Below are 144179 nucleotides of genomic sequence, written 5' to 3' on the forward strand. Positions count from 1 at the left end.
TCCCATGTATATTAAACCATCAGGGGAAAACCATCTCCTCACTTACACTTTTCACCTGGTAACATGTCCCATGTATATTAAACCATCAGATGAACACACTCTCCTCACTATACTGTTCATCTGGTAACATGTCCCGTGTATATGAAACCATCAGGGGAACACACTCTCCTCACTTATACTGTTCACCTGGTAACATGTCCCATGTGCATTAAACCATCAGGGGAACACACTCTCCTCACTTATACTGTTCACCTGGTAACATGCCTTGTGTGTATTAAACAATCAGGTGAACACACTCTCCACACAAGTACTGTTCACCTGGTAACATGCCATGTGTGTATTAAACAATCAGGGGAACACACTCTCCTCACTTATACTGTTCACCTGGTAACATGTCCCGTGTGTATTAAACAATCAGGGGAACACACTCTCCTCACTTACACTGTTCATCTGGTGACATGTCCCGTGTGCATTAAACCATCAGGGGAACACACTCTCCTCACTTATACTGTTCACCTGGTAACATGTCCCGTGTGTATTAAACAATCAGGGGAACACACTCTCCTCACTTATACTGTTCATCTGGTAACATGTCCCGTGTGTATTAAACAATCAGGGGAACACACTCTCCTCACTTATACTGTTCACCTGGTAACATGTCCCGTGTGTATTAAACAATCAGGGGAACACACTCTCCTCACTTATACTGTTCATCTGGTAACATGTCCCGTGGTGTATTAAACAATCAGGGGAACACACTCTCCTCACTTATACTGTTCATCTGGTAACATATCACGTCAGTATTAAACCATCAGGGGAACACACTCTCCTCACTTATACTGTTCACCTGGTGACATGTCCCGTGTGTATTAAACAATCAGGGGAAAACACTCTCCTCACTTATACTGTTCACCTGGTGACATGTCCCATGTATATTAAACCATCAGGGGAAAACCATCTCCTCACTTACACTTTTCACCTGGTAACATGTCCCATGTATATTAAACCATCAGATGAACACACTCTCCTCACTATACTGTTCATCTGTAACATGTCCCGTGTATATGAAACCATCAGGGGAACACACTCTCCTCACTTATACTGTTCACCTGGTAACATGTCCCATGTGCATTAAACCATCAGGGGAACACACTCTCCTCACTTATACTGTTCACCTGGTAACATGTCCCGTGTGTATTGAACAATCAGGGGAACACACTCTCCTCACTTACACTGTTCACCTGGTGACATGTCCCGTCAGTATTAAACAATCAGGGGAACAGACTCTCCTCACTTATACTGTTCACCTGGTAACATATCCCGTGTGTATTAAACAATCAGGGGATCACACTCTCCTCAATTATACTGTTCACCTGGTGACATGTCCCGTGTGTATTAAACCATCAGGGGAACACACTCTCCTCCCTGATACTGTTCACCTGGTAACATGTCCCGTGTGTATTAAACAATCAGGGGAACACACTCTCCTCACTTTTACTGATCATCTGGTAACATGTCCCGTGAGTATTAAACAATCAGGGGAACACACTCTCCTCACTTATACTGTTCACCTGGTAACATGTCCCGTGTGTATTAAACAATCAGGGGAACACACTCTCCTCACTTATACTGATCTTCTGGTAACATGTCCCGTGTGTATTAAACAATCAGGGGAACACACTCTCCTCACTTATACAGTTGACTTGGTGACATGACCCGTGCGTATTAAACAATCAGGGGAACACACTCTCCTCACTTATAAAGTTCATCTGGTAACATGTCCCGTCAGTATTAAACCATCCAGGGAACACACTCTCCTCACTTATACTGTTCACCTGGTAACATGTCCCGTGTGCATTAAACCATCAGGGGAACACACTCTCCTCACTTCTACTGTTCACCTGGTAACATGTCCCGTGTGTATTAAACAATCAGGGGAACACACTCGCCTCACTTATACTGTTCATTTGGTAACATTTCCCGTGTACATTAAACCATCAGGGGAAGACACTCTCCTCACTTATACTGTTCACCTGGTAACATGTCCCGTGTCTCTTAAACCATCAGGGGAAAACACTCTCCTCACTTATACTGTTCACCTGGTAACATGTCCCGTGTATATTAAGCCATCAGGGGAAGACACTCTCCTCACTTATACTGTTCACCTGGTAACATGCCCTGTGTGTATTAAACAATCAGGGGAACACACTCTCCTCACTTATACTGTTCACCTGGTAACATGTCCCGTGTATATTAAGCCATCAGGGGAAGACACTCTCCTCACTTATACTGTTCACCTGGTAACATGCCCTGTGTGTATTAAACAATCAGGGGAACACACTCTCCTCACTTATACTGTTCACCTGGTAACATGTCCCGTGTATATTAAACCATCAGGGGAAGACACTCTCCTCACTTATACTGTTCACCTGGTAACATGCCCTGTGTGTATTAAACAATCAGGGGAACAAACTCTCCTCACTTATACTGTTCACCTGGTAACATGTCCCGTGTATATTAAACCATCAGGGGAACACAGTCTCCTCACTTATACTGTTCACCTGGTAACATGTCCCGTGTGTATTAAACAATCAGGGGAACACACTCTCCTCACTTATACTGTTCACCTGGTAACATATCACGTCAGTAGTAAACAATCAGGGGAACACACTCTCCTCACTTATACTGTTCACCTGGTGACATGTCCCGTGTATATTAAGCCATCAGGGGAACACACTCTCCTCACTTATACTGTTCATCTGGTAACATATCACGTCAGTAGTAAACAATCAGGGGAACACACTCTCCTCACTTATACTGTTCATCTGGTAACATGTCCTGTGCGTATTAAACCATCAGGGGAACACACGCTCCTCACTTATACTGTTCATCTGGTAACATATCACGTCAGTAGTAAACAATCAGGGGAACACACTCTCCTCACTTATACTGCTCATCTGGTAACATGTCCCGTCAGTATTAAACCATCCAGGGAACACACTCTCCTCACTTATACTGTTCACCTGGTAACATGTCCCGTCAGTATTAAACCATCCAGGGAACACACTCTCCTCACTTATACTGTTCACCTGGTAACATGTCCCGTGTATATTAAGCCATCAGGGGAACACACTCTCCTCACTTATACTGTTCAACTGGTAACATGTCCCGTCAGTGTTAAACCATCCAGGGAACACACTCTCCTCACTTATACTGTTCACCTGGTAACATGTCCCGTGTGCATTAAACCATCAGGGGAACACACTCTCCTCACTTCTACTGTTCACCTGGTAACATGTCCCGTGTGTATTAAACAATCAGGGGAACACACTCGCCTCACTTATACTGTTCATCTGGTAACATTTCCCGTGTGCATTAAACCATCAGGGGAAGACACTCTCCTCACTTATACTGTTCACCTGGTAACATGTCCCGTGTATATTAAACCATCAGGGGAACACGCTCTCCTCACTTATACTGTTCACCTGGTTACATGTCCCATGGGTATTAAACAATCAGGGGAACACACTCTCCTCACTTACACTGTTCACCTGGTGACATGTCCCATGTATATTAAACTATCAGGGGAACACACTCTCCTCACTTATACTGTTCACCTGGTAACATGTCCCGTGTGTATTAAACCATCAGGGGAACACACTCTCCTCACTTACACTGTTCACCTGGTAACATGTCCCGTGCGTATTAAACAATCAGGGGAACACAGTCTCCTCACTTATGCTGTTCACCTAGTCACATGTCCCGTGCGTATTAAACCATCAGGGGAACACACTCTCCACACTTATACTGTTCACCTGTTGACATGTCCGTGTATATAAAACAATCAGGGGAACACACTCTCCTCACTTATACTGTTCATCTGGTAACATGTCCCATGTGTATTAAACCATCAGGGGAACAAACTCTCCTCACTTATACAGTTCACCTGGTGACATGTCCCGTGTATATTAAACAATCAGGAGAACACATTCTCCTCACTTATACTGTTCATCTGGTAACATGTCCCGTGAGTATTAAACCATCAGGGGAACACACTCTCCTCACTTATACTGTTCACCTGGAAACATGTCCCGTATATATTAAACCATCAGTGGAACACACTCTCCTCACTTATACTGTTCATGTGGTAAGATGTCCCGCGTGTATTAAACCATCAGGGGAAAACACTCTCCTCACTTATACTGTTCACCTGGAAACATGTCCCGTATATATTAAACCATCAGGGGAACACACTCTCCTCTCTTATACTGTTCATCTGGTAACATGTCCCATGAGTATTAAACCATCAGGTGAACACACTCTCCTCACTTATACTGTTCATGTGGTAACATGTCCCGTGTGTATTAAACCATCAGGGGAACACACTCTCCTCACTTATGCTGTTCACCTGGTAACATGTCCCGTGTATATTAAGGAATCAGTGGAACACACTCTCCTCACTTATACTGTTCACCTGGTAACATGTCCCGTGTGCATTAAACAATCAGGGGAACACACTCTCCTCACTTATACTGTTCACCTGGTAACATGTCCCGTGTATATTAAGGAATCAGGGGAACACACTCTCCTCACTTATACTGTTCACCTGGTAACATGTCCCGTGTGCATTAAACAATCAGGGGAACACACTCTCCTCACTTATACTGTTCACCTGGTAACATGTCCCGTGTATATTAAGGAATCAGGGGAACACACTCTCCTCACTTATACTGTTCACCTGGTAACATGTCCCGTGTGCATTAAACAATCAGGGGAACACACTCTCCTCACTTATACTGTTCACCTGGTGACATGTCCCGTCAGTATTAAACAATCAGGGGAACAAACTCTCCTCACTTATACTGTTCATGTGGTAACATGTCCCATGTGTATTAAACCATCAGGGGAACACACTCTCCTCACTTATACTGTTCACCTGGTGACATGTCCCGTGTATATTAAACCATCAGGGGAACACATTCTCCTCACTTATACTGTTCACCTGGTAACATGTCCCGTGTATATTAAACCATCAGGGGAACACACTCTCCTCACTTATACTGTTCAACTGGTGACATGTCCTGTGTATATTAAACCATCAGGGGAACACACTCTCCTCACTTATGCAGTTCACCTGGGAACATGTCCTGTGTCTATTAAACCATCAGGGGAACACACTCTCCTCACATATTCTGTTCACCTGGTAACATGACCCGTGCGTATTAAACCATCAGCGGAACACACTCTCCTCACTTATACTGTTCACCTGATGACATGTCCGTGTATATAAAACCATCAGCGGAACACACTCTCCTCACTTATACTGTTCACCTGGTGACATGTCCCATGTGTATTAAACCATCAGGGGAACACACTCTCCTCACTTATACTGTTCACCTGGTGACATGTCCCATTTATATTAAACAATCAGGAGAACACAATCTCCTCACTTATACTGTTCACCTGGTGACATGTCCCATGTGTATTAAACCATCAGGGGAACACACGCTCCTCACTAATGCTGTTCATCTGGTAACATGTCCCGTGTGTATTAAACCATCAGGGGAACACAATCTCCTCACTTATACTGTTCATGTGGTAACATGTCCCGTGTGTATTAAACCATCAGGGGAACACACTCTACTCACTTATACTGTTCACCTGGAAACCTGTCCCGTGTATATTAAGCCATCAGGGGAACACAATCTCCTCACTTATACTGTTCACCTGGTAACATGTCCCGTGTATATTAAACCATCAGGGGAACACGCTCTCCTCACTTATACTGTTCACCTGGTTACATGTCCCATGGGTATTAAACAATCAGGGGAACACACTCTCCTCACTTACACTGTTCACCTGGTGACATGTCCCATGTATATTAAACTATCAGGGGAACACACTCTCCTCACTTATACTGTTCACCTGGTAACATGTCCCGTGTGTATTAAACCATCAGGGGAACACACTCTCCTCACTTACACTGTTCACCTGGTAACATGTCCCGTGCGTATTAAACAATCAGGGGAACACAGTCTCCTCACTTATGCTGTTCACCTAGTCACATGTCCCGTGCGTATTAAACCATCAGGGGAACACACTCTCCACACTTATACTGTTCACCTGTTGACATGTCCGTGTATATAAAACAATCAGGGGAACACACTCTCCTCACTTATACTGTTCATCTGGTAACATGTCCCATGTGTATTAAACCATCAGGGGAACAAACTCTCCTCACTTATACAGTTCACCTGGTGACATGTCCCGTGTATATTAAACAATCAGGAGAACACATTCTCCTCACTTATACTGTTCATCTGGTAACATGTCCCGTGAGTATTAAACCATCAGGGGAACACACTCTCCTCACTTATACTGTTCACCTGGAAACATGTCCCGTATATATTAAACCATCAGTGGAACACACTCTCCTCACTTATACTGTTCATGTGGTAAGATGTCCCGCGTGTATTAAACCATCAGGGGAAAACACTCTCCTCACTTATACTGTTCACCTGGAAACATGTCCCGTATATATTAAACCATCAGGGGAACACACTCTCCTCTCTTATACTGTTCATCTGGTAACATGTCCCATGAGTATTAAACCATCAGGTGAACACACTCTCCTCACTTATACTGTTCATGTGGTAACATGTCCCGTGTGTATTAAACCATCAGGGGAACACACTCTCCTCACTTATGCTGTTCACCTGGTAACATGTCCCGTGTATATTAAGGAATCAGTGGAACACACTCTCCTCACTTATACTGTTCACCTGGTAACATGTCCCGTGTGCATTAAACAATCAGGGGAACACACTCTCCTCACTTATACTGTTCACCTGGTAACATGTCCCGTGTATATTAAGGAATCAGGGGAACACACTCTCCTCACTTATACTGTTCACCTGGTAACATGTCCCGTGTGCATTAAACAATCAGGGGAACACACTCTCCTCAATTATACTGTTCACCTGGTAACATGTCCCGTGTATATTAAGGAATCAGGGGAACACACTCTCCTCACTTATACTGTTCACCTGGTAACATGTCCCGTGTGCATTAAACAATCAGGGGAACACACTCTCCTCACTTATACTGTTCACCTGGTGACATGTCCCGTCAGTATTAAACAATCAGGGGAACAAACTCTCCTCACTTATACTGTTCATGTGGTAACATGTCCCATGTGTATTAAACCATCAGGGGAACACACTCTCCTCACTTATACTGTTCACCTGGTGACATGTCCCGTGTATATTAAACCATCAGGGGAACACATTCTCCTCACTTATACTGTTCACCTGGTAACATGTCCCGTGTATATTAAACCATCAGGGGAACACACTCTCCTCACTTATACTGTTCAACTGGTGACATGTCCTGTGTATATTAAACCATCAGGGGAACACACTCTCCTCACTTATGCAGTTCACCTGGGAACATGTCCTGTGTCTATTAAACCATCAGGGGAACACACTCTCCTCACATATTCTGTTCACCTGGTAACATGACCCGTGCGTATTAAACCATCAGCGGAACACACTCTCCTCACTTATACTGTTCACCTGATGACATGTCCGTGTATATAAAACCATCAGCGGAACACACTCTCCTCACTTATACTGTTCACCTGGTGACATGTCCCATGTGTATTAAACCATCAGGGGAACACACTCTCCTCACTTATACTGTTCACCTGGTGACATGTCCCATTTATATTAAACAATCAGGAGAACACAATCTCCTCACTTATACTGTTCACCTGGTGACATGTCCCATGTGTATTAAACCATCAGGGGAACACACGCTCCTCACTAATGCTGTTCATCTGGTAACATGTCCCGTGTGTATTAAACCATCAGGGGAACACAATCTCCTCACTTATACTGTTCATGTGGTAACATGTCCCGTGTGTATTAAACCATCAGGGGAACACACTCTACTCACTTATACTGTTCACCTGGAAACCTGTCCCGTGTATATTAAGCCATCAGGGGAACACAATCTCCTCACTTATACTGTTCATCTGGTAAAATGTCCCGTGTGTATTAAACCATCAGGGGAACACACTCTCCTCACTTATACTGTTCATCAGGTAACATGTCCTGTGTATATTAAACCATCAGGGGAAGACAATCTCCTCACTTATACTGTTCATCTGGTAAAATGTCCCGTGTGTATTAAACCATCAGGGGAACACACTCTCCTCACTTATACTGTTCATCTGGTAACATGTCCCGTGTGTATTAAACCATCAGGGGAACCCTCTCTCCTCACTTATACTGATCACTTGTTAACATGTCCCGTGTATATTAATCCATCAGGGGAACACACTCTCCTCACTTATACTGTTCACCTGGTAACATGTCCCGTGTATATTAAGGAATCAGGGGAACTCACTCTCCTCACTTATACTGTTCACCTGGTAACATGTCCGGTGTGCATTAAACAATCAGGGGAACACACTCTCCTCACATATACTGTTCACCTGGTGACATGTCCCGTCAGTATTAAACAATCAGGGGAACAAACTCTCCTCACTTATACTGTTCACCTGGAAACATGTCCCGTGTATATTAAACCATCAGGGGAACACACTCTCCTCACTTATGCTGTTCACCTGGTAACATGTCCCATGTATATTAAACCATCAGGGGAACATACTCTCCTCACTTATACTGTTCACCTGGTAACATGTCCCGTGTATATTAAACCATCAGGGGAACACACTCTCCTCACTTATACTGTTCACCTGGTAACATGTCCTGTGTGCATTAAACCATCAGGGGAACACACTGTCTTCAATTATACTGTTCACCTGGCAATATGTCCCGTGTCTTTTAAACCATCAGGGGAAAACGCTCTCCTCACTTATACTGTTCACCTGGTAACGTGTCCCGTGTCTCTTAAACCATCAGGGGAACACACTCTCCTCACTTATACTGTTCACCTGGTAACATGTCCCGTGTATATTAAACCATCAGGAGAACACACTCTCCTCACTTATACTCTTCACCTGGTAACATGTCCCGTGTATATTAAACCATCAGGGGAACACACTCTCCTCACTTATACTGTTCACCTGGTAACATGTCCCGTGTATATTAAACCATCAGGGGAACACAGTCTCCTCACTTATACTGTTCACCTGGTAACATGTCCAATGCATATTAAACCATCAGGGGAACACAATCTCCTCACCTATACTGTTCACCTGGTAACATGTCCCGTGTATATTAAACCATCAGGGGAACACGCTCTCCTCACTTATACTGTTCACCTGGTAACATGTCCCATGTGTATTAAACTATCAGGGGAACACACTCTCCTCACTTATACTGTTCACCTGGTAACATGTCCCGTGTGTATTAAACCATCAGGGGAACACACTCTCCTCACTTACACTGTTCACCTGGTAACATGTCCCGTGCGTATTAATCAATCAGGGGAACACAATCTCCTCACTTATACTGTTCACCTGGTAACATGTCCCGTGCGTATTAAACCATCAGGGGAACACACTCTCCTCACTTATACAGTTCACCTGGTGACATGTCCGTGTATATAAAACAATCAGGGGAACACACTCTCCTCACTTATACAGTTCACCTGTTGACATGTCCGTGTATATAAAACAATCAGGGGAACACACTCTCCTCACTTATACTGTTCATCTGGTAACATGTCCCATGTGTATTAAGCCATCAGGGGAACAAACTCTCCTCACTTATACAGTTCACCTGGTTACATGTCCGTGTATATAAAACAATCAGGGGAACACACTCTCCTCACTTATACAGTTCACCTGTTGACATGTCCGTGTATATAAAACAATCAGGGGAACACACTCTCCTCACTTATACTGTTCACCTGGTAACATGTCCCGTGTGTATTAAACCATCAGGGGAACACGCTCTCCTCACTTATACTGTTCACCTGGTAACATGTCCCATGGGCATTAAACCATCAGGGGAACACACTCTCCTCACTTATACTGTTCACCTGGTAACATGTCCCGTGTATATTAAACCATCAGGGGAACACACTCTCCTCACTTATCCTGTTCACCTTGTAACATGTCCTGTGTATATTAAACAATCAGGGGAACACACTCTCCTCACTTACACTGTTCACCTGGTAACATGTCCCGTGTGTATTAAACCATCAGGGGAACACACTCTCCTCACTTGTACTGTTCACCTGGTAACATGTCCCGTGTATATTAAACCATCAGGGGAACACGCTCTCCTCACTTATACTGTTCACTTGGTAACATGTCCCATGGGTATTAAACAATCAGGGGAACACACTCTCCTCACTTACACTGTTCACCTGGTAACATGTCCCGTGTGTATTAAACCATCAGGGGAACACACTCTCCTCACTTGTACTGTTCACCTGGTAACATGTCCCGTGTATATTAAACCATCAGGGGAACACGCTCTCCTCACTTATACTGTTCACCTGGTAACATGTCCCATGGGCATTAAACCATCAGGGGAACACACTCTCCTCACTTATACTGTTCACCTGGTAACATGTCCCGTGTATATTAAACCATCAGGGGAACACACTCTCCTCACTTATCCTGTTCACCTTGTAACATGTCCTGTGTATATTAAACCATCAGGGGAACACACTCTCCTCACTTGTACTGTTCACCTGGTAACATGTCCCGTGTATATTAAACAATCAGGGGAACACACTCTCCTCACTTACACTGTTCACCTGGTAACATGTCCCGTGTGTATTAAACCATCAGGGGAACACACTCTCCTCACTTGTACTGTTCACCTGGTAACATGTCCCGTGTATATTAAACCATCAGGGGAACACACTCTCCTCACTTATCCTGTTCACCTTGTAACATGTCCTGTGTATATTAAACAATCAGGGGAACACACTCTCCTCACTTACACTGTTCACCTGGTAACATGTCCCGTGTGTATTAAACCATCAGGGGAACACACTCTCCTCACTTGTACTGTTCACCTGGTAACATGTCCCGTGTATATTAAACCATCAGGGGAACACACTCTCCTCACTTATACTGTTCACCTGTTGACATGTCCGTGTATATAAAACAATCAGTGGAACACATTCTCCTCACTTATACTGTTCACCTGGTAACATGTCCCGTGTGTATTAAACCATCAGGGGAACACACTCTCCTCACTTATACTGTTCACCTGGTAACATGTCCCGTGTGTATTAAACCATCAGGGGAACACAATCTCCTCACTTATACTGTTCACCTGGTAACATGTCCCGTGCGTATTAAACCATCTGGGGAACACATTCTCCTCACTTATACTATTCACCTGTTGACATGTCCCATGTATATTAAACCATCAGGGGAACACACTCTGCTCTCTTAAACTGTTCACCTGGTATCATGTCCCGTGTGTATTAAACAATCAGGGGAACACAGTCTCCTCACTTGCACTGTTAACCTGGTAACATGTCCCATGTATATTAAACCATCAGGGGAACACACTCTCCTCACTTAAACCGTTCACCTGGTAACATGTCCCGTGGATATTAAACCATCAGGGGAACACACTCTCCTCACTTATACTGTTCACCTGGTAACATGTCCTGTGTGCATTAAACCATCAGGGGAACACACTCTTCAATTATACTGTTCACCTGGTAACATGTCCCGTGTCTCTTAAACCATCAGGGGAAAACACTCTCCTCACTTATACTGTTCACCTGGTAACATGTCCCGTGTGTATTAAACAATCAGGGGAACACACTCTCCTCACTTACACTGTTCATCTGGTGACATGTCCCGTGTGTATTAAACCATCAGGGGAACACACTCTCCTCACTTATACTGTTCACCTGGTAACATGTCCCGTGTGTATTAAACAATCAGGGGAACACACTCTCCTCACTTATACTGTTCATCTGGTAACATGTCCCGTGTGTATTAAACAATCAGGGGAACACACTCTCCTCACTTATACTGTTCACCTGGTAACATGTCCCGTGTGTATTAAACAATCAGGGGAACACACTCTCCTCACTTGTACTGTTCTTCTGGTAACATGTCCCGTGGTGTATTAAACAATCAGGGGAACACACTCTCCTCACTTATACTGTTCATCTGGTAACATATCACGTCAGTATTAAACCATCAGGTGAACACACTCTCCTCACAAATACTGTTCACCTGGTAACATGCCATGTGTGTATTAAACAATCAGGGGAACACACTCTCCTCACTTATACTGTTCACCTGGTAACATGTCCCGTGTGTATTAAACAATCAGGGGAACACACACTCCTCACTTACACTGTTCATCTGGTGACATGTCCCGTGTGTATTAAACCATCAGGGGAACACACTCTCCTCACTTATACTGCTCACCTGGTAACATGTCCCGTGTGTATTAAACAATCAGGGGAACACACTCTCCTCACTTATACTGTTCATCTGGTAACATGTCCCGTGTGTATTAAACAATCAGGGGAACACACTCTCCTCACTTATACTGTTCACCTGGTAACATGTCCCGTGTGTATTAAACAATCAGGGGAACACACTCTCCTCACTTGTACTGTTCATCTGGTAACATGTCCCGTGGTGTATTAAACAATCAGGGGAACACACTCTCCTCACTTATACTGTTCATCTGGTAACATATCACGTCAGTATTAAACCATCAGGGGAACACACTCTCCTCACTTATACTGTTCACCTGGTGACATGTCCCGTGTGTATTAAACAATCAGGGGAAAACACTCTCCTCACTTATACTGTTCACCTGGTGACATGTCCCATGTATATTAAACCATCAGGGGAAAACCATCTCCTCACTTACACTTTTCACCTGGTAACATGTCCCATGTATATTAAACCATCAGATGAACACACTCTCCTCACTATACTGTTCATCTGGTAACATGTCCCGTGTATATGAAACCATCAGGGGAACACACTCTCCTCACTTATACTGTTCACCTGGTAACATGTCCCATGTGCATTAAACCATCAGGGGAACACACTCTCCTCACTTATACTGTTCACCTGGTAACATGTCCCGTGTATATTGAACAATCAGGGGAACACACTCTCCTCACTTACACTGTTCACCTGGTGAAATGTCCCGTGTGTATTAAAGAATCAGGGGAACACACTCTCCTCACTTATACTGTTCACCTGGTGACATGTCCCGTCAGTATTAAACAATCAGGGGAACAGACTCTCCTCACTTATACTGTTCACCTGGTAACATGCCCCGTGTGTATTAAACAATCAGGGGATCACACTCTCCTCAATTATACTGTTCACCTGGTGACATGTCCCGTGTGTATTAAACCATCAGGGGAACACACTCTCCTCCCTGATACTGTTCACCTGGTAACATGTCCCGTGTGTATTAAACAATCAGGGGAACACACTCTCCTCACTTTTACTGATCATCTGGTAACATGTCCCGTGAGTATTAAACAATCAGGGGAACACACTCTCCTCACTTATACTGTTCACCTGGTAACATGTCCCGTGTGTATTAAACAATCAGGGGAACACACTCTCCTCACTTATACTGATCTTCTGGTAACATGTCCCGTGTGTATTAAACAATCAGGGGAACACACTCTCCTCACTTATACAGTTGACTTGGTGACATGACACGTGCGTATTAAACAATCAGGGGAACACACTCTCCTCACTTATAAAGTTCATCTGGTAACATGTCCCGTCAGTAATAAACCATCCAGGGAACACACTCTCCTCACTTATACTGTTCACCTGGTAACATGTCTCGTGTATATTAAGCCATCAGGGGAACACACTCTCCTCACTTATACTGTTCAACTGGTAACATGTCCCGTCAGTGTTAAACCATCCAGGGAACACACTCTCCTCACTTATACTGTTCACCTGGTAACATGTCCCGTGTGCATTAAACCATCAGGGGAACACACTCTCCTCACTTCTACTGTTCACCTGGTAACATGTCCCGTGTGTATTAAACAATCAGGGGAACACACTCGCCTCACTTATACTGTTCATTTGGTAACATTTCCCGTGTACATTAAACCATCAGGGGAAGACACTCTCCTCACTTATCCTGTTCACCTGGTAACATGTCCCGTGTCTCTTCAACCATCAGGGGAAAACACTCTCCTCACTTATACTGTTCACCTGGTAACATGTCCCGTGTATATTAAGCCATCAGGGGAAGACACTCTCCTCACTTATACTGTTCACCTGGTAACATGCCCTGTGTGTATTAAACAATCAGGGGAACACACTCTCCTCACTTATACTGTTCACCTGGTAACATGTCCCGTGTATATTAAGCCATCAGGGGAACACACTCTCCTCACTTATACTGTTCACCTGGTAACATGTCCCGTGTATATTAAACCATCAGGGGAACACACTCTCCTCACTTATACTGTTCACCTGGTGACATGTCCCGTCAGTTATTAAACAATCAGGGGAACAAACTCTCCTCACTTATACTGTTCACCTGGTAACATGTCCCGTGTATATTAAACCATCAGGGGAACACAGTCTCCTCACTTATACTGTTCACCTGGTAACATGTCCCGTGTGTATTAAACAATCAGGGGAACACACTCTCCTCACTTATACTGTTCACCTGGTAACATATCACGTCAGGAGTAAACAATCAGGGGAACACACTCTCCTCACTTATACTGTTCACCTGGTGACATGTCCCGTGTATATTAAGCCATCAGGGGAACACACTTTCCTCACTTATACTGTTCATCTGGTAACATATCACGTCAGTAGTAAACAATCAGGGGAACACACTCTCCTCACTTATACTGTTCATCTGGTAACATGTCCTGTGTGTATTAAACCATCAGGGGAACACACGCTCCTCACTTATACTGTTCATCTGGTAACATATCACGTCAGTAGTAAACAATCAGGGGAACACACTCTCCTCACTTATACTGCTCATCTGGTAACATGTCCCGTGTGTATTCAACAATCAGGGGAACACACTCTCCTCACTTATACAGTTCATCTGGTAACATGTCCCGTCAGTATTAAACCATCCAGGGAACACACTCTCCTCACTTATACTGTTCACCTGGTAACATGTCCCGTGTATATTAAGCCATCAGGGGAACACACTCTCCTCACTTATACTGTTCAACTGGTAACATGTCCCGTCAGTGTTAAACCATCCAGGGAACACACTCTCCTCACTTATACTGTTCACCTGGTAACATGTCCCGTGTGCATTAAGCCATCAGGGGAACACACTCTCCTCACTTCTACTGTTCACCTGGTAACATGTCCCGTGTGTATTAAACAATCAGGGGAACACACTCTCCTCACTTCTACTGTTCACCTGGTAACATGTCCCGTGTATATTAAACCATCAGGGGAACACACTCTCCTCATTTATACTGTTCATCTGGTAACATTTCCCGTGTGCATTAAACCATCAGGGGAAGACACTCTCCTCACTTATACTGTTCACCTGGTAACATGTCCCGTGTCTCTTAAACCATCAGGGGAAAACACTCTCCTCACTTATACTGTTCACCTGGTAACATGTCCCGTGTATATTAAGCCATCAGGGGAACACACTCTCCTCATTTATACTGTTCATCTGGTAACATGTCCCGTGTATATTAAACCATCAGGGGAACACACTCTCCTCACTTATACAGTTCACCTGGTGACATGTCCCGTGAGTTATTAAACAATCAGGGGAACAAACTCTCCTCACTTATACTGTTCACCTGGTAACATGTCCCGTGTATATTAAACCATCAGGGAAACACAGTCTCCTCACTTATACTGTTCACCTGGTAACATGTCCCGTGTGTATTAAACAATCAGGGGAACACACTCTCCTCACTTATACTGTTCACCTGGTAACATATCACGTCAGTAGTAAACAATCAGGGGAACACACTCTCCTCACTTATACTGTTCATCTGGTAACATGTCCTGTGTGTATTACACCATCAGGGGAACACACGCTCCTCACTTATACTGTTCATCTGGTAACATATCACGTCATTAGTAAACAATCAGGGGAACACACTCTCCTCACTTATACTGCTCATCTGGTAACATGTCCCGTGTATATTAAGCCATCAGGGGAACACACTCTCCTCACTTATACTGTTCAACTGGTAACATGTCCCGTCAGTATTAAAACATCAGGGGAACACACTCTCCTCACTTCTACTGTTCACCTGGTAACATGTCCCGTGTGTATTAAACAATCAGGGGAACACACTCTCCTCACTTATACTGTTCATCTGGTAACATGTCCCGTGTGTATTAAACAATCAGGGGAACACACTCTCCTCACTTATACAGTTCACTTGGTAACATTTCCCGTGTACATTAAAACATCAGGGGAAGACACTCTCCTCACTTATACTGTTCACCTGGTAACATGTCCCGTGTGCATTAAACCATCAGGGGAACACACACTCCTCACTTCTACTGTTCACCTGGTAACATGTCCCGTGTGTATTAAACAATCAGGGGAACACACTCTCCTCACTTATACTGTTCATCTGGTAACATGTCCCGTGTGTATTAAACAATCAGGGGAACACACTCTCCTCACTTATACAGTTCACTTGGTAACATTTCCCGTGTACATTAAAACATCAGGGGAAGACACTCTCCTCACTTATACTGTTCACCTGGTAACATGTCCCGTGTGTATTAAACAATCAGGGGAACACACGCTCCTCACTTATACTGTTCATCTGGTAACATGTCCTATGTGTATTAAACAATCAGGGGAACACACTCTCCTCACTTACACTGTTCATCTGGTAACATGTCCCGTGTGTATTAAACAATCAGGGGAACACACTCTCCTCACTGAGACTGTTCATCTGGTAACATAACACGTCAGTATTAAACCATCAGGGGAACACACTCTCCTCACTTATACTGTTCACCTGGTGACATGTCCCGTGTGTATTAAACAATCAGGGGAACATACTCTCCTCACTATTACAGTTCACCTGGTGACATGTCCTGTGTATATTAAACCATCAGGGGAACACACTCTCCTCACTTATACTGTTCACCTGGCAACATGTCCCGGGCGTATTAAACCATCAGGGGAACACACTCTCCTCGCTTATACTGTTCATTTGGTAACATATCACGTCAGTATTAAACCATCAGGGGAACACACTCTCCTAACTTATACTGTTCACCTGGTGACATGTCCCGTGCGTATTAAACAATCAGGGGAACATACTCTCCTCACTATTACAGTTCACCTGGTGACATGTCCTGTGTATATTAAACCATCAGGGGAACACACTCTCCTCACTTATACTGTTCACCTGGTAACATGTCCCGTGCGTATTAAACCATCAGGGGAACACACTCTCCTCACTTATACTGTTCATCTGGTAACATATCACGTCAGTATTAAACCATCAGGGGAACACACTCTCCTCACTTATACTGTTCACCTGGCAAGATGTCCCGTGCGTATTAAACCATCAGGGGAACACACTCTCCTCACTTATACTGTTCACCTGGTGACATGTCCCGTGTATATTAAACAATCAGGGGAACACATTCTCCTCACTTATACTGTTCACCTGGTAACATGTCCCGTGTATATTAAACAATCAGGGGAAAACACTCTCCTCACTTATACTGTTCACCTGGTGACATGTCCCATGTATATTAAACCATCAGGGCAACACTCTCTTCTCTCTTAAACTGTTCACCTGGTAACATGTCCCATGTTTATTAAACCATCAGGGGAACACACCCTCCTCACTTAAGCTTTTCACCTGTTGACATGTCCCGTGTGTATTCAACAATCAGGAGAAAACCCTCTCCTCACTTACACTTTTCACCTGGTGACATGTCCTGTGTATATTAAACCATCAGGGGAACACACTCTCCTCACTTATACTGTTCACCTGGTAACATGTCCCGTGCGTATTAAACCATCAGGGGAACACACTCTCCTCACTTATACTGTTCATCTGGTAACATATCACGTCAGTATTAAACCATCAGGGGAACACACTCTCCTAACTTATACTGTTCACCTGGTGACATGTCCCGTGCGTATTAAACAATCAGGGGAACATACTCTCCTCACTATTACAGTTCACCTGGTGACATGTCCTGTGTATATTAAACCATCAGGGGAACACACCCTCCTCACTTATACTGTTCACCTGGTAACATGTCCCGTGCGCATTAAACCATCAGGGGAACACACTCTCCTCACTTATACTGTTCATCTGGTAACATATCACGTCAGTATTAAACCATCAGGGGAACACACTCTCCTCACTTATACTGTTCACCTGGCAAGATGTCCCGTGCGTATTAAACCATCAGGGGAACACACTCTCCTCACTTATACTGTTCACCTGGTGACATGTCCCGTGTATATTAAACAATCAGGGGAACACATTCTCCTCACTTATACTGTTCACCTGGTAACATGTCCCGTGTATATTAAACAATCAGGGGAAAACACTCTCCTCACTTATACTGTTCACCTGGTGACATGTCCCATGTATATTAAACCATCAGGGCAACACTCTCTTCTCTCTTAAACTGTTCACCTGGTAACATGTCCCATGTTTATTAAACCATCAGGGGAACACACTCTCCTCACTTATACTGTTCACCTGGTAACATGTCCCGTGTGTATTAAACAATCAGGGGAAAACCCTCTCCTCACTGACACTTTTCCCCTGGTAACATGTCCCATGTATATTAAACCATCAGATGAACACACTCTCCTCACTTATACTGTTCACCTGGTAACATGTCCCGTCAGTATTAAACCATCAGGGGAACACACTCTCCTCCATTATACTGTTCACCTGGTAACATGTCCCGTGTGTATTAAACAATCAGGGGAACACACTCTCCTCACTTATACTGTTCACCTGGTAACATGTCCCGTGTATATTAAGCCATCAGGGGAACACACTCTCCTCACTTATACAGTTCACCTGGTAACATGTCCCGTCAGTATTAAACCATCCAGGGAGCACACTCTCCTCACTTATACTGTTCACCTGGTAACATGTCCCGTGTATATTAAACAATCAGGGGAACACACTCTCCTCACTTATACTGTTCACCTGGTAACATGTCCTGTGCGCATTAAACCATCAGGGGAACACACTCTCCTCACTTCTACTGTTCGCCTGGTAACATGTCCCGTGTGTATTAAACAATCAGGGAACACACTCGCCTCACTTATACTGTTCATCTGGTAACATGTCCCGTGTGTATTAAACAATCAGGGGAACACAGTCTCCTCACTTATGCAGTTCACCTGGTAACATTTCCCGTGTACATTAAACCATCAGGGGAAGACACTCTCCTCACTTATACTGTTCACCTGGTAACATGCCCTGTGTGTATTAAACAATCAGGGGAACACACTCTCCTCACTTATACTGTTCACCTGGTTACATGCCCCGTGTATATTAAGCCATCAGGGGAAGACACTCTCCTCACTTCTACTGTTCACCTGGTAACATGTCCCATGCATATTAAACCATCAGGGGAACACACTCTCCTCACTTATACTGTTCACCTGGTAACATGTCCTGTGTGTATTAAACAATCAGGGGAACACACTCTCCTCACTTATACTGTTCACCTGGTAACATGTCCCGTGTGTATTAAACAATCAGGGGAACACACTCTCCTCACTTATACTGTTCATCTGGTAACATGTCCCGTCAGTATTAAACCATCCAGGGAACACACTCTCCTCACTTATACTGTTCACCTGGTAACATGTCCCGTGTATATTAAGCCATCAGTGGAACACACTCTCCTCACTTATACTGTTCAACTGGTAACATGTCCCGTCAGTATTAAAACATCAGGGGAACACACTCTCCTCACTTATACTGTTCACCTGGTAACATGTCCTGTGCGCATTAAACCATCAGGGGAACACACTCTCCTCACTTCAACTGTTCACCTGGTAACATGTCCCGTGTGTATTAAACAATCAGGGGAACACACTCTCCTCACTTATACTGTTCATCTGGTAACATGTCCCGTGTGTATTAAACAATCAGGGGAACACACTCTCCTCACTTATACAGTTCACTTGGTAACATTTCCCGTGTACATTAAAACATCAGGGGAACACTCTCTCCTCACTTATACTGTTCATCTGGTAACATGTCCTATGTGTATTAAACAATCAGGGGAACACACTCTCCTCACTTACACTGTTCATCTGGTAACATGTGCCGTGTGTATTAAACAATCAGGGGAACACACTCTCCTCACTTATACTGTTCATCTGGTAACATATCACGTCAGTAGTAAACAATCAGGGGAACACACTCTCCTCACTTATACTGCTCATCTGGTAACATGTCCCGTGTGTATTCAACAATCAGGGGAACACACTCTCCTCACTTATACAGTTCATCTGGTAACATGTCCCGTCAGTATTAAACCATCCAGGGAACACACTCTCCTCACTTATACTGTTCACCTGGTAACATGTCCCGTGTATATTAAGCCATCAGGGGAACACACTCTCCTCACTTATACTGTTCAACTGGCAACATGTCCCGTCAGTGTTAAACCATCCAGGGAACACACTCTCCTCACTTATACTGTTCACCTGGTAACATGTCCCGTGTGCATTAAGCCATCAGGGGAACACACTCTCCTCACTTCTACTGTTCACCTGGTAACATGTCCCGTGTGTATTAAACAATCAGGGGAACACACTCTCCTCACTTCTACTGTTCACCTGGTAACATGTCCCGTGTATATTAAACCATCAGGGGAACACACTCTCCTCATTTATACTGTTCATCTGGTAACATTTCCCGTGTGCATTAAACCATCAGGGGAAGACACTCTCCTCACTTATACTGTTCACCTGGTAACATGTCCCGTGTCTCTTAAACCATCAGGGGAAAACACTCTCCTCACTTATACTGTTCAACTGGTAACATGTCCCGTGTATATTAAGCCATCAGGGGAACACACTCTCCTCATTTATACTGTTCATCTGGTAACATGTCCCGTGTATATTAAACCATCAGGGGAACACACTCTCCTCACTTATACAGTTCACCTGGTGACATGTCCCGTCAGTTATTAAACAATCAGGGGAACAAACTCTCCTCACTTATACTGTTCACCTGGTAACATGTCCCGTGTATATTAAACCATCAGGGAAACACAGTCTCCTCACTTATACTGTTCACCTGGTAACATGTCCCGTGTGTATTAAACAATCAGGGGAACACACTCTCCTCACTTATACTGTTCACCTGGTAACATATCACGTCAGTAGTAAACAATCAGGGGAACACACTCTCCTCACTTATACTGTTCATCTGGTAACATGTCCTGTGTGTATTAAACCATCAGGGGAACACACGCTCCTCACTTATACTGTTCATCTGGTAACATATCACGTCAGTAGTAAACAATCAGGGGAACACACTCTCCTCACTTATACTGCTCATCTGGTAACATGTCCCGTGTGTATTCAACAATCAGGGGAACACACTCTCCTCACTTATACAGTTCATCTGGTAACATGTCCCGTCAGTATTAAACCATCCAGGGAACACACTCTCCTCACTTATACTGTTCACCTGGTAACATGTCCCGTGTATATTAAGCCATCAGGGGAACACACTCTCCTCACTTATACTGTTCAACTGGTAACATGTCCCGTCAGTAATAAAACATCAGGGGAACACACTCTCCTCACTTCTACTGTTCACCTGGTAACATGTCCCGTGTGTATTAAACAATCAGGGGAACACACTCTCCTCACTTATACTGTTCATCTGGTAACATGTCCCGTGTGTATTAAACAATCAGGGGAACACACTCTCCTCACTTATACAGTTCACTTGGTAACATTTCCCGTGTACATTAAAACATCAGGGGAAGACACTCTCCTCACTTATACTGTTCACCTGGTAACATGTCCCGTGTGCATTAAACCATCAGGGGAACACACACTCCTCACTTCTACTGTTCACCTGGTAACATGTCCCGTGTGTATTAAACAATCAGGGGAACACACTCTCCTCACTTATACTGTTCATCTGGTAACATGTCCCGTGTGTATTAAACAATCAGGGGAACACACTCTCCTCACTTATACAGTTCACTTGGTAACATTTCCCGTGTACATTAAAACATCAGGGGAAGACACTCTCCTCACTTATACTGTTCACCTGGTAACATGTCCCGTGTGTATTAAACAATCAGGGGAACACACTCTCCTCACTTATACTGTTCATCTGGTAACATGTCCTATGTGTATTAAACAATCAGGGGAACACACTCTCCTCACTTACACTGTTCATCTGGTAACATGTCCCGTGTGTATTAAACAATCAGGGGAACACACTCTCCTCACTGAGACTGTTCATCTGGTAACATAACACGTCAGTATTAAACCATCAGGGGAACACACTCTCCTCACTTATACTGTTCACCTGGTGACATGTCCCGTGTGTATTAAACAATCAGGGGAACATACTCTCCTCACTATTACAGTTCACCTGGTGACATGTCCTGTGTATATTAAACCATCAGGGGAACACACTCTCCTCACTTATACTGTTCACCTGGCAACATGTCCCGGGCGTATTAAACCATCAGGGGAACACACTCTCCTCGCTTATACTGTTCATTTGGTAACATATCACGTCAGTATTAAACCATCAGGGGAACACACTCTCCTAACTTATACTGTTCACCTGGTGACATGTCCCGTGCGTATTAAACAATCAGGGGAACATACTCTCCTCACTATTACAGTTCACCTGGTGACATGTCCTGTGTATATTAAACCATCAGGGGAACACACTCTCCTCACTTATACTGTTCACCTGGTAACATGTCCCGTGCGTATTAAACCATCAGGGGAACACACTCTCCTCACTTATACTGTTCATCTGGTAACATATCACGTCAGTATTAAACCATCAGGGGAACACACTCTCCTCACTTATACTGTTCACCTGGCAAGATGTCCCGTGCGTATTAAACCATCAGGGGAACACACTCTCCTCACTTATACTGTTCACCTGGTGACATGTCCCGTGTATATTAAACAATCAGGGGAACACATTCTCCTCACTTATACTGTTCACCTGGTAACATGTCCCGTGTATATTAAACAATCAGGGGAAAACACTCTCCTCACTTATACTGTTCACCTGGTGACATGTCCCATGTATATTAAACCATCAGGGCAACACTCTCTTCTCTCTTAAACTGTTCACCTGGTAACATGTCCCATGTTTATTAAACCATCAGGGGAACACACCCTCCTCACTTAAGCTTTTCACCTGTTGACATGTCCCGTGTGTATTCAACAATCAGGGGAAAACCCTCTCCTCACTTACACTTTTCACCTGGTCACATGTCCTGTGTATATTAAACCATCAGGGGAACACACTCTCCTCACTTATACTGTTCACCTGGTAACATGTCCCGTGCGTATTAAAGCATCAGGGGAACACACTCTCCTCACTTATACTGTTCATCTGGTAACATATCACGTCAGTATTAAACCATCAGGGGAACACACTCTCCTAACTTATACTGTTCACCTGGTGACATGTCCCGTGCGTATTAAACAATCAGGGGAACATACTCTCCTCACTATTACAGTTCACCTGGTGACATGTCCTGTGTATATTAAACCATCAGGGGAACACACCCTCCTCACTTATACTGTTCACCTGGTAACATGTCCCGTGCGCATTAAACCATCAGGGGAACACACTCTCCTCACTTATACTGTTCATCTGGTAACATATCACGTCAGTATTAAACCATCAGGGGAACACACTCTCCTCACTTATACTGTTCACCTGGCAAGATGTCCCGTGCGTATTAAACCATCAGGGGAACACACTCTCCTCACTTATACTGTTCACCTGGTGACATGTCCCGTGTATATTAAACAATCAGGGGAACACATTCTCCTCACTTATACTGTTCACCTGGTAACATGTCCCGTGTATATTAAACAATCAGGGGAAAACACTCTCCTCACTTATACTGTTCACCTGGTGACATGTCCCATGTATATTAAACCATCAGGGCAACACTCTCTTCTCTCTTAAACTGTTCACCTGGTAACATGTCCCATGTTTATTAAACCATCAGGGGAACACACTCTCCTCACTTATACTGTTCACCTGGTAACATGTCCCGTGTGTATTAAACAATCAGGGGAAAACCCTCTCCTCACTGACACTTTTCACCTGGTAACATGTCCCATGTATATTAAACCATCAGATGAACACACTCTCCTCACTTATACTGTTCACCTGGTAACATGTCCCGTCAGTATTAAACCATCAGGGGAACACACTCTCCTCCATTATACTGTTCACCTGGTAACATGTCCCGTGTGTATTAAACAATCAGGGGAACACACTCTCCTCACTTATACTGTTCACCTGGTAACATGTCCCGTGTATATTAAGCCATCAGGGGAACACACTCTCCTCACTTATACAGTTCACCTGGTAACATGTCCCGTCAGTATTAAACCATCCAGGGAGCACACTCTCCTCACTTATACTGTTCACCTGGTAACATGTCCCGTGTATATTAAACAATCAGGGGAACACACTCTCCTCACTTATACTGTTCACCTGGTAACATGTCCTGTGCGCATTAAACCATCAGGGGAACACACTCTCCTCACTTCTACTGTTCGCCTGGTAACATGTCCCGTGTGTATTAAACAATCAGGGAACACACTCGCCTCACTTATACTGTTCATCTGGTAACATGTCCCGTGTGTATTAAACAATCAGGGGAACACAGTCTCCTCACTTATGCAGTTCACCTGGTAACATTTCCCGTGTACATTAAACCATCAGGGGAAGACACTCTCCTCACTTATACTGTTCACCTGGTAACATGCCCTGTGTGTATTAAACAATCAGGGGAACACACTCTCCTCACTTATACTGTTCACCTGGTTACATGCCCCGTGTATATTAAGCCATCAGGGGAAGACACTCTCCTCACTTCTACTGTTCACCTGGTAACATGTCCCATGCATATTAAACCATCAGGGGAACACACTCTCCTCACTTATACTGTTCACCTGGTAACATGTCCTGTGTGTATTAAACAATCAGGGGAACACACTCTCCTCACTTATACTGTTCACCTGGTAACATGTCCCGTGTGTATTAAACAATCAGGGGAACACACTCTCCTCACTTATACTGTTCATCTGGTAACATGTCCCGTCAGTATTAAACCATCCAGGGAACACACTCTCCTCACTTATACTGTTCACCTGGTAACATGTCCCGTGTATATTAAGCCATCAGTGGAACACACTCTCCTCACTTATACTGTTCAACTGGTAACATGTCCCGTCAGTATTAAAACATCAGGGGCACACACTCTCCTCACTTATACTGTTCACCTGGTAACATGTCCTGTGCGCATTAAACCATCAGGGGAACACACTCTCCTCACTTCAACTGTTCACCTGGTAACATGTCCCGTGTGTATTAAACAATCAGGGGAACACACTCTCCTCACTTATACTGTTCATCTGGTAACATGTCCCGTGTGTATTAAACAATCAGGGGAACACACTCTCCTCACTTATACAGTTCACTTGGTAACATTTCCCGTGTACATTAAAACATCAGGGGAACACTCTCTCCTCACTTATACTGTTCATCTGGTAACATGTCCTATGTGTATTAAACAATCAGGGGAACACACTCTCCTCACTTACACTGTTCATCTGGTAACATGTCCCGTGTGTATTAAACAATCAGGGGAACACACTCTCCTCACTGAGACTGTTCATCTGGTAACATATCACGTCAGTATTATACCATCAGGGGAACACACTCTCCTCACTTATACTGTTCACCTGGTGACATGTCCCGTGTGTATTAAAAAATCAGGGGAACATACTCTCCTCACTATTACAGTTCACCTGGTGACATGTCCTGTGTATATTAAACCATCAGGGGAACACACTCTCCTCACTTATACTGTTCACCTGGTAACATGTCCCGTGTGTATTAAACAATCAGGGGAACATACTCTCCTCACTATTACAGTTCACCTGGTGACATGTCCTGTGTATATTAAACCATCAGGGGAACACACTCTCCTCACTTATACTGTTCACCTGGTAACATGTCCCGTGCGTATTAAACCATCAGGGGAACACACTCTCCTCACTTATACTGTTCATCTGGTAACATATCACGTCAGTATTAAACCATCAGGGGAACACACTCTCCTAACTTATACTGTTCACCTGGTGACATGTCCCTTGCGTATTAAACAATCAGGGGAACATACTCTCCTCACTATTACAGTTCACCTGGTGACATGTCCTGTGTATATTAAACCATCAGGGGAACACACTCTCCTCACTTATACTGTTCACCTGGTAACATGTCCCGTGCGTATTAAACCATCAGGGGAACACACTCTCCTCACTTATACTGTTCATCTGGTAACATATCACCTCAGTATTAAACCATCAGGGGAACACACTCTCCTCACTTATACTGTTCACCTGGCAACATGTCCCGTGCGTATTAAACCATCAGGGGAACACACTCTCCTCACTTATACTGTTCACCTGGTGACATGTCCCGTGTATATTAAACAATCAGGGGAACACATTCTCCTCACTTATACTGTTCACCTGGTAACATGTCCCGTGTATATTAAAAAATCAGGGGAAAACACTCTCCTCGCTTATACTGTTCACCTGGTGACATGTCCCATGTATATTAAACCATCAGGGCAACACTCTCTTCTCTCTTAAACTGTTCACCTGGTAACATGTCCCATGTTTATTAAACCATCAGGGGAACACACCCTCCTCACTTAAGCTTTTCACCTGTTGACATGTCCCGTGTGTATTAAACAATCAGGGGAAAACCCTCTCCTCACTTACACTTTTCACCTGGTAACATGTGCCATGTATATTAAACCATCAGGGGAACACACTCTCCTCACTTATACTGTTCACCTGGTAACATGTCCCGTGTGTATTAAACAATCAGGGGAACACACTCTCCTCACTTATACTGTTCACCTGGTAACATGTCCCGTATGTATTAAACAATCAGGGGAACACATTCTCCTCACTTATACTGTTCACATGGTAACATGTCCCGTGTGTATTAAACAATCAGGGGAACACACTCTCCTCACTTATACTGTTCACCTGGTAACATGTCCTGTGTGTATTAAACCATCAGGGGAACACACTCTCCTCACTTATACTGTTCATCTGGTAACATGTCCCGTGGTGTATTAAACAATCAGGGGAACACACTCTCCTCACTTATACTGTTCACCTGGTAACATGTCCTGTGTGTATTAAACCATCAGGGGAACACACTCTCCTCCCTTATACTGTTCATCTGGTAACATGTCCCGTGGTGTATTAAACAATCAGGGGAACACACTCTCCTCACTTATACTGTTCACCTGGTAACATGTCCTGTGTGTATTAAACCATCAGGGGAACACACTCTCCTCCCTTATACTGTTCATCTGGTAACATGTCCCGTGGTGTAATAAACAATCAGGGGAACACACTCTCCTCACTTATACTGTTCACCTGGTAACATGTCCTGTGTGTATTAAACCATCAGGGGAACACACGCTCCTCATTTATACTGTTCATCTGGTACCATATCACGTCTGTAGTAAACAATCAGTGGAACACACTCTCCTCACTTATACTGTTCAACTGGTAACATGTCCCGTCAGTATTAAAACATCAGGGGAACACACTCTCCTCACTTATACTGTTCACCTGGTAACATGTCCCGTGTATATTAAGCCATCAGGGGAACACACTCTCCTCACTTATACTGTTCAACTGGTAACATGTCCCGTCAGTGTTAAACCATCCAGGGAACACACTCTCCTCACTTATACTGTTCACCTGGTAACATGTCCCGTGTGCATTAAGCCATCAGGGGAACACACTCTCCTCACTTCTACTGTTCACCTGGTAACATGTCCCGTGTGTATTAAACAATCAGGGGAACACACTCTCCTCACTTCTACTGTTCACCTGGTAACATGTCCCGTGTATATTAAACCATCAGGGGAACACACTCTCCTCATTTATACTGTTCATCTGGTAACATTTCCCGTGTGCATTAAACCATCTGGGGAAGACACTCTCCTCACTTATACTGTTCACCTGGTAACATGTCCCGTGTCTCTTAAACCATCAGGGGAAAACACTCTCCTCACTTATACTGTTCACCTGGTACCATGTCCCGTGTATATTAAGCCATCAGGGGAACACACTCTCCTCATTTATACTGTTCATCTGGTAACATGTCCCGTGTATATTAAACCATCAGGGGAACACACTCTCCTCACTTATACAGTTCACCTGGTGACATGTCCCGTCAGTTATTAAACAATCAGGGGAACAAACTCTCCTCACTTATACTGTTCACCTGGTAACATGTCCCGTGTATATTAAACCATCAGGGAAACACAGTCTCCTCACTTATACTGTTCACCTGGTAACATGTCCCGTGTGTATTAAACAATCAGGGGAACACACTCTCCTCACTTATACTGTTCACCTGGTAACATATCACGTCAGTAGTAAACAATCAGGGGAACACACTCTCCTCACTTATACTGTTCATCTGGTAACATGTCCTGTGTGTATTAAACCATCAGGGGAACACACGCTCCTCACTTATACTGTTCATCTGGTAACATATCACGTCAGTAGTAAACAGTCAGGGGAACACACTCTCCTCACTTATACTGCTCATCTGGTAACATGTCCCGTGTGTATTCAACAATCAGGGGAACACACTCTCCTCACTTATACAGTTCATCTGGTAATATGTCCCGTCAGTATTAAACCATCCAGGGAACACACTCTCCTCACTTATACTGTTCACCTGGTAACATGTCCCGTGTATATTAAGCCATCAGGGGAACACACTCTCCTCACTTATACTGTTCAACTGGTAACATGTCCCGTCAGTATTAAAACATCAGGGGAACACACTCTCCTCACTTCTACTGTTCACCTGGTAACATGTCCCGTGTGTATTAAACAATCAGGGGAACACACTCTCCTCACTTATACTGTTCATCTGGTAACATGTCCCGTGTGTATTAAACAATCAGGGGAACACACTCTCCTCACTTATACAGTTCACTTGGTAACATTTCCCGTGTACATTAAAACATCTGGGGAAGACACTCTCCTCACTTATACTGTTCACCTGGTAACATGTCCCGTGTGCATTAAACCATCAGGGGAACACACACTCCTCACTTCTACTGTTCACCTGGTAACATGTCCCGTGTGTATTAAACAATCAGGGGAACACACTCTCCTCACTTATACTGTTCATCTGGTAACATGTCCTATGTGTATTAAACAATCAGGGGAACACACTCTCCTCACTTATACTGTTCACCTGGTAACATGTCCCATGTTTATTAAACCATCAGGGGAACACACCCTCCTCACTTAAGCTTTTCACCTGTTGACATGTCCCGTGTGTATTCAACAATCAGGGGAAAACCCTCTCCTCACTTACACTTTTCACCTGGTGACATGTCCTGTGTATATTAAACCATCAGGGGAACACACTCTCCTCACTTATACTGTTCACCTGGTAACATGTCCCGTGCGTATTAAACCATCAGGGGAACACACTCTCCTCACTTATACTGTTCATCTGGTAACATATCACGTCAGTATTAAACCATCAGGGGAACACACTCTCCTAACTTATACTGTTCACCTGGTGACATGTCGCGTGCGTATTAAACAATCAGGGGAACATACTCTCCTCACTATTACAGTTCACCTGGTGACATGTCATGTGTATATTAAACCATCAGGGGAACACACCCTCCTCACTTATACTGTTCACCTGGTAACATGTCCCGTGCGCATTAAACCATCAGGGGAACACACTCTCCTCACTTATACTGTTCATCTGGTAACATATCACGTCAGTATTAAACCATCAGGGGAACACACTCTCCTCACTTATATTGTTCACCTGGCAAGATGTCCCGTGCGTATTAAACCATCAGGGGAACACACTCTCCTCACTTATACTGTTCACCTGGTGACATGTCCCGTGTATATTAAACAATCAGGGGAACACATTCTCCTCACTTATACTGTTCACCTGGTAACATGTCCCGTGTATATTAAACAATCAGGGGAAAACACTCTCCTCACTTATACTGTTCACCTGGTGACATGTCCCATGTATATTAAACCATCAGGGCAACACTCTCTTCTCTCTTAAACTGTTCACCTGGTAACATGTCCCATGTTTATTAAACCATCAGGGGAACACACTCTCCTCACTTATACTGTTCACCTGGTAACATGTCCCGTGTGTATTAAACAATCAGGGGAAAACCCTCTCCTCACTTACACTTTTCACCTGGTAACATGTCCCATGTATATTAAACCATCAGATGAACACACTCTCCTCACTTATACTGTTCACCTGGTAACATGTCCCGTCAGTATTAAACCATCAGGGGAACACACTCTCCTCCATTATACTGTTCACCTGGTAACATGTCCCGTGTGTATTAAACAATCAGGGGAAGACACTCTCCTCACTTATACTGTTCACCTGGTAACATGTCCCGTGTATATTAAGCCATCAGGGGAACACACTCTCCTCACTTATACAGTTCACCTGGTAACATGTCCCGTCAGTATTAAACCATCCAGGGAGCACACTCTCCTCACTTATACTGTTCACCTGGTAACATGTCCCGTGTATATTAAACAATCAGGGGAACACACTCTCCTCATTATACTGTTCACCTGGTAACATGTCCTGTGCGCATTAAACCATCAGGGGAACACACTCTCCTCACTTCTACTGTTCGCCTGGTAACATGTCCCGTGTGTATTAAATAATCAGGGAACACACTCGCCTCACTTATACTGTTCATCTGGTAACATGTCCCGTGTGTATTAAACAATCAGGGGAACACAGTCTCCTCACTTATGCAGTTCACCTGGTAACATTTCCCGTGTACATTAAACCATCAGGGGAAGACACTCTCCTCACTTATACTGTTCACCTGGTAACATGCCCTGTGTGTATTAAACAATCAGGGGAACACACTCTCCTCACTTATACTGTTCACCTGGTTACATGCCCCGTGTATATTAAGCCATCAGGGGAAGACACTCTCCTCACTTCTACTGTTCACCTGGTAACATGTCCCATGCATATTAAACCATCAGGGGAACACACTCTCCTCACTTATACTGTTCACCTGGTAACATGTCCTGTGTGTATTAAACAATCAGGGGAACACACTCTCCTCACTTATACTGTTCACCTGGTAACATGTCCCGTGTGTATTAAACAATCAGGGGAACACACTCTCCTCACTTATACTGTTCATCTGGTAACATGTCCCGTCAGTATTAAACCATCCAGGGAACACACTCTCCTCACTTATACTGTTCACCTGGTAACATGTCCCGTGTATATTAAGCCATCAGTGGAACACACTCTCCTCACTTATACTGTTCAACTGGTAACATGTCCCGTCAGTATTAAAACATCAGGGGAACACACTCTCCTCACTTATACTGTTCACCTGGTAACATGTCCTGTGCGCATTAAACCATCAGGGGAACACACTCTCCTCACTTCAACTGTTCACCTGGTAACATGTCCCGTGTGCATTAAACAATCAGGGGAACACACTCTCCTCACTTATACTGTTCATCTGGTAACATGTCCCGTGTGTATTAAACAATCAGGGGAACACACTCTCCTCACTTATACAGTTCACTTGGTAACATTTCCCGTGTACATTAAAACATCAGGGGAACACACTCTCCTCACTTATACTGTTCATCTGGTAACATGTCCTATGTGTATTAAACAATCAGGGGAACACACTCTCCTCACTTACACTGTTCATCTGGTAACATGTCCCGTGTGTATTAAACAATCAGGGGAACACACTCTCCTCACTGAGACTGTTCATCTGGTAACATATCACGTCAGTATTAAACCATCAGGGGAACACACTCTCCTCACTTATACTGTTCACCTGGTGACATGTCCCGTGTGTATTAAACAATCAGGGGAACATACTCTCCTCACTATTACAGTTCACCTGGTGACATGTCCTGTGTATATTAAACCATCAGGGGAACACACTCTCCTCACTTATACTGTTCACCTGGTAACATGTCCCGTGTGTATTAAACAATCAGGGGAACATACTCTCCTCACTATTACAGTTCACCTGGTGACATGTCCTGTGTATATTAAACCATCAGGGGAACACACTCTCCTCACTTATACTGTTCACCTGGTAACATGTCCCGTGCGTATTAAACCATCAGGGGAACACACTCTCCTCACTTATACTGTTCATCTGGTAACTTATCACGTCAGTATTAAACCATCAGGGGAACACACTCTCCTAACTTATACTGTTCACCTGGTGACATGTCCCTTGCGTATTAAACAATCAGGGGAACATACTCTCCTCACTATTACAGTTCACCTGGTGACATGTCCTGTGTATATTAAACCATCAGGGGAACACACTCTCCTCACTTATACTGTTCACCTGGTAACATGTCCCGTGCGTATTAAACCATCAGGGGAACACACTCTCCTCACTTATACTGTTCATCTGCTAACATATCACCTCAGTATTAAACCATCAGGGGAACACACTCTCCTCACTTATACTGTTCACCTGGCAACATGTCCCGTGCGTATTAAACCATCAGGGGAACACACTCTCCTCACTTATACTGTTCACCTGGTGACATGTCCCGTGTATATTAAACAATCAGGGGAACACATTCTCCTCACTTATACTGTTCACCTGGTAACATGTCCGGTGTATATTAAAAAATCAGGGGAAAACACTCTCCTCACTTATACTGTTCACCTGGTGACATGTCCCATGTATATTAAACCATCAGGGCAACACTCTCTTCTCTCTTAAACTGTTCACCTGGTAACATGTCCCATGTTTATTAAACCATCAGGGGAACACACCCTCCTCACTTAAGCTTTTCACCTGTTGACATGTCCCGTGTGTATTAAACAATCAGGGGAAAACCCTCTCCTCACTTACACTTTTCACCTGGTAACATGTGCCATGTATATTAAACCATCAGGGGAACACACTCTCCTCACTTATACTGTTCACCTGGTAACATGTCCCGTGTGTATTAAACAATCAGGGGAACACACTCTCCTCACTTATACTGTTCACCTGGTAACATGTCCCGTGTGTATTAAACAATCAGGGGAACACATTCCCCTCCCTTATACTGTTCACCTGGTAACATGTCCCGTGTGTATTAAACAATCAGGGGAACACACTCTCCTCACTTATACTGTTCACCTGGTAACATGTCCTGTGTGTATTAAACCATCAGGGGAACACACTCTCCTCACTTATACTGTTCATCTGGTAACATGTCCCGTGGTGTATTAAACAATCAGGGGAACACACTCTCCTCACTGAAACTGTTCACCTGGTAACATGTCCTGTGTGTATTAAACCATCAGGGGAACACACTCTCCTCCCTTATACTGTTCATCTGGTAACATGTCCCGTGGTGTAATAAACAATCAGTGGAACACACTCTCCTCACTTATACTGTTCACCTGGTAACATGTCCTGTGTGTATTAAGCCATCAGTGGAACACACTCTCCTCACTTATACTGTTCAACTGGTAACATGTCCCGTCAGTATTAAAACATCAGGGGAACACACTCTCCTCACTTATACTGTTCACCTGGTAACATGTCCTGTGCGCATTAAACCATCAGGGGAACACACTCTCCTCACTTCAACTGTTCACCTGCTAACATGTCCCGTGTGTATTAAACAATCAGGGGAACACACTCTCCTCACTTATACTGTTCATCTGGTAACATGTCCCGTGTGTATTAAACAATCAGGGGAACACACTCTCCTCACTTATACAGTTCACTTGGTAACATTTCCCGTGTACATTAAAACATCAGGGGAACACACTCTCCTCACTTATACTGTTCATCTGGTAACATGTCCTATGTGTATTAAACAATCAGGGGAACACACTCTCCTCACTTACACTGTTCATCTGGTAACATGTCCCGTGTGTATTAAACAATCAGGGGAACACACTCTCCTCACTGAGACTGTTCATCTGGTAACATATCACGTCAGTATTAAACCATCAGGGGAACACACTCTCCTCACTTATACTGTTCACCTGGTGACATGTCCCGTGTGTATTAAACAATCAGGGGAACATACTCTCCTCACTATTACAGTTCACCTGGTGACATGTCCTGTGTATATTAAACCATCAGGGGAACACACTCTCCTCACTTATACTGTTCACCTGGTAACATGTCCCGTGTGTATTAAACAATCAGGGGAACATACTCTCCTCACTATTACAGTTCACCTGGTGACATGTCCTGTGTATATTAAACCATCAGGGGAACACACTCCCCTCACTTATACTGTTCACCTGGTAACATGTCCCGTGCGTATTAAACCATCAGGGGAACACACTCTCCTCACTTATACTGTTCATCTGGTAACATATCACGTCAGTATTAAACCATCAGGGGAACACACTCTCCTAACTTATACTGTTCACCTGGTGACATGTCCCTTGCGTATTAAACAATCAGGGGAACATACTCTCCTCACTATTACAGTTCACCTGGTGACATGTCCTGTGTATATTAAACCATCAGGGGAACACACTCTCCTCACTTATACTGTTCACCTGGTAACATGTCCCGTGCGTATTAAACCATCAGGGGAACACTCTCTCCTCACTTATACTGTTCATCTGGTAACATATCACCTCAGTATTAAACCATCAGGGGAACACACTCTCCTCACTTATACTGTTCACCTGGCAACATGTCCCGTGCGTATTAAACCATCAGGGGAACACACTCTCCTCACTTATACTGTTCACCTGGTGACATGTCCCGTGTATATTAAACAATCAGGGGAACACATTCTCCTCACTTCTACTGTTCACCTGGTAACATGTCCCGTGAAAATTAAAAAATCAGGGGAAAACACTCTCCTCACTTATACTGTTCACCTGGTGACATGTCCCATGTATATTAAACCATCAGGGCAACACTCTCTTCTCTCTTAAACTGTTCACCTGGTAACATGTCCCATGTTTATTAAACCATCAGGGGAACACACCCTCCTCACTTAAGCTTTTCACCTGTTGACATGTCCCGTGTGTATTAAACAATCAGGGGAAAACCCTCTCCTCACTTACACTTTTCACCTGGTAACATGTGCCATGTATATTAAACCATCAGGGGAACACACTCTCCTCACTTATACTGTTCACCTGGTAACATGTCCCGTGTGTATTAAACAATCAGGGGAACACACTCTCCTCACTTATACTGTTCACCTGGTAACATGTCCCGTGTGTATTAAACAATCAGGGGAACACATTCTCCTCACTTATACTGTTCACATGGTAACATGTCCCGTGTGTATTAAACAATCAGGGGAACACACTCCTCACTTATACTGTTCACCTGGTAACATGTCCTGTGTGTATTAAACCATCAGGGGAACACACTCTCCTCACTTATACTGTTCATCTGGTAACATGTCCCGTGGTGTATTAAACAATCAGGGGAACACACTCTCCTCACTTATACTGTTCACCTGGTAACATGTCCTGTGTGTATTAAACCATCAGGGGAACACACTCTCCTCCCTTATACTGTTCATCTGGTAACATGTCCCGTGGTGTAATAAACAATCAGGGGAACACACTCTCCTCACTTATACTGTTCACCTGGTAACATGTCCTGTGTGTATTAAACCATCAGGGGAACACACGCTCCTCATTTATACTGTTCATCTGGTACCATATCACGTCAGTAGTAAACAATCAGGGGAACACACTCTCCTCACTTATACTGTTCAACTGGTAACATGTCCCGTCAGTATTAAAACATCAGGGGAACACACTCTCCTCACTTATACTGTTCACCTGGTAACATGTCCTGTGCGCATTAAACCATCAGGGGAACACACTCTCCTCACTTCTACTGTTCACCTGGTAACATGTCCCGTGTGTATTAAACAATCAGGGGAAAACACTCTCCTCACTTATACTGTTCATCTGGTAACATGTCCCGTGTGTATTAAACAATCAGGGGAACACACTCTCCTCACTTATACAGTTCACTTGGTAACATTTCCCGTGTACATTAAAACATCAGGGGAAGACACTCTCCTCACTTATACTGTTCACCTGGTAACATGTCCCGTGTGTATTAAACAATCAGGGGAACACACTCTCCTCACTTATACTGTTCATCTGGTAACATGTCCTATGTGTATTAAACAATCAGGGGAACACACTCTCCTCACTTACACTGTTCATCTGGTAACATGTCCCGTGTGTATTAAACATTCAGGGGAACACACTCTCCTCACTGAGACTGTTCATCTGGTAACATATCACGTCAGTATTAAACCATCAGGGGAACACACTCTCCTCACTTATACTGTTCACCTGGTGACATGTCCCGTGTGTATTAAACAATCAGGGGAACATACTCTCCTCACTATTACAGTTCACCTGGTGACATGTCCTGTGTATATTAAACCATCAGGGGAACACACTCTCCTCACTTATACTGTTCACCTGGTAACATGTCCCGTGCGTATTAAACCATCAGGGGAACACACTCTCCTCACTTATACTGTTCATCTGGTAACATATCACGAAAGTATTAAACCATCAGGGGAACACACTCTCCGAACTTATACTGTTCACCTGGTGACATGTCCCGTGCGTATTAAACAATCAGGGGAACATACTCTCCTCACTATTACAGTTCACCTGGTGACATGTCCTGTGTATATTAAACCATCAGGGGAACACACTCTCCTCACTTATACTGTTCATCTGGTAACATATCACCTCAGTATTAAACCATCAGGGGAACACACTCTCCTCACTTATACTGTTCACCTGGCAACATGTCCCGTGCGTATTAAACCATCAGGGGAACACACTCTCCTCACTTATACTTTTCACCTGGTGACATGTCCCGTGTATATTAAACAATCAGGGGAACACATTCTCCTCACTTATACTGTTCACCTGGTAACATGTCCCGTGTATATTAAACAATCAGGGGAAAACACTCTCCTCACTTATACTGTTCACCTGGTGACATGTCCCATGTATATTAAACCATCAGGGCAACACTCTCTTCTCTCTTAAACTGTTCACATGGTAACATGTCCCATGTTTATTAAACCATCAGGGGAACACACCCTCCTCACTTAAGCTTTTCACCTGTTGACATGTCCCGTGTGTATTAAACAATCAGGGGAAAACACTCTCCTCACTTATACTGTTCACCTGGTAACATGTCCCGTGTGTATTAAACAATCAGGGGAAGACACTCTCCTCACTTCTACTGTTCACCTGGTAACATGTCCCATGCATATTAAACCATCAGGGGAACACACTCTCCTCACTTATACTGTTCACCTGGTAACATGTCCCGTGTGTATTAAACAATCAGGGGAACACACTCTCCTCACTTATACTGTTCACCTGGTAACATGTCCCGTGTGTATTAAACAATCAGGGGAACACACTCTCCTCACTTATACTGTTCATCTGGTAACATGTCCCGTCAGTATTAAACCATCCAGGGAACACACTCTCCTCACTTATACTGTTCACCTGGTAACATGTCCCGTGTATATTAAGCCATCAGTGGAACACACTCTCCTCACTTATACTGTTCAACTGGTAACATGTCCCGTCAGTATTAAAACATCAGGGGAACACCCTCTCCTCACTTATACTGTTCACCTGGTAACATGTCCTGTGCGCATTAAACCATCAGGGGAACACACTCTCCTCACTTCAACTGTTCACCTGGTAACATGTCCCGTGTGTATTAAACAATCAGGGGAACATACTCTCCTCACTTATACTGTTCATCTGGTAACATGTCCCGTGTGTATTAAACAATCAGGGGAACGCACTCTCCTCACTTATACAGTTCACTTGGTAACATTTCCCGTGTACATTAAAACATCAGGGGAAGACACTCTCCTCACTTATACTGTTCACCTGGTAACATGTCCCGTGTGTATTAAACAATCAGGGGAACACACTCTCCTCACTTATACTGTTCATCTGGTAACATGTCCTATGTGTATTAAACAATCAGGGGAACACACTCTCCTCACTTACACTGTTCATCTGGTAACATGTCCCGTGTGTATTATACAATCAGGGGAACACACTCTCCTCACTGAGACTGTTCATCTGGTAACATATCACGTCAGTATTAAACCATCAGGGGAACACACTCTCCTCACTTATACTGTTCACCTGGTGACATGTCCCGTGTGTATTAAACAATCAGGGGAACATACTCTTCTCACTATTACAGTTCACCTGGTGACATGTCCTGTGTATATTAAACCATCAGGGGAAAACACTCTCCTCACTTATACTGTTCACCTGGTAACATGTCCCGTGCGTATTAAACCATCAGGGGAACACACTCTCCTCACTTATACTGCTCATCTGGTAACATATCACGTCAGTATTAAACCATCAGGGGAACACACTCTCCTAACTTATACTGTTCACCTGGTGACATGTCCCTTGCGTATTAAACAATCAGGGGAACATACTCTCCTCACTATTACAGTTCACCTGGTGACATGTCCTGTGTATATTAAACCATCAGGGGAACACACTCTCCTCACTTATACTGCTCATCTGGTAACATATCACGTCAGTATTAAACCATCAGGGGAACACACTCTCCTCACTTATACTGTTCACCTGGCAACATGTCCCGTGCGTATTAAACCATCAGGGGAACACACTCTCCTCACTTATTCTGTTCACCTGGTGAAATGTCCCGTGTATATTAAACAATCAGGGGAACACATTCTCCTCACTTATACTGTTCACCTGGTAACATGTCCCGTGTATATTAAAAAATCAGGGGAAAACACTCTCCTCACTTATACTGTTCACCTGGTGACATGTCCCATGTATATTAAACCATCAGGGCAACACTCTCTTCTCTCTTAAACTGTTCACCTGGTAACATGTCCCATGTTTATTAAACCATCAGGGGAACACACCCTCCTCACTTAAGCTTTTCACCTGTTGACATGTCCCGTGTGTATTAAACAATCAGGGGAAAACCCTCTCCTCACTTACACTTTTCACCTGGTAACATGTCCCATGTATATTAAACCATCAGGGGAACACACTCTCCTCACTTATACTGTTCACCTGGTAACATGTCCCGTGTGTATTAAACAATCAGGGGAACACACTCTCCTCACTTATACTGTTCACCTGGTAACATGTCCCGTGTGTATTAAACAATCAGGGGAACACATTCTCCTCACTTATACTGTTCACCTGGTAACATGTCCCGTGTGTATTAAACAATCAGGGGAACACACTCTCCTCACTTATACTGTTCACCTGGTAACATGTCCTGTGTGTATTAAACCATCACGGGAACACACTCTCCTCACTTATACTGTTCATCTGGTAACATGTCCCGTGGTGTATTAAACAATCAGGGGAACACACTCTCCTCACTTATACTGTTCACCTGGTAAAATGTCCTGTGTGTATTAAACCATCAGGGGAACACACTCTCCTCCCTTATACTGTTCATCTGGTAACATGTCCCGTGGTGTATTAAACAATCAGGGGAACACACTCTCCTCACTTATACTGTTCACCTGGTAAAATGTCCTGTGTGTATTAAACCATCAGGGGAACACGCGCTCCTCATTTATACTGTTCATCTGGTACCATATCACGTCAGTAGTAAACAATCAGGGGAACACACTCTCCTCACTTATACTGTTCAACTGGTAACATGTCCCGTCAGTATGAAAACATCAGAGGAACACACTCTCCTCACTTATACTGTTCACCTGGTAACATGTCCTGTGCGCATTAAACCATCAGGGGAACACACTCTCCTCACTTCTACTGTTCACCTGGTAACATGTCCCGTGTGTATTAAACAATCAGGGGAACACACTCTCCTCACTTATACTGTTCATCTGGTAACATGTCCCGTGTGTATTAAACAATCAGGGGAACACACTCTCCTCACTTATACAGTTCACTTGGTAACATTTCCCGTGTGTATTAAACAATCAGGGGAACACACTCTCCTCACTTATACTGTTCATCTGGTAACATGTCCTATGTGTATTAAACAATCAGGGGAACACACTCTCCTCACTTACACTGTTCATCTGGTAACATGTCCCGTGTGTATTAAACAATCAGGGGAACACACTCTCCTCACTGAGACTGTTCATCTGGTAACATATCACGTCAGTATTAAACCATCAGGGGAACACACTCTCCTCACTTATACTGTTCACCTGGTGACATGTCCCGTGTGTATTAAACAATCAGGGGAACATACTCTCCTCACTATTACAGTTCACCTGGTGACATGTCCTGTGTATATTAAACCATCAGGGGAACACACTCTCCTCACTTATACTGTTCACCTGGTAACATGTCCCGTGCGTATTAAACCATCAGGGGAACACACTCTCCTCACTTTTACTGTTCATCTGGTAACATATCACGTAAGTATTAAACCATCAGGGGAACACACTCTCCTAACTTATACTGTTCACCTGGTGACATGTCCCGTGCGTATTAAACAATCAGGGGAACATGCTCTCCTCACTATTACAGTTCACCTGGTGACATGTCCTGTGTATATTAAACCATCAGGGGAACACACTCTCCTCACTTATACTGTTCACCTGGTAACATGTCCCGTGCGTATTAAACCATCAGGGGAACACACTCTCCTCACTTATACTGTTCATCTGGTAACATATCACCTCAGTCTTAAACCATCAGGGGAACACACTCTCCTCACTTATACTGTTCACCTGGCAACATGTCCCGTGCGTATTAAACCATCAGGGGAACACACTCTCCTCACTTATACTTTTCACCTGGTGACATGTCCCGTGTATATTAAACAATCAGGGGAACACATTCTCCTCACTTATACTGTTCACCTGGTAACATGTCCCGTGTATATTAAACAATCAGGGGAAAACACTCTCCTCACTTATACTGTTCACCTGGTAACATGTCCCATGTATATTAAACCATCAGGGCAACACTCTCTTCTCTCTTAAACTGTTCACCTGGTAACATGTCCCATGTTTATTAAACCATCAGGGGAACACACCCTCCTCACTTAAGCTTTTCACCTGTTGACATGTCCCGTGTGTATTAAACAATCAGGGGAAAACCCTCTCCTCACTCACACTTTTCACCTGGTAACATGTCCCATGTATATTAAACCATCAGGGGAACACACTCTCCTCACTTATACTGTTCACCTGGTAACATGTCCCGTGTGTATTAAACAATCAGGGGAACACACTCTCCTCACTTATACTGTTCACCTGGTAACATGTCCCGTGTGTATTAAACAATCAGGGGAACACACTCTCCTCACTTATACTGTTCACCTGGTAACATGTCCTGTGTGTATTAAACAATCAGGGGAACACACTCTCCTCACTTATACTGTTCACCTGGTAACATGTCCTGTGTGTATTAAACCATCAGGGGAACACAGTCTCCTCACTTATACTGTTCATCTGGTAACATGTCCCGTGGTGTATTAAACAATCAGGGGAACACACTCTCCTCACTTATACTGTTCACCTGGTAACATGTCCTGTGTGTATTAAACCATCAGGGGAACACACTCTCCTCACTTATACTGTTCATCTGGTAACATGTCCCGTGGTGTATTAAACAATCAGGGGAACACACTCTCCTCACTTATACTGTTCACCTGGTAACATGTCCTGTGTGTATTAAACCATCAGGGGAACACACGCTCCTCATTCATACTGTTCATCTGGTACCATATCACGTCAGTAGTAAACAATCAGGGGAACACACTCTCCTCACTTATACTGTTCATCTGGTAACATGTCCCGTGTTTATTAAACAATCAGGGGAACACACTCTCCTCACTTATACAGTTCATCTGGTAACATGTCCCGTCAGTATTAAAACATCCAGGGAACACACTCTCCTCACTTATACTGTTCACCTGGTAACATGTCCCGTGCATATTAAGCCATCAGGGGAACACACTCTCCTCACTTATACTGTTCACCTGGTAACATGTCCTGTGCGCATTAAACCATCAGGGAACACACTCTCCTCACTTCTACTGTTCACCTGGTAACATGTCCCGTGTGTATTAAACAATCAGGGGAACACACTCTCCTCACTTATACTGTTCATCTGGTAACATGTCCCGTGTGTATTAAACAATCAGGGGAACACACTCTCCTCACTTATACAGTTCACCTGGTAACATTTCCCGTGTACATTAAAACATCAGGCGAAGACACTCTCCTCACTTATACTGTTCACCTGGTAACATGTCCCGTGTGTATTAAACAATCAGGGGAACACACTCTCCTCACTTATACTGTTCACCTGGTAACATGTCCCGTGTGTATTAAACAATCAGGGGAACACACTCTCCTCACTTATACTGTTCATCTGGTAACATGCCCTATGTGTATTAAACAATCAGGGGAACACACTCTCCTCACTTATACTGTTCATCTGGTAACATGTCCCGTGTGTATTAAACCATCAGGGGAACACACTCTCCTCACTTATACTGATCATCTGGTAACATGTCTCGTGTGTATTAAACCATCAGGGGAACACACTCTCCTCACTTATACTGTTCATCTTGTAACATTTCCCGTCAGTATTAAACCATCAGGGGAACACACTCTCCTCACTTATACTGTTCACCTGGTTACATATCCCGTATATATTAAACAATCAGGGGAACACACTCTCCTCACTTATACTGTTCATCTGGCAACATGTCCCGTGTATATTAAACCATCAGGGGAACACACTCTCCTCACTTATACTGTTCATCTGGTAACATTTCCCGTGTGTATTAAACCATCAGGGGAACACACTCTCCTCACTTACACTTTTCACCTGGTAACATGTCCCATGTATATTAAACCATCAGGGGAACAAAGTCTCCTCACTTATACTGTTCATCTTGTAACATTTCCCGTCAGTATTAAACCATCAGGGGAACACACTCTCCTCACTTATACTGTTCACCTGGTTACATATCCATGTATATTAAACAATCAGGGGAACACACTCTCCTCACTTATACTGTTCAACTGCTAACATGTCCCGTGTGTATTAAACAATCAGGGGAACACACTCTCCTCACTTATACTGTTCACCTGGTAACACGTCCCTTGCGTAAAAAACCATCAGGGGAACACACTCTCCTCACTTACACTGTTCACCTGGTGACATGTCCCGTGTGTATTGAACCATCAGTGGAATACACTCTCCTCACTTATACTGTTCGCCTGGAAACATGTCCCGTGTATATTAAACCATCAGGGGAACACACTCTCCTCACTTATACTGTTCATCTGGTAACACGTCCCTTGCGTAAAAAACCATCAGGGGAACACACTCTCCTCACTTATACTGTTCATCTGGTAACATGTCCCGTGTATATTAAACTATCAAGGGAACACACTCTCCTCACTTATACTGTTCACCTGGTAACATGTCCCGTGTATATTAAACACTAAGGGGAACACACTCTCCTCACTTATACTGTTCGCCTGGAAACATGTCCCCTGTATATTAAACCATCAGGGGAACACACTCTCCTCACTTATACTGTTCACCTGGTAACATGTCCCGTGTTTATTAAACAATCAGGGGAACACACTCTCCTCACTTATACTGTTCACCTGGTAACATGTCCATTGTGTATTAAACCATCAGGGGAAAACACTCTCCTCACTTATACTGTTCACCTGGTGACATGTCCGTGTATATAAAACCATCAGGGGAACACACTCTCCTCACTTATACTGTTCACCTGGTAACATGTCCCGTGTTTATTAAACAATCAGGGGATCACACTCTCCTCACTTATACTGTTCACCTGGTAACATGTCCCATGTGCATTAAACCATCAGGGGAACACACTCTCCTCACTTATACTGTTCACCTGGTAACATGTCCCGTGTTTATTAAACAATCAGGGGATCACACTCTCCTCACATATACTGTTCATCTGGTAACATTTCCCATGTATATTAAGCAATCAGAGGAACACACTCTCCTCACTTACACTGTTCACCTAGTAACATTTCCCGTGTATATTAAACAATCAGGGGAACACACTCTCCTCACTTATACTGTTCACCTACTAACATGTCCCGTGTATATTAAACCAACAGGGGAACACACTCTCCTCACTTAAACTGTTCGACCGGAATCATGTCCCGTGTGTATTAAACCATCAGGGGAACACACTCTCCTCACATATACTGTTCATCTGGTAACATTTCCCATGTATATTAAGCAATCAGAGGAACACACTCTCCTCACTTACACTGTTCACCTAGTAACATTTCCCGTGTATATTAAACAATCAGGGGAACACACTCTCCTCACTTATACTGTTCACCTAGTAACATATCCCGTGTATATTAAACCATCAGGGGAACACACTCTCCTCAATTATACTGTTCACCTGGTGACATGTCCGTGTATATAAAACCATCAGGGGAACACACTATCCTCACTTATACTGTTCACCTGGTAACATGTCCCGTGTTTATTAAACAATCATGGGAACACACTCTCCTCACTTAAACTGTTCGACCGGAATCATGTCCCGTTTGTATTAAACCATCAGGGAAACACACCCTCCTCACTTATACTGTTCATCTGGTAACATTTCCCGTGTATATTAAACAATCAGGGGAACACACTCTCCTCACTTATACTGTTCACCTGGTGAAATGTCCCGTGTGTATTAAACCATCAGGGGAACACACTCTCCTCACTTATACTGTTTATCTGGTAACATGTCCCGTCAGTATTAAACCATCAGGGGAACACACTCTCCTCACTTATACTGTTCACCTGGTAACATGTCCTGTGTATATTAAACCATCAGGGGAACACACTCTCCTCACTGAGAGTGTTCATCTGGTAACATGTCCCGTGTGTATTAAACCATCAGGGGAATACAGTCTCCTCACTTATACAGTTCATTTGGTGACATGTCCCGTGTGTATTAAACAATCGGGGGAACACACTCTCCTCACTTATACTGTTCACCTGGTGACATGTCCCGGGTATATTAAACCACCAGGGCATCTCACTCTCCTCACTTAAACTTTTCACCTGGTGACATGTCCCGTGTATATTAAACCATCAGGGGAACACACTCTCCTCACTTACACTGTTCACCTGGTAACATGTACCGTGTATATTAAATCATCAGGGGAACACAATCTCCTCACTCATACAGTTCATTTGGTGACTTGTCCCGTGTGTATTAAACAATCAGGGGAACACACTCTCCTCTCTTATACTGTTCATCTGGTGACATGTCCCGTGTATTTTAAACCATCAGGGGAACACACTCTCCTCACTTACACTGTTCATCTGGTAACATGTCCTGTGTATATTAAACCATCAGGGGAACACACTCTCCTCACTTATACTGTTCACCTGGTAACATGTCCTGTGTATATTAAACCATCAGGGGAACACACTCTCCTCACTTATACTGTTCATCTGGTAAAACGTCCCGTGTGTATTAAACAATCAGGGGAACACACTCTCCTCACTTATACTGTTCATCTGGTAACATGTCCCGGCAGTATTAAACAATCAGGGGAACACACTCTCCTCACTTATACTGTTCATCTGGTAACATGTCCCGGCAGTATTAAACAATCAGGGGAACACACTCTCCTCACTTATACTGTTCATCTGGTAACATGTCCCGGCAGTATTAAACCATCAGGGGAACACAAGCTCCTCACTTATACTGTTCATCTGGTAACATGTCCCGTGTATATTAAACCATGAGGGGAACACACTCTCCTCACATATACTGTTCACCTGGTAACATGTACCGTGTATATTAAATCATCAGGGGAACACAATCTCCTCACTCATACAGTTCATTTGGTGACTTGTCCCGTGTGTATTAAACAATCAGGGGAACACACTCTCCTCTCTTATACTGTTCATCTGGTGACATGTCCCGTGTATTTTAAACCATCAGGGGAACACACTCTCCTCACTTACACTGTTCATCTGGTAACATGTCCTGTGTATATTAAACCATCAGGGGAACACACTCTCCTCACTTATACTGTTCACCTGGTAACATGTCCTGTGTATATTAAACCATCAGGGGAACACACTCTCCTCACTTATACTGTTCATCTGGTAAAACGTCCCGTGTGTATTAAACAATCAGGGGAACACACTCTCCTCACTTATACTGTTCATCTGGTAACATGTCCCGGCAGTATTAAACAATCAGGGGAACACACTCTCCTCACTTATACTGTTCATCTGGTAACATGTCCCGGCAGTATTAAACAATCAGGGGAACACACTCTCCTCACTTATACTGTTCATCTGGTAACATGTCCCGGCAGTATTAAACCATCAGGGGAACACAAGCTCCTCACTTATACTGTTCATCTGGTAACATGTCCCGTGTATATTAAACCATGAGGGGAACACACTCTCCTCACATATACTGTTCACCTGGTAACATGTACCGTGTATATTAAACCATCAGGGGAACACACTCTCCTCACTTATACTGTTCACCTGGTAACATGTCCCGTGTGTATTAAACAATCAAGGGAACACACTCTCCTCACTTACACTGTTCACCTGGTAACATGTCCCATGCATATTAAACCATCAGGGGAACACACTGTCCTCACTTATACTGTTCATCTGGTAACATGTTCCATCAGTATTAAACCATCAGGGGAACACACTCTCCTCACTTATACTGTTCACCTGGTAACATGTCCCGTGTGTATTAAACCATCAGGGGAACACACTCTCCTCACTTTTACTGTTCTCCTGGTAACATGTCCTGTGTATATTAAACCATCAGGGGAACACACTCTCCTCACTGAGAGTGTTCATCTGGTAACATGTCCCGTGTGTATTAAACCATCAGGGCAATACACTCTCCTCACTTATACTGTTCACCTGGTGACATGTCCCGTGTGTATTAAACAATCAGGGGAACACACTCTCCTCTCTTATACTGTTCATCTGGTGACATGTCCCGTGTATTTTAAACCATCAGGGGAACACACTCTCCTCACTTAAACTTTTCACCTGGTGACATGTCCCGTGTATATTAAACCATCAGGGGAACACACTCTCCTCACTTATACTGTTCACCTGGTGACATGTCCCGTGTATTTTAAACCATCAGGGGAACACACTCTCCTCACTTAAACTTTTCACCTGGTGACATGTCCCGTGTATATTAAACCATCAGGGGAACACACTCTCCTCACTTATACTGTTCACCTGGTGACATGTCCCGTGCATATTAAACCATCAGGGGAACACACTCTCCTCACTTATACTGTTCACCTGGTGACATGTCCCGTGTGTATTAAACAATCAGGGGAACACACTCCCTCACTTGTACAGTTCACCTGGTGACATGTCACGTGTATATTAAACAATCAGGGGAACACACTCTCCTCACTTATACTGTTCACCTGGCATCATGTCCCGTGTATATTAAACCATCAGGGGAACACACTCTCCTCACTTATACTGTTCACCTGGTAACATGTCATGTGTATATTAAATCATCAGGGGAACACACTCTCCTCACTGAGTGTGTTCATCTGGTAACATGTCCCGTGTGTATTAAATCATCAGGGGAACACACTCTCCTCACTCATACAGTTCATTTGGTGTCTTGTCCCGTGTGTATTAAACAATCAGGGGAACACACTCTCCTCTCTTATACTGTTCATCTGGTGACATGTCCCGTGTATTTTAAACCATCAGGGGAACACACTCTCCTCACTTAAACTTTTCACCTGGTGACATGTCCCGTGTATATTAAACCATCAGGGGAACACACTCTCCTCACTTACACTGTTCTCCTGGTAACATGTCCCATGTATATTAAACAATCTGGGGAACACATTCTCCTCACTTATACTGTTCACCTGGTGACATGTCCCGTTTATATTAAACAATCAGGGGAACACACTCTCCTCACTTATACTGTTCACCTGGCATCATGTCCTGTGTATATTAAACCATCAGGGGAACACACTCTCCTCACTTATACTGTTCACCTGGTAACATGTGCCGTGTATATTAAACCATCAGGTGAACACACTCTCCTCACTTATACTGTTCACCTGGCAACATGTCCCGTGTGTATTAAACAATCAGGGGAACACACTCTCCTCACTTACACTGTTCACCTGGTAACATGTCCCATGCATATTAAACCATCAGGGGAACACACTCTCCTCACTTATACAGTTCAGTTGGTGACATGTCCCGTGTGTATTAAACAATCAGGGGAACACACTCTCCTCACTTATACTGTTCATCTGGTAACATGTCCCGGCAGTATTAAACCATCAGGGGAACACAAGCTCCTCACTTATACTGTTCATCTGGTAACATGTCCCGTGTATATTAAACCATGAGGGGAACACACTCTCCTCACATATACTGTTCACCTGGTAACATGTCCCATGCATATTAAACCATCAGGGGAACACACTCTCCTCACTTATACTGTTCATCTGGTAACATGTTCCGTCAGTATTAAACCATCAGGGGAACACACTCTCCTCACTTATACTGTTCATCTGGTAACATGTTCCGTCAGTATTAAACCATCAGGGGAACACACTCTCCTCACTTATACTGTGCACCTGGTAACATGTCCCGTGTGTATTAAACCATCAGGGGAACACACTCTCCTCACTTTTACTGTTCTCCTGCTAACATTTCCCGTGTATATTAAACAATCAGGGGAACACATTCTCCTCACTTATACTGTTCATCTGGTAACATTTCCCGTGTATATTAAACCATCAGGGGAACACACTCTCCTCACTTATCCTGTTCACCTGGTAACATGTTCTGTGTATATTAAACCATCAGGGGAACACACTCTCCTCACTGAGAGAGTTCATCTGGTAACATGTCCCGTGTGTATTAAACCATCAGGGGAACAATCTCTCCTCACTTATACTGTTCACCTGGTGACATGTCCCGGGTATATTAAACCATCAGGGGAACACACTCTCCTCACTTAAACTTTTCACCTGGTAACATGTCCCACGTATATTAAACCATCAGGGGAACACACTCTCCTCACTGAGAGAGTACATCTGGTAACATGTCCCGTGTGTATTAAACCATCAGGGGAACACACTCTCCTCACTTAAACTTTTCACCTGGTAACATGTCCCACGTATATTAAATCATCAGGGGAAAACACTCTCCTCACTTATACTGTTCACCTGGCACCATGTCCCGTGTATAATAAACAATCTGGGGAACACATTCTCCTCACTTATACAGTTCACTTGGTGACAAGTCCCGTGCGTATTTAACAATCAGGGGAACACACTCTCCTCACTTATACTGTTCATCTGGTAACATTTCCCATGTATATTAAACAATCAGGGGAACACACTCTCCTCACTTATACTGTTCACCTGGTAACATGTCCCGTGTGTATTAAACCATCAGGGGAACACACTCTCCGCACTTATACTGTTCACCTGGTGACATGTCCGTGTATATAAAACCATCAGGGGAACACACTCTCCTCACTTGTACTGTTCACCTGGTGACATGTCCCGTGTGTATTAAACCATCCGGGGAATACACTCTCCTCACTTATACTGTTCACCAGGTAACATGTCCCGTGTATATTAAACCATCAGGGGAACACACTCTCCTCACTTATACTGTTCACCTGGTAACATGTACCGTGTATATTAAATCATCAGGGGAACACAATCTCCTCACTCATACAGTTCATTTGGTGACTTGTCCCGTGTGTATTAAACAATCAGGGGAACACACTCTCCTCTCTTATACTGTTCATCTGGTGACATGTCCCGTGTATTTTAAACCATCAGGGGAACACACTCTCCTCACTTAAACTTTTCACCTGGTGACATGTCCCGTGTATATTAAAACATCAGGGGAACACACTCTCCTCACTTACACTGTTCACCTGGTAAAATGTCCCATGTATATTAAACCATCAGGGGAACACACTCTCCTCACTTAAACTTTTCACCTGGTGACATGTCCCGTGTGTATTAAACAATCAGGGGAACACACTCTCCTCTCTTATACTGTTCACCTGGCATCATGTCCCGTGTATATTAAACCATCAGGGGAACACTCTCTCCTCACTTAAACTTTTCACCTGGTAACATATACCGGGTATATTAAACCATCAGGGGAACACACTCTCCTCACTTATACTGTTCACCTGGTAACATGTCATGTGTATATTAAATCATCAGGGGAACACACTCTCCTCACTGAGAGTGTTCATCTGGTAACATGTCCCGTGTGTATTAAGTCATCAGGGGAACACACTCTCCTCACTCATACAGTTCATTTGGTGACTTGTCCCGTGTGTATTAAACAATCAGGGGAACACACTCTCCTCTCTTATACTGTTCATCTGGTGACATGTCCCGTGTATTTTAAACCATCAGGGGAACACACTCTCCTCACTTATACTGTTCACCTGGTAACATGTGCCGTGTATATTAAACCATCAGGGGAACACACTCTCCTCACTTACACTGTTCACCTGGTAACATGTCCCATGTATATTAAACAATCTGGGGAACACATTCTCCTCACTTATACTGTTCACCTGGTGACATGTCCCGTGTATATTAAACAATCAGGGGAACTCACTCTCCTCAGTTATACTGTTCACCTGGTAACATGTCCCGTGTGTTTTAAACCATCAGGGGAACACACTCTCCTCACTTATACTGTTCACCTGGTAACATGTCCCGTGTATATTAAACCATCAGGGGAACACACTCTCCTCACTTATACTTTTCACCTGGTAACATGTCCCGTGTATATTAAACCATCAGGGGAACACACTCTCCTCACTTATACTGTTCACCTGGTAACATGTGCCGTGTATATTAAACCATCAGGTGAACACACTCTCCTCACTTATACTCTTCACCTGGCAACATGTCCCGTGTGTATTAAACAATCAGGGGAACACACTCTCCTCACTTACACTGTTCACCTGGTAACATGTCCCATGCATATTAAACCATCAGGGGAACACACTCTCCTCACTTATACAGTTCAGTTGGTGACATGTCCCGTGTGTATTAAACAATCAGGGGAACACACTCTCCTCACTTATACTGTTCATCTGGTAACATGTCCCGGCTGTATTAAACCATCTGGGGAACACAAGCTCCTCACTTATACTGTTCATCTGGTAACATGTCCCGTGTATATTAAACCATGAGGGGAACACACTCTCCTCACATATACTGTTCACCTGGTAACATGTAACGTGTATATTAAACCATCAGGGGAACACACTCTCCTCACTTCTACTGTTCACCTGGTAACATGTCCCATGCATATTAAACCATCAGGGGAACACACTCTCCTCACTTATACTGTTCATCTGGTAACATGTTCCGTCAGTATTAAACCATCAGGGGAACACACTCTCCTCACTTATACTGTTCATCTGGTAACATGTTCCGTCAGTATTAAACCATCAGGGGAACACACTCTCCTCACTTATACTGTTCACCTGGTAACATGTCCCGTGTGTATTAAACCATCAGGGGAACACACTCTCCTCACTTTTACTGTTCTCCTGCTAACATTTCCCGTGTATATTAAACAATCAGGGGAACACATTCTCCTCACTTATACTGTTCATCTGGTAACATTTCCCGTGTATATTAAACCATCAGGGGAACACACTCTCCTCACTTATCCTGTTCACCTGGTAACATGTCCTGTGTATATTAAACCATCAGGGGAACACACTCTCCTCACTGAGAGAGTTCATCTGGTAACATGTCCCGTGTGTATTAAACCATCAGGGGAACAATCTCTCCTCACTTAAACTTTTCACCTGGTAACATGTCCCACGTATATTAAACCATCAGGGGAACACACTCTCCTCACTGAGAGAGTTCATCTGGTAACATGTCCCGTGTGTATTAAACCATCAGGGGAACACACTCTCCTCACTTAAACTTTTCACCTGGTAACATGTCCCACGTATATTAAACCATCAGGGGAACACACTCTCCTCACTTATACTGTTCACCTGGCATCATGTCCCGTGTATAATAAACAATCTGGGGAACACATTCTCCTCACTTATACAGTTCACTTGGTGACAAGTCCCGTGCGTATTTAACAATCAGGGGAACACACTCTCCTCAATTATACTGTTCATCTGCTAACATTTCCCATATATATTAAACAATCAGGGGAACACACTCTCCTCACTTATACTGTTCACCTGGTAACATGTCCCGTGTGTATTAAACCATCAGGGGAACACACTCTCCTCACTTATACTGTTCACCTGGTGACATGTCCGTGTATATAAAACCATCAGGAGAACACACTCTCCTCACTTGTACTGTTCACCTGGTGACATGTCCCGTGTGTATTAAACCATCTGGGGAATACACTCTCCTCACTTATACTGTTCACCAGGTAACATGTCCCGTGTAGATTAAACCATCAGGGGAACACACTCTCCTCACTTATACTGTGCACCTGGTAACATGTACCGTGTATATTAAATCATCAGGGGAACACAATCTCCTCACTCATACAGTTCATTTGGTGACTTGTCCCGTGTGTATTAAACAATCAGGGGAACACACTCTCCTCTCTTATACTGTTCATCTGGTGACATGTCCCGTGTATTTTAAACCATCAGGGGAACACACTCTCCTCACTTAAACTTTTCACCTGGTGACATGTCCCGTGTATATTAAACCATCAGGGGAACATACTCTCCTCACTTACACTGTTCCCCTGGTAAAATGTCCCATGTATATTAAACCATCAGGGGAACACACTCTCCTCACTTATAATGTTCACCTGGCATCATGTCCCGTGTATATTAAACCATCAGGGGAACACACTCTCCTCACTTATACTGTTCACCTGGTAACATGTACCGTGTATATTAAACCATCAGGGGAACACACTCTCCTCACTTATACTGTTCACCTGGTAACATGTCCCGTGTATATTAAATCATCAGGGGAACACACTCTCCTCACTTATACTGTTCACCTGGTGACATGTCCCGTGTATTTTAAACCATCAGGGGAACCTACTCTCCTCACTTAAACTTTTCACCTGGTGACATGTCCCGTGTATATTAAATCATCAGGGGAACACACTCTCCTCACTCATACAGTTCATTTGGTGACTTGTCCCGTGTGTATTAAACAATCAGGGGAACACACTCTCCTCTCTTATACTGTTCATCTGGTGACATGTCCCGTGTATTTTAAACCATCAGGGGAACACACTCTCCTCACTTAAACTTTTCACCTGGTGACATGTCCCGTGTATATTAAACCATCAGGGGAACACACTCTCCTCACTTACACTGTTCGCCTGGTAACATGTCCCATGTATATTAAACAATCTGGGGAACACATTCTCCTCACTTATACTGTTCACCTGGTGACATGTCCCGTGTATATTAAACAATCAGGTGAACACTCTCTCCTGACTTATACTGTTCACCTGGCATCATGTCCTGTGTATATTAAACCATCAAGGGGAACACATTCTCCTCACTTACACTGTTCACCTGGTAACATGTCCTGTGTATATTAAACCATCATGGGAACACACTCTCCTCACTTATACTGTTCACCTGGTAACATGTCCCCTCAGTATTAAACCATCAGTGGAACACACTCTCCTCAATTATACTGTTCACCTGGTAACATGTCCCGTGTGTAATAAACAATCAGGGGAACACACTCTCCTCACTTATACTGTTCATCTGGTAACATGTCCCGGCAGTATTAAACCATCAGGGGAACACAAGCTCCTCACTTATACTGTTCATCTGGTAACATGTCTCGTGTATATTAAACCATGAGGGGAACACACTCTCCTCACATATACTGTTCACCTGGTAACATGTCCCGTGTATATTAAACCAACAGGGGAACACACTCTCCTCACTTATACTGTTCACCTGGTAACATGTCCTATGCATATTAAACCATCAGGGGAACACACTCTCCTCACATATACTGTTCACCTGGTAACATGTCCCGTGTATATTAAACCATGAGGGGAACACACTCTCCTCACATATACTGTTCACCTGGTAACATGTACCGTGTATATTAAACCATCAGGGGAACACACTCTCCTCACTTATACTGTTCATCTGGTAACATGTTCCGTCAGTATTAAACCATCAGGGGAACACACTCTCCTCACTTATACTGTTCACCTGGTAACATGTCCCGTGTATATTAAACCATCAGGGGAACACACTCTCCTCACATATACTGTTCACCTGGTAACATGTCCCGTGTATATTGAACCATCAGGGGAATACAGTATCCTCACTTATACTGTTCACCTGGTAACATGTCCCATGCATATTAAACCATCAGGGGAACACACTCTCCTCACTTATACTGTTCATCTGGTAACATGTTCCGTCAGTATTAAACCATCAGGGGAACACACTCTCCTCACTTATACTGTTCACCTGGTAACATGTCCCGTGTGTATTAAACCATCAGGGGAACACACTCTCCTCACTTATACTGTTCATCTGGTAACATTTCCCGCGTATATTAAACCATCAGGGGAACACACTCTCCTCACTTATACTGTTCACCTGGTAACATGTCCCGTGTATATTAAACAATCACGGGAACACATTCTCCTCACTTATACTGTTCATCTGGTAACATTTCCCGCGTAAATTAAACCATCAGGGGAACACACTCTCCTCACTTAAACTTTTCACCTGGTAACATGTCCCATGTATATTAAACCATCAGGGGAACACACTCTCCTCACTTATACTGTTCACCTGGCATCATGTCCCGTGTATAATAAACAATCTGGGGAACACATTCTCCTCACTTATACAGTTCACTTGGTGACAAATCCCGTGCGTATTTAACAATCAGGGGAACACATTCTCCTCACTTACACTGTTCACCTGGTAACATGTCCTGTGTATATTAAACCATAAGGGGAACGCCCTCTCCTCACTTATACTGTTCACCTGGTAACATGTACCTTGTATATTAAAGCATCAGGGGAACACACTCTCCTCACTTATACTGTTCACCTGGTAACATGTCCTGTGTATATTAAACCATAAGGGGAACACCCTCTCCTCACTTAAACTGTTCAGCTGGTAACATGTCTGTGTATATTAAAGCATCAGGGGAACACATTCTCCTCACTTATACTGTTCACCTGGTAACATGTCCTGTGAATATTAAATCATCAGGGGAACACACTCTCCTCACTGAGAGTGTTCATCTGGTAACATGACCCGTGTGTATTAAATCATCTGGGGAACAGACTCTCCTCACTTATGCAGTTCATTTGGTGACATGTCCCGTGGGTATTAAACAATCAGGGGAACACACTCTCCTCACTTATACTGTTCACCTGGTGACATGTCCCGTGTATATTAAAGCTTCAGGGGAACACACTCTCCTCACTTAAACCTTTCACCTGGTGACATGTCCCGTGTATATTAAACCATCAGGGGAACACACTCTCCTCACTTATACTGTTCACCTGGCACTATGTCCCATGTATATTAAAACATCAGGGGAACACACTCTCCTCACTTATACTGTTCACCTGGCATCATGTCCCGTGTATATTAAACAAACTGGGGAACACACTCACCTCACTTACACTGTTCACCTGGTAACATGTCCCATGTATATTAAAACATCAGGGGAACACACTCTCCTCACTTATACTGTTCACCTGGTAACATGTCCCCTCAGTATTAAACCATCAGTGGAACACACTCTCCTCAATTATACTGTTCACCTGGTAACATGTCCTGTGTGCATTAAACCATCAGGGGAACACACTCTCCTCACTTATACAGTTCAGTTGGTGACATGTCCCGTGTGTATTAAACAATCAGGGGTACACACTGTCCTCACTTGTACTGTTCATCTGGTAACATGTCCCGTCAGTATTAAACCATCAGGGGAACACAAGCTCCCCACTTATACTGTTCATCTGGTAACATGTCCCGTGCATATTAAACCTTCAGGGGAACACACTCTCCTCACTTATACTGTTCATCTGGTAACATGTCCCGTGTGTATTAAACAATCAGGGGAACACACTCTCCTCACTTATACTGTTCACCAGTTGACATGTCCCGGGTATATTAAACAATCAGGGGAACTCACTCTCCTCACTTATACTGTTCACCTTGTGAAATGTCCCGTGCGTATTAAACAATCAGGGTAACACAAGCTCCCCACTTACACTGTTCATCTGGTAACATGTCCCGTGCATATTAAACCTTCAGGGGAACACACTCTCCTCACTTACACTGTTCACCTGGTAACATGTCCCATGTATATTAAAACATCAGGGGAACACACTCTCCTCACTTATACTGTTCACCTGGTAACATGTCCCCTCAGTATTAAACCATCAGTGGAACACTCTCTCCTCAATTATACTGTTCACCTGGTAACATGTCCCATGTATATTAAAACATCAGGGGAACACACTCTCCTCACTTATACTGTTCACCTGGTAACATGTCCCCTCAGTATTAAACCATCAGGAGAACACACTCTCCTCAATTATACTGTTCACCTGGTAACATGTCCCGTCAGTATTAAACCATGAGGGGAACACAAGCTCCTCACTTATACTGTTCATCTGGTAACATGTCCCGTCAGTATTAAACCATCAGGTGAACACACTCTCCTCACTTATACTGTTCACCTGGTAACATGTCCCGTGTATATCAAACCATCAGGGGAACACAATCTCCTCACATATACTGTTCACCTGGTAACATGTCCCGTGTATATCAAACCATCAGGGGAACACAAGCTCCTCACTAATACTGTTCACCTGGTAACATGTCCCGTGGATATTAAACCATCAAGGGATCAGACTCTCCTCACTTATACTGTTCACCTGGTAACATGTCCTGTGTGCATTAAACCATCAGGGGAACACACTCTCCTCACTTATACAGTTCACTTGGTGAAATGTCCCATGCGTATTAAACCATCAGGGGAACACACTCTCCTCACTTATACTGTTCACCTGGTAACATGTCCCGTCAGTATTAAATCATCAGGGGAACACATTCTCCTCACTTATACTGTTCACCTGGTAACATGTCCCGTGTATATTAAACCATCAGGGGAACACACTCTCCTCACTTATACTTTTCACCTGGTAACATATACCGTGTATATTAAACCATCAGGGGAACTCACTCTCCTCAGTTATACTGTTCACCTGGTGACATGTCCCGTGTGTATTAAACCATCAGGGGAACACACTCTCCTCACTTATACTGTTCACCTGGTGACATGTCCTGTGTATATTAAACCATCAGGGGAACACACTCTCCTCACTTATACTGTTCACCTGGTGACATGTCCCGTGTGTATTAAACCATCAGGGGAACACATTCTCCTCACTTATACTGTTCACCTGGTAACATGTCCCCTCAGTATTAAACCATCAGAGGAACACACTCTCCTCATTTATACTGTTCACCTGGTAACATGTCCTGTGTGCAATAAACCATCAGGGGAACACACTCTCCTCACTTATACTGTTCATCTGGTAACATGACCCGTCTGTATTAAACCAACATGGGAACACAAGCTCTTCACTTGTACTGTTCATCTGGTAACATGTCCCGTCAGTATTAATCCATCAGGGGAACACAAGCTCCTCACTTATACTGTTCATCTGGTAACATGTCCCGTCAGTATTAAACCATCAGGGGGACACACTCTCCTCACTTAAACTTTTCACCTGGTGACATGTCCCGTGTATATTAAACCATCAGGGGAACACACTCTCCTCACTTACACTGTTCACCTGGTAACATGTCCCATGTATATTAAACCAGCAGGGGAACACACTCTCCTCACTTATACTGTTCACCTGCTAACGTATCCCGTGTATATTAAACCACCAGGGGAACACACTGTCCTCACTTATACTGTTCACCTGGTAACATGTCCCGTGTATATTAAACCATCAAGGGAACACACTCTCCTCACTTATACTGTTCACCTGGTAACATGTCCCGTGTATAATAAACCATCAGGGGAACACACTCTCGTCACTTATACTGTTCAGCTGGAAACATGTCCCGTGCATATTAAACCATCAGGGGAACACACTCTCCTCACTTATACTGTTCAGCTGGAAACATGTCCCGTGCATATTAAACCATCAGGGGAACACACTCTCCTCACTTATACTGTTCAGCTGGAAACATGTCCCGTGCATATTAAACCATCAGGGGAACACACTCTCCTCACTTATACTGTTCAGCTGGAAACATGTCCCGTGCATATTAAACCATCAGGGGAACACACTCTCCTCACTTATACTGTTCATCTGGTAACATGTCCCGTGCATATTAAACCATCAGGGGAACACATTCCGCTCACTTATACTGTTCACCTGGTGACATGTCCCGTGTGTATTAAACAATCAGGGGAACACACTCTCCTCACTTATACTGTTCACCTGTTGACATGTCCCGTGTGTATTAAACAATCAGGGGAACACACTCTCCTCACTTATACTGTTCACCTGTTGACATGTCCCGGGTATATAAAACAATCAGGGGAACTCACTCTCCTCACTTATACTGTTCACCTGGTGACATGTCCCGTGTGTATTAAACAATCAGGGGAACACACTCTCCTCACTTATACTGTTCACCTGTTGACATGTCCCGGGTATATAAAACAATCAGGGGAACACACTCTCCTCACTTATACTGTTCATCTGGTAACATGTTCCGTCAGTATTAAACCATCAGGGGAACACACTCTCCTCACTTATACTGTTCACCTGGTAACATGTCCAGTGTATATTAAACCATCAGGGGAACACACTCTCCTCACAAATACTGTTCACCTGGTAACATGTCCCGTGTATATTGAACCATCAGGGGAATACAGTATCCTCACTTATACTGTTCACCTGGTAACATGTCCCATGCATATTAAACCATCAGGGGAACACACTCAGCTCACTTATACTGTTCATCTGGTAACATGTTCCGTCAGTATTAAACCATCAGGGGAACACACTCTCCTCACTTATACTGTTCACCTGGTAACATGTCCCGTGTGTATTAAACCATCAGGGGAACACACTCTCCTCACTTATACTGTTCATCTGGTAACATTTCCCGCGTATATTAAACCATCAGGGGAACACACTCTCCTCACTTATACTGTTCACCTGGTAACATGTCCCGTGTATATTAAACAATCACGGGAACACATTCTCCTCACTTATACTGTTCATCTGGTAACATTTCCCGCGTAAATTAAACCATCAGGGGAACACACTCTCCTCACTTATACTGTTCACCTGGTAACATGTCCTGTGTATATTAAACCATCAGGGGAACACACTCTCCTCACTGAGACAGTTCATCTGGTAACATGTCCCGTGTGTATTAAACCATCAGGGGAACAATCTCTCCTCACTTATACTGTTCACCTGGTGACATGTCCCGGGTATATTAAACCATCAGGGGATCACACTCTCCTCACTTAAACTTTTCACCTGGTAACATGTCCCATGTATATTAAACCATCAGGGGAACACACTCTCATCACTTATACTGTTCACCTGGCATCATGTCCCGTGTATAATAAACAATCTGGGGAACACATTCTCCTCACTTATACAGTTCACTTGGTGACAAATCCCGTGCGTATTTAACAATCAGGGGAACACATTCTCCTCACTTACACTGTTCACCTGGTAACATGTCCTGTGTATATTAAACCATAAGGGGAACGCCCTCTCCTCACTTATACTGTTCACCTGGTAACATGTACCGTGTATATTAAAGCATCAGGGGAACACACTCTCCTCACTTATACTGTTCACCTGGTAACATGTCCTGTGTATATTAAACCATAAGGGGAACACCCTCTCCTCACTTAAACTGTTCAGCTGGTAACATGTCTGTGTATATTAAAGCATCAGGGGAACACATTCTCCTCACTTATACTGTTCACCTGGTAACATGTCCTGTGAATATTAAATCATCAGGGGAACACACTCTCCTCACTGAGAGTGTTCATCTGGTAACATGACCCGTGTGCATTAAATCATCAGGGGAACAGACTCTCCTCACTTATGCAGTTCATTTGGTGACATGTCCCGTGTATATTAAAGCTTCAGGGGAACACACTCTCCTCACTTAAACCTTTCACCTGGTGACATGTCCCGTGTATATTAAACCATCAGGGGAACACACTCTCCTCACTTATACTGTTCACCTGGCACTATGTCCCATGTATATTAAAACATCAGGGGAACACACTCTCCTCACTTATACTGTTCACCTGGCATCATGTCCCGTGTATATTAAACAAACTGGGGAACACACTCTCCTCACTTACACTGTTCACCTGGTAACATGTCCCATGTATATTAAAACATCAGGGGAACAGACTCTCCTCACTTATACTGTTCACCTGGTAACATGTCCCCTCAGTATTAAACCATCAGTGGAACACACTCTCCTCAATTATACTGTTCACCTGGTAACATGTCCTGTGTGCATTAAACCATCAGGGGAACACACTCTCCTCACTTATACAGTTCAGTTGGCGACATGTCCCGTGTGTATTAAACAATCAGGGGTACACACTGTCCTCACTTGTACTGTTCATCTGGTAACATGTCCCGTCAGTATTAAACCATCAGGGGAACACAAGCTCCCCACTTATACTGTTCATCTGGTAACATGTCCCGTGCATATTAAACCTTCAGGGGAACACACACTCCTCACTTATACTGTTCATCTGGTATCATGTCCCGTGTGTATTAAACAATCAGGGGAACACACTCTCCTCACTTATACTGTTCACCTGTTGACATGTCCCGGGTATATTAAACAATCAGGGGAACTCACTCTCCTCACTTATACTGTTCACCTTGTGAAATGTCCCGTGCGTATTAAACAATCAGGGTAACACACTCTCCTCACTTATACTGTTCACCTGGTAACATGTCCCGTCAGAATTAAACCATGAGGGGAACACAAGCCCTCACTTATACTGTTCATCTGGTAACATGTCCCGTCAGTATTAAACCATCAGGTGAACACACTCTCCTCACTTATACTGTTCACCTGGTAACATGTCCCGTGTATATCAAACCATCAGGGGAACACAATCTCCTCACTTATACTGTTCACCTGGTAACATGTCCCGTGTATATCAAACCATCAGGGGAACACAAGCTCCTCACTAATACTGTTCACCTGGTAACATGTCCCGTGTATATTAAACCATCAGGGGAACACATTCTCCTCACTTATACTGTTCACCTGGTAACATGTCCCGTGGATATTAAACCATCAAGGGATCAGACTCTCCTCACTTATACTGTTCACCTGGTAACATGTCCTGTGTGCATTAAACCATCAGGGGAACACACTCTCCTCACTTATACAGTTCACTTGGTGAACTGTCCCATGCGTATTAAACCATCAGGGGAACACACTCTCCTCACTTATACTGTTCACCTGGTAACATGTCCCGTCAGTATTAAATCATCAGGGGAACACATTCTCCTCACTTATACTGTTCACCTGGTAACATGTCCCGTGTATATTAAACCATCAGGGGAACACACTCTCCTCACTTATACTTTTCACCTGGTAACATATACCGTGTATATTAAACCATCAGGGGAACTCACTCTCCTCAGTTATACTGTTCACCTGGTGACATGTCCCGTGTGTATTAAACCATCAGGGGAACTCACTCTCCTCAGTTATACTGTTCACCTGGTGACATGTCTTGTGTATATTAAACCATCAGGGGAACACACTCTCCTCACTTATACTGTTCACCTGGTGACATGTCCCGAGTGTATTAAACCATCAGGGGAACACATTCTCCTCACTTATACTGTTCACCTGGTAACATGTCCCCTCAGTATTAAACCATCAGAGGAACACACTCTCCTCATTTATACTGTTCACCTGGTAACATGTCCTGTGTGCATTAAACCATCAGGGGAACACACTCTCCTCACTTATACTGTTCATCTGGTAACATGACCCGTCTGTATTAAACCAACATGGGAACACAAGCTCTTCACTTATACTGTTCATCTGGTAACATGTCCCGTCAGTATTAATCCATCAGGGGAACACAAGCTCCTCACTTATACTGTTCATCTGGTAACATGTCCCGTCAGTATTAAACCATCAGGGGAACACACTCTCCTCACTTAAACTTTTCACCTGGTGACATGTCCCGTGTATATTAAACCCTCAGGGGAACACACTCTCCTCACTTACACTGTTCACCTGGTAACATGTCCCATGTATATTAAACCAGCAGGGGAACACACTCTCCTCACTTATACTGTTCACCTGCTAACGTATCCCGTGTATATTAAACCACCAGGGGAACACACTGTCCTCACTTATACTGTTCACCTGGTAACATGTCCCGTGTATATTAAACCATCAAGGGAACACACTCTCCTCACTTATACTGTTCACCTGGTGACATGTCCCGTGTATATTAAACCATCAGGGGAACACACTCTCGTCACTTATACTGTTCAGCTGGAAACATGTCCCGTGCATATTAAACCATCAGGGGAACACACTCTCCTCACTTATACTGTTCAGCTGGAAACATGTCCCGTGCATATTAAACCATCAGGGGAACACACTCTCCTCACTTATACTGTTCAGCTGGAAACATGTCCCGTGCATATTAAACCATCAGGGGAACACACTCTCCTCACTTATACTGTTCAGCTGGAAACATGTCCCGTGCATATTAAACCATCAGGGGAACACACTCTCCTCACTTATACTGTTCATCTGGCAACATGTCCCGTGCATATTAAACCATCAGGGGAACACATTCCGCTCACTTATACTGTTCACCTGGTGACATGTCCCGTGTGTATTAAACAATCAGGGGAACACACTCTCCTCACTTATACTGTTCACCTGTTGACATGTCCCGTGTGTATTAAACAATCAGGAGAACACACTCTCCTCACTTATTCTGTTCACCTGTTGACATGTCCCGGGTATATAAAACAATCAGGGGAACACACTCTCCTCACTTATACTGTTCACCTGTTGACATGTCCCGGGTATATAAAACAATCAGGGGAACACACTCTCCTCACTTATACTGTTCATCTGGTAACATGTTCAGTCAGTATTAAACCATCAGGGGAACACACTCTCCTCACTTATACTGTTCACTTGGTAACATGTCCCGTGTATATTAAACCATCAGGGGATCACACTCTCCTCACATATACTGTTCACCTGGTAACATGTCCCGTGTATATTGAACCATCAGGGGAATACAGTATCCTCACTTATACTGTTCACCTGGTAACATGTCCCATGCATATTAAACCATCAGTGGAACACACTCTCCTCACTTATACTGTTCATCTGGTAACATGTTCCGTCAGTATTAAACCATCAGGGGAACACACTCTCCTCACTTATACTGTTCACCTGGTAACATGTCCCGTGTGTATTAAACCATCAGGGGAACACACTCTCCTCACTTATAGTGTTCATCTGGTAACATTTCCCGCGTATATTAAACCATCAGGGGAACACACTCTCCTCACTTATACTGTTCACCTGGTAACATGTCCCGTGTATATTAAACAATCACGGGAACACATTCTCCTCACTTATACTGTTCATCTGGTAACATTTCCCGCGTAAATTAAACCATCAGGGGAACACACTCTCCTCACTTATACTGTTCACCTGGTAACATGTCCTGTGTATATTAAACCATCAGGGGAACACACTCTCCTCACTGAGACAGTTCATCTGGTAACATGTCCCGTGTGTATTAAACCATCAGGGGAACAATCTCTCCTCACTTATACTGTTCACCTGGTGACATGTCCCGGGTATATTAAACCATCAGGGGATCACACTCTCCTCACTTAAACTTTTCACCTGGTAACATGTCCCATGTATATTAAACCATCAGGGGAACACACTCTCCTCACTTATACTGTTCACCTGGCATCATGTCCCGTGTATAATAAACAATCTGGGGAACACATTCTCCTCACTTATACAGTTCACTTGGTGACAAATCCCGTGCGTATTTAACAATCAGGGGAACACATTCTCCTCACTTACACTGTTCACCTGGTAACATATCCTGTGTATATTAAACCATAAGGGGAACGCCCTCTCCTCACTTATACTGTTCACTTGGTAACATGTACCGTGTATATTAAAGCATCAGGGGAACACACTCTCCTCACTTATACTGTTCACCTGGTAACATGTCCTGTGTATATTAAACCATAAGGGGAACACCCTCTCCTCACTTAAACTGTTCAGCTGGTAACATGTCTGTGTATATTAAAGCATCAGGGGAACACATTCTCCTCACTTATACTGTTCACCTGGTAACATGACCCGTGTGTATTAAATCATCAGGGGAACAGACTCTCCTCACTTATACTGTTCATTTGGTGACATGTCCCGTGTGTATTAAACAATCAGGGGAACACACTCTCCTCACTTATACTGTTCACCTGGTGACATGTCCCGTGTATATTAAAGCTTCAGGGGAACACACTCTCCTCACTTAAACCTTTCACCTGGTGACATGTCCCGTGTATATTAAACCATCAGGGGAACACACTCTCCTCACTTATACTGTTCACCTGGCACTATGTCCCATGTATATTAAAACATCAGGGGAACACACTCTCCTCACTTATACTGTTCACCTGGCATCATGTCCCGTGTATATTAAACAAACTGGGGAACACACTCTCCTCACTTACACTGTTCACCTGGTAACATGTCCCATGTATATTAAAACATCAGGGGAACACACTCTCCTCACTTATACTGTTCACCTGGTAACATGTCCCCTCAGTATTAAACCATCAGTGGAACACACTCTCCTCAATTATACTGTTCACCTGGTATCATGTCCTGTGCGCATTAAACCATCAGGGGAACACACTCTCCTCACTTATACAGTTCAGTTGGTGACATGTCCCGTGTGTATTAAGCAATCAGGGGTACACACTGTCCTCACTTGTACTGTTCATCTGGTAACATGTCCCGTCAGTATTAAACCATCAGGGGAACACAAGCTCCCCACTTATACTGTTCATCTGGTAACATGTCCCGTGCATATTAAACCTTCAGGGGAACACACTCTCCTCACTTATACTGTTCATCTGGTAACATGTCCCGTGTGTATTAAACAATCAGGGGAACACACTCTCCTCACTTATACTGTTCACCTGTTGACATGTCCCGGGTATATTAAACAATCAGGGGAACTCACTCTCCTCACTTATACTGCTCACCTTGTGAAATGTCTCGTGCGTATTAAACAATCAGGGTAACACACTCTCCTCACTTATACTGTTCACCTGGTAACATGTCCCGTCAGTATTAAACCATGAGGGGAACACAAGCTCCTCACTTATACTGTTCATCTGGTAACATGTCCCGTCAGTATTAAACCATCAGGTGAACACACTCTCCTCACTTATACTGTTCACCTGGTAACATGTCCCGTGTATATCAAAGCATCAGGGGAACACAATCTCCTCACTTATACTGTTCACCTGGTAACATGTCCCGTGTATATCAAACCATCAGGGGAACACAAGCTCCTCACTAATACTGTTCACCTGGTAACATGTCCCGAGTATATTAAACCATCAAGGGAACACATTCTCCTCACTTATACTGTTCACCTGGTAACATGTCCCGTGGATATTAAACCATCAAGGGATCAGACTCTCCTCACTTATACTGTTCACCTGGTAACATGTCCTGTGTGCATTAAACCATCAGGGGAACACACTCTCCTCACTTATACAGTTCACTTGGTGAAATGTCCCATGCGTATTAAACCATCAGGGGAACACACTCTCCTCACCTATACTGTTCACCTGGTAACATGTCCCGTCAGTATTAAATCATCAGGGGAACACATTCTCCTCACTTATACTGTTCACCTGGTAACATGTCCCGTGTATATTAAACCATCAGGGGAACACACTCTCCTCACTTATACTGTTCACCTGGTAACATGTCCCGTGTATATTAAACCATCAGGGGAACACACTCTCCTCACTTATACTTTTCACCTGGTAACATATACCGTGTATATTAAACCATCAGGAGAACTCACTCTCCTCAGTTATACTGTTCACCTGGTGACATGTCCCGTGTGTATTAAACCATCAGGGGAACACTCTCTCCTCACTTATACTGTTCACCTGGTGACATGTCCTGTGTATATTAAACCATCAGGGGAACACACTCTCCTCACTTATACTGTTCACCTGGTGACATGTCCCGTGTGTATTAAACCATCAGGGGAACACATTCTCCTCACTTATACTGTTCACCTGGTAACATGTCCCCTCAGTATTAAACCATCAGAGGAACACACTCTCCTCATTTATACTGTTCACCTGGTAACATGTCCTGTGTGCATTAAACCATCACCGAACACACTCTCTTCACTTATACTGTTCATCTGGTAACATGTCCCGTCAGTATTAATCCATCAGGGGAACACAAGCTCCTCACTTATACTGTTCATCTGGTAACATGTCCCGTCAGTATTAAACCATCAGGGGAACACACTCTCCTCACTTAAACTTTTCACCTGGTGACATGTCCCGTGTATATTAAACCATCAGGGGAACACACTCTCCTCACTTACATTGTTCACCTGGTATCATGTCCCATGTATATTAAACCAGCAGGGGAACACACTCTCCTCACTTATACTGTTCACCTGCTAACATGTCCCGTGTATATTAAACCACCAGGGGAACACACTGTCCTCACTTATACTGTTCACCTGGTAACATGTCCCGTGTATATTAAACCATCAAGGGAACACACTCTCCTCACTTATACTGTTCACCTGGTAACATGTCCCGTGTATATTAAACCATCAGGGGAACACACTCTCGTCACTTATACTGTTCAGCTGGAAACATGTCCCGTGCATATTAAACCATCAGGGGAACACACTCTCCTCACTTATACTGTTCAGCTGGAAACATGTCCCGTGCATATTAAACCATCAGGGGAACACACTCTCCTCACTTATACTGTTCAGCTGGAAACATGTCCCGTGCATATTAAACCATCAGGGGAACACACTCTCCTCACTTATACTGTTCAGCTGGAAACATGTCCCGTGCATATTAAACCATCAGGGGAACACACTCTCCTCACTTATACTGTTCATCTGGTAACATGTCCCGTGCATATTAAACCATCAGGGGAACACATTCCGCTCACTTATACTGTTCACCTGGTGACATGTCCCGTGTGTATTAAACAATCAGGGGAACACATTCTCCTCACTTATACTGTTCACCTGTTGACATGTCCCGTGTGTATTAAACAATCAGGGGAACACACTCTCCTCACTTATACTGTTCACCTGTTGACATGTCCCGGGTATATAAAACAATCAGGGGAACTCACTCTCCTCACTTATACTGTTCACCTGGTGACATGTCCCGTGTGTATTAAACAATCAGGGGAACACACTCTCCTCACTTATACTGTTCACCTGTTGACATGTCCCGGGTATATAAAACAATCAGGGGAACTCACTCTCCTCACTTATAATGTTCACCTGGTAACATGTCCCGTGTATATTAAACCATCAAGGGAACACACTCTCCTCACTTATACTGTTCAGCTGGAAACATGTCCCGTGCATATTAAACCATCAGGGGAACACACTCTCCTCACTTATACTGTTCAGCTGGAAACATGTCCCGTGCATATTATACCATCAGGGGAACAGACTCTCCTCACTTATACTGTTCATCTGGTAACATGTCCCGTGCATATTAAACCATCAGGGGAACACATTCCGCTCACTTATACTGTTCACCTGGTGACATGTCCCGTGTGTATTAAACAATCAGGGGAACTCACTCTCCTCACTTATACTGTTCACCTGGTGACATGTCCCGTGTGTATTAAACCATCAGGGGAACACACTCTCCTCACTTATACTGTTCACCTGTTGACATGTCCCGGGTATATAAAACAATCAGGGGAACTCACTCTCCTCACTTATACTGTTCACCTGGTGACATGTCCCGTGTGTATTAAACAATCAGGGGAACACACTCTCCTCACTTATACTGTTCACCTGTTGACGTGTCCCGGGTATATAAAACAATCAGCGGAACTCACTCTCCTCACTTATACTCTTCACCTGGTAACATGTCCCGTGTATATTAAACCATCAGGGGAACACACTCTCCTCACTTATACTGTTCACCTGGTAACATGTACCGTGTGTATTAAACCATCAGGGGAACACACTCTCCTCACTTATCCTGTTCACCTGGTAACATGTCCCCTCAGTATTAAACCATCAGTGGAACACACTCTCCTCAATTACACTGTTCACCTGGTAACATGTCCTGTGTGCATTAAACCATCAGGGGAACACACTCTCCTCACTTATGCAGTTCAGTTGAAGACATGTCCCGTGTGTATTAAACAATCAGGGGAACACACTCTCCTCACTTATACTGTTCATCTGGTAACATGTCCCGTCTGTATTAAACCATCATGGGAACACAAGCTCCTCACTTATATTGTTCATCTGGTAACATGTCCTGTCAGTATTAATCCATCAGGGGAACACACTCTCCTCACTTAAACTTTTCACCTGGTGACATGCCTGTGTATATTAAACCATCAGGGGAACACACTCTCCTCACTTACACAGTTCACCTGGTAACATGTCCCATGTATATTAAACCAGCAGGGGAACACACTCTCCTCACTTATACTGTTCACCTGGTAACATGTCCCGTGTATATTAATCCATCAGGGGAACACACTGTCCTCACTTATACTGTTCACCTGGTAACATGTCCCGTGTATATTAAACCATCAAGGGTACACACTCTCCTCACTTATACTGTTCACCTGGTAATATGTCCTGTGTATATTAAACCATCAGGGGAAAGCACTCTCCTCACTTATACTGTTCACCTGGTAACATGTCCCGTGTATATTAAACCATCAGGGGAACACACTCTCTTCAGTTATACTGTTCACCTGGTAACATGTCCCATGTATATTAAACCATCAGGGGAACACACTCTCCTCACTTATACTGTTCAGCTGGAAACATGTCCCGTGCATATTAAACCATCAGGGGAACACACTCTCCTCACTTATACTGTTCATCTGGTAACATGTCCCGTGCATATTAAACCATCAGGGGAACACATTCTGCTCACTTATACTGTTCACCTGGTGACATGTCCCGGGTATATAAAACAATCAGGGGAACTCACTCTCCTCACTTATACTGTTCACCTGGTAACATGTCCCGTGTATATTAAATCATTATGGGAACACACTCTCCTCACTTATACTGTTCACCTGGTAACATGTCTCGTGTATATTAAACCATCAAGGGAAAACACTCTCCTCACTTATACAGTTCATTTGGTGACAAGTCCCGGGTGTACTAAACAATCAGGGGAACACTCTCTCCGCACTTCTACTGTTCACCTGATGACATGTCCCGTGGATATTAAACCATCAGGGGAACACACTCTCCTCACTTAAACTTTTCACCTGTTGACATGTCCCGTGTATATTAAACCATCAGGGGAACACACTGTCCTCACTTACACTGTTCGCCTGGCAACATGTCCCGTGCTTATTAAACAATCAGGGGTACACATTCTCCTCACATATACAGTTCACCTGGTGACATGTCCCGTGTATATTAAACCATCAGGGGAACACACTCTCCTCACTTATACTGTTCACCTGGTATCATGTCCCGTGCATATTAAACCATCAGGGGAACACACTCTCCTCACTTATACTGTTCACCTGGTAACATGTCCTGTGTGCATTAAACCATCAGGGGGACACACTCTCCTCACTTATACTGTTCACCTGGTGACATGTCCCGTGTGTATTAAACCATCAGGGGAACACATTCTCCTCACTTATACTGTTCACCTGGTAACATGTCCCGTGTGTATTAAACCATCATGGGAACACATTCTCCTCACTTATACTGTTCACCTGGTAACGTGTCCTGTGTGTATTAAACAATCAGGGGAATACACTCTCCTCACTTAAACTGTTCACCTGGTAACTTGTCCCGTGTCTATTAAACTATCAGGGGAACAGATTCTCCTCACTTATACTGTTCACCTGGTAACATGTCCCGTGTATATTAAACAATCAGGGGAACACACTCTCCTCTCTTATACTGTTCACCTGGTAACGTGTCCCGTGTATATTAAACCATCAGGGGAAAGCACTCTCCTCACTTATACTGTTCACCTGGTAACATGTCCCGTGTATATTAAACAATCAGGGGAACACACTCTCCTCTCTTATACTGTTCACCTGGTAACATGTCCCGTGTATATTAAACCATCAGGGGAATGCACTCTCCTCACTTATACTGTTCACCTGGTAACATGTCCCGTGTATATTAAACCATCAGTGGAACACACTCTCCTCACTTATACAGTTCATCTGGTAACATGTTCCGTGCATATTAAACCATCAGTGGAACACACTCTCCTCACTTATACTGTTCACCTGGTGAAATGTCCCGTGTGTATTAAACCTTCAGGGGAACATACTCTCCTCACTCGAATCTGTTCATCTGGTAACATGTCCCTTGTATATTAAACCATCAGGGGAACACACTCTCCTCACTTATACTGTTCATCTGGTAACATGTCCCTTGCATATTAAACCATCAGGGGAACACATTCTGCTCACTTATACTGTTCACCTGGTGACATGTCCCGTGCGTATTAAACAATCAGGGGAACACACTCTCCTCACTTATACTTTTCACTTTGTTACATGTCCCGTGAGTATTAAACAATCAGGGGAACGCACTCTCCTCACTTATTCTGTTCACCTGTTGACATGTCCCGTGTATATTAAACCATCAGGGGAACACACTCTCCTCACTTACACTGTTCACCTGGTAACATGTCCCTTGCATATTAAACTATCAGGGGAACACACTCTCCTCACTTACACTGTTCACCTGGTAACATGTCCCTTGCATATTAAACCATCAGGGGAACACACTCTCCTCACTTATACTGTTCACCTGGCAACATGTCCCGTGCGTATTAAACAATCAGGGGAACACATTCTCCTCACATATACTGTTCACCTGGTGACATGTCCCGTGTATATTAAACCATCAGGGGAACACACTCTCCTCACTTATACTGTTCACCTGGTAACATGTCCCGTGTATATTAAACCTTCAGGGGAACACACTCTCCTCACTTATACTGTTCACCTGGTAACATGTCCTGTGTGCATTAAACCATCAGCAGAACACACTCTCCTCACTTATACAGTTCATTTGGTGACATGTCCCGTGTGTATTAAACAATCAGGGGAACACACTCTCCTCACTTATACTGTTCACCTGGTAACATGTCCTGTGTGCATTAAACCATCAGGGGAACACACTCTCCTCACTCAGACAGTTCATTTGGTGACATGTCCCATGTGTATTAAACAATCGGGGAACACACTCTCCTCACTTATACTGTTCATCTGGTAACATGTCCCGGGTATATTAAACCATCAGGGGAACACACTCTCCTCACTTATACTGTTCACCTGGTAACATGTCCCGTGTATATTAAACCATCAGGCGAACACACTCTCCTCACTTATTCTGTTCACCTGGTGAAATGTCCCGTGCGTATTAAACAATCAGGGGAACACACTCTCCTCACTTATACTTTTCACTTTGTTACATGTCCCGTGAGTATTAAACAATTAGGGGAACGCACTCTCCTCACTTATACTGTTCACCTGGTGACATGTCGCGTGTGTATTAAACAATCATGGGAACAATCTCTCCTCACTTATACATTCACCTGGTAACATGTCCTGTGTACATTAAACCACCAGGGGAACACACTCTCCTCACTGAGACTGTTCATCTGGTAACATGTCCCATGTGTATTAAACCATCAGGGAAACACACTCTCTTCAATTATACAGTTCATTTGGTGACATGTCCCGTGTGTATTCAACAATCAGGGGAACACACGCTCCGCTCTTATACTGTTCACCTGGTGACATGTCCCGTGTATTTTAAACCATCAGGGGAACACACTCTCCTCACTTAAACTTTTCACCTGTTGACATGTCCCGTGTATATTAAACCATCAGGGGAACACACTCTCCTCACTTACACTGATCACCTGGTAACATGTCCCATGTATATTAAACCATCAGGGGAACACACTCTCCTCACTTATACTGTTCACCTTGTAACATGTCCCGTGTGTATTAAACCATCAGGGGAACACATTCTCCTCACTTAATCATTTCACCTGTTGACATGTCCCGTGTATATTAAACCATCAGGGGAACACACTTTCCTCACTTACACTGATCACCTGGTTACATGTCCCGTCAGTATTAAACAATCAGGGGAACACACTCTCCTCACTTATACTGTTCACCTGGTAACATGTCCCGTGTATATTAAACAATCAGGGGAACACATTCTCCTCACTTATATAGTTCACTTGGTGACAAGTCCCGTGCGTATTAAACAATCAGGGGAACACACTCTCCTCACTTACACTGATCACTTGGAAACATGTCCCGTGTATATTAAACCATCAGGGGAACACACTCTCCTCACTTATACTGTTGACCTGGTAACATGTCCTGTGTGCATTAAACCATCAGGGGAACACACTCTCCTCACTTATACAGTTCATTTGGTGACATGTCTCGTGTGTATTAAACAATCAGGGGAACACACTCTCCTCACTTATACTGTTCACCTGGTAACATGTCCTGTGTGTATTAAACAATCAGGGGAATACTCTCTCCTCACTTATACTGTTCACCTTGTAACATGTCCCGTGTGTATTAAACTATCAGGTGAACACACTCTCCTCTCTTGTACTGTTCACCTGGTAACATGTCCTGTGTATATTAAACCATCAGGGGAACACACTCTCCTCACTTATACTGTTCACCTGGTAACATGTCCCGTGTGCATTAAACCATCAGGGGAAAGCACTCTCCTCACTTATACTGTTCACCTGGTAACATGTCCCGTGTGTATTAAACCATCAGTGGACCACACTCTCCTCACTATAATCTGTTCATCTGGTAACATGTCCCGTGTATATTAAACCATCAGGGGAACACACTCTCCTCACTTATTCTTTTCACCTGGTGACATGTCCCGTGTGCATTAAACCATCAGGGGAACACACTCTCCTCACTTATACTGTTCAAATGGTCAGATGTCCTGTGTGCATTAAACCATCAGGGGAACACACTCTCCTCACTACAATCTGTTCATCTGGTAACATGCCCCGTGTATATTAAACCATCAGGGGAACACACTCTCCTCACTTCTACTGTTCTCCTGGCAACATGTCCCGTGTGCATTAAACCATCAGGGGAACACACTCTCCTCACTTATACTGTTCAAATGGTCACATGTCCTGTGTGCATTAAACCATCAGGGGAACACACTCTCCTCACTTATACTGTTCACCTGGTAACATGTCCCATGTGTATCAAACCATCAGTGGAACACACTCTCCTCACTAATACTGTTCACCTGGTAACATGTCCCGTGCGTATTAAACAATCAGGGGAACACACTCTCCTCACTTATACTGTTCACCTGGTAACATGTCCCGTGCATATTAAACCATCAGTGGAACACACTCTCCTCACTTATACTGTTCACCTGGTAACATGTCCCGTGCATATTAAACAATCAGGGGAACACACTCTCCTCACTTATACTGTTCACCTGGTAACATGTCCCGTGCATATTAAACCATCAGTGGAACACACTCTCCTCACTAATACTGTTCACCTGGAAACATGTCCCGTGCGTACTAAACCATCAGGGGAACACACTCTCCTCACTTATATTGTTCACCTGGTAACATGTCCCGTGCATATTAAACCATCAGGGGAACACAAGCTCCTCAATTATACTGTTCACCTGGTAACATGTCCTGTGTATATTAAACCATCAGGAGAACACACTCTCCTCACTTATACTGTTCACCTGGTAACATGTCCCGTGCATATTAAACAATCAGGGGAACACACTCTCCTCACTTATACTGTTCACCTGGTAACATGTCCTGTGTATATTAAACCATCAGGGGAACACACTCTCCTCACTTATACTGTTCAACTGGTAACATGTCCCGTGCGCATTAAATAATCAGGGGTACACACTCTCCTCACTTATATTGTTCACCTGGTAACATGTCCCATGCATATTAAACCATCAGTGGAACACACTCTCCTCACTTATACTGTTCAACTGGTAACATGTCCCGTGCGTATTAAACAATCAGGGGAACACACTCTCCTCACTTATACTGTTCACCTGGTAACATGTCCTGTGTATATTAAACCATCAGGGGAACACACTCTCCTCACTTATACTGTTCACCTGGTAACATGTCCCGTGCATATTAAACCATCAGGGGAACACACTCTCCTCACTTATATTGCTCAACTGGTAACATGTCCCGTGCATATTAAACCATCAGGGGAACACACTCTCCTCACTTATACTGTTCACCTGGTAACATGTCCTGTGTATATTAAGCCATCAGGAGAACACACTCTCCTCACTTATACTGTTCACCTGGTAACATGTCCTGTGTATATTAAACCATCAGGGGAACACACTCTCCTCACTTAATCATTTCACCTGTTGACATGTCCCGTGTATATTAAACCATCAGGGGAACACACTTTTCTCACTTACACTGATCACCTGGTGACATGTCCCGTCAGTATTAAACAATCAAGGGAACACACTCTCCTCACTTATACTGTTCACCTGGTAACATGTCCCGTGTATATTAAACAATCAGGGGAACACATTCTCCTCACTTATATAGTTCACTTGGTGACAAGTCCCGTGCGTATTAAACAATCAGGGGAACACACTCTCCTCACTTACACTGATCACCTGGAAACATGTCCCGTGTATATTAAACCATCAGGGGAACACACTCTCCTCACTTATACTGTCCACCTGGTAACATGTCCTGTGTGCATTAAACCATCAGGGGAACACACTCTCCTCACTTATACATTTCATTTGGTGACATGTCTCGTGTGTATTAAACAATCAGGGGAACACACTCTCCTCACTTATAATGTTCACCTGGTAACATGTCCTGTGTGTATTAAACAATCAGGGGAATACACTCTCCTCTCTTGTACTGTTCACCTGGTAACATGTCCTGTGTATATTAAACCATCAGGGGAACACACTCTCCTCACTTATACTGTTCACCTGGTAACATGTCCCGTGTGCATTAAACCATCAGGGGAAAGCACTCTCCTCACTTATACTGTTCACCTGGTAACATGTCCTGTGTATATTAAACCATCAGGGGAACACACTCTCCTCACTTATACTGTTCACCTTGTAACATGTCCCGTGTGTATTAAACTATCAGGGGAACACAATCTCCTCTCTTGTACTGTTCACCTGGTAACATGTCCTGTGTATATTAAACCATCAGGGGAACACAATCTCCCCACTTATACTGTTCACCTGGTAACATGTCCCGTGTACATTAAACCATCAGGGGAAAGCACTCTCCTCACTTATACTGTTCACCTGGTAACATGTCCCGTGTGTATTAAACCATCAGTGGACCACACTCTCCTCACTATAATCTGTTCATCTGGTAACATGTCCCGTGTATATTAAACCATCAGGGGAACACACTCTCCTCACTTATACTTTTCACCTGGTGACATGTCCCCTCTGTATTAAACCATCAGTGGAACACACTCTCCGCACTACAATCTGTTCATCTGGTAACATGCCCCGTGTATATTAAACCATCAGGGGAACACACTCTCCTCACTTATACTGTTCTCCTGGCAACATGTCCCGTGTGCATTAAACCATCAGGGGAACACACTCTCCTCACTTATACTGTTCACCTGGTCACATGTCCTCTGTATATTAAACCATCAGGGGAACACACTCTCCTCACTTATACGGTTCACCTGGTCACATGTCCTGTGTGTATTAAACAATCAGGGGAACACACTCTCCTCACTTATACAGTTCACCTGGTAACATGTCCTGTGTGTATTAAACCATCAGGGGAATACACTCTCCTCACTTATACTGTTCACCTGGTAACATGTCCTGTGTGTATTAAACCATCAGGGGAATACACTCTCCTCACTTATACTGTTCACCTTGTAACATGTCCCGTGTGTATTAAACCATCAGGGGAACACACTCTCCTCACTTAATCATTTCACCTGTTGACATGTCCCGTGTATATTAAACCATCAGGGGAACACACTTTCCTCACTTACACTGATCACCTGGTGACATGTCCCGTCAGTATTAAACAATCAGGGGAACACACTCTCCTCACTTATAGTGTTCACCTGGTAACATGTCCCGTGCATATTAAACAATCAGGGGAACACATTCTCCTCACTTATATAGTTCACTTGGTGACAAGTCCCATGCGTATTAAACAATCAGGGGAACACACTCTCCTCACTTACACTGATCACCTGGAAACATGTCCCGTGTATATTAAACCATCAGGGGAACACACTCTCCTCACTTATACTGTTGACCTGGTAACATGTCCTGTGTGCATTAAAACATCAGGGGAACACACTCTCCTCACTTATACAGTTCATTTGGTGACATGTCTCGTGTGTATAAAACAATCAGGGGAACACACTCTCCTCACTTATACTGTTCACCTGGTAACATGTCCTGTGTGTATTAAACAATCAGGGGAATACACTCTCCTCACTAATACTGTTCACCTTGTAACATGTCCCGTGTGTATTAAACTATCAGGGGAACACACTCTCCTCTCTTGTACTGTTCACCTGGTAACATGTCCTGTGTATATTAAACCATCAGGGGAACACACTCTCCTCACTTATACTGTTCACCTGGTAACATGTCCCGTGTGCATTAAACCATCAGGGGAAAGCACTCTCCTCACTTATACTGTTCACCTGGTAACATATCCCGTGTGTTTTAAACCATCAGTGGACCACACTCTCCTCACTATAATCTGTTCATCTGGTAACATATCCCGTGTATATTAAACCATCAGGGGAACACACTCTCCTCACTTATACTTTTCACCTGGTGACATGTCCCCTCTGTATTAAACCATCAGTGGACCACACTCTCCTCACTACAATCTGTTCATCTGGTAACATGCCCCGTGTATATTAAACCATCAGGGGAACACACTCTCCTCACTTATACTGTTCTCCTGGCAACATGTCCCGTGTGCATTAAACCATCAGGGGAACACACTCTCCTCACTTATACTGTTCACCTGGTAACATGTCCCGTGAGTATTAGACCATCAGGGGAACACACTCTCCTCACTTATACTGTTCACCTGGTCACATGTCCTGTGTATATGAAACCATCAGGGGAACACACTCTCATCACTTATACTGTTCACCTGGTCACATGTCCTGTGTGTATTAAACAATCAGGGGAACACACTCTCCTCACTTATACTGTTCACCTGGTAACATGTCCCGTGAGTATTAAACCATCAGGGGAACACACTCTCCTCACTTATACTGTTCACCTGGTCACATGTCCTGTGTATATTAAACCATCAGGGGAACACACTCTCCTCACTTATACTGTTCACCTGGTAACATGTCCCAGGTGTATCAAACCATCAGTGGAACACACTCTCCTCACTAATACTGTTCACCTGGTAACATGTCCCGTGCGTATTAAACAATCAGGGGAACACACTCTACTCACTTATACTGTTCACCTGGTAACATGTCCCGTGCATATTAAACCATCAGTGGAACACACTCTCCTCACTTATACTGTTCACCTGGTGACATGTCCCGTATATATTAAACCATCAGGGGAACACAAGCTCCTCACTTATACTGTTCACCTGGTAACATGTCCCGTGCGTATTAAACCATCAGGGGAACACACTCTCCTCACTTATACTGTTCACCTAGTAACATGTCCCGTGCATATTAAACCATCAGGGGAACACAATCTCCTCAATTACACTGTTCACCTGGTAACATGTCCTGTGTATATTAAACCATCAGGAGAACACACTCTCCTCACTTATACTGTTCACTTGGTAACATGTCCCGTGCATATTAAACAATCAGGGGAACACACTCTCCTCACTTATACTGTTCACCTGGTAACATGTCCTGTGTATATTAAACCATCAGCGGAACACACTCTCCTCACTTATACTGTTCAACTGGTAACATGTCCTGTGTGCATTAAAACATCAGGGGAACACACTCTCCTCACTTATACAGTTCATTTGGTGACATGTCTCGTGTGTATAAAACAATCAGGGGAACACACTCTCCTCACTTATACTGTTCACCTGGTAACATGTCCTGTGTATATTAAACCATCAGGGGAACACACTCTCCTCACTTACACTGTTCACCTGGTAACATGTCCCATGTATATTAAACCATCAGGGGAACACACTCTCCTCACTTATACTGTTCACCTGGCAACATGTCCCGTGTATATTAAACACTCAGGGGAACACACTCTCCTCACTTATACAGTTCACTTGGTGACAAGTCCCGTGCATATTAAACAATCAGGGGAACACATTCACCTCACTTATGCTGTTCACCTGGTAACATGTCCCGTGTATATTAAACCATCAGGGGAACACACTCTCCTCACTTATACTGTTCACCTGGTAACATGTCTCGTGTATATTAAACCATCAGGGGAACACACTCTCCTCACTTGTACTGTTCACCTGGTAACATGTCCTGTGTGCATTAAACCATCAGGGGAACACACTCTCCTCACTTATACTGTTCACCTGGAAACATGTCCCGTCATTATTAAACCATCAGGGGAACACAAGCTCCTCACTTATACTGTTCATCTGGTAACATTTCCCGTCAGTATTAAACCATCAGGGGAACACACTCTCCTCACTTATAGTGTTCACCTGGTAACATGTCCCGTGTGTGTTGAACAATCAGGGGAACACATTCTCCTCACTTATACTGTTCACCTGGTAACATGTCCCGTGTATATTAAACCATCAGGGGAACACACTCTCCTCACTTATACTGTTCACCTGGTGACATGTCCTGTGTATATTAAACCATCAGGGGAACACACTCTCCTCACTTATACTGTTCACCTGGTGACATGTCCGGTGTATATTAAACCATCAGGGGAACACACTCTCCTCACTTATAATGTTCACCTGGTGACATGTCCCATGTATATTAAACCATCAGGGGAACACACTCTCCTCACTTATACTGTTCACCTGGTAACATGTCCTGTGTATATTAAACAATCAGGGGAAAACACTCTGCTCACTTATACATTCACCTGGTAACATGTCCGGTGTATATTAAACCATCAGGGGAACACACTCTCCTCACTTATACTGTTCACCTGGTAACATGTCCCGTGTATATTAAACAATCAGGGGAAAACACTCTCCTCACTTATACATTCACCTGGTAACATGTCCGGTGTATATTAAACCATCAGGGGAACTCACTCTCCTCACTTATACTGGTCACCTGGTAACATGTCGCGTGTATATTAAACAATCAGGGGAACACACTCTCCTCACTTATACTGTTCACCTGGTAACATGTCCCCTGTATATTAAACCATCAGGGGAACAAACTCACCTCACTTATACTGTTCACCTGGCAACATGTCCTGTGTATATTAAACAATCAGGGGAACAAACTCTCCTCACTTATACTGTTCACCTGGGGAAATGTCCCGACAGTATTAAACCATCAGGGGAACACAGTCTCCTCACTTATACTGTTCACCTGGTGACATGTCCCGTGTGTATTAAACCATCAGGGGAACAAACTCACCTCACTTATACTGTTCACCCGGTAACATGTCCCGTGTATATTAAACCATCAGGGGAACACACTCTCCTCACTTATACTGTTCACCTGGTGACATGTCCCATGTATATTAAACCATCAGGGGAACACACTCTCCTCACTTATACTGTTCACCTGGCAACATGTCCCGGATGTATTCATCAATCAGGGGAACACATTCTCCTCACTGAGACTGTTCATCTGGTAACATGTCCCGTGTATATGAAACCATCAGGGGAACACACTCTCCTCACTTAAACTTTTCACCTGTTGACATGTCCCGTGTATATTAAACCATCAGGGGAACACACTCTCCTCACTTACACTTTTCACCTGGTAACATGTCCCATGTATATTAAACCATCAGGGGAACACACTCTCCTCACTTATACTGTTCACCTGGCAACATGTCCCGTGTATATTAAACACTCAGGGGAACACACTCTCCTCACTTATACAGTTCACTTGGTGACAAGTCCCGTGCGTATTAAACAATCAGGGGAACACATTCTCCTCACTTATGCTGTTCACCTGGTAACATGTCCCGTGTATATTAAACCATCAGGGGAACACACTCTCCTCGCTTATACTGTTCACCTGGTAACATGTCTCGTGTATATTAAACCATCAGGGGAACACACTCTCCTCACTTGTACTGTTCACCTGGTAACATGTCCTGTGTGCATTAAACCATCAGGGGAACACACTCTCCTCTCTTATACTGTTCACCTGGTAACATGTCTCGTGTATATTAAACCATCAGGGGAACACACTCTCCTCACTTATACTGTTCACCTGGTGACATGTCCCCTGTGTATTAAAACATCAGGGGAACAAACTCTCCTCACTTATACTGTTCATCTGCTAACATGTCCCGCGTATATTAAACCATCAGGGGAACACACTCTCCTCACTTATACTGTTCATCTGGTAACATGTCCCATGTGTATTAAACCATCAGGGGAACACACTCTCCGCACTTATACTGTTCATCTGGTAACATGTCCTGTGTATATTAAACCATCAGGGGAACACACTCTGCTCTCTTATACTGTTCACCTGGTGACATGTCCCGTGTGTATTAAACCATCAGGGGAACACAATCTCCTCACTTATACTGTTCACCTGGTAACATGTCCCATGTATATTAAACCATCAGGGGAACACACTCTCTTCACTTATACTGTTCAACTGGTGACATGTCCCGTGTGTATTAAACCATCAGGGGAACACACTCTCCTCACTTATACTGTTCACCTGGTAACATGTCCCGTGTGTATTAAACCATCAGGGGAACACACTCTCCTCACTTATACTGTTCACCTGGGAACATGTCCCGTGTATATTAAACAATCAGGGGAACACATTCTCCTCACTTATACTATTCACCTGGTAACATGTCCCGTGTATATTAAACCATCAGGGGAACACACTCTCCTCACTTATACTGTTCACCTGGTAACATGTCCCATGTATATTAAACCATCAGGGGAACACACTCTCCTCTCTTATACTGTTCACCTGGTAACATGTCTCGTGTATATTAAACCATCAGGGGAACACACTCTCCTCACTTATACTGTTCACCTGGTGACATGTCCCCTGTGTATTAAAACATCAGGGGAACAAACTCTCCTCACTTATACTGTTCATCTGCTAACATGTCCCGCGTATATTAAACCATCAGGGGAACACACTCTCCTCACTTATACTGTTCATCTGGTAACATGTCCCATGTGTATTAAACCATCAGGGGAACACACTCTCCGCACTTATACTGTTCATCTGGTAACATGTCCTGTGTATATTAAACCATCAGGGGAACACACTCTGCTCTCTTATACTGTTCACCTGGTGACATGTCCCGTGTGTATTAAACCATCAGGGGAACACAATCTCCTCACTTATACTGTTCACCTGGTAACATGTCCCATGTATATTAAACCATCAGGGGAACACACTCTCTTCACTTATACTGTTCAACTGGTGACATGTCCCGTGTGTATTAAACCATCAGGGGAACACACTCTCCTCACTTATACTGTTCACCTGGTAACATGTCCCGTGTGTATTAAACCATCAGGGGAACACACTCTCCTCACTTATACTGTTCACCTGGGAACATGTCCCGTGTATATTAAACAATCAGGGGAACACATTCTCCTCACTTATACTATTCACCTGGTAACATGTCCCGTGTATATTAAACCATCAGGGGAACACACTCTCCTCACTTATACTGTTCACCTGGTAACATGTCCCATGTATATTAAACCATCAGGGGAACACACTCTCCTCACTTATTCTGTTCACCTGGTAACATGTCCCGTGTGTATTAAACAATCAGGGGAACACACTTTTCTCACTTATACTGTTCACCTGGTAACATGTCCCGTGTGTATTAAACCATCAGGGGAACACACTCTCCTCACTTGTACTGTTCTCCTGGTAACATGTCCGGTGTATATTAAACCTTCAGTGGAACACATTCTCCTCACTTATACTGTTCACCTGGTAACATGTCCCGTGTATATTACACCATCAGGGGAACACACTCTCCTCACTTATACTGTTCACTTGGTAACATGTCCAGTGTGCATGGAACAATCAGGGGAAAACACTCTCCTCACTTATACTGTTCACCTGGTAACATGTCGCGTGTATATTAAACAATCAGATGAACACACTCTGCTCACTTATACTGTTCACCTGGTAACAAGTCCGGTGTATATTAAACCATCAGGGGAACACACTCTCCTCACTGAGACTGTTCATCTGGTAACATGTCTCGTGTGTATTAAACCATCAGGGGAACACACTCTCCTCACCTATACAGTTCAATTGGTGACATGTCCGTGTATATTAAACCATCAGGGGAACACACTCTCCTCACTGAGACTGTTCATCTGGTAACATGTCCCGTGTATATCAAACCATCAGGGGAACACACTCTCCTCACTTACACTGTTCACCTGGTAACATGTCCCATCTATATTAAACCATCAGGGGAACACACTATCCTCACTTATACTGTTCACCTGGTAACATGTCCCATCTATATTAAACCATCAGGGGAACACACTATCCTCACTTATACTGTTCACCTGGCAACATGTCCCGTGTATATTAAACACTCAGGGGAACACATTCTCCTCACTTATACAGTTCACTTGGTGACAAGTCCCATGCGTATTAAACAATCAGGGGAACACATTCTCCTCACTTATGCTGTTCACCTGGTAACATGTCCCGTGTATATTAAACCATCAGGGGAACACACTCTCCTCACTTGTACTGTTCACCTGGTAACATGTCCTGTGTGCATTAAACCATCAGGGGAACACATCCTCCTCACTTATACTGTTTATCTGGTAACATGTCCCGTCATTACTAAACCATCAGGGGAACACAAGATCCTCACTTATACTGTTCATCTGGTAACATGTCCCGTCAGTATTAAACCATCAGGGGAACACACTCTCCTCACTTATAGTGTTCACCTGGTAACATGTCCCGTGTGTGTTGAACAATCAAGGAAACACACTCTCCTCACTTATACTGTTCACCTGGTGACATGTCCCGTGTATCTTCAACCAGCAGGGGAACACACTCTCCTCACTTATACTGTTCACCTGGTGACATGTCCCCTGTGTATTAAACAATCAGGGGAACACACTCTCCTCACTTATACTGTTCACCTGGTGACATGTCCTGTGTATATTAAACCATCAGGGGAACACACTCTCCTCACTTATACTGTTCACCTGGTGACATGTCCGGTGTATATTAAACCATCAGGGGAACAAACTCTCCTCACTTATAATGTTCACCTGGTGACATGTCCCATGTATATTAAACCATCAGGGGAACACACTCTCCTCACTTATACTGTTCACCTGGTAACATGTCCTGTGTATATTAAACAATCAGGGGAACACACTCTCCTCACTTATACTGTTCACCTGGTAACATGTCCCGTGTATATTAAACAATCAGGGGAAAACACTCTCCTCACTTATACATTCACCTGGTAACATGTCCGGTGTATATTAAACCATCAGGGGAACTCACTCTCCTCACTTATACTGTTCACCTGGTAACATGTCCCGTGTATATTAAACAATCAGGGGAAAACACTCTCCTCACTTATACATTCACCTGGTAACATGTCCCGTGTATATTAAACCATCAGGGGAACTCACTCTCCTCACTTATACTGTTCATCTGGTAACATGTCCCGTGTATCTTAAACCATCAGGGGAACAAACTCTCCTCACTTGTACTGTTCACCTGGGGAAATGTCCCGACATTATTAAACCATCAGGGGAACACAGTCTCCTCACTTATACTGTTCACCTGGTGACATGTCCCGTGTGTATTAAACCATCAGGGGAACAAACTCACCTCACTTATACTGTTCACCTGGTAACATGTCCCGTGTATATTAAACCATCAGGGGAACACACTCTCCTCACTTATACTGTTCACCTGGTGACATGTCCCATGTATATTAAACCATCAGGGGAACACAGTCTCCTCACTTATACTGTTCACCTGGTGACATGTCCCGTGTGTATTAAACCATCAGGGGAACAAACTCACCTCACTTATACTGTTCACCTGGTAACATGTCCCGTGTATATTAAACCATCAGGGGAACACACTCTCCTCACTTATACTGTTCACCTGGTGACATGTCCCATGTATATTAAACCATCAGGGGAACACATTCTCCTCACTTATACTGTTCACCTGGTAACATGCCCTGTGTGCATTAAACCATCAGGGGAACACACTCTCCTCACTTATACTGTTCATCTGGTAACATGTCCCGTGTATATTAAACCATCAGGGGAACACACTCTCCTCACTTGTACTGTTCACCTGGTAACATGTCCTGTGTGCATTAAACCATCAGGGGAACACACTCTCCTCACTTGTACTGTTCACCTGGTAACATGTCCTTTGTGTATTAAACAATCAGGGGAACACACTCTCCTCACTTATACTGTTCACCTGGTAACATGTCCTTTGTGTATTAAACAATCAGGGGAACACATTCTCCTCACTTATACTGTTTATCTGGTAACATGTCCCGTCAGTACTAAACCATCAGGGGAACACAAGCTCCTCACTTATACTGTTCATCTGGTAACATGTCCCGTCAGTATTAAACCATCAGGGGAACACACTCTCATCACTTATAGTGTTCACCTGGTAACATGTCCTGTGTATCTTAAACCATCAGGGGAACACACTCTCCTCACTTATAGTGTTCACCTGGTAACATGTCCTGTGTATCTTAAACCAGCAGGGGAACACACTCTCCTCACTTATACTGTTCACCTGGTAACATGTCCGGTGTATATTAAACCATCAGGGGAACTCACTCTCCTCACTTATAATGTTCACCTGGTGACATGTCCGGTGTATATTAAACCATCAGGGGAACACACTCTCCTCACTTATACTGTTCACCTGGTGACATGTCCCCTGTGTATTAAACCATCAGGGGAACACACTCTCCTCACTTATACTGTTCACCTGGTGACATGTCCTGTGTATATTAAACAATCAGGGGAACACACTCTCCTCACTTATACTGTTCACCTGGTAACATGTCCGGTGTATATTAAACCATCAGGGGAACTCACTCTCCTCACTTATACTGTTCACCTGGTGACATGTCCGGTGTATATTAAACCATCAGGGGAATACACTCGCCTCACTTATACTGTTCACCTGGTAACATGTCCTGTGTATATTAAACCATCAGGGGAACACACTCTCCTCACTTATACTGTTCATCTGGTAACATGTCCTGTGTATATTAAACAATCAGGGGAACACATTGTCCTCACTTATACTGTTCACCTGGTAACATGTCCTGTATATATTAAACAATCAGGGGAACACATTCTCCTCACTTATACTGTTCACCTGGTAACATGTCCCGTGTGTATTAAACAATCAGGGGATCACACTCTCCTCACTTATACTGTTCACCTGGTGACATGTCCTGTGTATATTAAACCATCAGGGGAACACACTCTCCTCACTTATACTGTTCACCTGGTGACATGTCCTGTGTATATTAAACCATCAGGGGAACACACTCTCCTCACTTATACTGTTCACCTGGTGACATGTCATGTGTATATTAAACCATCAGGGGAACACACTCTCCTCACTTATACTGTTCACCTGGTGACATGTCCTGTGTATATTAAACCATCAGCGGAACACACTCTCCTCACTTATACTGTTCACCTGGTAACATGTCCCGTGTATATTAAACCATCAGGGGAACACACTCTCCTCACTTATACTGTTCACCTGGTTCCATGTCCCGTGTGTATTAAACCATCAGAGGAACATACTCTCCTCACTTATACTGTTCACCTGGTAACATGTCCTGTGTATATTAAACCATCAGGGGAACACACTCTCCTCACTTATACTGTTCACCTGGTAACATGTCCCGTGTATATTAAACCATCAGGGGAACACACTCTCCTCACTTATACGGTTCACCTGGTAACATGTCCCGTGTATATTAAACCATCAGGGGAACACACTCTCCTCTCTGATACTGTTCACCTGGTAACATGTCCCATGTATATTAAACCATCAGGGGAACACACTCTCTTCACTTATACTGTTCAACTGGTGACATGTCCCGTGTGTATTAAACCATCAGGGGAATACACTCTCCTCACTTATACTGTTCACCTGGTAACATGTCCCGTGTGTATTAAACCATCAGGGGAACACACTCTCCTCACTTATACTGTTCACCTGGGAACATGTCCCGTGTATATTAAACAATCAGGGGAACACATTCTCCTCACTTATACTATTCACCTGGTAACATGTCCCGTGTATATTAAACCATCAGGGGAACACACTCTCCTCACTTATACTGTTCACCTGGTAACATGTCCCATGTATATTAAACCATCAGGGGAACACACTCTCCTCACTTATTCTGTTCACCTGGTAACATGTCCCGTGTGTATTAAACAATCAGGGGAACACGCTTTCCTCACTTATACTGTTCATCTGGTAACATGTCCCGTGTGTATTAAACCATCAGGGGAACACACTCTCCTCACTTGTACTGTTCACCTGGTAACATGTCCGGTGTATATTAAACCTTCAGTGGAACACATTCTCCTCACTTATACTGTTCACCTGGTAACATGTCCCGTGTATATTAAACCATCAGGGGAACACACTCTCCTCACTTATACTGTTCACCTGGTAACATGTCCAGTGTGCATTGAACAATCAGGGGAAAACACTCTCCTCACTTATACTGTTCACCTGGTAACATGTCGCGTGTATATTAAACAATCAGGGGAACACACTCTGCTCACTTATACTGTTCACCTGGTAACATGTCCGGTGTATATTAAACCATCAGGGGAACACACTCTCCTCACTGAGACTGTTCATCTGGTAACATGTCTCGTGTGTATTAAACCATCAGGGGAACACACTCTCCTCACCTATACAGTTCATTTGGTGACATGTCCCGTGTATATTAAACCATCAGGGAAACACACTCTCCTCACTTATACTGTTCACCTGGTGACATGTCCCGTGTATCTTCAACCAGCAGGGGAACACACTCTCCTCACTTATCCTGTACACCTGGTAACATGTCCCGTGTATATTAAACAATCAGGGGAACACACTCTCCTCACTTATACTGTTCACCTGGTGACATGTCCCCTGTGTATTAAACAATCAGGGGAACACACTCTCCTCACTTATACTGTTCACCTGGTGACATGTCCTGTGTATATTAAACCATCAGGGGAACACACTCTCCTCACTTATACTGTTCACCTGGTGACATGTCCGGTGTATATTAAACCATCAGGGGAACAAACTCTCCTCACTTATAATGTTCACCTGGTGACATGTCCCATGTATATTAAACCATCAGGGGAACACACTCTCCTCACTTATACTGTTCACCTGGTAACATGTCCTGTGTATATTAAACAATCAGGGGAACACAATCTCCTCACTTATACTGTTCACCTGGTAACATGTCCCGTGTATATTAAACAATCAGGGGAAAACACTCTCCTCACTTATACATTCACCTGGTAACATGTCCGGTGTATATTAAACCATCAGGGGAACTCACTCTCCTCACTTATACTGTTCACCTGGTAACATGTCCCGTGTATATTAAACAATCAGGGGAAAACACTCTCCTCACTTATACATTCACCTGGTAACATGTCCCGTGTATATTAAACCATCAGGGGAACTCACTCTCCTCACTTATACTGTTCATCTGGTAACATGTCCCGTGTATCTTAAACCATCAGGGGAACAAACTCATCTCACTTATACTGTTCACCTGGTAACATGTCCCGTGTATATTAAACCATCAGGGGAACAAACTCACCTCACTTATACTGTTCACCTGGTAACATGTCCCGTGTATATTAAACCATCAGGGGAACAAACTCTCCTCACTTGTACTGTTCACCTGGGGAAATGTCCCGACATTATTAAACCATCAGGGGAACACAGTCTCCTCACTTATACTGTTCACCTGGTGACATGTCCCGTGTGTATTAAACCATCAGGGGAACAAACTCACCTCACTTATACTGTTCACCTGGTAACATGTCCCGTGTATATTAAACCATCAGGGGAACACACTCTCCTCACTTATACTGTTCACCTGGTGACATGTCCCATGTATATTAAACCATCAGGGGAACACAGTCTCCTCACTTATACTGTTCACCTGGTGACATGTCCCGTGTGTATTAAACCATCAGGGGAACAAACTCACCTCACTTATACTGTTCACCTGGTAACATGTCCCGTGTATATTAAACCATCAGGGGAACACACTCTCCTCACTTATACTGTTCACCTGGTGACATGTCCCATGTATATTAAACCATCAGGGGAACACATTCTCCTCACTTATACTGTTCACCTGGTAACATGCCCTGTGTGCATTAAACCATCAGGGGAACACACTCTCCTCACTTATACTGTTCATCTGGTAACATGTCCCGTGTATATTAAAACATCAGGGGAACACACTCTCCTCACTTGTACTGTTCACCTGGTAACATGTCCTGTGTGCATTAAACCATCAGGGGAACACACTCTCCTCACTTGTACTGTTCACCTGGTAACATGTCCTTTGTGTATTAAACAATCAGGGGAACACACTCTCCTCACTTATACTGTTCACCTGGTAACATGTCCTTTGTGTATTAAACAATCAGGGGAACACATTCTCCTCACTTATACTGTTTATCTGGTAACATGTCCCGTCAGTACTAAACCATCAGGGGAACACAAGCTCCTCACTTATACTGTTCATCTGGTAACATGTCCCGTCAGTATTAAACCATCAGGGGAACACACTCTCATCACTTATAGTGTTCACCTGGTAACATGTCCTGTGTATCTTAAACCATCAGGGGAACACACTCTCCTCACTTATAGTGTTCACCTGGTAACATGTCCTGTGTATCTTAAACCAGCAGGGGAACACACTCTCCTCACTTATACTGTTCACCTGGTAACATGTCCGGTGTATATTAAACCATCAGGGGAACTCACTCTCCTCACTTATAATGTTCACCTGGTGACATGTCCGGTGTATATTAAACCATCAGGGGAACACACTCTCCTCACTTATACTGTTCACCTGGTGACATGTCCCCTGTGTATTAAACCATCAGGGGAACACACTCTCCTCACTTATACTGTTCACCTGGTGACATGTCCTGTGTATATTAAACAATCAGGGGAACACACTCTCCTCACTTATACTGTTCACCTGGTAACATGTCCGGTGTATATTAAACCATCAGGGGAACTCACTCTCCTCACTTATACTGTTCACCTGGTGACATGTCCGGTGTATATTAAACCATCAGGGGAACACACTCGCCTCACTTATACTGTTCACCTGGTAACATGTCCTGTGTATATTAAACCATCAGGGGAACACACTCTCCTCACTTATACTGTTCATCTGGTAACATGTCCTGTGTATATTAAACAATCAGGGGAACACATTCTCCTCACTTATACTGTTCACCTGGTAACATGTCCTGTATATATTAAACAATCAGGGGAACACATTCTCCTCACTTATACTGTTCACCTGGTAACATGTCCCGTGTGTATTAAACAATCAGGGGATCACACTCTCCTCACTTATACTGTTCACCTGGTGACATGTCCTGTGTATATTAAACCATCAGGGGAACACACTCTCCTCACTTATACTGTTCACCTGTTGACATGTCCTGTGTATATTAAACCATCAGGGGAACACACTCTCCTCACTTATACTGTTCACCTGGTGACATGTCATGTGTATATTAAACCATCAGGGGAACACACTCTCCTCACTTATACTGTTCACCTGGTGACATGTCCTGTGTATATTAAACCATCAGGGGAACACACTCTCCTCACTTATACTGTTCACCTGGTAACATGTCCCGTGTATATTAAACCATCAGGGGAACACACTCTCCTCACTTATACTGTTCACCTGGTTCCATGTCCCGTGTGTATTAAACCATCAGAGGAACATACTCTCCTCACTTATACTGTTCACCTGGTAACATGTCCTGTGTATATTAAACCATCAGGGGAACACACTCTCCTCACTTATACTGTTCACCTGGTAACATGTCCCGTGTATATTAAACCATCAGGGGAACACACTCTCCTCACTTATACGGTTCACCTGGTAACATGTCCCGTGTATATTAAACCATCAGGGGAACACACTCTCCTCTCTGATACTGTTCACCTGGTAACATGTCCCATGTATATTAAACCATCAGGGGAACACACTCTCTTCACTTATACTGTTGAACTGGTGACATGTCCCGTGTGTATTAAACCATCAGGGGAATACACTCTCCTCACTTATACTGTTCACCTGGCAACATGTCCCGTGTGTATTAAACCATCAGGGGAACACACTCTCCTCACTTATACTGTTCACCTGGGAACATGTCCCGTGTATATTAAACAATCAGGGGAACACATTCTCCTCACTTATACTATTCACCTGGTAACATGTCCCGTGTATATTAAACCATCAGGGGAACACACTCTCCTCACTTATACTGTTCACCTGGTAACATGTCCCATGTATATTAAACCATCAGGGGAACACACTCTCCTCACTTATTCTGTTCACCTGGTAACATGTCCCGTGTGTATTAAACAATCAGGGGAACACGCTTTCCTCACTTATACTGTTCACCTGGTAACATGTCCCGTGTGTATTAAACCATCAGGGGAACACACTCTCCTCACTTGTACTGTTCACCTGGTAACATGTCCGGTGTATATTAAACCTTCAGTGGAACACATTCTCCTCACTTATACTGTTCACCTGGTAACATGTCCCGTGTATATTAAACCATCAGGGGAACACACTCTCCTCACTTATACTGTTCACCTGGTAACATGTCCAGTGTGCATTGAACAATCAGGGGAAAACACTCTCCTCACTTATACTGTTCGCCTGGTAACATGTCGCGTGTATATTAAACAATCAGGGGAACACACTCTGCTCACTTATACTGTTCACCTGGTAACATGTCCGGTGTATATTAAACCATCAGGGGAACACACTCTCCTCACTGAGACTGTTCATCTGGTAACATGTCTCGTGTGTATTAAACCATCAGGGGAACACACTCTCCTCACCTATACAGTTCATTTGGTGACATGTCCCGTGTATATTAAACCATCAGGGGAACACACTCTCCTCACTTATACAGTTCATTTGGTGACATGTCCGTGTATATTAAACCATCAGGGGAACACACTCTCCTCACTGAGACTGTTCATCTGGTAACATGTCCCGTGTATATTAAACCATCAGGGGAACACACTCTCCTCACTTAAACTTTTCACCTGTTGACATGTCCCGTGTATATTAAACCATCAGGGGAACACACTCTCCTCACTTACACTGTTCACCTGGTAACATGTCCCATGTATATTAAACCATCAGGGGAACACACTATCCTCACTTATACTGTTCACCTGGCAACATGTCCCGTGTATATTAAACACTCAGGGGAACACATTCTCCTCACTTATACAGTTCACTTGGTGACAAGTCCCGTGCGTATTAAACAATCAGGGGAACACATTCTCCTCACTTATGCTGTTCACCTGGTAACATGTCCCGTGTATATTAAACCATCAGGGGAACACACTCTCCTCATCTATACTGTTCACCTGGTAACATGTCTCGTGTATATTAAACCATCAGGGGAACACACTCTCCTCACTTGTACTGTTCACCTGGTAACATGTCCTGTGTGCATTAAACCATCAGGGGAACACATTCTCCTCACTTATACTGTTTATCTGGTAACATGTCCCGTCATTACTAAACCATCAGGGGAACACAAGATCCTCACTTATACTGTTCATCTGGTAACATGTCCCGTCAGTATTAAACCATCAGGGGAACACACTCTCCTCACTTATAGTGTTCACCTGGTAACATGTCCCGTGTGTGTTGAACAATCAGGGAAACACACTCTCCTCACTTATACTGTTCACCTGGTGACATGTCCCGTGTATCTTAAACCAGCAGGGGAACACACTCTCCTCACTTATCCTGTACACCTGGTAACATGTCCCGTGTATATTAAACAATCAGGGGAACACACTCTCCTCACTTATACTGTTCACCTGGTGACATGTCCTGTGTATATTAAACCATCAGGGGAACACACTCTCCTCACTTATACTGTTCACCTGGTGACATGTCCGGTGTATATTAAACCATCAGGGGAACAAACTCTCCTCACTTATAATGTTCACCTGGTGACATGTCCCATGTATATTAAACCATCAGGGGAACACACTCTCCTCACTTATACTGTTCACCTGGTAACATGTCCTGTGTATATTAAACAATCAGGGGAACACACTCTCCTCACTTATACTGTTCACCTGGTAACATGTCCCGTGTATATTAAACAATCAGGGGAAAACACTCTCCTCACTTATACATTCACCTGGTAACATGTCCGGTGTATATTAAACCATCAGGGGAACTCACTCTCCTCACTTATACTGTTCACCTGGTAACATGTCCCGTGTATATTAAACAATCAGGGGAAAACACTCTCCTCACTTATACATTCACCTGGTAACATGTCCCGTGTATATTAAACCATCAGGGGAACTCACTCTCCTCACTTATACTGTTCATCTGGTAACATGTCCCGTGTATCTTAAACCATCAGGGGAACAAACTCACCTCACTTATACTGTTCACCTGGTAACATGTCCCGTGTATATTAAACCATCAGGGGAACAAACTCACCTCACTTATACTGTTCACCTGGTAACATGTCCCGTGTATATTAAACCATCAGGGGAACATACTCTCCTCACTTATACTGTTCACCTGGGGAAATGTCCCGACATTATTAAACCATCAGGGGAACACAGTCTCCTCACTTATACTGTTCACCTGGTGACATGTCCCGTGTGTATTAAATCATCAGGGGAACAAACTCACCTCACTTATACTGTTCACCTGGTAACATGTCCCGTGTATATTAAACCATCAGGGGAACACACTCTCCTCACTTATACTGTTCACCTGGTGACATGTCCCATGAATATTAAACCATCAGGGGAACACATTCTCCTCACTTATACTGTTCACCTGGTAACATGCCCTGTGTGCATTAAACCATCAGGGGAACACACTCTCCTCACTTATACTGTTCATCTGGTAACATGTCCCGTGTATATTAAACCATCAGGGGAACACACTCTCCTCACTTGTACTGTTCACCTGGTAACATGTCCTGTGTGCATTAAACCATCAGGGGAACACACTCTCCTCACTTGTACTGTTCACCTGGTAACATGTCCTTTGTGTATTAAACAATCAGGGGAACACACTCTCCTCACTGATACTGTTCACCTGGTAACATGTCCTTTGTGTATTAAACAATCAGGGGAACACATTCTCCTCACTTATACTGTTCACCTGGTAACATGTCCTTTGTGTATTAAACAATCAGGGGAACACATTCTCCTCACTTATACTGTTTATCTGGTAACATGTCCCGTCATTACTAAACCATCAGGGGAACACAAGCTCCTCACTTATACTGTTCATCTGGTAACATGTCCCGTCAGTATTAAACCATCAGGGGAACACACTCTCATCACTTATAGTGTTCACCTGGCAACATGTCCTGTGTATCTTAAACCATCAGGGGAACACACTCTCCTCACTTATAGTGTTCACCAGGTAACATGTCCTGTGTATCTTAAACCAGCAGGGGAACACACTCTCCTCACTTATACTGTTCACCTGGTAACATGTCCGGTGTATATTAAACCATCAGGGGAACTCACTCTCCTCACTTATACTGTTCACCTGGTGACATGTCCGGTGTATATTAAACCATCAGGGGAACACACTCGCCTCACTTATACTGTTCACCTGGTAACATGTCCTGTGTATATTAAACAATCAGGGGAACACACTCTCCTCACTTATACTGTTCACCTGGTGACATGTCCCCTGTGTATTAAACCATCAGGGGAACACACTCTCCTCACTTATACTGTTCACCTGGTGAGATGTCCGGTGTATATTAAACCATCAGGGGAACACACTCTCCTCACTTATACTGTTCACCTGGTAACATGTCCCGTGTATATTAAACAATCAGGGGAACACACTCTCCTCACTTATACTGTTCATCTGGTAACATGTCCTGTGTATATTAAACAATCAGGGGAACACATTCTCCTCACTTATACTGTTCACCTGGTGACATGTCCTGTGTATATTAAACCATCAGGGGAACACACTCTCCTCACTTATACTGTTCACCTGGTAACATGTCCCGTGTATATTAAACCATCAGGGGAACACACTCTCCTCACTTATACTGTTCACCTGGTTCCATGTCCCGTGTGTATTAAACCATCAGAGGAACATACTCTCCTCACTTATACTGTTCACCTGGTAACATGTCCTGTGTATGTTAAACCATCAGGGGAACACACTCTCCTCACTTATACTGTTCACCTGGTAACATGTCCCGTGTATATTAAACCATCAGGGGAACACACTCTCCTCACTTATACGGTTGACCTGGTAACATGTCCCGTGTATATTAAACCATCAGGGGAACACACTCTCCTCTCTGATACTGTTCACCTGGTAACATGTCCCATGTGTATTAAACAATCAGGGGAACACACTCTCCTCACTTATGGAGTTCACCTGGTAACATGTACCATGTGTATTAAACCCTCAGGGGAACACACTCCGCTCACTTATTGAGTTCACCTGGTAACATGTCCCATGTATATTAAACCCTCAGGGGAATACACTCCCCTCAATTATACTGTTCATCAGGTAACATGTCCCGTGTGTGCATTAAACAATCAGGGGATCACACTCTCCTCACTTATACTGTTCACCTGGTAACATGTCCCGTGCGTATTAAACCATCAGGGGAACACACTCTCCTCACTTACACTGAACACCTGGTAACATGTCCCGTGTGTATTAAACCATCAGGGGAACACATTCTCCTCACCTATACTGTTCACCTGGTAACATGTCCCGTGTGTATTAAACAATCAGGGGAACACGCTCTCTTCACTTACACTGTTCACCTGGTAACATGTCCTGTGTGTATTAAACAATCAGGGGAATACACTCTCCTCACTGAAACTGTTCACCTGGTAACATGTCCCGTGTATATTAAACCATCAGTGGAACACACTCTCCTCACTTATACTGTTCACCTGGTGACATGTCCTGTGTGTATTAAACAATCAGGGGAACACACTCTCCTCACTTATACTGCTCACCTGGTAACATGTCCTGTGTGTATTAAACAATCAGGGGAACACACTCTCCTCACTTATACTGTTCACCTGGTAACATGTCCCGTGCGTATTAAACCATCAGGGGAACACACTCTCCTCACTTACATTGTTCACCTGGTAACATGTCCCGTGTGTATTAAACCATCAGGGGAACACACTCTCCTCACCTATACTGTTCACCTGGTAACATGTCCTGGGTGTATTAAACAATCAGGGGAACACATTCTCCTCACTTATACTGTTCACCTGGTAACATGTCCTGTGTATATTAAACAATCAGGGGAACACATTCTCCTCACTTATACTGTTCACCTGGTAACATGTCCCGTGTGTATTAAACAATCAGGGGATCACACTCTCCTCACTTATACTGTTCACCTGGTGACATGTCCTGTGTATATTAAACCATCAGGGGAACACACTCTCCTCACTTATACTGTTCTCCTGGTAACATGTCCCGTGTGTATTAAACCATCAGGGGAACACACTCTCCTCACTTGTACTGTTCACCTGGTAACATGTCCGGTGTATATTAAACCTTCAGTGGAACACATTCTCCTCACTTATACTGTTCACCTGGTAACATGTCCCGTGTATATTAAACCATCAGGGGAACACACTCTCCTCACTTATACTGTTCACCTGGTAACATGTCCAGTGTGCATTGAACAATCAGGGGAAAACACTCTCCTCACTTATACTGTTCACCTGGTAACATGTCGCGTGTATATTAAACAATCAGGGGAACACACTCTGCTCACTTATACTGTTCACCTGGTAACATGTCCGGTGTATATTAAACCATCAGGGGAACACACTCTCCTCACTGAGACTGTTCATCTGGTAACATGTCTCGTGTGTATTAAACCATCAGGGGAACACGCTCTCCTCACCTATACAGTTCATTTGGTGACATGTCCCGTGTATATTAAACCATCAGGGGAACACACTCTCCTCACTTATACAGTTCATTTGGTGACATGTCCGTGTATATTAAACCATCAGGGGAACACACTCTCCTCACTGAGACTGTTCATCTGGTAACATGTCCCGTGTATATTAAACCATCAGGGGGACTCACTCTCCTCACTTAAACTTTTCACCTGTTGACATGTCCCGTGTATATTAAACCATCAGGGGAAACCACTCTCCTCACTTACACTGTTCACCTGGTAACATGTCCCATGTATATTAAACCATCAGGGGAACACACTATCCTCACTTATACTGTTCACCTGGCAACATGTCCCGTGTATATTAAACACTCAGGGGAACACATTCTCCTCACTTATACAGTTCACTTGGTGACAAGTCCCGTGCGTATTAAACAATCAGGGGAACACATTCTCCTCACTTATGCTGTTTATCTGGTAACATGTCCCGTCATTACTAAACCATCAGGGGAACACAAGATCCTCACTTATACTGTTCATCTGGTAACATGTCCCGTCAGTATTAAACCATCAGGGGAACACACTCTCCTCACTTATAGTGTTCACCTGGTAACATGTCCCGTGTGTGTTGAACAATCAGGGAAACACACTCTCCTCACTTATACTGTTCACCTGGTGACATGTCCCGTGTATCTTAAACCAGCAGGGGAACACACTCTCCTCACTTATCCTGTACACCTGGTAACATGTCCCGTGTATATTAAACAATCAGGGGAACACACTCTCCTCACTTATACTGTTCACCTGGTGACATGTCCTGTGTATATTAAACCATCAGGGGAACACACTCTCCTCACTTATACTGTTCACCTGGTGACATGTCCGGTGTATATTAAACCATCAGGGGAACAAACTCTCCTCACTTATAATGTTCACCTGGTAACATGTCCCGTGTATATTAAACCATCAGTGGAACACACTCTCCTCACTTATACTGTTCACCTGGTGACATGTCCTGTGTGTATTAAACAATCAGGGGAACACACTCTCCTCACTTATACTGCTCACCTGGTAACATGTCCTGTGTGTATTAAACAATCAGGGGAACACACTCTCCTCACTTATACTGTTCACCTGGTAACATGTCCCGTGCGTATTAAACCATCAGGGGAACACACTCTCCTCACTTACACTGTTCACCTGGTAACATGTCCCGTGTGTATTAAACCATCAGGGGAACACACTCTCCTCACCTATACTGTTCACCTGGTAACATGTCCTGGGTGTATTAAACAATCAGGGGAACACATTCTCCTCACTTATACTGTTCACCTGGTAACATGTCCTGTGTATATTAAACAATCAGGGGAACACATTCTCCTCACTTATACTGTTCACCTGGTAACATGTCCCGTGTGTATTAAACAATCAGGGGATCACACTCTCCTCACTTATACTGTTCACCTGGTGACATGTCCTGTGTATATTAAACCATCAGGGGAACACACTCTCCTCACTTATACTGTTCACCTGGTAACATGTCCCGTGTGTATTAAACCATCAGGGGAACACACTCTCCTCACTTGTACTGTTCACCTGGTAACATGTCCGGTGTATATTAAACCTTCAGTGGAACACATTCTCCTCACTTATACTGTTCACCTGGTAACATGTCCCGTGTATATTAAACCATCAGGGGAACACACTCTCCTCACTTATACTGTTCACCTGGTAACATGTCCAGTGTGCATTGAACAATCAGGGGAAAACACTCTCCTCACTTATACTGTTCACCTGGTAACATGTCGCGTGTATATTAAACAATCAGGGGAACACACTCTGCTCACTTATACTGTTCACCTGGTAACATGTCCGGTGTATATTAAACCATCAGGGGAACACACTCTCCTCACTGAGACTGTTCATCTGGTAACATGTCTCGTGTGTATTAAACCATCAGGGGAACACGCTCTCCTCACCTATACAGTTCATTTGGTGACATGTCCCGTGTATATTAAACCATCAGGGGAACACACTCTCCTCACTTATACAGTTCATTTGGTGACATGTCCGTGTATATTAAACCATCAGGGGAACACACTCTCCTCACTGAGACTGTTCATCTGGTAACATGTCCCGTGTATATTAAACCATCAGGGGAACACACTCTCCTCACTTAAACTTTTCACCTGTTGACATGTCCCGTGTATATTAAACCATCAGGGGAAACCACTCTCCTCACTTACACTGTTCACCTGGTAACATGTCCCATGTATATTAAACCATCAGGGGAACACACTATCCTCACTTATACTGTTCACCTGGCAACATGTCCCGTGTATATTAAACACTCAGGGGAACACATTCTCCTCACTTATACAGTTCACTTGGTGACAAGTCCCGTGCGTATTAAACAATCAGGGGAACACATTCTCCTCACTTATGCTGTTTATCTGGTAACATGTCCCGTCATTACTAAACCATCAGGGGAACACAAGATCCTCACTTATACTGTTCATCTGGTAACATGTCCCGTCAGTATTAAACCATCAGGGGAACACACTCTCCTCACTTATAGTGTTCACCTGGTAACATGTCCCGTGTGTGTTGAACAATCAGGGAAACACACTCTCCTCACTTATACTGTTCACCTGGTGACATGTCCCGTGTATCTTAAACCAGCAGGGGAACACACTCTCCTCACTTATCCTGTACACCTGGTAACATGTCCCGTGTATATTAAACAATCAGGGGAACACACTCTCCTCACTTATACTGTTCACCTGGTGACATGTCCTGTGTATATTAAACCATCAGGGGAACACACTCTCCTCACTTATACTGTTCACCTGGTGACATGTCCGGTGTATATTAAACCATCAGGGGAACAAACTCTCCTCACTTATAATGTTCACCTGGTGACATGTCCCATGTATATTAAACCATCAGGGGAACACACTCTCCTCACTTATACTGTTCACCTGGTAACATGTCCTGTGTATATTAAACAATCAGGGGAACACACTCTCCTCACTTATACTGTTCACCTGGTAACATGTCCCGTGTATATTAAACAATCAGGGGAAAACACTCTCCTCACTTATACATTCACCTGGTAACATGTCCGGTGTATATTAAACCATCAGGGGAACTCACTCTCCTCACTTATACTGTTCACCTGGTAACATGTCCCGTGTATATTAAACAATCAGGGGAAAACACTCTCCTCACTTATACATTCACCTGGTAACATGTCCCGTGTATATTAAACCATCAGGGGAACTCACTCTCCTCACTTATACTGTTCATCTGGTAACATGTCCCGTGTATCTTAAACCATCAGGGGAACAAACTCACCTCACATATACTGTTCACCTGGTAACATGTCCCGTGTATATTAAACCATCAGGGGAACAAACTCACCTCACTTATACTGTTCACCTGGTAACATGTCCCGTGTATATTAAACCATCAGGGGAACAAACTCTCCTCACTTATACTGTTCACCTGGGGAACTGTCCCGACATTATTAAACCATCAGGGGAACACAGTCTCCTCACTTATACTGTTCACCTGGTGACATGTCCCGTGTGTATTAAATCATCAGGGGAACAAACTCACCTCACTTATACTGTTCACCTGGTGACATGTCCCCTGTGTATTAAACCATCAGGGGAACACACTCTCCTCACTTATACTGTTCACCTGGTGAGATGTCCGGTGTATATTAAACCATCAGGGGAACACACTCTCCTCACTTATACTGTTCACCTGGTAACATGTCCCGTGTATATTAAACAATCAGGGGAACACACTCTCCTCACTTATACTGTTCATGTGGTAACATGTCCTGTGTATATTAAACAATCAGGGGAACACATTCTCCTCACTTATACTGTTCACCTGGTAACAAGTCCTGTGTATATTAAACAATCAGGGGAACACATTCTCCTCACTTATACTGTTCACCTGGTAACATGTCCCGTGTGTATTAAACAATCAGTGGATCACATTCTCCTCACTTATACTGTTCACCTGGTGACATGTCCCGTGTGTATTAAACAATCAGTGGATCACACTCTCCTCACTTATACTGTTCACCTGGTGACATGTCCTGTGTATATTAAACCATCAGGGGAACACACTCTCCTCACTTACACTGTTCACCTGGTGACATGTCCTGTGTATATTAAACCATCAGGGGAACACACTCTCCTCACTTATACTGTTCACCTGGTTCCATGTCCCGTGTGTATTAAACCATCAGAGGAACATACTCTCCTCACTTATACTGTTCACCTGATAACATGTCCTGTGTATGTTAAACCATCAGGGGAACACACTCTCCTCACTTATACTGTTCACCTGGTAACATGTCCCGTGTATATTAAACCATCAGGGGAACACACTCTCCTCACTTATACGGTTGACCTGGTAACATGTCCCGTGTATATTAAACCATCAGGGGAACACACTCTCCTCTCTGATACTGTTCACCTGGTAACATGTCCCATGTGTATTAAACAATCAGGGGAACACACTCTCCTCACTTATGGAGTTCACCTGGTAACATGTACCATGTGTATTAAACCCTCAGGGGAACACACTCCGCTCACTTATTGAGTTCACCTGGTAACATGTCCCATGTATATTAAACCCTCAGGGGAATACACTCCCCTCAATTATACTGTTCATCAGGTAACATGTCCCGTGTGTGCATTAAACAATCAGGGGATCACACTCTCCTCACTTATACTGTTCACCTGGTAACATGTCCCGTGCGTATTAAACCATCAGGGGAACACACTCTCCTCACTTACACTGAACACCTGGTAACATGTCCCGTGTGTATTAAACCATCAGGGGAACACATTCTCCTCACCTATACTGTTCACCTGGTAACATGTCCCGTGTGTATTAAACAATCAGGGGAACACGCTCTCTTCACTTACACTGTTCACCTGGTAACATGTCCCGTGTATATTAAACCATCAGTGGAACACACTCTCCTCACTTATACTGTTCACCTGGTGACATGTCCTGTGTATATTAAACCATCAGGGGAACACACTCTCCTCACTTATACTGTTCACCTGGTAACATGTCCTGTGTGTATTAAACAATCAGGGGAACACACTCTCCTCACTTATACTGTTCACCTGGTAACATGTCCCGTGCGTATTAAACCATCAGGGGAACACACTCTCCTCACTTACACTGTTCACCTGGTAACATGTCCCGTGTGTATTAAACCATCAGGGGAACACACTCTCCTCACCTATACTGTTCACCTGGTAACATGTCCTGGGTGTATTAAACAATCAGGGGAACACATTCTCCTCACTTATACTGTTCACCTGGTAACATGTCCTGTGTATATTAAACAATCAGGGGAACACATTCTCCTCACTTATACTGTTCACCTGGTAACATGTCCCGTGTGTATTAAACAATCAGGGGATCACACTCTCCTCACTTATACTGTTCACCTGGTGACATGTCCTGTGTATATTAAACCATCAGGGGAACACACTCTCCTCACTTATACTGTTCACCTGGTAACATGTCCCGTGTGTATTAAACCATCAGGGGAACACACTCTCCTCACTTGTACTGTTCACCTGGTAACATGTCCGGTGTATATTAAACCTTCAGTGGAACACATTCTCCTCACTTATACTGTTCACCTGGTAACATGTCCCGTGTATATTAAACCATCAGGGGAACACACTCTCCTCACTTATACTGTTCACCTGGTAACATGTCCAGTGTGCATTGAACAATCAGGGGAAAACACTCTCCTCACTTATACTGTTCACCTGGTAACATGTCGCGTGTATATTAAACAATCAGGGGAACACACTCTGCTCACTTATACTGTTCACCTGGTAACATGTCCGGTGTATATTAAACCATCAGGGGAACACACTCTCCTCACTGAGACTGTTCATCTGGTAACATGTCTCGTGTGTATTAAACCATCAGGGGAACACGCTCTCCTCACCTATACAGTTCATTTGGTGACATGTCCCGTGTATATTAAACCATCAGGGGAACACACTCTCCTCACTTATACAGTTCATTTGGTGACATGTCCGTGTATATTAAACCATCAGGGGAACACACTCTCCTCACTGAGACTGTTCATCTGGTAACATGTCCCGTGTATATTAAACCATCAGGGGAACACACTCTCCTCACTTAAACTTTTCACCTGTTGACATGTCCCGTGTATATTAAACCATCAGGGGAACACACTCTCCTCACTTACACTGTTCACCTGGTAACATGTCCCATGTATATTAAACCATCAGGGGAACACACTATCCTCACTTATACTGTTCACCTGGCAACATGTCCCGTGTATATTAAACACTCAGGGGAACACATTCTCCTCACTTATACAGTTCACTTGGTGACAAGTCCCGTGCGTATTAAACAATCAGGGGAACACATTCTCCTCACTTATGCTGTTTATCTGGTAACATGTCCCGTCATTACTAAACCATCAGGGGAACACAAGATCCTCACTTATACTGTTCATCTGGTAACATGTCCCGTCAGTATTAAACCATCAGGGGAACACACTCTCCTCACTTATAGTGTTCACCTGGTAACATGTCCCGTGTGTGTTGAACAATCAGGGAAACACACTCTCCTCACTTATACTGTTCACCTGGTGACATGTCCCGTGTATCTTAAACCAGCAGGGGAACACACTCTCCTCACTTATCCTGTACACCTGGTAACATGTCCCGTGTATATTAAACAATCAGGGGAACACACTCTCCTCACTTATACTGTTCACCTGGTGACATGTCCTGTGTATATTAAACCATCAGGGGAACACACTCTCCTCACTTATACTGTTCACCTGGTGACATGTCCGGTGTATATTAAACCATCAGGGGAACAAACTCTCCTCACTTATAATGTTCACCTGGTGACATGTCCCATGTATATTAAACCATCAGGGGAACACACTCTCCTCACTTATACTGTTCACCTGGTAACATGTCCTGTGTATATTAAACAATCAGGGGAACACACTCTCCTCACTTATACTGTTCACCTGGTAACATGTCCCGTGTATATTAAACAATCAGGGGAAAACACTCTCCTCACTTATACATTCACCTGGTAACATGTCCGGTGTATATTAAACCATCAGGGGAACTCACTCTCCTCACTTATACTGTTCACCTGGTAACATGTCCCGTGTATATTAAACAATCAGGGGAAAACACTCTCCTCACTTATACATTCACCTGGTAACATGTCCCGTGTATATTAAACCATCAGGGGAACTCACTCTCCTCACTTATACTGTTCACCTGGTAACATGTCCCGTGTATCTTAAACCATCAGGGGAACAAACTCACCTCACTTATACTGTTCACCTGGTAACATGTCCCGTGTATATTAAACCATCAGGGGAACAAACTCACCTCACTTATACTGTTCACCAGGTAACATGTCCCGTGTATATTAAACCATCAGGGGAACAAACTCTCCTCACTTATACTGTTCACCTGGGGAACTGTCCCGACATTATTAAACCATCAGGGGAACACAGTCTCCTCACTTATACTGTTCACCTGGTGACATGTCCCGTGTGTATTAAATCATCAGGGGAACAAACTCACCTCACTTATACTGTTCACCTGGTAACATGTCCCGTGTATATTAAACCATCAGGGGAACACACTCTCCTCACTTATACTGTTCACCTGGTGACATGTCCCATGTATATTAAACCATCAGGGGAACACATTCTCCTCACTTATACTGTTCACCTGGTAACATGCCCTGTGTGCATTAAACCATCAGGGGAACACACTCTCCTCACTTATACTGTTCATCTGGTAACATGTCCCGTGTATATTAAACCATCAGGGGAACACACTCTCCTCACTTGTACTGTTCACCTGGTAACATGTCCTGTGTGCATTAAACCATCAGGGGAACACACTCTCCTCACTTGTACTGTACACCTGGTAACATGTCCTTTGTGTATTAAACAATCAGGGGAACACACTCTCCTCACTGATACTGTTCACCTGGTAACATGTCCTTTGTGTATTAAACAATCAGGGGAACACATTCTCCTCACTTATACTGTTCACCTGGTAACATGTCCTTTGTGTATTAAACAATCAGGGGAACACATTCTCCTCACTTATACTGTTTATCTGGTAACATGTCCCGTCATTACTAAACCATCAGGGGAACACAAGCTCCTCACTTATACTGTTCATCTGGTAACATGTCCCGTCAGTATTAAACCATCAGGGGAACACACTCTCATCACTTATAGTGTTCACCTGGCAACATGTCCTGTGTATCTTAAACCATCAGGGGAACACACTCTCCTCACTTATAGTGTTCACCTGGTAACATGTCCTTTGTGTATTAAACAATCAGGGGAACACATTCTCCTCACTTATACTGTTCACCTGGTAACATGTCCTTTGTGTATTAAACAATCAGGGGAACACATTCTCCTCACTTATACTGTTTATCTGGTAACATGTCCCGTCATTACTAAACCATCAGGGGAACACAAGCTCCTCACTTATACTGTTCATCTGGTAACATGTCCCGTCAGTATTAAACCATCAGGGGAACACACTCTCATCACTTATAGTGTTCACCTGGCAACATGTCCTGTGTATCTTAAACCATCAGGGGAACACACTCTCCTCACTTATAGTGTTCACCTGGTAACATGTCCTGTGTATCTTAAACCAGCAGGGGAACACACTCTCCTCACTTATACTGTTCACCTGGTAACATGTCCGGTGTATATTAAACCATCAGGGGAACTCACTCTCCTCACTTATACTGTTCACCTGGTGACATGTCCGGTGTATATTAAACCATCAGGGGAACACACTCGCCTCACTTATACTGTTCACCTGGTAACATGTCCTGTGTATATTAAACAATCAGGGGAACACACTCTCCTCACTTATACTGTTCACCTGGTGACATGTCCCCTGTGTATTAAACCATCAGGGGAACACACTCTCCTCACTTATACTGTTCACCTGGTGAGATGTCCGGTGTATATTAAACCATCAGGGGAACACACTCTCCTCACTTATACTGTTCACCTGGTAACATGTCCCGTGTATATTAAACAATCAGGGGAACATACTCTCCTCACTTATACTGTTCATCTGGTAACATGTCCTGTGTATATTAAACAATCAGGGGAACACATTCTCCTCACTTATACTGTTCACCTGGTAACATGTCCTGTGTATATTAAACAATCAGGGGAACACATTCTCCTCACTTATACTGTTCACCTGGTAACATGTCCCGTGTGTATTAAACAATCAGGGGATCACACTCTCCTCACTTATACAGTTCACCTGGTGACATGTCCTGTGTATATTAAACCATCAGGGGAACACACTCTCCTCACTTATACTGTTCACCTGGTGACATGTCCTGTGTATATTAAACCATCAGGGGAACACACTCTCCTCACTTATACTGTTCACCTGGTGACATGTCATGTGTATATTAAACCATCAGGGGAACACACTCTCCGCACTTATACTGTTCACCTGGTGACATGTCCTGTGTATATTAAACCATCAGGGGAACACACTCTCCTCACTTATACTGTTCACCTGGTAACATGTCCCGTGTATATTAAACCATCAGGGGAACACACTCTCCTCACTTATACTGTTCACCTGGTTCCATGTCCCGTGTGTATTAAACCATCAGAGGAACATACTCTCCTCACTTATACTGTTCACCTGGTAACATGTCCTGTGTATGTTAAACCATCAGGGGAACACACTCTCCTCACTTATACTGTTCACCTGGTAACATGTCCCGTGTATATTAAACCATCAGGGGAACACACTCTCCTCACTTATACGGTTGACCTGGTAACATGTCCCGTGTATATTAAACCATCAGGGGAACACAATCTCCTCTCTGATACTGTTCACCTGGTAACATGTCCCATGTGTATTAAACAATCAGGGGAACACACTCTCCTCACTTATGGAGTTCACCTGGTAACATGTACCATGTGTATTAAACCCTCAGGGGAACACACTCCGCTCACTTATTGAGTTCACCTGGTAACATGTCCCATGTATATTAAACCCTCAGGGGAATACACTCGCCTCAATTATACTGTTCATCAGGTAACATGTCCCGTGTGTGCATTAAACAATCAGGGGATCACACTCTCCTCACTTATACTGTTCACCTGGTAACATGTCCCGTGCGTATTAAACCATCAGGGGAACACACTCTCCTCACTTACACTGAACACCTGGTAACATGTCCCGTGTGTATTAAACCATCAGGGGAACACATTCTCCTCACCTATACTGTTCACCTGGTAACATGTCCCGTGTGTATTAAACAATCAGGGGAACACACTCTCTTCACTTACACTGTTCACCTGGTAACATGTCCTGTGTGTATTAAACAATCAGGGGAATACACTCTCCTCACTGAAACTGTTCACCTGGTAACATGTCCCGTGTATATTAAACCATCAGTGGAACACACTCTCCTCACTTATACTGTTCACCTGGTGACATGTCCTGTGTGTATTAAACAATCAGGGGAACACACTCTCCTCACTTATACTGATCACCTGGTAACATGTCCTGTGTGTATTAAACAATCAGGGGAACACACTCTCCTCACTTATACAGTTCACCTGGTAACATGTCCCGTGCGTATTAAACCATCAGGGGAACACACTCTCCTCACTTACACTGTTCACCTGGTAACATGTCCCGTGTGTATTAAACCATCAGGGGAACACACTCTCCTCACCTATACTGTTCACCTGGTAACATGTCCAGGGTGTATTAAACAATCAGGGGAACACATTCTCCTCACTTATACTGTTCACCTGGTAACATGTCCTGTGTATATTAAACAATCAGGGGAACACATTCTCCTCACTTATACTGTTCACCTGGTAACATGTCCCGTGTGTATTAAACAATCAGGGGATCACACTCTCCTCACTTATACTGTTCACCTGGTGACATGTCCTGTGTATATTAAACCATCAGGGGAACACACTCTCCTCACTTATACTGTTCACCTGGTGACATGTCCTGTGTATATTAAACCATCAGGGGAACACACTCTCCTCACTTATACTGTTCACCTGGTGACATGTCATGTGTATATTAAACCATCAGGGGAACACAATCTCCTCACTTATACTGTTCACCTGGTGACATGTCCTGTGTATATTAAACCATCAGGGGAACACACTCTCCTCACTTATACTGTTCACCTGGTAACATGTCCCGTGTATATTAAACCATCAGGGGAACACACTCTCCTCACTTATACTGTTCACCTGGTTCCATGTCCCGTGTGTATTAAACCATCAGAGGAACATACTCTCCTCACTTATACTGTTCACCTGGTAACATGTCCTGTGTATGTTAAACCATCAGGGGAACACACTCTCCTAACTTATACTGTTCACCTGGTAACATGTCCCGTGTATATTAAACCATCAGGGGAACACACTCTCCTCACTTATACGGTTGACCTGGTAACATGTCCCGTGTATATTAAACCATCAGGGGAACACACTCTCCTCTCTGATACTGTTCACCTGGTAACATGTCCCATGTGTATTAAACAATCAGGGGAACACACTCTCCTCACTTATGGAGTTCACCTGGTAACATGTACCATGTGTATTAAACCCTCAGGGGAACACATTCCGCTCACTTATTGAGTTCACCTGGTAACATGTCCCATGTATATTAAACCCTCAGGGGAATACACTCCCCTCAATTATACTGTTCATCAGGTAACATGTCCCGTGTGGGCATTAAACAATCAGGGGATCACGCTCTCCTCACTTATACTGTTCACCTGGTAACATGTCCCGTGCGTATTAAACCATCAGGGGAACAAACTCTCCTCACTTACACTGAACACCTGGTAACATGTCCCGTGTGTATTAAACCATCAGGGGAACACATTCTCCTCACCTATACTGTTCACCTGGTAACATGTCCCGTGTGTATTAAACAATCAGGGGAACACACTCTCTTCACTTACACTGTTCACCTGGTAACATGTCCTGTGTGTATTAAACAATCAGGGGAATACACTCTCCTCACTGAAACTGTTCACCTGGTAACATGTCCCGTGTATATTAAACCATCAGTGGAACACACTCTCCTCACTTATACTGTTCACCTGGTGACATGTCCTGTGTGTATTAAACAATCAGGGGAACACACTCTCCTCACTTATACTGCTCACCTGGTAACATGTCCTGTGTGTATTAAACAATCAGGGGAACACACTCTCCTCACTTATACTGTTCACCTGGTAACATGTCCCGTGCGTATTAAACCATCAGGGGAACACACTCTCCTCACTTACACTGTTCACCTGGTAACATGTCCCGTGTGTATTAAACCATCAGGGGAACACACTCTCCTCACCTATACTGTTCACCTGGTAACATGTCCTGGGTGTATTAAACAATCAGGGGAACATACTCTCCTCACTTATACTGTTCACCTGGTAACATGTCCCGTCTGTATTAAACCATCAGGGGAACACACTCTCCACACTTATAATGTTCACCTGGTAACATGTCCCGTCTGTATTAAACCATCAGTGGAAAACACTCTCCTCACTTATAATGTTCATCTGGTAACATGTCCCGTGTGTAGGAAACCATCAGGGGAACACTCTCTCCTTACTTATACTGTTCATCTGGTAACATGTCCCGTGTGTATAAAACCATCAGGGGAACACACTCTCCTCACTTATACTTTTCACCTGGTAACATGTCCCATGTATATTAAACCCTCAGGGGAACACACTCTCCTCAATTATACTTTTCACCTGGTAACATGTCCCGTCTGTATAAAACCATCAGGGGAACACACTCTCCACACTTATAATGTTCACTTGGTAACATGTCCCGTGTGTATTAAACCATCAGGGGAACATACTCCCCTCACTTAAACTGTTCACCTGGTGATATGTCCTGTGTATATTAAACCATCAAGGGAACACACTCTCCTCACTTATACTGTTCACCTGGTAACATGTCCCGTTTGTATTAAACCATCAAGGGAACACACTCTCCTCACTTATACTGCTCACCTGGTAACATGTCCTGTGTATATTAACCCATCAGGGGAACACACTCTCCTCACTTATACTGTTCACCTGGTAACATGTCCCATGTATATTAAACAATCAGGGGAACACACTCTGCTCACTTATACTTTTCACCTGGTAACATGTCCCTTGTATGTTAAACCATCAGGGGGACACACTCTCCTCACTTATCGAGTTCACCTGGTAACATGTCCCATGTATATTAAACCCTCAGGGGAACACACTCTGCTCACTTATACTGTTCACCTGGTAACATGACCCGTGTGTATTAAACAATCAGCGGAACACACTCTCCTCACTTATACTGCTCACCTGGTAACATGTCCCGTGTGTATTAAACCATCAGGGGAACACACTCTCCTCACTTACACTGTTCACCTGGTAACATGTCCCGTGTGCATTAAACAATCAGGGGAACACACTCTGCTCACTTATACTGTTCACCTGGTAACATGTCCCTTGTATGTAAAACCATCAGGGCGACACACTCTCCTCACTTATGGAGTTCACCTGGTAACATGTCCCGTGTATGTTAAACCATCAAGGGAGCACACTCTCCTCACTTATACTGTTCACCTGGTAACATGTCCCGTGTGTATTAAACCATCAAGGGGAACACACTCTCCTCACTTATACTGTTCACCTGGTAACATGTCCTGTGTACATTAAACAATCAGGGGAACATACTCTCCTCACTTATACTGTTCACCTGGTAACATGTCCTGTGTCTATTAAACAATCAGGAGAACACACTCTTCTCACTTATACTTTTCACCTGGTAACATGTCCCGTGTACATTGAACAATCAGGGGAACACACTCTCCTCACTTATACTGTTCACCTGGTAACATGTCCTGTGTACATTAAACAATCAGGGGAACATACTCTCCTCACTTATACTGTTCACCTGGTAACATGTCCTGTGTATATTAAACAATCAGGGGAACACTCTCTCCTCACTTATACTGTTCACCTGGTTACATGTCCTGTGTCTATTAAACAATCAGGGGAACATACTCTCCTCACTTATACTGTTCACCTGGTAACATGTCCTGTGTCTATTAAACAATCAGGGGAACACTCTCTCCTCACTTATACTGTTCACCTGGTAACATGTCCTGTGTCTATTAAACAATCAGGGGAACACACTCTCCTCACTTATACTGTTCACCTGGTAACATGTCCTGTGTCTATTAAACAATCAGTGGAACACACTCTCCTCACTTATACTGTTCACCTGGTGACATGTCCCGTGTGTATTAAACAATCAGGGGAACACATTCTCCTCACTTATACTGTTCACCTGGTAACATGTCTTGTGTGTATTAAACAATCAGGGGAACACATTCTCCTCACTTATACTGTTCAGCTGGTGACATGTCCCGTTTGTATTAAACCCTCAGGGGAACACGCTCTCCTCACTTATTCTGTTAACCTGGTAACATGTCCCGTGTGTATTAAACCATCAGGGGAACACACTCTCCTCACCTATACTGTTCACCTGGTAACATGTCCTGGGTGTATTAAACAATCAGGGGAACATACTCTCCTCACTTATACTGTTCACCTGGTAACATGTCCCGTCTGTATTAAACCATCAGGGGAACACACTCTCCACACTTATAATGTTCACCTGGTAACATGTCCCGTCTGTATTAAACCATCAGTGGAAAACACTCTCCTCACTTATAATGTTCATCTGGTAACATGTCCCGTGTGTAGGAAACCATCAGGGGAACACACTCTCCTTACTTATACTGTTCATCTGGTAACATGTCCCGTGTGTATAAAACCATCAGGGGAACACACTCTCCTCACTTATACTTTTCACCTGGTAACATGTCCCATGTATATTAAACCCTCAGGGGAACACACTCTCCTCAATTATACTTTACACCTGGTAACATGTCCCGTCTGTATAAAACCATCAGGGGAACACACTCTCCACACTTATAATGTTCACTTGGTAACATGTCCCGTGTGTATAAAACCATCAGGGGAACATACTCTCCTCACTTAAACTGTTCACCTGGTGATATGTCCTGTGTATATTAAACCATCAAGGGAACACACTCTCCTCACTTATACTGTTCACCTGGTAACATGTCCCGTTTGTATTAAACCATCAAGGGAACACACTCTCCTCACTTATACTGCTCACCTGGTAACATGTCCTGTGTATATTAACCCATCAGGGGAACACACTCTCCTCACTTATACTGTTCACCTGGTAACATGTCCCATGTATGTTAAACAATCAGGGGAACACATTCTGCTCACTTATACTTTTCACCTGGTAACATGTCCCTTGTATGTTAAACCATCAGGGGGACACACTCTCCTCACTTATCGAGTTCACCTGGTAACATGTCCCATGTATATTAAACCCTCAGGGGAACACACTCTGCTCACTTATACTGTTCACCTGGTAACATGACCCGTGTGTATTAAACCATCAGGGGAACACACTCTCCTCACTTACACTGTTCACCTGGTAACATGTCCCGTGTGCATTAAACAATCAGGGGAACACACTCTGCTCACTTATACTGTTCACCTGGTAACATGTCCCTTGTATGTAAAACCATCAGGGGGACACACTCTCCTCACTTATGGAGTTCACCTGGTAACATGTCCCGTGTATGTTAAACCATCAAGGGAGCACACTCTCCTCACTTATACTGTTCACCTGGTAACATGTCCCGTGTGTATTAAACCATCAGGGGAACACACTCTCCTCACTTATGCTGTTCACCTCGTAACATGTCCCGTGTATATTAAACCATCAGGGGAACACACTCTCCTCACTTATACTGTTCACCTGGTAACATGTCCTGTGTACATTAAACAATCAGGGGAACATACTCTCCTCACTTATACTGTTCACCTGGTAACATGTCCTGTGTCTATTAAACAATCAGGAGAACACACTCTTCTCACTTATACTTTTCACCTGGTAACATGTCCCGTGTACATTAAACAATCAGGGGAACACACTCTCCTCACTTATACTGTTCACCTGGTAACTTGTCCTGTGTACATTAAACAATCAGGGGAACATACTCTCCTCACTTATACTGTTCACCTGGTAATATGTCCTGTGTATATTAAACAATCAGGGGAACACTCTCTCCTCACTTATACTGTTCACCTGGTAACATGTCCTGTGTCTATTAAACAATCAGGGGAACATACTCTCCTCACTTATACTGTTCACCTGGTAACATGTCCTGTGTCTATTAAACAATCAGTGGAACACACTCTCCTCACTTATACTGTTCACCTGGTGACATGTCCCGTGTGTATTAAACAATCAGGGGAACACATTCTCCTCACTTATACTGTTCACCTGGTAACATGTCTTGTGTGTATTAAACAATCAGGGGAACACATTCTCCTCACTTATACTGTTCAGCTGGTGACATGTCCCGTTTGTATTAAACCCTCAGGGGAACACGCTCTCCTCACTTATTCTGTTAACCAGGTAACATGTCCCGTGTACATTAAACAATCAGGGGAACACACTCTCCTCACTTATACTGTTCACCTGGTAACATGTCCCGTGTGCATTAAACAATCAGGGGAACATACTCTCCTCACTTAGACATTTCACCTGGTAACATGTCCTGTGTATATTAAACCATCAGGGGAACACACTCTCCTCACTTATACTTTTCACCTGGTAACATGTCCAAAGTGCATTAAACAATCAGGGGAACACACTCTCCTCACTTATACTGTTCACCTGGTAACATTTCCCGTGTGCATTAAACCATCAGGGGAACACACTCTCCTCACTTATACTGTTTATCTGGTAACGTGGTCCATGTATATTAAACCATCAGGGGAACACACTCTCCTCACTTATACTGTTTATCTGGTAACGTGGTCCATGTATATTAAACAATCAGGGGAACACATTCTCCTCACTTACACTGTTCACCTGGAAACATGTGCCGCGTATATTAAACAATCAGGGGAACACACTCTGCTCACTTATACTGTTCACCTGGTAACATGTCCCGTGTGTATTAAACAATCAGGGGAACACACTCTCATCACTTATACTGTTCACCTGGTAACATGTCCCGTGTGTATTAAACAATCAGGGGAACACACTCTCCTCACTTATACTGTTCACCTGGTAACATGTCCCGTGTGTATTAAACAATAAGGGGAACACACTCGCCTCACTTATACTGTTCACCTGGTAACATGTCCCGTGTGTATTAAACAATCAGGGGACCACACTCTCCTCACTTATACTGTTCACCTGGTAACATGTCCCGTGTCTATTAAACAATCAGGGGAACACACTCTCCTCACTTATACTGTTCACCTGGTAACATGTCCAATGTGCATTAAACAATCAGGGGAACACACTCTCCTCACTTATACTGTTCACCTGGTAACATGTCCTGTGTCTATTAAACAATCAGGGGAACACACTCTCCTCACTTATACTGTTCACCTGGTAACATGTCCCGTGTGTATTAAACCATCAGGGGAACACAGTCTCCTCACTTATAATGTATACCTGGTGACATGTCCCATGTATATTAAACCATCATGGGAACACACTCACCTCACTTATACTGTTCACCTGGTGACATGTCCCATTTATATTAAATCATCAGGGGAACACACTCACCTCACTTATACGGTTCACCTGGTAACATGTCCCGTGTGCATTAAACCATCAGGGGAACACACTCTCCTCACTTATACTGTTTATCTGGTAACATGTCCCATGTATATTAAACCATCAGGGGAACACACTCTCCTCACTTACACTGTTCACCTGGTAACATGTCCCGTGTATATTAAACAATCAGGGAAACAAACTCTCCTCAGTTATACTGTTCACCTGGTAACATGTCCTGTGCGTATTAAACAATCAGGGGAACACACTCTCCTCACTTATACTGTTCACCTGGTAACATGTCCCGTGTCTATTAAACAATCAGGGGAACACACTCTCCTCACTTATACTGTTCACCTGGTAACATGTCCCGTGTGCATTAAACCATCAGGGGAACACACTCTCCTCACTTATAATGTAGACCTGGTGACATGTCCCATGTATATTAAACCATCATGGGAACATACTCACCTCACTTATGCTGTTCACCTGGTGACATGTCCCGTTTATATTAAGTCATCAGGGGAACACACTCACCTCACTTACACTGTTCACCTGGTAACATGTCCTGTGCATATTACACCATGTGGGGAACACACTCTCCTCACTTATACTGTTCACCTGGTAACATGTCCTGTGTCTATTAAACAATCAGGGGAACACACTCTTCTCACTTATACTGTTCACCTGGTTACATGTCCCGTGTACATTAAACAATCAGGGGAACATACTCTCCTCACTTATACTGTTCACCTGGTAACATGTCCCGTGTCTATTAAACAATCAGTGAAACACACTTTCGCACTTATACTGTTCACCTGGTGACATGTCCCGTGTGTATTAAACAATCAGGGGAACACATTCTCCTCACTTATACTGTTCAGCTGGTGACATGTCCCGTTTGTATTAAACCCTCAGGGGAACACGCTCTCCTCACTTATTCTGTTCACCAGGTAACATGTCCCGTGTACATTAAACAATCAGGGGAACACACTCTCCTCACTTATACTGTTCACCTGGTAACATGTCCTGTGTCTATTAAACAATCAGTGGAACACACTCTCCTCACTTATATTGTTCACCTGGTAACATGTCCCGTGTATATTAAACAATCAGGGGAACACATTCGCCTCACTTATACTGTTCACCTGGTAACATGTCCCGTGTATATTAAACAATCAGGGGAACACATTCGCCTCACTTATACTGTTCACCTGGTAACATGTCCCGTGTATATTAAACAATCAGGGGAACACATTCGCCTCACTTATACTGTTCACCTGGTAACATGTCCCGTATATATATTAAACAATCAGGGAAACAAACTCTCCTCAGTTATACTGTTCACCTGGTAACATGTCCTGTGCGTATTAAACAATCGGGAACACACTCTCCTCACTTATACTGTTCACCTGGTAACATGTCCCGTGTATATTAAACCATCATGGGAACACACTCTCCTCACTTATACTGTTCACCTGGTGACATGTCCCGTGTGTATTAAACAATCAGGGGAACACATTCTCCTCACTTATACTGTTCAGCTGGTGACATGTCCCGTTTGTATTAAACAATCAGGGGAACACATTCTCCTCACTTATACTGTTCACCTGGTAACATGTCTTGTGTGTATTAAACAATCAGGGGAACACATTCTCCTCACTTATACTGTTCAGCTGGTGACATGTCCCGTTTGTATTAATCCCTCAGGGGAACACGCTCTCCTCACTTATTCTGTTCAACAGGTAACATGTCCCGTGTACATTAAACAATCAGGGGAACAAACTCTCCTCAGTTATACTGTTCACCTGGTAACATGTCCCGTGTGTATTAAACAATCAGGTGAACATACTCTCCTCACTTAGACATTTCACCTGGTAACATGTCCTGTGTATATTAAACCATCAGGGGAACACACTCTCCTCACTTATCCTTTTCACCTGGTAACATGTCCAAAGTGCATTAAACAATCAGGGGCCACACTCTCCTCATTATACTGTTCACCTGGTCACATGTCCCGTGTGCATTAAACCATCAGGGGAACACACTCTCATCATTTATAGTGTTCACCTGGTAACATGTCCTGTGTATCTTAAACCATCAGGGGAACACACTCTCCTCACTTATAGTGTTCACCTGGTAACATGTCCTGTGTATCTTAAACCAGCAGGGGAACACACTCTCCTCACTTATACTGTTCACCTGGTAACATGTCCGGTGTATATTAAACCATCAGGGGAACTCACTCTCCTCACTTATACTGTTCACCTGGTGACAAGTCCGGTGTATATTAAACCATCAGGGGAACACACTCGCCTCACTTATACTGTTCACCTGGTGACATGTCCTGTGTATATTAAACAATCAGGGGAACACACTCTCCTCACTTATACTGTTCACCTGGTAACATGTCCCGTTTATATTAAACAATCAGGGGAACACACTCTCCTCACTTATACTGTTCACCTGGTAACATGTCCCGTGTATATTAAACCATCAGGGGAACTCACTCTCCTCACTTATACTGTTCACCTGGTGACATGTCCGGTGTATATTAAACCATCAGGGGAACACACTCGCCTCACTTATACTGTTCACCTGGTAACATGTCCTGTGTATATTAAACCATCAGGGGAACACTCTCTCCTCACTTATACTGTTCATCTGGTAACATGTCCCGTGTGTATTAAACAATCAGGGGATCACACTCTCCTCACTTATACTGTTCACCTGGTGACATGTCGTGTGTATATTAAACCATCAGGGGAACACACTCTCCTCACTTATACTGTTCACCTGGTGACATGTCCTGTGTATATTAAACCATCAGGGGAACACACTCTCCTCACTTATACTGTTCACCTGGTAACATGTCCCGTGTATATTAAACCATCAGGGGAACACACTCTCCTCACTTATACTGTTCACCTGGTTCCATGTCCCGTGTGTATTAAACCATCAGAGGAACATACTCTCCTCACTTATAAGGTTCACCTGGTAACATGTCCCGTGTATATTAAACCATCAGGGGAACACACTCTCCTCTCTGATACTGTTCACCTGGTAACATGTCCCATGTGTATTAAACAATCAGGGGAACACACTCTCCTCACTTATGGAGTTCACCTGGTAACATGTACCATGTGTATTAAACCCTCAGGGGAACACACTCCGCTCACTTATTGAGTTCTCCTGGTAACATGTCCCATGTATATTAAACCCTCAGGGGAATACACTCCCCTCAATTATACTGTTCATCAGGTAACATGTCCCGTGTGTATTAAACAATCAGGGGAACACACTCTCCTCACTTATACTGTTCACCTGGTAACATGTCCCGTGCGTATTAAACCATCAGGGGAACACACTCTCCTCACTTACACTGTTCACCTGGTAACATGTCCCGTGTGTATTAAACCATCAGGGGAACACATTCTCCTCACCTATACTGTTCACCTGGTAACATGTCCCGTGTGTATTAAACAATCAGGGGAACACACTCTCCTCACTTATACTGTTCACCTGGTAACATGTCCTGTGTGTATTAAACAATCAGGGGAATACACTCTCCTCACTGAAACTGTTCACCTGGTAACATGTCCCGTGTATATTAAACCATCAGTGGAACACACTCTCCTCACTTATACTGTTCACCTGGTGACATGTCCTGTGTGTATTAAACAATCAGGGGAACACACTCTCCTCACTTATACTGTTCACCTGGTAACATGTCCCGTGCGTATTAAACCATCAGGGGAACACACTCTCCTCACTTACACTGTTCACCTGGTAACATGTCCCGTGTGTATTAAACCATCAGGGGAACACACTCTCCTCACCTATACTGTTCACCTGGTAACATGTCCTGGGTGTATTAAACAATCAGGGGAACATACTCTCCTCACTTATACTGTTCACGTGGTAACATGTCCCGTCTGTATTAAACCATCAGGGGAACACACTCTCCACACTTATAATGTTCACCTGGTAACATGTCCCGTCTGTATTAAACCATCAGTGGAAAACACTCTCCTCACTTATAATGTTCATCTGGTAACATGTCCCGTGTGTAGGAAACCATCAGGGGAACACACTCTCCTTACTTATACTGTTCATCTGGTAACATGTCCCGTGTGTATAAAACCATCAGGGGAACACACTCTCCTCACTTATACTTTTCACCTGGAAACATGTCCCATGTATATTAAACCCTCAGGGGAACACACTCTCCACACTTATAATGTTCACTTGGTAACATGTCCCGTGTGTATTAAACCATCAGGGGAACATACTCTCCTCACTTAAACTGTTCACCTGGTGATATGTCCTGTGTATATTAAACCATCAAGTGAACACACTCTCCTCACTTATACTGTTCACCTGGTAACATGTCCCGTTTGTATTAAACCATCAAGGGAACACACTCTCCGCACTTATACTGCTCACCTGGTAACATGTCCTGTGTATATTAACCCATCAGGGGAACACACTCTCCTCACTTATACTGTTCACCTGGTAACATGTCCCATGTATATTAAACAATCAGGGGAACACACTCTGCTCACTTATACTTTTCACCTGGTAACATGTCCCTTGTATGTTAAACCATCAGGGGGACACACTCTCCTCACTTATCGAGTTCAACGGTAGCATGTCCCATGTATATTAAACCCTCAGGGGAACACACTCTGCTCACTTATACTGTTCACCTGTTAACATGACCCGTGTGTATTAAACAATCAGCGGAACACACTCTCCTCACTTATACTGCTCACCTGGTAACATGTCCCGTGTGTATTAAACCATCAGGGGAACACACTCTCCTCACTTACACTGTTCACCTGGTAACATGTCCCGTGTGCATTAAACAAACAGGGGAACACACTCTGCTCACTTATACTGTTCACCTGGTAACATGTCCCTTGTATGTAAAACCATCAGGGGGACACACTCTCCTCACCTATGGAGTTCACCTGGTAACATGTCCCGTGTATGTTAAACCATCAAGGGAGCACACTCTCCTCACTTATACTGTTCACCTGGTAACATGTCCCGTGTGTATTAAACCATCAGGGGAACACACTCTCCTCACTTATACTGTTCACCTGGTAACATGTCCCGTGTATATTAAACCATCAGGGGAACACACTCTCCTCACTTATACTGTTCACCTGGTAACATGTCCTGTGTACATTAAACAATCAGGGGAACATACTCTCCTCACTTATACTGTTCACCTGGTAACATGTCCTGTGTCTATTAAACAATCAGGGGAACACACTCTTCTCACTTTTACTTTTCACCTGGTAACATGTCCCGTGTACATTAAACTATCAGGGGAACACACTCTCCTCACTTATACTGTTCACCTGGTAACATGTCCTGTGTACATTAAACAATCAGGGGAACATACTCTCCTCACTTATACTGTTCACCTGGTAACATGTCCTGTGTATATTAAACAATCAGGGGAACACACTCTCCTCACTTATACTGTTCACCTGGTAACATGTCCTGTGTCTATTAAACAATCAGGGGAACATACTCTCCTCACTTATACTGTTCACCTGGTAACATGTCCTGTGTCTATTAAACAATCAGGGGAACACACTCTTCTCACTTATACTGTTCACCTGGTAACATGTCCCGTGTACATTAAACTATCAGGGGAACACACTCTCCTCACTTATACTGTTCACCTGGTAACATGTCCTGTGTCTATTAAACAATCAGTGGAACACACTCTCCTCACTTATACTGTTCACCTGGTGACATGTCCCGTGTGTATTAAACAATCAGGGGAACACATTCTCCTCACTTATACTGTTCACCTGGTAACATGTCTTGTGTGTATTAAACAATCAGGGGAACACATTCTCCTCACTTATACTGTTCAGCTGGTGACATGTCCCGTTTGTATTAAACCCTCAGGGGAACACGCTCTCCACACTTATTCTGTTAACCAGGTAACATGTCCCGTGTACATTAAACAATCAGGGGAACACACTCTCCTCACTTATACTGTTCACCTGGTAACATGTCCCGTGTGCATTAAACAATCAGGGGAACATACTCTCCTCACTTAGACATTTCACCTGGTAACATGTCCTGTGTATATTAAACCATCAGGGGAACACACTCTCCTCACTTATACTTTTCACCTGGTAACATGTCCAAAGTGCATTAAACAATCAGGGGAACACACTCTCCTCACTTATACTGTTCACCTGGTAACATTTCCCGTGTGCATTAAACCATGAGGGGAACACACTCTCCTCACTTATACTGTTTATCTGGTAACGTGGTCCATGTATATTAAACCATCAGGGGAACACACTCTCCTCACTTATACTGTTTATCTGGTAACGTGGTCCATGTATATTTAACCATCAGGGGAACACATTCTCCTCACTTACACTGTTCACCTGGAAACATGTCCCGCGTATATTAAACAATCAGGGGAACACACTCTGCTCACTTATACTGTTCACCTGGTAACATGTCCCTTGCGTATTAAACAATCAGGGGAACACACTCTCCTCACTTATACTGTTCACCTGGTAACATGTCCCGTGTGTATTAAACAATCAGGGGAACACACTCTCCTCACTTATACTGTTCACCTGGTAACATGTCCCGTGTGTATTAAACAATCAGGGGAACACACTCGCCTCACTTATACTGTTCACCTGGTAACATGTCCCGTGTGTATTAAACAATCAGGGGACCACACTCTCCTCACTTATACTGTTCACCTGGTAACATGTCCCGTGTCTATTAAACAATCAGGGGAACACATTCTCCTCACTTATACTGTTCACCTGGTAACATGTCCAATGTGCATTAAACAATCAGGGGAACACACTCTCCTCACTTATACTGTTCACCTGGTAACATGTCCTGTGTCTATTAAACAATCAGGGGAACACACTCTCCTCACTTATACTGTTCACCTGGTAACATGTCCCGTGTGTATTAAACCATCAGGGGAACACAGTCTCCTCACTTATAATGTAGACCTGGTGACATGTCCCATGTATATTAAACCATCATGGGAACACACTCACCTCACTTATACTGTTCACCTGGTGACATGTCCCATTTATATTAAATCATCAGGGGAACACACTCACCTCACTTATACGGTTCACCTGGTAACATGTCCCGTGTGCATTAAACCATCAGGGGAACACACTCTCCTCACTTATACTGTTTATCTGGTAACATGTCCCATGTATATTAAACCATCAGGGGAACACACTCTCCTCACTTACACTGTTCACCTGGTAACATGTCCCATGTATATTAAACAATCAGGGGAACACATTCTCCTCACTTATACTGTTCACCTGGTAACATGTCTTGTGTGTATTAAACAATCAGGGGAACACATTCTCCTCACTTATACTGTTCAGCTGGTGACATGTCCCGTTCGTATTAATCCCTCAGGGGAACACGCTCTCCTCACTTATTCTGTTCACCAGGTAACATGTCCCGTGTACATTAAACAATCAGGGGAACAAACTCTCCTCAGTTATACTGTTCGCCTGGTAACATGTCCCGTGTGTATTAAACAATCAGGTGAACATACTCTCCTCACTTAGACATTTCACCTGGTAACATGTCCTGTGTATATTAAACCATCAGGGGAACACACTCTCCTCACTTATCCTTTTCACCTGGTAACATGTCCAAAGTGCATTAAACAATCAGGGGCCACACTCTCCTCACTTATACTGTTCACCTGGTCACATGTCCCGTGTGCATTAAACCATCAGGGGAACACACTCTCCTCACTTATACTGTTTATCTGGTAACGTGTCCCATGTATATTAAACCATCAGGGGAACACATTCTCCTCACTTACACTGTTCACCTGGAAACATGTCCCGCGTATATTAAACAATCAGGGGAACACACTCTCCTCACTTATACTGTTGACCTGGTAACATGTCCCGTGTGTATTAAACAATCAGGGGAACACACTCTCCTCACTTATACTGTTCACCTGGTAACAGGTCCCGTGTGTATTAAACAATCAGGGGAACACAATCTCCTCACTTATACTGTTCACCTGGTAACATGTCCCGTGTCTATTAAACAATCAGGGGAACACACTCTCCTCACTTATACTGTTCACCTGGTAACATGTCCAATGTGCATTAAACAATCAGGGGAACACACTCTCCTCACTTATACTGTTCACCTGGTAACATGTCCCGTGTGTATTAAACAATCAGGGGAACACACTCTCCTCACTTATACTGTTCACCTGGTAACATGTCCCGTGTATATTCAACCATCAGAATAACACACTCTCCTCACTTATACTGTTCACCTGGTAACATGTCCCGTGTGTATTAAACAATCAGGGGAACACATTCTCCTCACTTATACTGTTCACCTGGTAACATGTCCCGTGTATATTCAACCATTAGAATAACACACTCTCCTCAGTTATACTGTTCACCTGGTAACATGTCCCGTGTGTATTAAACCATCAGGGGAACACAGTCTCCTCACTTATAATGTAGACCTGGTGACATGTCCCATGTATATTAAACCATCATGGGAACACCCTCACCTCACTTATACTGTTCACCTGGTGACATGTCCCGTTTACATTAAATCATCAGGGGAACACACTCTCCTCACTTATACTGTTCACCTGGTAACATGTCCCGTGTGCATTAAACCATCAGGGGAACACACTCTCCTCACTTATACTGTTCACCTGGTAACATGTCCAATGTGCATTAAACAATCAGGGGAACACACTCTCCTCACTTATACTGTTCACCTGGTAACATGTCCCGTGTGTATTAAAACATCAGGGGAACACACTCACCTCACTTATACGGTTCACCTGGTAACATGTCCCGTGTGCATTAAACCATCAGGGGAACACACTCTCCTCACTTATACTGTTTATCTGGTAACATGTCCCATGTATATTAAACCATCAGGGGAACACACTCTCCTCACTTACACTGTTCACCTGGTAACATGTCCCGTGTATATTAAACAATCAGAGAAACAAACTCTCCTCACTTATACTGTTCACCTGGTAACATATCCCGTGTCTATTAAACAATCAGGGGAACACACTCTCCTCACTTATACTGTTCACCTGGTAACATGTCCCGTGTGTATTAAACCATCAGGGGAACACACTCACCTCACTTATACTGTTCACCTGGTGATATGTCCCGTTTATATTAAATCATCAGGGGAACACACTCACCTCATTTATACTGTTCACCTGGTAACATGTCCCGTTTATATTAAACCATCAGGGGAACACACTCTCCTCACTTTTACTGTTCACCTGGTAACATGTCCCGTGTGTATTAAACATACAGGGGAACACACCTCTCCTCACTTATACTGTACACCAGGTGACATGTCCCGTTTGTATTAAACCATCAGGGGAATACACTCTCCTCACTTATAGAAATCACCTGGTAACATGTCCAATGTATATTAAACCCTCAGGGGAACACGGTCTCCTCACTTATACTGTTCACCTGGTAACATGTCCAATGTGCATTAAACAATCAGGGGAACACACTCTCCTCACTTATACAGTTCACTTGGTAACATGTCCCGTGTATATTAAACAATCAGGGGAACACACTCTCCTCACTTATACTGTTCATCTGGTCACATGTCACGTTTGTATTAAAACATCAGGGGAACCCACTCTCCTCACTTATACTATTTATCTGGTAACATGTCCCGTGTATATTAAACAATCAGGGGAACACACTCTCCTCACTTGCACTGTTCACCTGGTAACATGTCCCGTGTATATTAAACAATCAGGGGAACACACTCTCCTTACTTATGCTGTTCACCTGGTAACATGTCCCGTGTATATTAAACTATCAGGGGAACGCAGTCTCCTCACTTATTCTGTTCACCTGGTAACATGGCCTGTGTGTATTAAACAATCTGGGGAACACACTCTCCTCACTTATACTGTTCTCCTGGTAACATGTCCCGTGTGTATTAAACAATCAGGGGAACACACTCTCCTCACTTATACTGTTCACCTGGTAACATGTACCGTGTCTATTAAACAATCAAAGGAAAACACTCTCCTCACTTATACTGTTCATCTGGTCACATGTCCCGTGTGCATTAAACCATCAGGGGAACACACTCGCCTCACTTATAGAGTTCACCTGGTAACATGTCCTGTGCATATTAAACCATGAGGGGTACACAGTCTCCTCACTTATACTGTTCACCTGGTGACATGTCCCGTGTGTATTAAAAAATCAGGGGAACACACTCTCCTCACTTATACTGTTCACCTGGTAACATGTCCTGTGTCTATGAAACAATCAGTGGAACACACTCTTCTCACTTATACTGTTCACCTGGTAACATGTCCCGTGTACATTAAACAATCAGGGGAACATACTCTCCTCACTTATACTGTTCACCTGGTAACATGTCCCGTGTACATTAAACAATCAGGGGAACACATTCTCCTCACTTATGCTGTTCAGCTGGTGACATGACCCGTGTGTATTAAACAATCAGGGGAACACATTCTCCTCACTTATACTGTTCAGCTGGTGACATGTCCCGTTTGTATTAAACCCTCAGGGGAACACGCTCTCCTCACTTATTCTGTTCACCAGGTAACATGTCCCGTGTACATTAAACAATCAGGGGAACACACTCTCCTCACTTATACTGTTCACCTGGTGACATGTCCCGTGTGTATTAAACAATCAGGGGAACACATTCTCCTCACTTATACTGTTCACCTGGTAACATGTCTTGTGTGTAATAAACAATCAGGGGAACACACTCTCCTCACTTATACTGTTCACCTGGTGACATGTCCCGTGTGTATTAAACAATCAGGGGAACACATTCTCCTCACTTATACTGTTCAGCTGGTGACATGTCCCGTTTGTATTAAACCCTCAGGTGAACACGATCTCCTCACTTATTCTGTTCACCAGGTAACATGTCCCGTGTACATTAAACAATCAGGGGAACACACTCTCCTCACTTATACTGTTCAACTGGTAACATGTCCTGTGCGTATTAAACAATCAGGGGAACACACTCTCCTCACTTATACTGTTCACCTGTTAACATGTCCCGTGTGTATTAAACCATCAGGGGAACACACTCTCCTCACTTATACTTTTCACCTGGTAACATGTCCCGTGTGTATTAAACATACAGGGGAACACACCTCTCCTCACTTATACTGTTCAACTGGTGACATGTCCCGTGTGTATTAAACCATCAGGGGAACTCACTCTCCTCACTTATACTGTTCACCTGGTAACATGTCCCGTTTATATTAAACCATCAGGGGAACACGCTCTCCTCACTTATACTGTTCACCAGGTAACATGTCCCGTGTACATTAAACAATCAGGGGAACACACTCTCCTCACTTATACTGTTCAACTGTTAACATGTCCCGTTTGTATTAAACCCTCAGCGGAACACGCTCTCCTCACTTATACTGTTCACCTGGTAACATGTCCCGTGTGCATTAAACAATCAGGGGAACATACTCTCCTCACTTAGACATTTCACCTGGTAACATGTCCTGTGTATATTAAACCATCAGGGGAACACACTCTCCTCACTTATACTTGTCACCTGGTAACATGTCCAAAGTGCATTAAACAATCAGGGGAACACACTCTCCTCACTTATACTGTTCACCTGGTAACATGTCCCGTGTGTATTAAACAATCAGGGGAACACACTCTCCTCACTTATACTGTTCATCTGGTCACATGTACAGTGTCTATTAAACAATCAAAGGAAAACACTCTCCTCACTTATACTGTTCATCTGGTCACATGTCCCGTGTGCATTAAACCATCAGGGGAACACACTCGCCTCACTTATAGAGTTCACCTGGTAACATGTCCTGTGCATATTAAACCATGAGGGGTACACAGTCTCCTCACTTATACTGTTCACCTGGTGACATGTCCCGTGTGTATTAAAAAATCAGGGGAACACACTCTCCTCACTTATACTGTTCACCTGGTAACATGTCCTGTGTCTATGAAACAATCAGTGGAACACACTCTTCTCACTTATACTGTTCACCTGGTAACATGTCCCGTGTACATTAAACAATCAGGGGAACATACTCTCCTCACTTATACTGTTCACCTGGTAACATGTCCCGTGTACATTAAACAATCAGGGGAACACATTCTCCTCACTTATGCTGTTCAGCTGGTGACATGACCCGTGTGTATTAAACAATCAGGGGAACACATTCTCCTCACTTATACTGTTCAGCTGGTGACATGTCCCGTTTGTATTAAACCCTCAGGGGAACACGCTCTCCTCACTTATTCTGTTCACCAGGTAACATGTCCCGTGTACATTAAACAATCAGGGGAACACACTCTCCTCACTTATACTGTTCACCTGGTGACATGTCCCGTGTGTATTAAACAATCAGGGGAACACATTCTCCTCACTTATACTGTTCACCTGGTAACATGTCTTGTGTGTAATAAACAATCAGGGGAACACACTCTCCTCACTTATACTGTTCACCTGGTGACATGTCCCGTGTGTATTAAACAATCAGGGGAACACATTCTCCTCACTTATACTGTTCAGCTGGTGACATGTCCCGTTTGTATTAAACCCTCAGTTGAACACGCTCTCCTCACTTATTCTGTTCACCAGGTAACATGTCCCGTGTACATTAAACAATCAGGGGAACACACTCTCCTCACTTATACTGTTCAACTGGTAACATGTCCTGTGCGTATTAAACAATCAGGGGAACACACTCTCCTCACTTATACTGTTCACCTGTTAACATGTCCCGTGTGTATTAAACCATCAGGGGAACACACTCTCCTCACTTATACTTTTCACCTGGTAACATGTCCCGTGTGTATTAAACATACAGGGGAACACACCTCTCCTCACTTATACTGTTCAACTGGTGACATGTCCCGTGTGTATTAAACCATCAGGGGAACTCACTCTCCTCACTTATACTGTTCACCTGGTAACATGTCCCGTTTATATTAAACCATCAGGGGAACACGCTCTCCTCACTTATACTGTTCACCAGGTAACATGTCCCGTGTACATTAAACAATCAGGGGAACACACTCTCCTCACTTATACTGTTCAACTGGTAACATGTCCCGTTTGTATTAAACCCTCAGCGGAACACGCTCTCCTCACTTATACTGTTCACCTGGTAACATGTCCCGTGTGCATTAAACAATCAGGGGAACATACTCTCCTCACTTAGACATTTCACCTGGTAACATGTCCTGTGTATATTAAACCATCAGGGGAACGCACTCTCCTCACTTATACTTGTCACCTGGTAACATGTCCAAAGTGCATTAAACAATCAGGGGAACACACTCTCCTCACTTTTACTGTTCACCTGGTAACATGTCCCCTGTGTATTAAACAATCCGGGGAACACACTCTCCTCACTTATACTGTTCATCTGGTCACATGTCCCGTGTGCATTAAACCATCAGGGGAACACACTCTCCTCACTTATACTGTTTATCTGGTAACGTGTCCCATGAATATTAAACCATCAGGGGAACACATTCTCCTCACTTACACTGTTCACCTGGAAACATGTCCCGCGTATATTAAACAATGAGGGGAACACACTTTCCTCACTTATACTGTTCACCTGGTAACATGTCCCGTGTGTATTAAACAATCGGGGAACACACTCTCCTCACTTATACTGTTCACCTGGTAACATGTCCCGTGTGTATTAAACAATCAGGGGAACACATTCTCCTCACTTATACTGTTCACCTGCTAACATGTCCCGTGTGTATTAAACAATCAGGGGAACACACTCTCCTCACTTCTTCTGTTCACCTGGTAACATGTCCCGTGTCTATTAAACAATCAGGGGAACACACTCTCCTCACTTATACTGTTCACCTGGTAACATGTCCAATGTGCATTAAACAATCAGGGGAACACACTCTCCTCACTTATCGAAATCACCTGGTAACATGTCCCATGTATATTAAACCCTCAGGGGAACACGCTCTCCTCACTTATACTGTTCACCTGGTAACATGTCCCGTGTGTATTAAACAATCAGGGGAACACACTCTCCTCACTTATACTGTTCACCTGCTAACATGTCCCGTGTGTATTAAACAATCAGGGGAACACACTCTCCTCACTTATACTGTTCATCTGGTCACATGTCCCGTGTGCATTAAACCATCAGGGGAACACACTCTCCTCACTTATACTGTTCACCTGGTAACATGTCCCGTGTATATTAAACAATCAGGGAAACAAACTCTCCTCAGTTATACTGTTCACCTGGTAACATGTCCCGTGTGTATTAAACAATCAGGGGAACACACTCTCCTCACTTATACTGTTCACCTGGTAACATGTCCAGTGCGTATTAAACAATCAGGGGAACACACTCTCCTCACTTATACTGTTCATCTGGTCACATGTCCCGTGTGCATTAAACCATCAGGGGAACACACTCTCCTCACTTATACTGTTCACCTGGTAACATGTCCTGTGCGTATTAAACAATCAGGGGAACACACTCTCCCCACTTATACTGTTTATCTGGTAACATGTCCCATGTATATTAAACCATCAGGGGAACACACTCTCCTCACTTACACTGTTCACCTGGTAACATGTCCCGTGTATATTAAACAATCAGGGAAACAAACTCCCCTCAGTTATACTGTTCACCTGGTAACATGTCCTGTGCGTATTAAACAATCAGGGGAACACACTCTCCTCACTTATACTGTTCACCAGGTAACATGTCCCGTGTCTATTAAACAATCAGGGGAACACACTCTCCTCACTTATACTGTTCACCAGGTAACATGTCCCGTGCGTATTAAACCATCAGGGGAACACACTCTCCTCACTTATACTGTTCACCTGGTAACATGTCCCGTGTGTATTAAACCATCAGGGGAACACACTCTCCTCACTTATACTTTTCACCTGGTAACATGTCCCGTGTGTATTAAACATACAGGGGAACACACCTCTCCTCACTTATACTGTTCAACTGGTGACATGTCCCGTGTGTATTAAACCATCAGGGGAACTCACTCTCCTCACTTATACTGTCCACCTGGTAACATGTCCCGTTTATATTAAACCATCAGGGGAACACACTCTCCTCACTTATACTGTTCACCAGGTAACATGTCCCGTTTATATTAAACCATCAGGGGAACACACTCTCCTCACTTATACTGTTCACCTGCTAACATGTCCGGTTTATATTAAACCATCAGGGGAACTCACTCTCCTCACTTATACTGTTCACCTGGTAACATGTCCCGTTTATATTAAACCATCAGGGGAACACACTCTCCTCACTTATACTGTTCACCTGGTAACATGTCCCGTGTGTATTAAACCATCAGGGGAACACACTCTCCTCACTTATACTTTTCACCTGGTAACATGTCCTGTGCGTATTAAACAATCAGGGGAACACACTCTCCTCACTTATACTGTTCACCAGGTAACATGTCCTGTGCGTATTAAACAATCAGGGGAACACACTCTCCTCACTTATACTGTTCACCTGGTAACATGTCCCGTGTGTATTAAACCATCAGCGGAACACACTCTCCTCACTTATACTTTTCACCTGGTAACATGTCCCGTGTGTATTAAACATACAGGGGAACACACCTCTCCTCACTTATACTGTTCAACTGGTGACATGTCCCGTGTGTATTAAACCATCAGGGGAACTCACTCTCCTCACTTATACTGTTCACCTGGTAACATGTCCCGTTTATATTAAACCATCAGGGGAACACACTCTCCTCACTTATACTTTTCACCTGGTAACATCTCCCGTGTGTATTAAACATACAGGGGAACACACCTCTCCTCACTTATACTGTTCAACTGGTGACATGTCCCGTTTGTATTAAACCCTCAGGGGAACACGCTCTCCTCACTTGTACTGTTCACCTGGTAACATGTCCTGTTTGTATTAAACCATCAGGGGAACACACTCTCCTCACTTATACTGTTTATCTGGTAACATGTCCCATGTATATTAAACCTTCAGGGGAAGACACTCTCCTCACTTACACTGTTCACCTGGTAACATGTCCCGTGTATATTAAACAATCAGGGGAACACACTCTCCTCACTTATGCTGTTCACCTGGTGACATGTCCCGCGTATATTAAACCATCAGGGGAACGCTGTCTCCTCACTTATACTGTTCACCTGGTAACATGGCCTGTGTGTATTAAACAATCTGGGGAACACACTCTCCTCACTTATAGAGCTCACCTGATGACATGTCCCGTGTATATTAAACCATCAGGGGAACGCAGTCTCCTCACTTATACTGTTCACCTGGTAACATGGCCTGTGTGTATTTAACAATCTGGGGAACACACTCTCCTCACTTATACTGTTCACTTGGTAACATGTCCCATGTGTATTAAACAATCAGGGGAACACACTCTCCTCACTTATAAAGTTCACCTGGTAACATGTCCCGTGTGTATTAAACCATCAGAGGAACACACTCTCCTCACTTATCAAGTTCACCTGGTAACATGTCCCGTGTTTATTAAACAATCAGGGGAACACAGTCTCCTCACTTATACTGATCTCCTGGTGACATGTCCCGTGTGTAATAAACAATCAGGGGAACACATTCTCCTCACTTATACTGTTCACCTGGTAACATGTCCCGTGTGTATTAAATGATCAGGGGAACACACTCTCCTCACTTATACTGTTCACCTGCTTACATGTCCTGTGTATATTAAACCATCAGGGGAACACACTCTCCTCACTTATACTGTTCACCTGGTAACATGTCCCGTGTGTATTAAACCATCAGGGGAACACACTCTCCTCGCTTATACCGTTCACCTGGTAACATGTCCCGTCAGAATTAAACAATCAGGGGAGCACAATCTCCTCACTTATACTGTTCACCTGGTAACATGTCCCGTGAATATTAAACCATCAGGGTAACACACTATCCTCACTTATACTGTTCACCTGGTAACATGTCACGTGTGTATTAAACCATCAGGGGAACACACTCTCCTGACTTATACTGTTCACCTGGTGACATGTCCCGTGTATATTAAGCCATCAGGGGAACACACTCTCCTCACTTATACTGTTCACCTGGTAACATGTCACGTGTGCATTAAACCATCAGGGGAACACACTCTCCTCACATATACTGTTCACCTGGTGACATGTCCCGTTTATATTAAATCATCTGGGGAACACACTCTCCTCACTTATACTGTTCACTGGTAACATGTCCCGTGTGTATTAAACCATCAGGGGAACACATTCTCCTCACTTATACTTTTCACCTGGTAACATGTCCCGTGTGTATTGAGCCATCAGGGGAACACACTGACCCCACTTATACTGTTCAACTGGTAACATGTCCCGTTTATATTAAACCATCAGGGGAACACACTCTCCTCACTTATACTGTTGAACTGGTAACATGTCCCGTTTATATTAAACCATCAGGGGAACACATTCTCCTCACTTATACTGTTCACCTGGTAACATGTCCCGTGTATATTAACCAATCAGGGGAACACACTCTCCTCACTTATACTGTTCACCTGGTAACATGTCCCGTGAGTATTAAACCATCAGGGGAACACACTCTCCTCACTTATACTGATCAACTGGTAACATGGCCCGTGTGCATTAAACAACCAGGGGAACACACTCTCCTCACTAAAACTGTTCACCTGGTGACATGTCCCGTGTATATTAACCAATCAGGGGAACACACTCTCCTCACTTATACTGTTCACCTGGTAACATGTCCCGTGTATATTAAACCATCAGGGGAACACACTCTCCTCACTGACACTGTTCACCTGGTGACATGTCCCGTGTATATTAACCAAAGAGGGGAACACACTCTCCTCACTTATACTGTTCACCTGGTAACATGTCCCGTGTATATTAACCAATCAGGGGAACACACTCTCCTCACTTATACTGTTCACCTGGTAACATGTCCTGTCTATATTAAACCATCAGGGGAACACACTCTCCTCACTTATACTGTTCACCTGGTAACATGTCCCGTGAGTATTAAACCATCAGGGGAACACACTCTCCTCACTGATACTGTTCACCTGTTAACATGTCCCGTGTATATTAAACAATCAGGCGAACACACTCTCCTCACTTATTCTGTTCACCTGGTAACATGTCCCGTGTATATTCAACCATCAGGGGAACACACTCTCCTCACTTATACTGTTCATCTGGTAACATGTCCAGTGTGTATTAAACAATCAGGGGAACACACTCTCCTCACTTATACTGTTCACCTGGTAACATGTCCCGTGTATGTCAAACCATCAGGGGAGCACACTCTCCTCACTTATACTGTTCACCTGGTAACATGTCCAGTGTGTATTAAACAATCAGGGGAACACACTCTCCTCTCTTATACTGTTCACCTGGTAACATGTCCCGTGTATATTAACCAATCAGGGGAACACACGCTCCTCTCTAATACTGTTCACCTGGTAACATGTCCCGTGTATATTCAACCATTAGGGGAACACACTCTCCTCACTTATACTGTTCACCTGGGAACATGTCCCTTGTATATTAAACCATCAGGGGAACACGCTCTCCTCACTTATACTGTTCACCTGGTAACATGTCCCGTGTATATTAACCAATCAGGGGAACACACTCTCCTCACTTATACTGTTCACCTGGTAACATGTCCTGTGTATATTAAACCATCAGGGGAACACACTCTCCTCACTTATACTGTTCACCTGGTAACATGTCCCGTGAGTATTAAACCATCAGGGGAACACACTCTCCTCACTGATACTGTTCACCTGTTAACATGTCCCGTGTATATTAAACAATCAGGCGAACACACTCTCCTCACTTATACTGTTCACCTGTTAACATGTCCCGTGTATATTAAACAATCAGGGAAACACACTCTCCTCAATTATACTGTTCATCTGGTAACATGTCCAGTGTGTATTAACCAATCAGGGGAACACACTCTCCTCACTTATACTGTTCACCTGGTAACATGTCCCGTGTATGTCAAACCATCAGGGGAGCACACTCTCCTCACTTATACTGTTCACCTGGTAACATGTCCCGTGTATGTCAAACCATCAGGGGAGCACACTCTCCTCACTTATACTGTTCACCTGTTAACATGTCCCGTGTATATTAAACAATCAGGGGAACACACTCTCCTCACTTATACTGTTCACCTGGTAACATGTCCAGTGTGTATTAAACAATCAGGGGAAGACACTCTCCTCACTTATACTGTTCACCTGGTAACATGTCCCATGTATATTAACCAATCAGGGGAACACACGCTCCTCTCTAATACTGTTCACCTGGTAACATGTCCCGTGTATATTCAACCATTAGGGGAACACACTCTCCTCACTTATACTGTTCAGCTGATAACATGTCCCGTGTATATTAAACAATCAGGGGAACACACTCTCCTCACTTACACTGTTCACCTGGTAACATGTCCCGTGTATATTAAACCATCAGGGGAACACACTCTCCTCACTTATACTGTTCACCTGCTTACATTTCCTGTTTATATTAAACCATCAGGGGAACACACTCTCCTCACTTATACTGTTCACCTGGTAACATGTCCCGTGTATATTGAACCATCAGGGGAATACATTCTCCTCACTTATACTGCTCACCTGTTAACATGACCCGTTTATATTTAACAATCAGGGGAACACACTCTCCTCACTTATACTGTTCACCTGGTAACATGTCACGTGTATATTAAACCATCAGGGGAACACATTCTCCTCACTGATACTGTTCACCTGCTAACATGTCCCGTGTATATTAAACAATGAGGGGAAAACTCTCTCCTCACTTATACTCGTCACCTTGTAACATGTCCCATGTATATTAAGCAATCAGGGGAACAGGCTCTCTTCACTTATTCTGTTCACCTGGTAACATGTCCCATGTATATTAAACCATCAGGGGAAAGCCTTCTCCTCACTTATACTGTTCACCTGGTAACATGTCCCGTGTATATTAACCAATCAGGGGAACACACTCTCTTCACATATACTGTTCACCTGGTAACATATCCCGTGTATATTAGACCATCAGGGGAACACACTCTCCTCACTTATACTGTTCACCTGTTAACATGTCCTGTGTATATTAAACCATCAGGGGAACACACTCTCCTCACTTATACTGTTCACCTGGTAACAGGTCCCGTGAGTATTAAACCATCAGGGGAACACACTCTCCTCACTGATACTGTTCACCTGCTAACATGTCCTGTGTATATTAAACAATGAGGGGAAAACACTCTCCTCACTTATACTCGTCACCTTGTAACATGTCCCAAGTATATTAAGCAATCAGGGGAACAGGCTCTCTTCACTTATTCTGTTCACCTGGTAACATGTCCCATGTATTTTAAACCATCAGGGGAATGCCTTCTCCTCACTTATACTGTTCACCTGGTAACATGTCCCGTGTATATTAACCAATCAGGGGAACACACTCTCTTCACATATACTGTTCACCTGGTAACATGTCCCGTGTATATTAGACCATCAGGGGAACACACTCTCCTCACTTATACTGTTCACCTGGTAACATGTCCCGTGTATATTAACCAATCAGGGGAACACACTCTCCTCACTTATACTGTTCACCTGGTAACATGTCCCGTGAGTATTAAACCATCAGGGGAACACACTCTCCTCACTTATACTGATCAACTGGTAACATGGCCCGTGTGCATTAAACAACCAGGGGAACACACTCTCCTCACTTATACTGTTCACCTGGTGACATGTCCCGTGTATATTAACCAATCAGGGGAACACACTCTCCTCACTTATACTGTTCACCTGGTAACATGTCCCGTGTATATTAAACCATCAGGGGAACACACTCTCCTCACTGACACTGTTCACCTGGTGACATGTCCCGTGTATATTAACCAATCAGGGGAACACACTCTCCTCACTTATACTGTTCACCTGGTAACATGTCCCGTGTATATTAACCAATCAGGGGAACACACTCTCCTCACTTATACTGTTCACCTGGTAACATGTCCTGTCTATATTAAACCATCAGGGGAACACACTCTCCTCACTTATACTGTTCACCTGGTAACATGTCCCGTGAGTATTAAACCATCAGGGGAACACACTCTCCTCACTGATACCGTGTTCACCTGTTAACATGTCCCGTGTATATTAAACAATCAGGCGAACACACTCTCCTCACTTATTCTGTTCACCTGGTAACATGTCCCGTGTATATTCAACCATCAGGGGAACACACTCTCCTCACTTATACTGTTCATCTGGTAACATGTCCAGTGTGTATTAAACAATCAGGGGAACACACTCTCCTCACTTATACTGTTCACCTGGTAACATGTCCCGTGTATGTCAAACCATCAGGGGAGCACACTCTCCTCACTTATACTGTTCACCTGGTAACATGTCCAGTGTGTATTAAACAATCAGGGGAACACACTCTCCTCTCTTATACTGTTCACCTGGTAACATGTCCCGTGTATATTAACCAATCAGGGGAACACACGCTCCTCTCTAATACTGTTCACCTGGTAACATGTCCCGTGTATATTCAACCATTAGGGGAACACACTCTCCTCACTTATACTGTTCACCTGGGAACATGTCCCCTGTATATTAAACCATCAGGGGAACACGCTCTCCTCACTTATACTGTTCACCTGGTAACATGTCCCGTGTATATTAACCAATCAGGGGAACACACTCTCCTCACTTATACTGTTCACCTGGTAACATGTCCTGTGTATATTAAACCATCAGGGGAACACACTCTCCTCACTTATACTGTTCACCTGGTAACATGTCCCGTGAGTATTAAACCATCAGGGGAACACACTCTCCTCACTGATACTGTTCACCTGTTAACATGTCCCGTGTATATTAAACAATCAGGCGAACACACTCTCCTCACTTATACTGTTCACCTGTTAACATGTCCCGTGTATATTAAACAATCAGGGAAACACACTCTCCTCAATTATACTGTTCATCTGGTAACATGTCCAGTGTGTATTAACCAATCAGGGGAACACACTCTCCTCACTTATACTGTTCACCTGGTAACATGTCCCGTGTATGTCAAACCATCAGGGGAGCACACTCTCCTCACTTATACTGTTCACCTGGTAACATGTCCCGTGTATGTCAAACCATCAGGGGAGCACACTCTCCTCACTTATACTGTTCACCTGTTAACATGTCCCGTGTATATTAAACAATCAGGGGAACACACTCTCCTCACTTATACTGTTCACCTGGTAACATGTCCAGTGTGTATTAAACAATCAGGGGAAGACACTCTCCTCACTTATACTGTTCACCTGGTAACATGTCCCATGTATATTAACCAATCAGGGGAACACACGCTCCTCTCTAATACTGTTCACCTGGTAACATGTCCCGTGTATATTCAACCATTAGGGGAACACACTCTCCTCACTTATACTGTTCAGCTGATAACATGTCCCGTGTATATTAAACAATCAGGGGAACACACTCTCCTCACTTACACTGTTCACCTGGTAACATGTCCCGTGTATATTAAACAATCAGGGGAACACACTCTCCTCACTTATACTGTTCACCTGCTTACATTTCCTGTTTATATTAAACCATCAGGGGAACACACTCTCCTCACTTATACTGTTCACCTGGTAACATGTCCCGTGTATATTGAACCATCAGGGGAATACATTCTCCTCACTTATACTGCTCACCTGTTAACATGACCCGTTTATATTTAACAATCAGGGGAACACACTCTCCTCACTTATACTGTTCACCTGGTAACATGTCACGTGTATATTAAACCATCAGGGGAACACATTCTCCTCACTGATACTGTTCACCTGCTAACATGTCCCGTGTATATTAAACAATGAGGGGAAAACACTCTCCTCACTTATACTCGTCACCTTGTAACATGTCCCACGTATATTAAGCAATCAGGGGAACAGGCTCTCTTCACTTATTCTGTTCACCTGGTAACATGTCCCATGTATATTAAACCATCAGGGGAAAGCCTTCTCCTCACTTATACTGTTCACCTGGTAACATGTCCCGTGTATATTAACCAATCAGGGGAACACACTCTCTTCACATATACTGTTCACCTGGTAACATATCCCGTGTATATTAGACCATCAGGGGAACACACTCTCCTCACTTATACTGTTCACCTGGTAACATGTCCTGTGTATATTAAACCATCAGGGGAACACACTCTCCTCACTTATACTGTTCACCTGGTAACAGGTCCCGTGAGTATTAAACCATCAGGGGAACACACTCTCCTCACTGATACTGTTCACCTGCTAACATGTCCTGTGTATATTAAACAATGAGGGGAAAACACTCTCCTCACTTATACTCGTCACCTTGTAACATGTCCCAAGTATATTAAGCAATCAGGGGAACAGGCTCTCTTCACTTATTCTGTTCACCTGGTAACATGTCCCATGTATTTTAAACCATCAGGGGAATGCCTTCTCCTCACTTATACTGTTCACCTGGTAACATGTCCCGTGTATATTAACCAATCAGGGGAACACACTCTCTTCACATATACTGTTCACCTGGTAACATGTCCCGTGTATATTAGACCATCAGGGGAACACACTCTCCTCACTTATACTGTTCACCTGGTAACATGTCCCGTGTATATTAAACCATCAGGGGAAAACACTCTACTCACTAACACTGTTCACCTGGTGACATGTCCCGTGTATATTAACCAATCAGGGGAACACACTCTCCTCACTTATACTGTTCACCTGGTAACATGTCCCGTGTATGTCAAAGCATCAGGGGAGCACACTCTCCTCACTTATACTGTTCACCTGGTAACATGTCCAGTGTGTATTAAACAATCAGGGGAAGACACTCTCCTCACTTATACTGTTCACCTGGTAACATGTCCCGTGTATATTAACCAATCAGGGGAACACACGCTCCTCTCTAATACTGTTCACCTGGTAACATGTCCCGTGTATATTATACCATCAGGGGAACACACTCTCCTCACTTATACTGTTCACCTGGTAACATGTCCAGTGTATATTAAACAATCAGGGGAACACACTCTCCTCACTTACACTGTTCACCTGGTAACATGTTCCGTGTATATTAAACAATCAGGGGAACACACTCTCCTCACTTATACTGTTCACCTGCTTACATGTCCTGTTTATATTAAACCATCAGGGGAACACACTCTCCTCACTTATACTGTTCACCTGTTAACATGTCCCGTGTATATTGAACCATCAGGGGAATACATTCTCCTCACTTATACTGCTCACCTGTTAACATGTCCCGTTTATATTTAACAATCAGGGGAACACACTCTCCTCACTTATACTGTTCACCTGGTAACATGTCCCGTGTATATTAAACCATCAGGGGAACACATTCTCCTCACTGATACTGTTCACCTGCTAACATGTCCCGTGTATATTAAACAATGAGGGGAAAACACTCTCCTCACTTATACTCGTCACCTTGTAACATGTCCCACGTATATTAAGCAATCAGGGGAACACACTCTCCTCACTTATACTGCTCACCTGGTAACATGTCCCGTGTATATTAATCCATCAGGGGAATACATTCTCCTCACTTATACTGTTCACCTGCTAACATGTCCTGTGTATATTAAACCATCAGGGGAACACACTCTCCTCACTTCTACTGTTCACCTGGTAACATGTCCGGTGTATATTAAACCATCAGGGGAATACATTCTCCTCACTTATACTGTTCACCTGGTAACATGTCCCTTGTGTATTAAAACATCAGGGGAACACACTCTCCTCACTTATACTGTTTTCCTGCTAACATGTCCCGTGTATATTAAACCATCAGGGGAATACATTCTCCTCACTTATACTGTTCACCTGGTAACATGTCCTGTGTATATTAAACAATCAGGGGAACACACTCTCCTCACTTATACTCTTCACCTGGTAACATGGCCCGTGTATATTAAACCATCAGGGGAACACACTCTCCTCACTGATACTCGTCACCTGGTAACATGTCCCACGTATATTAAACAATCAGGGGAACACGCTCTCTTCACTTATACTGTTCAACTGGTAACATGTCCCATGTATATTAAACAATAAGGGGAACACACTCTCCTCACTTATACTGTTCAACTGGTACCATGTCCCATGTATATTAAACAATAAGGGGAACACACTCTCCTCACTTATACTGTTCAACTGGTACCATGTCCCGTGTATATTGAACCATCAGGGGAATACAGTATCCTCATTATACTGTTCACCTGGTAACATGTCCCGTGTATATCAAACCATCAGGGGAACACATTCTCCTCACTTATACTGTTCACCTGGTAACATGTCCCTTGTATATTAAACCATCAGGGGAAAACACTCTCCTCACTTATACTGTTCACCTGGTAACATGTCCTTTGTGTATTAAACAATCAGGGGAACACACTCTCCTCACTTTCCCGTTCACCTGGTATCATGTCCTGTGTATATTAAACCATCAGGGGAACACACTCTCCTCACTTATACTGATCACCTGGTGACATGTCCCGTCAGTATTAAACCATCAGGGGAACACACTCTCCTCACTTACACTGTTCACCTGGTGACATGTCCCGTCAGTATTAAACCATCAGGGGAACTCACTGTCCTCACTTATACTGTTCACCTGGTATCATGTCCCGTGTATATTAAACCATCAGGGGAAAGCCCTCTCCTCACTTATACTGTTCACCTGCTAATAAGTCCCGTGTATATTAAACCATTAGGGGAACAAACTCTCCTCACTTATACTCGTCACCTGGTAACATGTCCCACGTACATTAAACAATCAGGGGAACACGCTCTCTTCACTTATTCTGTTGACCTTGTGACATGTCCCGGGTGTATTAAACAATCAGGGGAACACACTCTCCTCACTTATACTGTTCACCTGGTAACATGTCCCATGTATATTAAACCATCAGGGGAACACATTCTCCTCACCTATACTGTTCACCTGGTAACATGTCGCGTGTATATTAAACCATCAGGGGAACACACTCTCCTCACTTATACACGTCACCTGGTAACATGTCCCACGTATATTAAACCATCAGGGGAACACACTCGCTTCACATATACTGTTCACCTGGTAACATGTCCCGTGTGTATTAAACAATCAGGGGAACACACTCTCCTCACTTGTACTGTTCACGTTGTAACATGGCCCGTGTATATTAAACCATCAGGGCAACACACTCTCCTCACTTATTCTGTTCACCTGGTAACATGTCCCGTGTATATTAAACCATCTGGGGAACACACTCTCCTCACTTATACTGTTCACCTGGTAACATGTCCCGTTTATATTTAACAATCAGGGGAACACACTCTCCTCACTTATACTGTTCAGCTGGTAACATGTCCCGTGTATATTAAACCATCAGGGGAACACACTCTCCTCACTTATACTGTTCACCTGGTAACATGTCCCGTGTATATTAAACCATCAGGGGAATACATTCTCCTCACTTATACTGTTTACCAGCTAACATGTCCCGTGTATATTGAACCATCAGGGGAATACAGTATCCTCATTATACTGTTCACCTGGTAACATGTCCCGTGTATATCAAACCATCAGGGGAACACATTCTCCTCACTTATACTGTTCACCTGGTAACATGTCCCTTGTATATTAAACCATCAGGGGAAAGCCCTCTCCTCACTTATACTGTTCACCTGGTAACATGGCCTTTGTGTATTAAACAATCAGGGGAACACACTCTCCTCACATATACTGTTCACCTGGTATCATGTCCTGTGTATATTAAACCATCAGGGGAACACACTCTCCTCACTTTTACTGATCAACTGGTGACATGTCCCGTCAGTATTAAACCATCAGGGGAAGACACTCTGCTCCCTTTTCTGTTCACCTGGTAACATGTCCCGTGTGTATTAAACCATCAGTGGAAGTCACTGTCCTCACTTATACTTTTCACCTGGTATCATGTCCCGTGTATATTAAACCATCAGGGGAAAGCACTATCCTCACTTATACTGTTCACCTGGTAATAAGTCCCGTGTATATTAAACCATTAGGGGAACACACTCTCCTCACTCATACTCGTCACCTGGTAACATGTCCCACGTATATTAAACAATTAGGGGAACACGCTCTCTTCACTTATTCTGTTCACCTGGTAACATGTCCCATGTATATTAAACCATCAGGGGAACACACTCTCTTCACATATACTGTTCACCTGGTAACATGTCCCGTGTGTATTAAACAATCAGGGGAACACATTCTCCTCACTTATACTGTTCACCTGGTAACATGTCCCGTGTATATTAAACCATCAGGGGAATACAGTATCCTCATTATACTGTTCACCTGGTAACATGTCTCGTGTATATTAAACCATCAGGGGAACACACTCTCCTCACTTATACTGTTCACCTGGTAACATGTCCCGTGTATATTAAACCATCTGGGGAACACACTCTCCTCACTTATACTCTTCACCTGGTAACATGTCTCGTGTATATTAAACCATCAGGGGAACACACTCTCCTGACTTATACTTTTCACCTGGTGACATGTCCTGTGTATATTCAACCATCAGGGGAACACACTCTCATCACTTATACTGTTCACCTGGTAACATGTCCCGTGTATATTAAACCATCTGGGGAACACACTCTCCTCACTTATACTCTTCACCTGGTAACATGTCCCGTGTATATTAAACCATCAGGGGAAAGCCCTCTCCTCACTTATACTGTTCACCTGGTAACATGTCCCGTGTATATTAAACAATGAGGGGAACACACTCTCCTCACTTATACAGTTCACCTGGTAACATGTCCCGTGTATATTTAACAATCAGGGGAATACACTCTCCTCACTTATGCTGTTCACCTGCAAACATATCCCACGTATATTAAACAATCAGGGGAACACACTCTCCTCACTTATACTGTTCACCTGGTAACATGTCCCGTGAGTATTAAAAAATCAGGGGAACACACTCTCCTGACTTATACTTTTCACCTGGTGACATGTCCTGTGTATATTAAACCATCTGGGGAACACACTCTCCTCACTTATACTGTTCACCTGGTAACATTTCCCGGGTATATTAAACCATCAGGGGAACACACTCACCTCACTTATACTGTTCACCTGGTAACATGTCCCGTTACATTAAACCATCAGGGGAATACATTCTCCTCACTTATACTGTTCACCTGCTAACATGTCCCATGTATATTAAACAATCAGGGGAACACACTCTCCTCGCTTACACTGTTCACCTGGTAACATGTCCTGTTTGTATTAAAGCATCAGGGGAACTCACTCTCCTCACTTACACTGTTTACCTGGTAACATGTCCCGTGTGTATTAAACCATCAGGGGAACACACTCTCCTCACTTATACTGTTCAGCTGGTAACATGTCCCGTCTATATTATACCATCAGGGGAACACACTCTCCTCACTTATACTGTTCACCTGGTAACATGTCCCGTGTATATTAAACCATCAGGGGAATACATTCTCCTCACTTATACTGTTCACCTGGTAACATGTCCCTTGTGTATTAAAACATCAGGGGAACACACTCTCCTCACTTATACTGTTTTCCTGCTAACATGTCCCGTGTATATTAAACCATCAGGGGAATACATTCTCCTCACTTATACTGTTCACCTGGTAACATGTCCTGTGTATATTAAACAATCAGGGGAACACACTCTCCTCACTTATACTCTTCACCTGGTAACATGGCCCGTGTATATTAAACCATCAGGGGAACACACTCTCCTCACTGATACTCGTCACCTGGTAACATGTCCCACGTATATTAAACAATCAGGGGAACACGCTCTCTTCACTTATACTGTTCAACTGGTAACATGTCCCATGTATATTAAACAATAAGGGGAACACACTCTCCTCACTTATACTGTTCAACTGGTACCATGTCCCATGTATATTAAACAATAAGGGGAACACACTCTCCTCACTTATACTGTTCACCTG

Source organism: Heterodontus francisci, chromosome 22 (genome assembly GCF_036365525.1).
Source record: "Heterodontus francisci isolate sHetFra1 chromosome 22, sHetFra1.hap1, whole genome shotgun sequence".
Lineage (NCBI taxonomy): Eukaryota > Metazoa > Chordata > Chondrichthyes > Heterodontiformes > Heterodontidae > Heterodontus > Heterodontus francisci.